This window comes from Alexandromys fortis, unplaced genomic scaffold (genome assembly GCF_014885135.2).
Source record: "Alexandromys fortis isolate MF-2015 unplaced genomic scaffold, M_Fortis_MF-2015_v1.1 scaffold_29, whole genome shotgun sequence".
Classification (NCBI taxonomy): Eukaryota; Metazoa; Chordata; class Mammalia; order Rodentia; family Cricetidae; genus Alexandromys; species Alexandromys fortis.
Window position 1 is genome coordinate 6,642,532 of NW_026067891.1, and position 113,663 is coordinate 6,756,194.

Genomic DNA, 113,663 nt, shown 5'->3' on the forward strand with positions numbered 1-113,663 from the left:
TTTTCCTCATGGGTGGGCCTTGTTGGCCCCTCTTCTGGCCACTGAGGCTAGCCTTCAGTGTCTCTATCCAGAATACTCGAGGTCTGCAGAGACTCAAGCTGTTGAGCACCATGGCAGCACATCCCCTGAGCCGCTTCAACCGTGGGGTGGACATGTCATGTGGCTCACAGACTCAGGGTTACACAGCTCTCTGACTCATCTAGGAGGTACCACCCCTCCGCTGCAGGTTGTTGCTGGGGAAGTGGGGTCTGGGCTGTGCCAACGCATGTGTCCCTGGCAAGTGGACACTTTGGAGCTTCACCTGGTCCTCAAAGAGGGCACTACTTCCCCTCACAAACTCATGTCTAGCCCAGCTGGTCATTTCAAGACTCTCCTGAAGGCTTAGACCCTTAGCGGTCAGAAGTCGAGCTCGTTCCTGCAGTCTTGGAGAGAGGGCAGGTCCTCGATTCTGCAGGTCAGTGGCCATCCTTTTACTTTGGAACATGTTGTTGGGAACTCAACTTCAAAGACAAGCTTGACCCTAGAGTGGAGACTGGGCATAGGTAGCTGCCAGGAATGTGGTCGACTCCACAACAGGGAAGGCACTCAGAGCAGAGAGCCCCATCTCAAGCCTGTCTCAGCCTTTTCCTCCACATGGAGCTCACAATACCTGGACTGGGAGTAGCTGCAAGACCAGACTGAATGGAGGGGTGGGGACCAACTGTCTCGGTTTGTCCGACTGGCGTAGGGCATCTCAGGATGTCAGCCTTTGAGCTGAGGCGATGGCTGTGCACACCTTCCTCGCTGGCATTCAGGAGGTAGAGGCTAGAGATGCAAGAAGGTCAAGGCCATCCTCAGCTACTTAGAATGCAAGGTCAGCCTGGGCTGACCAACTCAAAAAAACAACAAACAAGGGACTGGAGAAGTGCTCAGTGGCTGAGAGCACTGGCTGTTCCAAATGATTCAGGTTTGATTCCCAGAATCCACATGGTGGTTCACAGCCATCTGTAACTCCAGTTCCGGGGGATCTGAAGCCCTCTGCTAGCCTCAAGGCCTGCATGTGGTGTACATGCAGGCAAAACATGCAACCAAAAAAATAAATATTTTTTTTTAAACAAAGGCTGAGGCGGCTGACATGGTGAGGGAGGGTGTGCAGCTGCAGGGGACCAGGCAGCACAAAGCGGGAGGTGTCTGCAGAGAACAGGGCCACATGGATGTGCTGGTGAAGGGCAGGTGTTGCTCAGTGCTCCACACTGCTGGGAATGGTCACAAATATTTTCTCCATGTCAAAGATCACAAACTCATTAACCTAAGGCATAACTACTGACAAGGTAAAAGTCTATCCTGGGGAGAGCCAGTGTTTACTAAGGCTAAGCTCTGGTGCTGGACGGAAGAGCCTTTCCAGCCTAATTCCTAGCACACAGGCTCCGCAGTGACTCCCCCAGTTCACCATACCCTAGAGGCTTTTCCTCTTCTCAACAACCTTGCCTTATCCGGTCTGTACAGAATGATTGCAGCAGGGGTGCAGCTCTGGTGACCAGAGCAGGACTTTTGCCACTGGTCCTCCAGCACCTTGCTTGGGGTCAGACATGGCTCTGCCATCCTGAGCCAACTCCACCCCTTAAAAGAGCTGTTGAGATATACGTTGTACCTAAACTTATGCAATAGCTACAAACCGAGGCCTTTCCAGATACAGGAACTGGAAATGGCATCCCAGCAAAAGAGCTTTGTGTTAGTCAACCAAGGAGGCCTCACCACGCGAGGAGACCCCAGTCAAAGGGCTCATCTGTCCTCTGCTGGGCAGGGACTGCTGTGAAAAGCCCTTTAGAGACCTCTAGGACCATAGCCAGCATTGGGTTGTTGGTGGTGTATACTCAGAGAACTGGACAGACCCTAGGGACACTAAGCAGCCCTGGGTGCGGCCCCACCTCTCAGACTCCCCGAGAAGAACAAGTCCGCTCTTCAAGGCTGTCTGAAGTTGCCCTGACAGCTACAGACAGCAGCGTAGACGTGTTCACAGCCAGTGCCCTCTGCCTGTCAGTGTCGGCTTTTCCTTCTGCAGTTGCTCTGAGTGAAAAGCAAGGTCCCTGTCAGAGGCTGGCTGATTTCAAAACAACAGCTGGAAATGGATTTCACAGCTACTCGTGTAGCCAATGAAATGGAGGGGACCAATCCAGCAGAAGTGGGCCAGGCTGTGTTCCTAGAGTGATGGCCAGTTCCCGCCACTTGTGGCCTTGAAGTAATCTAGGCCACAAATTCCAGTTTTCCAAGGTAAGTCAGAAGTGAGGCTTTTTACATGAAACCTCTTGACTTTAAAATGTTGGCATGGTTAACAAAACAGGCAATAGTGCGAGTCCATCACAAGGTTTATAAGCCGGAGATAACTGTCCTCCAGTCTCACACAAAGAGGACAGCACCTGTCAAAGCTGAGTTTTCCCTCATTCCTGTGTGTTGAAGTGTCTTCTGGGAATCACACATACAGAGCTTGAAACACACTCTGTAAATGGCTTTTTGCTTTGTTTTGTTTTGAAGACAGTCTGCCCTGGCTGTCCTGGGTCAACAGAACTCACTCTGTATACCAGGCTGGCCTCGAATTCACAGCAAGCCACCTGCCTCTGCCACCCGAGTGCTGGGATTAAAGGTGTGCGCCAGCACCCCCTCTACCTGCAAATGTCATCTTTAAAGAGTAGAAGAGAACTCCAATCATGGGCAAGCGGGACACGATCAGCTTTAACAGGGGCTTTTGTGGCTATTGTGAGATAGGGTCTCCTGCATACCAGGCTTGCTTTCAGAGTTTCTGACCCTCCTGTTATGCATTCTGGAGCTGGAAGATTACAGGTGTGTGCTATCACACCTGAGAGTTTAGGCAGTGCCAGGGACCACCAGCAGGGCTTCATGTGTGCCAGACAAGTGTAAGCCCGCAGCTGGTGCTCAGGCTGCTCCTAGGAAGGCTTGAGAGGAAGCACTGCCAAGGATGGCTTAAACCTCTGAACACACAGGTCGTTGCTCTTCTGCCTCTCAGCTTCCTGGTGAGGGTCCTGGGGTTGTGTTAGGAGGTATCATCAGCCACACCTGGCCCTCTCAAGTTAGTTGTAACCACTGTGAGTTTTCATCAGCACTAGGAAATGAATTCCTAGGTCCCACCTGCAGGAGGGCTCCAGCATACAAAGTAGCAGTCTAGGACCCTCATCCAGGGCAGTTCTAGGAAGCCTGGAACCTAGGCTGTTTAGCAAACACTTAAAATGGATTTTTCAAAAAATGGTTCACATCTGTAATCTCAGCATTTAGGTGAGTTCGAGGCTAGTTTGAACCACACAATAAGACCCTCCCTCAAAACAAAACCACACGCAAGTTCTCAAAAAATTCAAGCACTCAAACTACCCTCATCCTTCAAGTTTGGAGCTCAGGCGTCAGATGGCTGTGTGCTTTAGCTGCTGCATCAGAACTGCCTGGTAGAGGGAGCTGTGTATTTTTAGTAACAGCTTTGAAGTATAACTGGCACACCAGAGAGCTCACCTTTTCCAAGTGTAAACTAAATGGCTTTAAGTGTAAGCAGAGGGATGGATCACTGTCTGCCTGTTACTCTCTCCCCAGCACTGATGCAGATGGGTTGGAAAGCTGGGGTCTGTCTAGGCAGCCAGGCATGTGAACCATGTGACCAGCAGCCACCATCCCCGGAGAGGGCACCAGCGGTGTCTACAGAGGGCTTTGATCACCACAGTTGGGATGGGCGCTACTCGATCTAGTGGGTAGGCTTCCAGAATGCTGGGCATCGTGGGGACACTGTCTGTCTAGACGCTAACAGTGCTGAGGCTAGAAAATCCCTTCTGCTTTAGTGGGTGTAACCAACTTGAGATCCCCAGCTCCAACTCTCAGCAGCCTCCCCAAACTGCTAGGCCATGTCAGCCTCAGGTCCAGTTTATTGGATGTCTTACGGGGTACTTCTTAAAACTTCAGCGTCAGCCAGGTGGCGGCGGTGGCATACACCTTGGTGGAGTTTGAGGTCTGGTCCACATACAGAGTGAGCTCCAGGACAGCCAGGGCTACACAGAGAAACCCTGTCTTGAAAAGCAAAACCAAACCGAACTACCTCTCAGGGTCTATTTAGTAACAGGAGGACCTGTTAGAATCTGACTTGGGGTATGGGCTGGACACTAAGGCCCTATGTAGCCAACAAGATCCAGGGTGATACTGCTGTCCACTTTGCATGAAACACTATTTTAAGCAGGGTGGGTATGGTCCATCCAGGGGCGGCTGACACTAGGCTGGGCGATGCCGCAGGTCTTTAATCCCAGTACTCAGGAGGCAGAGGCAGGTAGATCTGGGAGTTCGAGGCCAGCATGGTCTACAATCGCTAGTTAGTTCCAGAACAAGCTCAAAAAGAAAAACCCACAAAACAAAAACCTCACACTAGACCACACATGGCCCACATGACAGGTGACCCCCAAAGAGATCCTCTAGAAACAATCACCCACCATCCCTGGATGGAGGAACTGTAGAGTAAAACTCACTTTCCTTTCCCTCCTGCTTCAATTCTCTCCCTCCAGATAAGCATCCAGGTTGGGATGGGAGACCCACCAAGCCCTGGAGTTGGCAGTCCCAGCAGACAGGTATAAGCCCTGCTCAAAGCCGAGCTGAGATCCACCATTTCATCAGGAAAAGGGATACAGAAGAGGTGAGAGTCTGGGAATAAAGGCTAAGAAACTTAACAGAGGTAGCCTCTGGTAGGCTAGATGACTTCAGACCATGTAGACAGGACAGAAAGATCCAACAGCATGGAGCTAGGCGAGAATGGGTAGCTTTTGAACACCCAGGATACACATGAGGCAAGACTACAGAGCCCAGTAGTAGGTTGAAATTCTTTTCTCTTTTGTTAAAAGGGGGATAGGAAATGGGGATCAGGTACCCCTGGGCTCTGGGGAAGGGGCATGCAGGGAACCCCAGCAGGCAGGCGCTGAGGGATGGGCAGAAGAGTCCTGGAGTTTCCCATAATCCTTTGCAGGAAACAGCAATGCTGGCAGATGAGGTGGAGCACGGCAGGGCCCTTGGGAAGAGGGGGTGGTGGGCCAAGGGACTTGGGGCTCACTCTAACATGCAAAGTCCAGCTGCCCCGTAACTAGGTTGCTTTTAAAGAGCGACACACGTATAAATACACAGACACAGCTACACGCACACATGCGGAGAAGGCTCTGCATTCCCAAGGGTGGGGATCTAGGCCTACTGGCCTCAAGACAGGAGTCAGCCACATCTCCGCCACCAAGTGATTCTCTGAAACACTCCAGGTGGTGGGGCCAGGCAGGTGAGTCTTCGTTGGGATGGCTGCTTGGTCTCCAAGGCGCTGCCCACCAGGCACCCAAGCCACTTTTGAGTCAAATCCATGCAAGCTGGGGGTTCCTGTGCTGTGAACTTGCGTGTGTGCAGCTGTGCATGCTGGCACAAAACTGCCTAGCTAGAGTCCAGTCTCTCCCCTCCAGGGCTCTGGGGTATGTGGGTGCAGACAGAGGAGGGGTGAAGGGGCCCACAGAGACATCCTCTCCCCCACCCCACGGGGCCCTGGCCTCCGGGAGGGGGGAGGGGCCTCCCTTATCTCTCTGCCTCCATGGCAGGGTGGGCCCTTGGTTCTGAGGTGGCCTGTTGGGGGGCCAGAGGAGGCCAGTCTGAAGCTGGGGAAGGGGGTGCCGGAGTCCACAGGGGCGGCTGCGACTGATGGTGCTGTGGGCCTCCTGGGGGAGAGGCTGCAGTTGGCCAGCTGGGTGTTGCAAAGCTGCCAGTGGCATGGGGGAAGTGCGGTGGGGGTGACGTGGCCGACGTGGCCATTGGGCTGCCGCTGCTGCCACCACTGTGGAAGCTTTCAGAGGCCTTGAGACGGGAGAACATGGTGAGGGCATCAGGGAAGTTGGGGGGCGTGGCAGGGGTGTTGGCGGGAGTGCACATCTGTGGGGGAAGAAAGGACAGACAGAGGACTGAGCATCCCTATCTAATAGGGCCTCTGCTGCCTCTAAAAAGGAGACACATACCCAGGAGTTATTGGGAGTCACATGAGCTGCTTGCAGCCCCAGCTGGCCCACCACCCAGGGAATAGATCACAGGAAAAGGCATCAAGATGGGTTGGCCTGGCTTCATGGAGATCACACCACCTGGCACAATGCCTCCTGCCTTGGGCATGAGGCTTTCCAGCTTGTGGTCAGCACGGCAGCCCTGGCAGACTGCCTGGCGGGAGCTGAGCTCCAAGGGCCAGTGTTCTTGGGTTCTGAAGGGCCCAGGCTGTCCACACTCCTGTAGACACACCTCATGCAAGGCCTACCCTCCCAGTGCACCACCCTCCTTCACCTAAGGTCTCCCTAGGTGGAGCCAGTAAGTTCACCGCCCCCCCAGACTAGGAGTCGCCAGGGTGGCCATTTTTCTGTCTCCAGGGGACACTTACCATCTGGTGGTGGTGGCCGTAAGGGATGTTGGTCTCCTGGAAAAAGGCGCTGAGAGCTGTCTGCAGGGAGAAAGACTGTGTTTACCTTTCAACCATACCAGCGGGACAGGGTGAGCTAACGTCCAGCAGTGTGCCTATGACTACCACCTGGGGAGGTGTCATGGAACTCACAGCAGGCTGGACCGATAGTGAAGACCTGTATAACATCTTTTTGCCACCAGTCAGGTGTCTGTGGCTTACTGAAGCCCTGTCCCCTACCCTGGCACTGTCTGAACTCTATCATGGCCTGGGTCTGTCACCAATGGGTGGCAAATCCTCATTTGAGCCTCAGTTTCCTCATATGTGAGCCAGGGACTCTTTTCACTTTTTAAAAATTATTTTATTATTATTATTTGTTTTTTTTTTTTTTGAGGGTGGGGTTAGACAGGGTTTCTCTGTGTAGCTTTGGAGCCTGTCCTGGAACTTGCTCTGTAGACCAGGCTAGCCCCGAACTCAGGGATCCACCTGCCTGTCTACTGAGTGATGGGATTAAAGGTGCACGCCATGACCGTCTGGTTTAAATGATTTTATTTTTATTTTATGTACTACACTGGTGTTTTGTCTGCACATGTGCCTGTTGGGTCCCTTGGAACTAGAGTTACAGACAGTTGTGAGCCGTGGTTTGGTTGCTGGGATCTGAACCTGGGTCCTCTGTAAGGGCAACCACAGCTCTTAACCATCTCTCCAGTCTGAGCCATGGGACCCTTAAGGAATTAGTCTTAGCCTACAGGGTAGAGACCTGCTTCTCTCTAGAGGGATGGTCCTCACGTGGAAAGCTAGACAGTGACCCAGAAACGGAACCCACCACAAACTGAAAACAACTCCACAGCCACCTGTAGTTGGCTGGTTCCAAGCAACAGCCTCTCCCATCAGGGCTCTATCAAAACAGGAACACTTTTGGCGGACATTGTGGTGCACACCTTTAATACCAGCCAGCACTCAGGAGGCAGACTCAGGCAGATTTCTGAGTTCAAGGCCAGCCTGGTCTACTACGTGAGTTCCGGGACAGCCTAGTCTACCGCACAAAAAACAAAAACAAAAAACAACCTGCCTCAAAATAAATAAATAAATAAAAAATAGGGACACATTAACCCCAGAGGCCAGAAATGATATCACCCATTTTACAGACAGGAAAACTGAGGGTGAAGTAACTTTCTTTTTTAAAGCTCTTGGCTGGCATGAGGTAGTGATGGGGGCAGAATCCTGGACTGAGATTCTAGGCAAACTCTCAAAACTGGCCAGAGTGCAATGAAAAAGGGATCTGGGGAAGGGAACTCCAAAGTGGCTTCAGGAAACCTAAAGGGTGATGTTTGTATTGACCATGCATGCCCTGTCTTGGGCCCCTTCAGGAAAAGAGGAAACTGGCTGCTCTTGTGAAAGTGCTGGGTTAGGAAGGCTGTCAGTGGGTGAGGAGTCCTGAGGAGCCTGCCAAGTCCCAGTTTTGAAGCATTATTACTCCTCAGACAGGCAAGCCAGCCCAAAGCCAGCGGGACTCCAGGCCCCAGGCCTCACCAACACACCCAGAAACCCAGTCTGACTCCCAAGGCTCGCTCTTTTTCTGCCCCAAATATATTCAAATATATTCAAATGAACTATCCTGGGCATCTCCTGCTGGAGACAACCTACACCACGGTTCCCAAGCATTGAGTGGGGATGAACCTGGTGACACCCAAGGCTGCATGGCAGGGTCAGCTGCTCCCCCACGCACCCACCCACCCAGGACTCCGACATGACATACCTGGTACTGTCCTCTAAAGGCCACTGAGAAACTGCTCAGCTACAGAGGTCCCCTCCCCCACAGCCTCTGCCCCCATTAGCACCTGAGTCTGAGAATGTGACCCAGAAACACTGCCTGGAGTATATTGTCAATCAAGAGAGAGAGGGAGGGCTAAGCATGATGAACCCCTCATTCCTAGGCAGATGCCTCAGGTCAAGGGTGGTGGTGGTCCACAGACTACTCTTAATTTTATCTATGGTGACGGGGGTGGGGGGGCATGGACTGTGCAAAGCCAAGAGCACAGAGACCCTAGCTGTGTCAGTCAGACTGTTTCCAGGCTGCAGGAAGCCCCTAATCTTCATGGAGACAGTTTTCCCTAATCTTTACAGCCATATTTTTCAGTCCATTCCTTCAAGCCTGAGGGACACACTGTCCCAAACTGACGGGTGGGCTGAGAGTCCTCCCCACAGCTGGCTTCCCGTGGGACACCTGCCTGCCCAGCCTCAGGCAAGGAGGGAGCCTGCGAGCACAGCGACTGCCATGAATGTGGTTTTACAAGTTTTACCACATCCAGCCCCAGAGACTGGGCAGATTAGGATTGTGGCAGAGGTGGGGAGTAGGGCACTTCCCTGGGGTGGGGCTGCAGGGGGGAGGGGAGAGGCCGACCATTCAGGTCTTAGAGGCTGATTCAAACCCTGCTACCCCCAGGGATGTGGAAACTGAGGCTGAAGAATGAAGCCTCCCCTCCTGTCTCCTGCACAGGTGCAATGGCCTGAAAGTCTGGTGGGAAGGAGGGAAGCAGAGCAAAAGCTTGGTTTACTGAGGTGGGACGGAGGGCACGTTTTTGATCCCACCCCTGCACCAGGAAGCTAAGCCTAAGTCTCTTCCCAGAGACTTTTGTGAGATGGCTCCCACTGGGAAACCACGTTCTGGGGTTCCCAACTGGACACACACTACTAGACTGGCTCTCGCTGTGACCTCACACCTGTGAGGAACACGGCTTCAAGCCCTGTGGCCTCATCTCTAGATGCTAACAAGGAGAGAAGCTGGGGGTTTGAGTTAGAGGATAGAGGCATCTCAGTAACGCAAAAGACTGAGCACAGTACTTTACAGGCCAAGAGAAACCTGGGAGTAGCTGGGAGCCAGACTGCCATTACCCGCTCCTGTCTACAATGACCTAAAATTAGTGAACCGTGTGCAGTACACTATCCCAAGGTACAGGTTCGTCTGTCAGGCCTGAGGACACCCGGGCCTTCATAAGGATCCCGCCCCAGTCACACCTTCGTCCTGGGGTACACATATACACATCCTAACAATTTAGTTTGAGGATCCTGCACACCACTTATACACTCCATGCCGTATGTGTGTACACACACCGCACCATACCCAGCAAGGCCACCATTCGCAAACCGCCACCTATGTACGCGCTGCACACACACCGAACATGACACACGTTATCCCTACATCAGACACGGTCTCGGGCTGGACTTCGTGTCCACACAAGCGCCCACATGCCCACAACCTTCGCTCTGCCTGCTGACGCCCAAGCGCGGTGCGTGCGTAAATACAAATGCACATGTACGTGTGCGCACACGCCGCAAGACGCCCACCCGGCACACTGACCCTGGGACCGTTCGCTCGGAGCGACTCCGCCTCCGGCCCGGCCCTGGGCGTCCTCCAGGCGGCCGTCTGTTTCGCCCTCGGCCGTTACCGGGACAAAGGTGTGGGGGGGAATCCCTGTCCTGATCGCCGGGTCCCCGGGGCAGCCCGATTTCGGGGCTCGGGCCTGGCCGTCGGTGAAGCCCGCAGTCCGCACCCCGGCACGTGTCCACACCGCCCGCGCCTGCCCCCGGTCCCCCTACGCACCTCGAACTGCCAGTGGGCCGCCTGCAGCAGTTGCTTCGCCTGGTCGGCCGCACAGCCCGCCGTCAGCACGAACTGGTTGATCATCACCTGGTGTTTGAGCTCGTCCATGTTCACGGACATGGCGCCGCCGCGCAGCCCGCTCCGGCCTCCCTGCGCGCTCGCGCCTCGCCTCACGCGTCCACCATTAGCGAGCCGGCCCCGGCTAATACAAATATTTACTGTGCGCTCTGACTCACCGCGCCTCGCTGCCCGACGGCCGGCGGAGCATGCTGGGATGTGTAGTCCGCGACGCCCCCGCCGAACGGACCGGGGAGTAGAGGGGACGCCCTTTCCTTACCGGATCTCCGTAGGGCGCGCAGCTCCTGCTCCGGGCTATGATGCCAAGTCTGGGACCGGGACCACAGCACAGGCTTGTCACGTCCTGCAGCCTGCCGTGCTTAGCATCACAGTGTTAGCAGGCACTCTCTTTGGAGGCTCTCCGAAAGCTTTGACCAAACTCCACTGCCTTAGGCTGCCAGGCTCCGAAAGTCCCGAGACTTAGAAGACACTCGGTGAACCACAGCATCTGCCTTTTCCAGGCGCTGCTTGAAGTCACCACCTCCACGAAGCCTTCCTACGCAAGCAAGGCATCGTCGCCTAGGTCTCGGCCAGTTGCGCAGGAGGAGCGTCCACAGAAAAGACAGCTCCTGTGAAACTCTGGCCAGGCCAGTGGTCTCTGGAGCCTTGGAGTCCCTGTCCCTTCAGTTCCCACTTTCCCACGCAAAAGCAGAAAAGCCTCCGCAATCTTGCGGGCGCCAGGACCGCGCGGAGCTCTTGCGAGAGCGGCCACGAACTGCCATTCCCAGAATGCCCCGGTTTATTTGCATCTTTCTGTGTCGGGTGACGTCACCTGAGTGAGGCCGCGACTGTACCAATGGGCGGCCGCGGGGTGTTAGGACCTGGCCATATAAGGTAAACATAGCTGGCCGTCCAATCAGGCGGCGGCGGGGGCGGGCGCGTCACGTGGCGTGGAGGCGGGGTCGGGAGCGGAGGGGTGGGGTGGGGTGTTGCTAGCCGTGTTTACAGCCCCGCGCATGCCGCTTCCGGTTGGTGTCGCGGGTGGGAGAGCGGCGGGCCCGAAGCGGGGACCGTCACCGGAGGCTGGGGGCGAGAGCTGGCGTTGTTCCCTGGCCTTAGTGACGATGGCTGGGTTCTTTGCTCTCCCTGGCCCCCTGCCACAGTAGAACCGACCCGGATGGGGGCGTTAGGTCAGACACCCGGTGAACAAATGGGCACTCATAACACGGACACTGCCCCAAGGAAGTAAGCGCAGACCCTGGGAGCAGACTACGGGCTACTGAGGCATTTTAATACACCTGATCCTTTGTTTCCTAGTAGGACTGCCGTGGCCGTGAAGGAGTGGAACCCGGTTGATAGCTGGGGAAGTCTCTGTGCTCTTCCTGGTTCCTCACTCCTAGGGACTCTCCGATTGGGTGGTTAGAGGAAGGTGGGCAGGGACAGAAAGGTCTCTAGGTTCTGCAATACTGAAGGGAGACTGGGAGGACTCCTGAGATTTAGAGCTGGGAGATTAGTTTATGAGTAGGTGCGGGACAAGCGAGTGTCTCCTTTTCTTAGTCATTTTTCCCATCTGTCTACAGGAAGTAGGATTTCAGCTTTTTTCTGCCTTTTGGAGGTCACTCAGAGCACTGTTCTTTGCAAAGCAATAGTATCAAAATAGTTTTGCTTTTGCTGAGAACATGCCTTCATCTCTAGGAAGCATCTCGCATATGCATTACTGTAGTCAAAGCCAGCATATGAGGAAATCACATAAGAGGCAGCCCTGGCGCTGCTTCCTTTGTTGCCATGGAGACTGCAACAAAGCCTGAAGGAAGGTGGGCAGGTTGGTTGCTAGACAGACCTGGATGGCATTTTTGACTGCTGTTTCCTCAAGTTCCTCTTGTGTGGGAGGGCTCCTAGCTGTGCTGTGTGAGATGGATGATTATGATGGGCCTAGCAAAGGGCCTGGTACTCTGTGTACCAGATCTGTCCTTGGTCATTCTAGGAAGTGCCCCTCCCCTTTTAATAGATAAGCAAGCTTAAGAGGCATTTCAACCTTACAGTTGTGACATTTAGCGCTAGAAGAAAAGAGCAGCATCCATTGGACCAGCGGGATCTTTCTGGCAAAAGAGGGGATCTTTTCCATTTAGGAATGTTGCGCACGCGTGCGTGAACACACACCTACTCTTATGTAGTCATCTCAGTGACTTGATCAGACACCCCCCCACACACACACACCCCTACCCTATCTTGGCACGTGGTGACTTGCTTAGCCCAGAAAGATCTACTCCGTGTGGGCCTTATACTTGCAGAACAGAAAGGGCTGACAAGGGGGAAGGTCACCCTACTCCCAAGTTCCCTCAGCCAGCTTGTTTTTCCCAGGGATGGCAGGGAAAGAAAGCAACACTGTATTCTGCCAGCATTCACCTGGCTGGATGGGGAACTTTGGATTTTTTAGCAGGCTGGGGTGGGACCTGAGAGCAGGGCCAGAAGAGTGTGAGATGAAGAATATGGCATTTGCAGTACCAGCCTTCTCTTACCAGAGGGTCAGTTAAGTTGAGAACCTTCTGCGTTCACAGAGCTAGTCAATAAAGGGCGTGTTACTTCCTCAATAGTCCTCTGGTGTTCTGCCCTTTGATCTCTGTTGCCTGACTCATCACCTGACACATGGTAGCAAATAAATATTTGTTGAATAAAATTAGTTGTTTAATATGTTCATAGTGGAGCTTATATTCCAGCAGCATGTGGATAAACAGCTGGAGGGGCTTTGAAGCACCTGAATTCCAGTTCTAAGAATGATGTTTAATAAGCTGGCTACTTGGTGAAATACCTGCCTTGCCCAGGATCTTCATTTCAGTGAGAATATCAGAGCCCTCAGGATTTTCCTTGTCTCTGATCAAAGCAGGCAGTAACCAAATGCAGTATGTGTGCACCACACATGCACATAACATGCAACACATATGAGATTTGCATGCACCTGTTAGGAGATTCACCAGAAGGAACTTTTCTTTTGTTTTTTTGAGACTACACCAGATTGTCTGTTTTAATCTCACTGATCTAAGAGCTCAAGATATTTAAAGTAGAAAGAGTTTATCCCACCTCACAGTGGCAGGGGATGGTTCACTGTGGCAAAGAAGTCAGGGTGGGAGCTTGAGACAGTTGGTCACATCACATCCACAGTCCAGAAAACAGGATCCCTTCACCTACATCTTATTTTATAGTTATTTATTGTGTGATGTGGGACGTCCTTCTGTATAGGTGTTGCTTTTATCAGCTAATGAATAAAACCATTTAGCCAATGGCTTAGCAGAGTAAAGCCAGGCAGGAAATACGAACAGAGATAAAGAGAGTAGGCAGAGTCAAAAGAAACACCGTGTAGTTGCTGAAGGATAAAGACAATAGACTCTTTCTGGTAAACCATAGCCTTGTGGTGATACACTGATGAATGGAAGTGGGTTAATTTAAGATGTAAGAGCTAACCAGGAATACTCCAAACTACTGGCCAAAACAGCTTTATTCATTAGCCAATAAAAGTCACACATATACAGAAGGTCATCCCACTTCAGTTGTGTGTTTGTGTGGGTGTATGAATGCCATGCTGTAAGTGTGGAGTTCAAAGAAAACTTTGTGGAGTCAGTTCTTGCCTTCTGTGATATGGGATCAGAGTCAGGCCCAGTGGCAAGTACCTTTCCCAGTGGAGCTATCTCAGTGGCCCAGGCTTTTCTATTTTATACTGTCTGGGATCCCACTATCAGCATCTCAAATGATTGATACCGTTTAGGAAATGCTGCCACTCATGGTTAAGATGTGTCGTCCCACATCAGTTAATATAATCAAGACAAACACACAGTCACGTTAGAGGACCATCTCCTAGGTGATTGGAGATTCCGTTTGTCTGACAACACTAGCTATCACTCTATCTCCTGTGTGACTGGAGTAGAGCATTTTACTTGCCTGAGCCTTACTTTTTCCTCTTGGGTAAATTGAGAATGAAAATAGAACTCATGCCAGAGAACTAAAGGAGAGAATGTGTAGATCCCTCAGGCAGGATGGCAGCATATAAACAGTGTTTGGTCCTGGAGTTGGGTGTGGTTGTGCATACTTATACTCCCAACACTTAGAATCATGACTTGGAGACCAGCCTGGGATACAGACAGGCACTGTCTGGAAAAAAAGAAGCTTAGCCTGTGTAGATCTCCTAGGGTACAAAATGTGCTCAACCTCCATTAAACACCTGGATTCTCTTCATTGTCATATATGGGGTCATTTCATTTTGGTGTTCAAGATTCGTGGTGAAATTGAAATCCTGGGTAATTGAACTACCCTGGTGCAGTTGTAAGTGCAAGCACAGTGCCTCAAGTTGTCCGTGGATTCTGGTTCTGCCATGGACGGAATGGGATGCCCGTCAAGAGCGTGTCGCTATGAGCTTTGTGGTGGCTGTGGCACTTGAGCCAGGCAGTCATGGTTCCTCTGCAGCTTAAGTTGGTTGCAATCAGTGCCATGGTCACAGAGAGGGTGGTGGGATGCCGAGGAGCTATGTAGTTCCCAGTGACTGTCTTCAATGCAGCCTGTGAGGTAGATGTACTGAAATTGCATCGTTGGTGCAGTTGAATAATCAGGGCCTTGCCTTGATTGGTCCAGACACATCTCCACTGTAGTCAGTGTGTTAAGCCTTGTGATTCTAAGTGTGTTTACAAAAGTATTGTGGTTTTCTTTCTTTACTGGTCGATAGTGCTAATTTGCTGGTGTATGTTGAGTTTGAAGAAATTTGGAGAGCTCCCATACAATTAACGACTCTGGAGCAGCCTTAGCTGAAGGATAACCAGAAGCGTGACTCTTTGGGGATGGAGGAGGTTGCTGAGGTGGGAGGCATGGTAGAGGTGGATGGTGGAACTTCAGACTATAGAACTTTGGTTCCCATGTAAGAAGAAAAAGAGCTTCCCAGCCAGGAAATGTAGCTTCTTAGGATGCTCATTCACACTCCTTAGTTGAAAGGCCCTATTGGGTCCTGGAGGGTCTCTAGGGAAATCTCTGGTGAATGGCAACCTTGAGCATGCCCTCTGATTGGACAGCCACTCCCTTCCTCAGCACTGGTTCCAGGGCTAGCCCTTTGAATGTTATATTATTCAATTATATATATATATATATTATATCTGTTATTCCATCGTCCAGCCATTTCGGTCACCTCCTCGGCCTGATCTCAGTCTGTCTACTCGTAGTATCTGAGTGCTTCGGCTGCGTCCCTCCTCTCGCCAGGGCTCCCTACCTTCTCCCCCACTTGAGGGTCTCTTGCTTTCACTCCGCTTCCCTGTGCAGCTGACCTTCTCTGCACCCTTGCAGACCCCTTCGTGGGAGGAGCCTAGAGGACTTTGTTCAGGTGTAGTCCATTCTACTTTGGACTATGGTGAATTTGCCATCTGACGCTTCACCTGCTGCTATCCCTAGCTGCACAGCAGGTTCAAGTTGGGAAGCATGTCTAAGAAACTCAGTCCCTTATCTAAAAATCATAAAAACAGATTTCTTGGCATCCTTACTGAAGTGTGAGAGTCAAAACCAGGGTATAGTTGCAGTGGGTATCCTGATTTTTCTGAACTTTTTTACTTACAGTCTGACCTGCTTTGTGCCTCAGATTCCCTATTTGTAAAATGGGGAGAAGTCTGTGTTCAGTGGGTGCTGTAAAATTACGTACCCATTGCAAATGTCTTGACAGACAGAGGTGATCTGGGTTTTGGCCAAGACCCAACCAAGTTCTGCATTCCTCTAAGAGCTCGGAGGCCTCCCAGTTCCAGACAGGTAAAAGGTGTTCCCTTTGCGGCTGGGGGACGGGAGAAGAGCTCGGGAAGTGGGGAGAGCCGCTGTAGTATGCAGAGATTTTCAGACTGGGTTGATGTGGGAGACGCTGGAGCTTCCTCAAGTGTCTAACTGTGGATAGAAAATGAAGGAACTGAGGCATTCTGGGGTCAACATCCATCTTGGCCTCAGAGGTTAGCATCGTCTGAGGGCGGTACCCCCCTCGCAGCATGGACTTCTTGGTTTGTCCTGTCGTGGCAGCTCACGTGAGGGTCATCTGGGAAGCACAGTGCGCACGCGCTCCGTGGTCCTGCGCGCCGGGCCGGAGCGGACTCCATTTCCCCTGGAGCTGCGGGACGGGGCGGGGCGCCAGGCTAGGCCAGGGCGGCCGGGGGCGGGGGTTGTGGGGAGGTGCTGCCGCGGCGGTGGACGCGCCTCTGTGCGGCCTGCTCTGGGCCATGTCGGTGTGAGGACGCCGCAGCCGTCACCCCTTCCTCTCCGACCGGCCAGCCGAACCGCACACCATGGGCTCCATCCTGAGTCGCCGCATCGCGGGCGTGGAGGACATCGACATTCAGGCCAACTCAGCCTACCGCTATCCCCCGAAGTCGGGTGAGCTTCCGGGGGCGCGGGTTGGAGCGGGGGCTGGAGATACCAGGAGGCTTGGGGACAAGACGAGCGAGCGCCCTGTCCTGTGGCGGACGGTCCTCCTGTGCCCCTTCCTGGTACCTGTGGAGTCTGAGGCGTGGCTGCGGCCCTGGCTATCCCAACTGGCCGCTGTCGCACCCTATGCGGCCCCTTCCTCACTAGTGACCTTGGGCCAGTTACTTTGCACAGCCCTACACATCCGAGCTTTGCATCTCTGGGATCAGAGTGTGGTGAGGACTGCCTCACCTCCGGGGTTCGCAGGCTTTGGAGGCATGAAAACCGGCCCCGGATCGTGACAACTCTTTCGGATTTGGACCCAGGCTTTTCTTCCTAGCGTTCGGGTGCGGGGCACTAGTATTTGACTCAGGGAGATGATCGATGGGGAGTTACTGGGGTTCCCCTGGAGGACTGGATAGTAGTTGGAATGGTTGGAGAGGACTATCGAACTCTGCCTTCTTGTTCAGGGCAGACACACTGATAGATTATGGGAGCTGGGACCAGCATCAGATATGGGCTCCCAGAGGAGGCTTGCTCCTATCCTATCTGTTTCCTCTTGTGTTTTAAAACACAAACAAATAAATAAATACGCCCCCTCACCTGACACCTGAGTAGTCTTAATGTCCCTTTCTCAGGCAGTAGGATAAACAACAATGTGTGGCATATGTGTGCGCCACAGATTCACTGTATCAGGCATTCTGATTGCTTACAGTACTCGGCCAACAACCCCAGAATATCTTAGCCAGCTGTGGCACAGCAGCTGAAATCCATTGGCCACCTGGGCTTGACTGGGCTGCCATTCATATCTCTGAGTTCTGGGCCTGCCCAGTTCAGAGGTTTTCATTTGGTGTGCGCTTGGTGCTGGGGCCGGCACCTCGGGGTGCTAGTTTGTTCCACAGCCTTCTAGACAACTATGTAGACAATGTGTCTTTCATTGTTACTCATTTAACATGGGAACCTCAGGATCTTGGTGCATGAACTGGGGATGCTCCCATGAACTAATCGTTCAACTTTATGAAACTGCCTTTTCAGGCTTATACTGGTTTCTTGATTATTTTGAGAAGGTGATAGTTTTTGTTTTCTTCCTTCCTCCTTTCCTTTCCTTTTTTTTTTTTTTTTTTTTTTTTTTTTTTTTTTTTTTTTTTTTTGAGACGAGGTTTCTTTGTAGCCCTGGCTGTCTTAGTACTCGCTCTGTCGACCAGGCTGGCCTCGAACTCAAAGAGATCCACCTGCCTCTTGCCTCTTGCTTGCTGGGACTAAGGTGTGTGTCACAACCTCCTTGAGTCCTTGTTTTCTTTAAAGCTGTTTGTTTAGGTGGTGCAAACTTTTAGTCATAGCTCTATGAGACAGAGGCTGTAGGATCTCTATGTAGACTAGGCCAGCCTGATCTATACGGCAAGTTCCAGGCCAGCCAAGGATATACAGTGAGACCCTGTCTCAAAAACAGTATCATTTTTATTTTATGTGTGTCTGTGTGCTAAGTGCATGCAGTGTCGGTGGAGGCCAGAGGAGGGAATTGGCTCCTCTGGACAGACAGTTGCTGTCTACCACGTTGGTCCTGGGAACTGAACTTGGGTCAGTTACAAGAGCAACAAGTACCTCCCCCACCCCACCCCCTCAAGGTAGGGTTTCTCTGGGTGGTTTTTCTTGGCTGCCTTCCAACTCAGAGAGCTCCTCTGCCTCTGTCTCCTGAGTGCTGGGATTAAAGGCAAGCACCACCACTGCAACAAGTACTCTTTTTTTTTTAAATATTTATTTTATTTATTTATTATTTATACAATGTTCTGTCTGTGTGTATGCCTGCAGGCCAGAAGAGGGCACCAGACCTCATTACAGATGATTGTGAGCCACCATGTGGTTGCTGGGAATTGAACTCAGGACCCTTGGAAGAGCAGACAATGCTCTTAACCACTGAGCCATCTCTCCAGCCCTGCAACAAGTACTCTTAACTGCTGAGCCATCATTTGAGCTCAAGCAATAAAAAAAAATTTTTTTTAGATGTATTCATTTTTGATTTTATGTGTGAATGTTTTGTCTGCACCATGTGAATGTGTGGTGCCCAAGGAGGCTAAAAGAGAGTGTTGGATATCTTGGAACTGGAGTAAACCACCATGTGGTCCTGAGAATTGAACCCAGATCCTCTGGAAGAGCAACAAGTGTCCCTAACCACTCAGCATCTCTGCAACTCCCCAAGTAATGCTTAACATCTCATGTGGTCCAGTTTTCTTCCTTAGGGAGTTTTTCATGTGGCTGTCAACAATGCTGAACTTGAATTCAAATATATCTGCTTTGTTTTCATCCTGTTTGTTTCACCCTGAGCAGCTTTGTTGAGGTATAACTTGTGTACCATATAACTGATCCATTGTAAGCATGAAAGGATTTCTTTTCTTTTTTTTTCTTTTTGGTTTTCGAGACAAGGGTTCTCTGTAGCTTTGGAGCCTGTCCTGGAACTAGCTCATGTAGACCAGGCTGGCCTCGAACTCACAGAGATCCGCCTGCCTCTGCCTCCCGAGTGCTGGGATTAAAGGCGTGCGCCACCACTGCCCAGCCGCATGAAAGGATTTCTAGTAAGTAGGTAGATTGTGCAGCCACCATAACCCATTGTGGCCTTTCCCTCCCCACAGTTAGTCTGTACCTGTTTGTAGTCAGTCTTAACAGCAGAATCAGAGTTTAGTGTTCTGCCTTTGCATTTTTTCTTTTCTGGACATTTCACATAAATAGAATCATACAATCTAGAGGTATTGTATCTTTGGCTTAACATAATGATGATATATTCTGGAGACTACCGTTCATTAGGTTGGCTTGGAATTTTCTGTGTAACCTGTGCTGACTAGAACTCAGGATCCTCCTGCCTCAGTTCCAAGTTCTGGAATCCCTTCCCTTGAAGGAGCAACCCTGTGTGCTTAAAATTCCAGGTTCCCCTTGAGCATATCTGTGAGCACAAAGATGTCTGTGCCACCCCTATGTCCCTCACAGCCTGGAGTTCTCTATGTAGGCCAGGCCTTGGAACTCATGAAGATCTTTACGTCCTAGTTGCTGGGATTAATTTAGTTTTATGTTTATGGGTGTTTTGTCTACATGCATTTTGTTGTTTTGTTTTTCGAGACAGGTTCTCTGTGGAACAGTCTTGGCTGTCCTGGAATTCACTTTTGTAGACCAGGCTGGTCTCGAATTCACTGAGAGCTGCCTGCTTCTGCCTCCCAAGTGCTGGGATTAAAGGTGTGTGCCCCCACTGCATGGCCTACATGCATGTTTGTGTATCACATGCCTGCCTGGTGTCCGTGGAGGCCAGAAGAGGGTGGCTGATCTCCTGGAACTGGAGTTATGGACGGTTGTGAGCTACCATAGGAGTGCTAGGGATCCAGGCCAGGTCTTCTAGAAAAGTAGCCAGCTCTTACCTACTTAAATTAAGATTGAGTCATTTATGTTAATGTTTTGCCTATATGTATGTGTGTGTACCACATGTGTGCCTGTGCTCCTGGAAGTCAGAAGATGTGATTGTTTGGAACTGGAGTTAGAGACTGTCATGAGTCACCATTTGGTCCTCTGTAAGAGCAGTAAGTGCTCTTAGCCACTGAGATCTCTAGCTCTTTGGTTTGTTCGATAGATATTTTGTTTTTGTTTTCTGATAGTTTTATTTTGTAGGCCATCTGGCCTGGAACTTAATATGTCGCCCATGAGACCTCTCTCCCTCTCTCATGGATATCCTTCTGTTTCAGCTTTTTTCCTACTGGGATTACAGCTAGGATGGCTCAGTTTAGCAGTTTTTTAAAGTGAATAATGCTTTTGGATTAAGTTTCACAGATTCTCTTTATCTTGGTGGGGGGGTGGCGGTGAGTTTGTGCATGTCATATGCATGCTTATAAATGTGTGTGTGGGTTTCTTTTCTTTCTTTTTTGCTATCTGCCGTCTATATTGAGGCAGGATCTCTTACTCGAACCCAGAACTGGCCAAATTTGGCTATTCTAGCTGTTCACGTTGCTCTGGGCATACCCAACTCTGCTCCTGTGTTCAGCCAGCCTTTGCGTGGACACTGATCCAAACTCTGGCCTTCACATTTGCCATGCACACCCTTGACGCACCGGGTTGTTTTCTCAGTCCTCCTAATGTTTTCTAGTTTAAGAAAGAGGGACATCAGAGAATAACTTGCTGGAGTTGGTTCTTATACTACGTGGGTCCTGGGGATTGAACTCAGGTCGTCAAACATGGTAGCAAGTTGAGCCATGCTACCGTGTCTTCATTTCATGTAAAGACCGTCCTCTTTCTGTCAGAGTGCAGTGCCTCTGTCCAAATTCGGTTTACTGTAATGCGAAAGGGTTTGTTTCTGGACAACATTCTCTCCCTTTCTTTTGTAATTCTTTCCCAGTGTTTCTCAACTGAGACAGTTTTGTCAGCCCCCCCTCCCCAATTCCTGAGGCTTGCCTTTGGCAGTGCATAGGGATAGTTTGGCACAGCCCAGGTGTGTATGTGTTACCGGCATCTAGTAGGTACAGGCCACAGGACAGCCCTCAGAATAAAGAATTTGGGGGTCCAAAGAGCCCACAGTGGGAAAGCCTGGTCTGCATAATGCTAGTAGCAGCACATGGCTGATTAATGGAGGCCAGCTACAAGAACAAGTTCTCTATAGTGGTTCTTCTTAAAATGACTTGGGATTCTTTATGTGTCTGTAGAAATTGTATAGTTTGTCAATGTCTACACAAACAGTTGGATTGGGTAGAGATTACGCATCCATTTGGGGAGAATGGTCATCCTTATGCTGACTAGTTATGCCCACGAGCATAATAAACCATCTCTTGTGTATGTCTGTATAGTTTTATTTTGCCCCTGAGTAGGCCTCTAACACAGGCTGGCCTCAAATTCATTATCCTCCTACCTTAGCCTTCTGGGGGTATAGGTGTATCATGCCATGTCTGGCTCTACATCTATTTAAATCTTTAAAAATCTTAGTGGCCAGGTGGTGGTGGCACATGCCGTTAATTCCAGCACTTGGGAGGCAGAGGCCGATTCTCTCTGCTTTGGCATTTTATATATGGAGTTGATCAAGCCACATTTGCAGATCTGTGATCTCACTGAAGAGTCCTGTGTGCCCTGTCTGCCATGGGGTGGAGAGGACAGAGTGACCCAACAGTCCTGCTATGTGTCCCTGAGGGTTCCTTCTCAGGAAGTGAGTCAGACAGGAACTCAGGTGAGGGCACCCAAGTCTGGGAATCTTTATGCTTAAATGAAAAGTGTGAGGTCCTTGGGACACAGGGATGTGGTTCTAACACAGGTTTCCCCTCTGACTTCTGTGACGTCCCAGTACTCAGGTCAGCATGGTAGCAGCACCTGGAGGACTCTGCATTGAGGTCTTGCGCCTGCCTACTTGGAGCCAGCTAGTCAGCTGTGTCCTTGAAAATGCAGAGGCAGAGGCAAGCCCGCCTGTTTCCTCACACAGCTGGAAGGCCTCCAAGCTGAGGACCAAAGCAGGTGTGGTCACTAGAGCCAAACACTTAAATGGCCGGCATGTGGTGCCCTCTGCCTTGCCCTACTATTTGAAGAAACCCCAACATACCAGGTCACTGAAAAGAAGCAATGGAGGAGAGGTGGGGGGCTCAGACCTGTGACCCACCTTCTGGTGGTATGTGAGTTCATTCATTGAAGTAGCTGAGTAACCTTCCATGGTCTTGGGTAGCCCACATTTCTTTCCATCATCAGCCTGCAGACACTGGGGCAGTTTCTGCAAACAGTGTCTCCATTTACCCAGAGGTATTCCTCTTTCCTTAGATGTGTGGTACATACAGGCCCAAGTCCCCTTGCCTTGAGTGGGGCAGAAGCCTCTGTTAGAGGCAGAGTTCCAGGACTCTGCCTCACGGACTGGAGGTGTGTGCAGTGCAGTGGGAGACCTTTGTCTAGCTCGTATGAGGCCTTGGGTTTTATTCCCAGTTTTTCACATACACCCCCAAAAGTATAAAAGCTGAGGCAAAGTGTAGCCCAGTCCCTTAAGTGGCTGAGGGAGGAGACTTGAGCCTTTAAGTTTGAGACCAGCTTGGGCACTATAACGGGTTAGGTGTGGAGGTGTGCCCTTCTTGCAATTTGGGAGCCTCTTTGTTTTCAATGCTCCCTGCAACAAATATGCCAGGGAGAGTTGCTGGTCAGTCGTATCTTAGTGGGGCTCTGTTCCAATCTTACTCGGTGGGAGCCGCCAACCAAACTGTCAGGAGAACACTGGGTTAGACATCTGGGAACAGAGGTTTTTATTCCTGTGCCCACAACTTACTCTGGTCCTTAAAAGGCTGCTTGCCTCCTGTGGCCCAGCTCCCTGACGGAAACCAGGTGTAGCCTCTAGACCTCATGCTTTGAAAGCCAGCTCTCTTCAAGAGACCAGCCCTGGGCCAGCCAGAGTTTGTTTGGTATAGGTCTTGGAAGTCTTCTGGATGACTCTGAGCAGTGCTGGCTCCTGCCTATACCACCTTCAAATCAAGGGTGGCTGCTGTGTGGGCCTGCCTGGAGTTACTTCAGTCTGGATCCCATGCACCTGTCTACCTGCTTGCTGGATGAAAGCAAGGACATGACTGCTTCTAGGCAGGGTTGAGGAGCAGGTTTGTATTGTAGACATGAGGGAAAGTACAGACTGAACATGGCCTGCAGAATAGACTGAGGCATGGGGGGTGGGAGAGGATGAGAAGAGAGGAACAAGAGAGGGGACCAGGAGTCAAGAGAAGAGGACCAAGAGGGCAACAAGACTGAGTGACTGAGGTGGCAGGTTTTTATAGGAAAGTAAAGCAGGGAGAAGGGAATGGGTTTTCTGCCCCCCCCCCCAAAAGTTTCTTGCCTACACAGTAAACCAGATCAAGACGAATTGAAAAAAATACAAGTTTATTTGAGCAGAGCAACTCCCAGGTGGGTTCTCCAGTCACAGAGATTGAGGCCAGTGAAGTCGCACTCCTGAACTAAATAAAGCAGGGAGACTTTATAAATTGTGGGTGTGGGGTGATGATGTGCCCACCACAGGTGTAGTCAAAAGCTGAGCACTTAGCGGGGACTTGGGCTGCCCTCGCAACAATGGAGGAAGTTGTAATAGTCGCCAAGAATGTGGATCTGAACTTTTTGGTGCCTTGTCTTTGTTCAGAGTCTCTGAGGAGGTGGGGCTTTTTGGATGTGCAGCGGTTGCTGGAGATTCCAGCTGAACAGAAGGGAAGCGAGCTAGGAGGCTGTAGAGATTGAGTGTTGGGAGTGGGATGAGGAGTGCTGAGAGGACTCAGGCACCGTGCTGCTGAGAGAGCCTGGCCAGCACGTGCTTTGCTGTATTAAACAGGCATGGCGGTTAGTATTTGTTCTCTGTTTCCTTGGGACCTGAAATCCCAGCCTTTTTGTTGATGAGAAGGGGCATCTTTGTCTCTTCTATAATTGCTTCTCAGATGAAATTAGAGCTTTGTTGTCAGGGTGCAGGAAGGCTGCAGTGTTGGCCAGCGGCTGGAAAGGGAGATGGGAATGCTGTTAGGGGGTCCTGGAGATGTCCCACAAAAGACCACCATCCACGTATGCAATCAGCAAGAGCATTTATTATTTCAAGGTACCAGCATGCCGGGACAGCACATCCAACACAAAGGCAGAAATGGCAAATAGTGACCCCCAAGAAAAGTGTGCATACTCTTTTATACATAATAAAGGAATTCTAAAGGCAGTGTGATTGTTCTGCTTAGGATTGGTTTGTGCAAGTGGGCATATTAGTACGCTTCTAATTGGTTAGGGCTAGTATGCATGGGCAAATCTGGACAAGTCCCAGGCTTTGTCCTTATTTGGTTATTGCTTTGAGGTACCTGGTGTGTGTGTGGGGGGGGGGGGAGGAGGGGGATTGGCTCTGGCTTAGTGCTTGCCATTCCCCTTGCACTTACTGTGGGGGCAGTTGGTAATCAATTGCCCCTTAACGTTGGGGCATTTGGTGATCGATTGCCCCTTACTGTCGGGGCAGTTGGTGATCGATGGCCCTTTGTTGGGTCTTCCTCAGGAACTGAGTTGTTCAGTTCTAGGAGGTGGGAACTGAGGCCTAATTCTTAACTGAGTTATTAGGGGCCTGTCATGATATTTGCCTGACCCTCTCAAGTGCAGGCTGGGGGACATCTATTTAACTCACTGCTCAGGTTCTCAAGAACCACCTGGGCCTAGTGAAGTGCAGGCTGCTTTGGAGCAGGCTGGGATGCAGCTTCTGAAGGACCCTTGGGGCTGCCATGTTGTAGGAGCATTTCACACTCTTCATTTGATTGCAGATCTGTTGAGACGGGTATAGACTAGGGAGAGAAGATAAAGTTAAGGAGCTGGGAGGAAAATATTTGTCTTGGATGTACAGGTGAAATTTCAGGCCCATGGTCCCCGTAGTTAGGGGAGGAGAGGATTTCCAAGACCAGGGAAAGGAGAAGCCCACTCTCAGGACAGGCAGTAGAGGGGAAGCTTAGGCTGTTGATTGATAGGAATACTTATTTGGAGTCAATTTGACCCATGACAGGTGAATCCAGTCTCAACTTGCTGACCCTTACATGATTTTTTGTTGTTGTTTGTTTGGGTGGGGTTTTTGTTATTCTTTGTTTTGTTTTGAGACAGAATCTTGCTGTGTACCCCCTGTGATCATAGGTGTGCTCCACCACTGCCTGGTTTGCTTATAAGAATTTTTTAAGTTTACAGAAAAAGATAAAAGTTTTAGATATATTAGCATCACTACTGTTTGTTCTCTGTACGGAATCCACATTGTAGAAAAAGCAGTAGACTCACCCCTTTGAGTCATAGCAAAAGCTATGGTTTTGGGTTTAAAGCATGTCCACTCTCTCCTGTCCACAGGGCTGTAAATATAGATTGGGTGTGTGGTTTTCAGTGTGTTGAAACACACCTTAAGTCTATACTTAGAAAACAACTGAAGGAAACTTAGAATTTTGATCATGTGGCTAGGATAGTGATTTACCAGGGCTAGATTAATAGGTTATCAGAACTCCATTGATTTTTGTTTGTTTATTTTTGTTTTTCCAGACAGGGTTTCTCTGTGTAACAGTCCTGGCTGTCCTGGAACTCACTGTAGACAAGACTGGCCTCAAACTCACAGAGATCCACCTGCATCTGCCTACCGAGTGCTGGGATTAAAGGTGTGCCACTACCATTTGGCTATTTATTATATATATAGTGTTCTGCCTGTATGTCTACTTATAGGCCAGAAGAGCACACCAGATCTCATTACGGATGGTTGTGAGCCATCATATGGTTGCTGAGAATTGAACTTAGGTCCTATGGAAGAGCAGTCAATGCTCTTACCCGCTGAGCTATCTCTCCAGCCCCTCCTCTTACAGATATTACAGATTTTTCAACCATATCCAATGAATTTACAAATCCTAATAGTTTACAGCATAGTCTTAAGAGATTTTTTGGAGAGCAGAGAACAAAGAAATCTTAGAAATAAAAGATTTTTAAGATTGAAAAGTAGAGCCAGGCGGTGGTGGTGCACGCCTTTAATCCCAGCACTCGGGAGGCAGAGGCAGGTGGATCTCTGTGAGTTCGAGACCAGCTTGGTCTACAGAGCTAGTTCCAGGACAGGCTCCAAAGCCACAGAGAAACCCTGTCTCGAAAAACCAAAAAAAAAAAAAAAAGATTGGAAAGTAGAGAAACCTTAGCGATAAGAGGCTTTAAGAAGTATAGAACAGAGAAAGTTGAGATGTCAGAGATTTGGGGATCGTTTGTTTATTCAGTGGCAGGAATTGTCACCATAGGAGAGAATTTGAAATTGAGTGTGCTAATTTTTGGCCATTGAGCTGTACTGAGGTCAAGCCGTTTTTAGACAGTGAGACTTTCAAATCTCTGAGTCAGAAGAGGAAGAGAGAAAGGTCATATATAAGGCCCAGGAGGGTGTAGGGATGCAGTGGGACTTCTAGGACAGGAGTTCCATCTGGGGAGGGTTCTGGTGTCTTAGAGGACTTACAGAAGCTATGGGATTGCTGCTCCTGAGGAGGTGAATGTTAATCCAAGTCGTCTCCAAGGGGACCAAGAGATTTGTCGAAGGAGAGGTGTCCCTTTCCACATGACAGGCCCAGTAGGCTGAGCGGAGCTTTCTGGCACAGCAGTGTGGCAGAGAGCAGCAGCTCCTCCCAGTAGAGGAGGAAAAGGTAGGGCAGAAAACAGCCAAAGGGCTGGAGTGAGGCAGGCTTTGGGGGAAAGGGAGGTTTCCAGCAGTGGGGAGGAGTAAGTATCTTAGAGACCTGCCTATGGGGGCATAGCAGGCCGGAGAGATGGAGAGGTCAGGTGATGGGCTCCCAAGGAGGGCATAGCAGGCTTCAGGACCAGAGAGACACTTCCCGAGTAGACAACAAGAGATGGTTGATTAGAACAGGTGGAGGGAAGAAGTGGCTGAAGAGGCAGACACTAGAATTTGGAGTGGATTTGGTGATGGCAGAAACCAGAAGAAACAAATGATCCATACATACCTTGGGAGAGTCAGGTTAGTAGCTTTGTTTAGTTAGGAGAGAGACTAAGCTCCTGGGAATGAGGCTCCTATATGCTTCTCCTGCGTTTCAGCATCAGATAAAGGAAATGAGGGCAGTATGTCTCCAAGGTAGAGTGAGAAAGCTTTTATTGTAGATGTAGTGAGAATTCAGCCAGGGCATCTGGACTGGACTGAGCTGTGAGGGAGGACCAGGAATCAAGAGTGAAGGAGCGAAAGAACCAAGAGATTGTGTGGCCAGAATGGCTGGGTTCTGTAGGAATCAGAAGCTGGATGAAAGGAAACGAAGCTGAGGTGCTGGAGAGGTTTTAGGTTGGAGGTGGGGGTGAGAGCCATTTGTTCTCGATTTCTTTGGGACCTGACACTTGTTTCTGGGTTGTTTTGTTACTTGGGAACATTTGGTGTATCCTACTGACTGCTTTCCATACAGGGCTGTAGAATTATTCCATCTGCCCTGCACGCAGCCACCTCCTGTGCCCAGCCGCTGGGGCCATCCTGGAGGTTGTGGAAACTTACAGAAAATGGCTATAAAGGCTAAGCTTGTGGAGACAGAGGAGCTAGAATCTTTTGTACTCAGTGCTGTGCTTGACTTGATTTGCCATTGTTTGTTGAAATAAGGAGCGGCGGTGGGGCTGCGTCCCCAACACCCCAGCCGCTTGGCTAGCTTATGCCCGAAATAACAACACACAAACTGTATTCATTTAAAGAACTGCTTGGCCCATGAACTCTAGCCCTTACAGGCTAATTCTCGCACCTGGACTAGCCCATTTCTAATGATGTGTGTAAGCACCCCAAGGTGCGCTTACTGGGAAGATTCTAGCCTACATCCATCCTGGGTTGGAGGAGCTTCATTGCGTGCATCTGCCTGAGATGGCATGGCGTCTCTGCTCCAGCAGAGCTGTCGGGTCTCTCCGGGAGCAGAGCAGAGTCTGACCTCACTTCCTCTTCCGCCCAGCATCCTATTCTGTTTCCTCCTCCCATCTATGTTCTAAGCTATGAGGCCAAGCAGTTGGTTTATTATAATTAACCAATGATCTTCCTCCATCAATTGTTATCCCTCCTTCATGCTCGGAGTTGGGGAGCTACAGGTATCCTTCAGGCAAACAGAGTGTGGGTAACATTACTAGAAGTGTCTTCACTTGCCAGAGTTCCTCTGCATGCTCACTCCTGCCTATCCTCAGGGTGTCCTGAGTGAGGTAAGGTGATGACTGGGCCTCTTGTCTCTAGTCTGCAGATAAGTCAAGATTCCTTCTAGGGGTGACTTCCCTCGCTTTCCTGTCCTGTCAGCATCTCTTCCCGTGTTAGGTTACATAAAGGTTTGAGCCCTAGAGAGGAGTAGACTGGGAGCTCCTTCTAGAGCAAAGAGAAGTCCTGGTCTGTGTGCACTTATGGATTCAACCCCGGGGCCAGTGAACAATTCACTGTAGCGGGGTGGATTTACCCTTGACAACTGGCAAGCTGTGGGTCTGCTGCCCTCACTGCCTCCCACTTAGCAGGAAGCCTGGAGCCTGGGTGTGGGGTGGCTTTCCTGACAGCACTGTTCTTCTAGGACCTATGATGTTCTGATCTTGCAGGTTGCCCCAGTTGCATCATGGAGTTGGGTTTAGGGGCAGTGTGTCAGCAGTTTGTGAACTGGCAACACCTGTCCTGTGAGGGGTCAAGAAGAATTTTCATCAGGTACAATTAGTATACTTTCTCATACATGGCAATGGGCTTTTTTTCTGCCTTTCTTGCTCCCTTACAGGGGTGATGATCAAAACCATCCAGCAAGCTGATGCTCCCTCATTGGGCCCAGGAACTGCTGGGTTTCTTAGAGTATGCACACTAAGAGGCTTTATCTTGTCACTTTGCTTGAAGGACAAGGGCACAGGGAGACAGTAAGCACATCTCATTGGCTGTATGACCTAAACTCATGACCTCTCTGTGCCTCAGTCTCCTCTGTTATCAAACATTGATCACAACATCCTCTGCCTTCCCTCATTTGGGGTGTGTTGAACTCGAATTGCATTGGCCATCATAGCAGAGGCATGCTGTAATTCAGGGTTGTTCAGGGAAGATTGGACAGTGAGCAGCCTCTAGGTGGTTGAGGTTGACTTTACTTCAGAGTTCAAAGCAGGCACAACCTGTTGGGCTAGAGGGCAGGAGGAGCAGGGAGAGTAGGGCCAGGTGCAGTGACATTTATTCCATCTGGGTGCCTGGAATATGAGGGGAACCTTTGGAACCTATGGGTCAGGAGTCTACATTCCTGGGATGCGAAGGTCTCAGGCAAGGTGAGAAGCACCCACATCCAGATGCAGAGCCTCTGCCCTCATGTTCAGGGGAGGGTGTGGGATGTTGAGGTGCTGAGGGAAGGCCTTTCTGAGCAAGTTGCCTTCAGCCCAGGTCTGAGTCAAAGGCTTAGTGGATTTGGTTGCGAATGTTTAAGTAAGGGTCTAGCACAACCTGTGGGTCGCAACCTTCTGGGGTCAAAAGACCCTTTCACATGAGTCGCACATCAGATATTTACAGTTCAGTTCATAACAGTAGAAAAATTACAGTTATGAAATAGCAACAAAAATAATTTTATGTTTTGTTTTGGTTCTTTTTGTTTTTTTGAGTCAGGGTTTCCCTGTGTAACAATCCTAGCTGTCCGGGAACTAGCTCTTGTAGACCAGGCTGGCCTCGAACTTAAGAGATCCACCTGCCTCTGCCTCCCCGAGTGCTGGGATTAAAGGCGTGCCCACCACCGCCCATCCCAAAAATAATTTTTTAAGTAGCTATTATTTATTTATTCATTCATTCATTTATTTATTTATTTATTTATTTATTTAAGATTTCTGTCTCTTCCCCGCCACTGCCTCCCATTTCCCTTCCCTTCCCCCAATCAAGTCCCCCTCCCTCGTCAGCCCAAAGAGCAATCAGGATTCCCTTCCCTGTGGGAAGTCCAAGGACCACCCACCTCCATCCACCCAAAAATAATTTTATAGTTGGTGGGGTCACCACAAAATGAGGAACAGTAGGGTTACAGTAGGAAGGTTGAGAATCACTGGTTTAGACCAAGAACCTCTTACCTAGTCCCAGATTCTCTCTGATAAATGAGATTAAAACAGCAACAAGAACCTGAATGAATGGGTGAGAATTAGCATTGCTGTTGGTTTTGCAAAGTGTAGTGAAGTTGTTTCCCACTTCCATGTTCTTGTGACTTCCTCTGAGATTTGTCAACAGGGTTTCCAGTGGCTCTTTCCAGATCTTTTTCCTTAGCTGTCTCCAGGTTGGTCTGTGCTTTTCCTTTTTTGTTTTGGAGTTGGTGTGTCCCAGATTGCCCTGAATTCCTGGTTGGGATTCCAGGACATGCTTTGTCTTTTCATTCTTTTTTTCCTTTTAAAAATTTTCATTTTATTGACACATTTCTGAGCATGTGTAGGCAGAATTTGCTCTTTCGTTTCCTGGGCACTCGGATCTGCGTAATCACACAGAAACTATGGTCAATGGCTTAAGCATATTTCTAGATAGCTCTTATATCTTAAATTAACATTTCTATTATTTTGTGTATTGCCACGAGGCTGGGGCTTACCGGGTGAAGTTTCGGCACGTCCTTCTGTACCGTCCCTCCTGTACTGTTCTGCCCGTATACCATGGGATAGTTCTCAAGGGGCCAGAGATTGAAACATACCCACACACAGACAGAGACATGAGTCATTCTTAAGCAAGAATGTCCCCTTCATTGTGTTCCAGGGCAGCTTATATAGGGCTCCTTGACTAATGGCACACCCTAGCTCTCAGGATTTTTCAGCTGCAAGCCCACCAGAAACCACTCCCCTGCCATCAGGAACTCATGAGGGTCTCATGCCCAGAGCAGCTGCAAGCACAGGAAAACAAGTTGTTTACTCCGGCAGGCAAGGGTCACAGAAAATCCAGGGTCTGAGTGCCTGCAGTCTACAACATCCTTATCCTTCGGCAACTACATGGCGCCTTCTTACTCCACCTACTCTCTCTCTGTCTCTGTTCTGATTTCCCACCTGGCTTTACTCTGCTAAGCCATTGGCCAAAAAAACTTTACTCATCAACCAATAAAAGCAACACATATACGGAAGGACATCCCACATCATCTTCCCTTTTCTGTCTAACCCAAAAGGAAGATTTTTAACTTTAACATAATAAAATTACATATACAAAACAGTTATCAAACAAGAATTATAGTTACAATATTTAGTCCATTTATATTTGGCAAATTAAGGAAAATACTCTATCATCTATCCTATCTTTGTGAGTCCTAAGTTTTATATCTAATTTATTCTTTATTATAACTAAGGAAAACTATAACATCTATCTTCAACTCTTCAAAGACCCCAGAAGGCTATAATATTGACTAAGTAAACAGGAAGTGCATTGTAAGTAACCTCCAAAACTATATAATTTACAAGAGACGTCTTGCTGTCTGGACAGTCAACCAAAGTTCTTCTGTAATGTTGGGGCATCCATCGTCAGCCTACAGGCCTATAATGTCTGGCAGACTTTTCGTGAAGCCGGAAATTTGAAGATCTATGCTGCCTACATTGTGAGTAAACTCACAGAAAGAGTAATGATCTGCAGTCTTCTGCATGTGCAGGGAACTGGAACCGAATCCAGCAGCCAATAGCCGCCCCCACGCACTTTTATGTCTACATTTATAGTACATGAGACCACGCCCAAAGTAGCCCCGTATTTTAAAGGCTATTGGCTGAATAAGTCCCTCAGCAAGTGTGTGTGGTGGCAAGTGGCGTTATCCATTGAGCCATCTTCCCAGTGTCAGGTTCCAAGGAAACTCCTATTTTTCTAAATTCCAAAAGGCAGAAGGGACAAATGGCTATGTGTGGTATCTATTATCATAACAAAGCTCACGCTGGCCTCCAGGCTCCCTCAGTATCTCATTACCTGTTACACATTTCACAGTCCATGCTAGCGTCCTAACCCCTCTCACTCCTCCCCTACCCGAAAGTCCCCAGCTCATTGGCTTCCCTCCTCCATTCTCTTTAGAACCCTGTTATTTTGGCTGTGCTCACCCTCTTACTCTCCCCCAGCTCTGTCACACTCCCTCTCTCTATGTCCCTTTTCTTTCTCTTCTGCTCCTGCTTCTCTCCTGTTCAGGTCCAGTCTGCTGACCATGTTCAGTCTGCTTTTTCTGCTCCAGACTCCCTGATGCTTCTGGCTGTTCTCTCTCTCATATCTACAATAAAAACCATAGAACAGTCATTTCCTCAGTTTTGTGTGCATGCATATGCGCATGTGTGTATGTATGTATGTGTGAATATGTATGTGTGTGTTGGTGCAAAAGATGAGGACATAAACACCGCCCCCCTTGAGCATGCTAGGCACACAGATTGCTGCTGAGCTTACTGTGCAGCCCAAGAGATAGCATCTATTGCTAGTTACTGTCTTTTTTTTTTTAATTATTGTCTTCTTAATGGTTTTATTAGAACATTACTCACATACCAAGTTCCTAAATTTAGTTCGTGGTTTCTAGTATATTTAGTTGTATGGTCATCACTATTATCTCACTCTAGATAGAACTTGGGTCATTCTGGGATATTATTACAGAGTTAGGGTTTCTCTGTAGCCCTAACTGTCCTGGAACTCACTCTGTAGACCAGGTTGGCCTCAAACTCAGAGATCCGCCTATCTCTGCCTCCTGAGTACTGGGATTAAAGGCATGCGCCACCACTGCCTGACATTCTGGGATATTATAATCACTGCTGTGACAGACATGTTTTTCCGTATTTTATACCATTTGAAATTTTTGCTTTATAACTTAGTTATATGTTATTTGTAGAACAGCGATAGAGTATAAATAAAGCAAACTGTTTATTACCTCTTATCTTTTATTCTTCTTCTTCTTCTTTTTTTTTTTTACAATCCAGGGTTTCTCTGTAGCTTTGGAGCCTGTCCTGGAACTCACTCTGTAGACCAGGCTGGCTTTGAATTTAGAGAATCACCATCTCTGCTTCACTAGTGCTGGGATTAAAGATGGGCACCACTGCTGTCTGGCTAATGTGGTTGTTTCTTAAAGGACCTCTGGAGGAGGTTGGGGCAGATTTCCCAACCAGATACCTATATCCTGCTTGGGGCTCTGAGGCATCTCAGCTTCTGTGTTCATTGTGCCTTCTCTCAAGCCTTACTTTCAGACCAAGGCTACTCTTACTGTGGAGTGTACCCCAAAGGAATAGATATTCCAAGGGTATTTAAGTGTTGGGCCGTAGGTCACGTGTGGTATTAGTGGCTTCCTTGTGTCTTCCTTGCATCTTCCTGTTGCATCTCTTGCTGCCCACTAGTGCAGTACCAGCCCATCCAAAGGATCTTAGCACAGGTGAGCTTCCGAGCAGCCATTCATTTGATGTGCTGTGTATGTGAGGACAGACATACACAGACTGTTTTACAGCTGCTCCATGGTTCAGAGGCACGATTAGGTGTATAGAGGTCAGCCAGAATTGAAGCCAAGGCCAGACATGATCAGACACCGCCTTGAGATTCTCTCCTCAGAGGTGCTCATGTTTACCAGCACTTTTTGTTTTTGTTTTGTTTTGTTTTTGTTTTTCGAGACAGGGTTTCTCTGTAGCTTTAGAGCCTGCCCAAGCCTGTCCTGGAACTAGCTTTTGTAGACCAGGCTGGCCTCAAACTCACAGAGATCCTCCTGCCTCTGCCTCCCAAGTACTGGGATTAAAGCGTGCATCACCACCTGGCTTTACCAGAACTTTTATGGTAGCAGAGCTGTGTGTGGCTGCAGGTGATTTGGAAATATGTTCTTATACTTGTCATTGTTGCAGTCATTCTCTTTATTGGCAAAGCCACCATGTGAAATGTTTAATGCAAAGACCCATTGCAGAACAGAAAGCCTGGGCTTTGGCCCTTTTCTTGGACTCCACATGGCTTTGTCTGGTAGCCTTTCAGCATATCTTGTGAGACCATTCTGTTTATTCTCACAGTTTGTGTGTTGTGTCTGTCAAACAGGACCCAGGAGTACATCCAGCATGCTCTTCTGACCTTACTAGCGCACATCATTGTACACATGTGTGAGTCGTTCTGCTCTCTATGCCGGGTGTGCAGGTCTGTTATGGAGCACTGTGAGGCAGTCTATAAAACCCAGGCCTTAAGTTCTGAACTAGTTGTCACCTTGTTTTTTTTGTTCGGCTGCAGTTGACTGCTCAGTACACCTGGTAAGCAAGCACTAGAGTTGAGGTTAGGTCCTGCCTGCTGCTCCCATAGTCAGGGACAGCTGAACTGACTTCATAGCTATGGGCTCTACCCTGGGTAAGAGCTGCCTGGCCTTATCTCCTGGGCCCTGATCTACGTTATGGCCTTGTCTGTTCCTACAATAGCTGGGATTGTGATGATTCTTCTTCTTCTTCTTCTTCTTCTTCTTCTTCTTCTTCTTCTTCTTCTTCTTCTTCTTCTTCTTCTTCTTCTTCTTCTTCTTCTTCTTTTTTTTTTTTCTTTTGAGACTGGGTTTCTCTATGTAACAGTGCTAGCTGTCCTGGAACTCGCTCTGAAGACCAGGCTGGCCTCGAACTCACCGAGATCCGCCTGCCTTTGCCTCCTAAGTGCTGGAATTAAAGGCATGTGTCATCATTGCTTAACTTGGAGCTGTAGTTCTTAAGTCACAGGCCTGTGTTGGCTGTTCTGGTTGTCTGAGAGGCCCAGAATTCCCACTGGGACCCTAAGAACTCTCACGGATTTAGGGATCCAGAAGTTCCCGATGTTTGTGAAGTTGAGGAATAATACAGTCTGGACAGCCCTAACATCCATGGGCACCTGGTCACCTAGGCTTCTGCTTAGGTCGTCTGTGCTGGAGAGTACTGGGGTAGTGGGCCAGTCTCAGGCTGGATGTTTGGGAGAGGCCGGGCTTCTGGTTTTCTTCAGGGGTGTATGTACTCAATTCTTTCAACATCTGAAGCTCTTCATCTTTTTCCTCAGGAGAGAAATGCAAGTTTAACGTTTTTTTAAGATATATTTATTCTCTATTATGTATATGAGTATTTTTCCTACATGTATATATTGCATCACATGCATGCCTGGTTCACACAGGGGTGGTTGTGAGTACTGGAAACCAAACCCACACCTCTTCAAAAGCAGCAAGTGTTCTTAACCACTGTGCCCTGTAAGTTTTAAGTGCTCCGGGGTCTAGGTGGAGCTTCTTAAAGTTTCAGTACTTGTGAGAAAGAATCCAGATCAACATCAAATTTTAAACTTTGATCATCGCTGGGTATTAAGTTCATGGCGCTCAGATTTGTGAGGCAGGGTACAGACAGTGCGAGGGTAAGAATTACGTGGGATTTCTGGAGAAGCTATGAAAAGCAGGCATCAACAATGACTGTAAGACCACTGCTGTGTGTCCCCTCACAACTCTGGAGGCCAGGAATCAGGAGTCAATTTCCTCCAGTGAAGACTTGAAGGAGAATCCTTCCTTGCTCCTCTCTTGGCTTCTGGAGGACCTATTCTACCCTTGAGTGGTAGCTGCTTCCCTTCGGTCTCTGCCCGTATCTTCACCCACTTCCTTCCCTCTGTGTACATGTGCCCAGATCTCCCTCTTTCATACTTTTGTCGACCCTGGGTGAGAGTTTTCCTAGTCCACTGGGGTTTCATTGTGACTAGCACACCAACAGCGACCCCACCTGTTTCCAAGGCCGGGGTATAGGGTAGAGCTTGAATGTGCCTTTGCAGTTAGAGTATGACTTACCGGACTCCTGAGGACAGTGATGTTCAAATTCAGAACTTGCTGACATCTGTGAGCAGGGAGAGGCAGGTTGTAGCGGCCAGCTGTTTACAGAAAGCAGAACCAGAACTTGAGCCTCTCAGAATGAAGCCCTGGGGCTTCTTGGTTATTCCCACAGGGTTGTGCTGAACGCCGTGTTCTAGGGACAAACATGTTTCCTTTTTTTAAGCAGGAAACTACTTTGCTTCGCACTTTTTCATGGGAGGCGAGAAATTTGACACCCCGCATCCTGAAGGCTACCTCTTTGGAGAGAACATGGATCTGAACTTCCTGGGCAGTCGTCCAGTCCAGGTGGGTCTCCGCAGGGCTGGTGCTCCTGGCTGGGGTGAGTACTGGGACCATCTCAGTTGCGAGGATGAGTAGGCACCAAGAGTCCCCAGATGGGGCAGAGCTGGAAGGGAGCATGTGACTTGGAGTGTGACCTGGGGCTGCCTCTGACAGTCAGGATTGGGCCACTAAGGGACAGAATAGCCATTATTGAACTAGTGCATCCAGGCTGCATAGAGTTGACGACTTCATTCTAGGCCTTTTGTCTGAGCAGAAAGAACAGCCATGTTCTGTGGAATGGTGGAAAGAGCCATCCATGATCCTACTAATTGCCAAGGAAACACATTAAGAGTATTTGTCCACTCCTTCAGTGCTCTTTTGGCAACTGGTATATGTCAAGGGCTCTCGTGTTGGGATGAAGACTGAAGTCAGACCCTTTCCCCATTTCTCAGATAGTGAGGATCATAAAGAAGAAAATAGTAGGCAGTTGGGGGGAGGGCAAAGAGGAACAAAGCAAAAGTGAGAGGAAACGATCCTACTGCAGTTGGACATCCACTTGGGTTGTGATAGAGAATATGGACAATCTCTGTACCTTTACCAAACTTAGTCTCTCCTTTCAAACTCCAGCACAGTGTTGCTGGCAGAAGACATAGAAAGAATCAGCCATAGTTTCATGTCACCAGTTACATATATATTTATATAGCATGCACACATGTACACATGTGTTATCTTCCCAAATACTTGGGTTGGTGTTTTGTGCAGACTGTCTTTGTGGGCAGTGAGTTGTGACCTTCCATAGGAGAATGCCTGCAGAGCCTAACTGTGGCCACTTCTGAGGGTCCTGCATAGAGCTGAGAACACTGGCTGAATAACCAAATGCTTGGTGTGGCCAGTCCCTGCCCATATCCTGGCCAAATGGCCCGGGTCTTCTGAGCAGTATGTCCAGTATCGGTTCAGCACCTCACATGGGGACCAGAGCCCAGGAATACCTGTTGGGGTCTCCCTTGATTTCCATCTTCTAGTCTCTGCTGCTGCTTAGAGAGTCATCTACACTGACTTATATTTTTCTCTCCTAGTTTCCCTATGTCACTCCTGCCCCCCATGAGCCAGTAAAGACCCTGAGGAGCCTGGTGAACATCCGCAAAGACTCCCTCCGACTTGTGAGGTAACTCTGTTAGTGCTGCCCTCCTGGGGACCCTGTGTGGCGCAGAGGCTCTGCTTGGTGCTTAGGAAGGGGCAGGGATATTGGGAGGGCCTGGTCTCTGTTATCACATGCAGTCAGACTCTGTAAACAGGACCCTGAGCCGTAAGCTAGAGGTTCTCCCACCCCTTGCGGTTGTGCCTACTGGGTGCCCCTGCATCTGAAGTGTGGGGGCAGGGAACACGCTCAGTTTCCTGCTGTGCATAGGGTACGTAAGGTGGCTATACTTGGGATGAGTTAGTCTATTGCCAATAGCATGTAAATTGCTTTAAACCTAAGATATCCATACCAAGAACACTTGTCCCTTATTTCTGGGGGCAGTAAGAAAGGGGAGCAGACTAGAATTGTTGTAGGAAGGTTGCTTGCTCATTTCCTGGCTGCCAGACTCATGAAATAATCACATAGAAACTATATTGTTTAAATCACTGATTGGCCAATCACTTAAGCATATTGCTAGCTAGCTCTTAAATCTAGAATTAACCCATTTCCATTATTTTATGTTTTATCACGAAGTTCGTGGCCTACTGGCAAGGTTTCAAATGACAGCTCACGTCTTTCTCCTCTGATGGCTCCATGGCTTCTCCCTGATTCCGCCTTCTTTCTCTCAGGATTCGGCTTAGTTTTCCCGCCTTGCTCTATTCTGCTAAGCCACTGGCCAAAACAACTTCTTTATTAACCAGTGGTATTCACAGCATACAGAAGGGAATCCCACATCAATGGATTATAGATCTTGTTGTGCCACAGGGACCAGGCCTCCCTCTACCTTTGCTAGCAAAGCAAACAGAGCCAAGCAGCTAACTTTATGCCCTGCAGCTGTGTGGGCAGGCCAGTTCTTGGTGCTATGGTTCCTGACCTGCCATCTTCTGCCCACTTTTGGTAGGTACAAAGATGATGCAGACAGCCCTACAGAGGATGGTGAGAAGCCCCGTGTGCTCTACAGTCTGGAATTCACCTTTGATGCCGATGCCCGCGTGGCTATCACCATTTATTGCCAGGCTGTAGAGGAGTTCTTGAACGGCATGGCAGTGTGAGTCCCTCGGTGCGACACGTTGGGTTTTATGCAGGCTTTGCAGTGTCTTATGGGCTTTTCCCTTCCCTGGAGAGGGCAGTGGGCTGACAGGTCCCCAACTGCTAGTGGTGGCTTGGTCTTTCAGGTCATCAGCCTCCTCCAGAAGCCTCTATAGAGTCTCTCCTTTGGATAGAGGGATACCCAGCACCCAGAAAACTTGAAAAGATTGGGAGCTGTATGTCAGGAGTTTGGGTGGATACCACATACGTGTATTTTGTTGCGTTACAATTACAGATTTGAACTTTTGGAGATTTTCTTTAAAATGAGTCTTGACAGTTTCAGGAGTTTGCAGCCTGCAACCACAGCCTGACCATAGCAGGGGCTGCCTCAGCAGGAAAGCCAGCTCTGGTCTGAGTGGCCTCACAGACGGGCAGAAAGTGTCTGTGTCCTTGCTGTGATGGAGAGGACCTTGAAAAGGCTCAGATCTAGCCCTGGGGAGTAAGGACCGAGAACGCTAGCTTGGAGTGTTTCTCAGCTCTATGCCTTCCGATGTGATCAGTACATACAACTGCTTGTTCCTCAGTTTCCTCAGCTGGAAATGAAGGTTGGGGAGTTAGCTCTTACATTGGTGTCCTTGACCAGCTCCCCATACATCAATGCTAGCTGCTGGTTGAGAAAAGTTTTCCCTCTAGGACTCAGGACTTGGCCCTGAGCAGCCAACAGACTTTCTCCTGAGTGGCAGTGGGCAGTTAGGACATTATTGCCTTTCCACAGTTGGTTCTTTGAGGTTCCACTGTGGCCTACACAGTGGGTTAGTGACTTAGTTACATTTACTAAGTTACTTAACAGTACTCCAGTGTATGTACTTACTGTCAAAAGGGAGTTAAGAGTGTCCAAGCCCTGGGGTACCTCCTAACAGGCTACAGCCTGAGGCAGCATAACCCACATGGTGTCCTCCCTCCCAGGCCTAGTGTGAGGACAAGTGATAATAGTCCTGTTTCTGAGTTAGCCTTGGGCACAGCTCCCAAGCGGATGAGCCCTGGATTCTGGGCAGGTGCCTTGGAGCTGTTCCAGAGGAAATGAGGGCCACAGTTCAGTGGGCTCCAACCCAGCCCACCCAGTTCAGCCGGTCTCTGTTGTGTCCTGTGAGGTATGTAAGGTGTGGTGGCTCCCACTGCCACCAGATAGATGGACTAGATAGGTGGTCAGCTAGACGTGGCTGCTCAGAGATGCATCCTGGTAGACCTTTTCTGAGACCTGCATGAGGCCTGTTTCCCTCCCAGTTTGCTGGCTTGTATATCACCACCAAATCACCCAGACAGAAACAGGAGGCTACAGGACCCAGCCTGCAGGGATACTGTCCTGAGTTGCAGGCTAGGCAGTCCTCTGTTCCTTTCTTGCCCCATAACATCTTGTCATGAAAATTGAAATTGAGTGGTTCTGGGCTTCCACAGCTTATACCTGAAGGCCCAGGCTGCTGAGACTCTTATCCTGGACTAGCCTTTTTTACTGCATCCAGGCTGGACCTCTCTGTGGGGTTCCCTCTCACACTGGCACTGACAGTAAGGACAGCAGGGATATCCCCCAGCTTCCCAGGCTCTGAATGTGGCCTTTGTCTTAGATACCCAGAGAAGCCCTGGGACAGTAAGCAGGGGTGAGGAGTGGGAATAGGATGGGTAATGGCTGCGTTCATGAATGGGGGACATTGGCTCAACTCTTGTTTTCTAGTGCTCAGCCTGGGGAGTGAGATGAGCTTCTGCATAAATGAAAGGATGGTCCTTGCAGCACTGTGGGGACCAGCAAGGCAGGGAGCTGGCCTGGGTCACTAGAGCAAAGCTGCAGTAGAGCGGCTGTGGGCATGCATGTGCATGGACTCTTCATGCGCAGTGCCAGGCTGGGACTGCGAAGCAGGCAGCTAGGAGCAAGCATTGGCATAGGGAGCTCTGCACTACGATCATTCTGAAAAAGTAAATGCACTATATGCCTCGTAGACATGTTCTTCCCATCCAGAGGGCAGCAGAGATATTGGGCTGGCAGGGATTCTGGAAGAAATGGGCAGGACAGGGCAGCCTCGTGGTGAGCAGAGCTGGTAGTGGGAAGCACCTGTAAGAGCCAGGACCACCTGGCCAAGAGGGTTGCTTCCTGTTCCTATATCTGAGATGACTGAGGCTCTCAACCCCTGTAAAACAAATGGCTGCCCGCTCAGCTGGCTATCAGATGAGTAACAGAAGGAGGTGGGAGGCTGGGTGCAGGGACCCATGGCTCCATAGGAGTCAGGTGCTTGCCTTGCTGCCTTCAGGTACAGCTGTAAGAACCCTTCTCTGCAGTCTGAGACCGTCCACTACAAGAGGGGCGTTAGCCAGCAGTTCTCGCTGCCTCCTTTCAAGATTGACTTCTCCGAGTGGAAGGATGATGAGGTAACTGGGGGAGCCCTGCTTTCTCTTATTCCTTCTTTGGTTTTTCTGTCTTCTGCCTGGTACATTATACTGGGTGCCAAGGAGATCCCTCCTGGCCCTGGCAGCCTGGGAATGGCCAGGTTTTTGTCTTGGGTCAGATATGCAGAGGGACTAAAGAGTAAGATGTGGGCAAGGCTTAGTGGCCACAAGTGTGGTGGTCTTGGAGGCTATAGGGCTGGGTTCTGGAAAGGTTCAGAGAGAGGTTCCCCATTGTCATTGTCCCCAGAAGCAGTATGACAGTTTAGCTGCTGTCCCTCATTGTCTTTTCCTTTTGTTTCTGAATCACACGACGCAGCTTTGCGAGTCACAGCACAGCCTTTCCTCCCAGGCCTCTTGTGGGTTACAGCTTGAGTAGCTTCTGCTACTCTTCCCTACTCCCCGCCCTTCTTTGCCTGTGGTGTCTACTTAGTTCTCTCAGAGTCTTTCTTCTCTGTCCTTATTTCTGGCAGCCACCTGCAGAGACCCTTGCCTGGGAGCCCCTTTGTGAAACTCCAAGGCTTAGATTGGTCTCTGAATATAAGAACTTGGGTGTGACTCATGCTGATGGCAACTGCCTGGGCTCCTCTCTGTCCCAACAGCCTCTTTCCATATGAGGCTTTCTTTTGTTCTATCTTAAAAATAAAACAGACAGCCAGGTGGTGGTGCGTGCCTTTAATCCCAGCACTTGGGAGGGAGGCAGAGGCAGGCAGATCCTGTGAATTTGAAGCCAGCCTGGTATATACAGAGTGAGTTCCAGGACAGCCAAGGCTACACAGAGAAATCCTGTCTCGAAAAAAACCAAAGGGGGAAAAAAGAAAAGAGTGCTGCCTCCGCTTGTAGAGGATCTGAGTTCAGATTCCTAGAGTCCACAGGCCAGCTCAAGAGTCTGGCATTCTAATTCCTCCTCTGGCCTCCTGGGGGACCAGGCACTGAGCTGGTGCACAAACACACCTGCAGATCAAACAAGCAGCTTCCTCAGGCTCCCTCTGGTGGTGGAAGCCTGTCCTCTTCCATTGTCACTCACTTGGTCCAAGGCTTCTGTGTGTGCACCACAGTGCACAGCTGTGTGCAGGTTTCAGGAGGGGGTCTCTGAGGGAGCTGTGCTATGTGCAGTGCTCTGTAAGCCCTGAGATGCCACAGGGAGAGGAGGACAGGACCAGATCACTGACCACCCTCCCCAGAGTGTTGTTTTCTGGGCCGAGTTCCCCCAGCACAGCTGCAGAGTACCACTGAGAACAGTACAGACTGCCTGGAGGCTACTCAGAGTGTAGAGGGCCCCATGCACTCAGGCTTCCTATGAACTTCCAGCCTAGGATGGCTCAGGGCTCTGTTCCTCCTAGCTAGCTCACCTGTACCCAAACAAACGGTTCCTGGGCCTAGTTTATGGACCTTGTAAAGGCGGCATGTGGCCAGCGTCATCATCACCAGGATCACTCTGAATTGTTCTTCTGCAGGGGTGCAGACTCACAAGAGACCTCATCACAGAGCAAAGTGCTAGAAGTCCCAGTTAGTGGGAATTCTGCGCTGGGTAAATGCGCAGGACTTGTCCCCATATTGCTGTTCCACGGTGGCCCTGTCCAGCCTGGTGCTGTGAGTGCCCTGCATGCCACTTGCTGCTCTCCCAGTCTATTGCCTGTATCTTCCTTCCGAAGGACCAGAGCAGCTGCTTCCTGCTCACAAGTCTCCCTTGACATTGTAGCCTCGACACAAAAGGAAGTGTGTTGCATTAAGCATGTTGTCCCAGGCATTGTGCTCAGCCTTGCACTAAGACTGGAGATGAGAAACAGGCTCAGGTGAGGCTTGTTCACAGTGAATGAGCAGAGAATTCTATTGGAAGTCCTGTGTGTGGCTCCATTCCTGCACCGTGATGAAATGCCATAACCAACAACGTGGGTTCTTTTTGTGGAGGGGGACGGGCGGGGGGTTCGAGACAGGATTTCTCTGCATAAAAGTTCTGGCTGTCCTGGAACTTACTGTGTAGACCAGGTGTGCCTCGAATTCAGAGATCTGCCTGCCTCTGCCTCCCGAGTGTTGGGATTAAAGGTGTGCAACACTACTGCCAGGCACCATTGTAACTTTTAAAGAAAGCATTTAATTGGGGGCTTGCTTGCTTTTTTGCCCATCGTGGTGGGGAGTGCAGTGACAGGCAGGCATGACACTGGGGCAGAAGCTGAGAGTTAACATCTTACCAGAAGTTTCAGGCAGGGAGGGTATGGACTTTTAAAGCCTCAAAGCCCATTCCCCAGTGACATACCTCCTCCAACAACCACACCTCCTATTCCTTCCCAAAGGGTTTCACTAGTGGGACCAAGTATTCGACTCTATGAACCTGGGGGAGAGGGTGTGCTCATTCAAATAACCATACCCTCCTGAAAGTTTTTTTTGTAGTGTTTTGACTCCTTTTTCATCCATATTTTCAGTGGGAAATTCCCTGTGTTAAGAATTTTTTTTTGAGACAGGGTCTCTCTGTAGCCCTGGCTGTCCTATAACTTGCTCTGTAGACCAGGCTGGCCTCAAACCCACAGAGATCCACCTGCTTTTGTCCCGAGTGCTGGAATTAAAGATGTGTGTGCTTACACCCCTCAAGCCCGGGCTGTGTGGAAGAAACTTTTCCTGTTTTATAAACAACACTAACATCCACAGCCCGCAGTGACCAGAGCTGGCCTAGGGGAGGACGTCCATGGGAGAAGTCAGTGTCACTGGTGTAGGAGCAGCCTCATGTGGAAACACAGACCTGGCCATGGGTTTAGGTGGAGACAGTGCCCAAGCTCGTTCCTCCTCCTCACTTCACAAGGGACAGCTTTTCTGATGAGGAGAGACAGGCCTTTCTGTCCTGTGTTCCAGGCTGGTCTAGCCTGACCTTGAGGGAGAAGGGAGCTCTGTGTGTGCTGAGAGCTGTGCCTCTGGCCAGTCTCCATACACTATGTGTGCTTAGTCATCAGCCCAGGGCTCTATGGCTCTGCCATGAGGCTGTGGAGGTCCCGGCTAAAGTCTGTTTGTGAGGAGAGGGCGTTGTTCCCAGCCTTGATGAACAGGGCCTAGGCTGTGCTTTGTCCTGGCCCTTTCTCTAGTTGCTTCACTTGCTTGTTCTGTGATTATTTTGCTTTTAACTTAACTGTGTTGTGATCCACGTGCCACAGCTTGCTCATCCTCAGGATTCCATGCTTTTTAGTATGTTCACAGTTTACAAGGGTTTTTTTTTTTTAAATTTTATTTGTTTTGGTTTGTTTGTTGAGACAGGGTCAAATGTATAGCTCTGACTGTCCTAGAACTCACTGTGCAGACCAGGTTAACCTTGAACTCATGGAGATCCTCCCGCCTGGGATTAATGGTGTAAACCACCATTGTTTGAGACAGGGCCTCACTGCTGAGCTCACTACCCTCTGCCTCCTGAGTAGTGGAATTACAGCTGTGCATTGTCACATCTGGCCCGTCCACTTTTCTTTGAGTGACTCCTTAGAACAATGGAAATGTCTGCTGCTTCCCTGAGACACCAGGAGAGTTCTGGAGACTGTGTAGGCTGGGTTAGGCTGGACACCAGGAGAATTCTGGAGACTGCGTAGGCTGGATTAGGCTGGACACCAGGAGAGTTCTGGAGACTGCGTAGGCTGGATTAGGCTGGATTTTGTCCTCTACAGCTTCTGTCTATCAGGGAGTTGGGGACAGAGGACAACCTAGTCACAGGACAGGAAGTAGCCCACAGATGTGGATCAGATGAATCCCAGAGTACTCCTCTGCTAGCAGGGTGCAGGGTATGAGGGCCAGGGGCGTGGGGGAGGATGGTACCAGTTCTGGGGTTTCTAGTTCAGTGGAGGGGGCAGCTGCTGTCTTGAGAAAGGGAAGGATGAACCAAGTGGTGTCAGTCTGATTCCATCTTTGGTGGGGTTTAAGCCAGATGCTTTTCATCAAACAATTGCATAGCTAAATTTAACCCAAAACTTGGAGCTATGTCTCCAGGGGTCTGGATGACAGAGACTAAACAGATACATAGTAGCATTGTTCACAATGTAGAAGTAGCCCACAGTTCTACTGGTGAGTGGGCAAACAATATGGCTTCCCCACCCCCTAGAATGACTGTGCAACCATAGAAAGGATTGGGATTCCAACTGAATTTGGAAAGCATGCCCAGTGAAGAAAAATCTAGTTACAAAAAGATAGGCACTGAGTGATCCATTATAGCAACTGTCAGAGCAGGCACACCCACAGTGAGCGGTTGTCAAGGACTGAGAGGAGGGAAAGCGAGTTTCTGCTTGGAGAGCCCGTCAGTACCCGAGGGATTTAATGTGGCCTTGATTCCGTCTGCTCGCTCCAGTTCAGATTGACCAATTCACTGCTTGATGTCCATGAGTCTGACCATTTTTTTTTTAAGATTTATTTATTTATTATGTATACAACATTCTGCCTCGATGTATGCCCACACGCCAGAGCAGGGCACCAGATCTCCGTACAGATGGCTGTGAGCCACCATGTGGTTGCTGGGAATTGAACTCAGGACCTTTGGAAGAACAGTCAGTGCTGTTAACCTCTGAGCCACCTCTCCAGCCCGAGTCTGACCATTTTTGCCTCCTTTCTTCAGCTGAACTTTGACCTGGATCGGGGTGTGTTTCCAGTTGTCATACAGGCTGTGGTGGACGAAGGAGACGGTGAGCATTGTTGGTCTTTCCTCATCCTCTTTTTCAAGTGTGTGGGACCAGTGGGGGAGGAAGTGGGCTCCTTCTTCACGAGTCATCAAAAGGCCTCTTTTGGAAATGGAAGGTGTCTGCCACACCCCACAGAGAGGCTCGTGATGGTGACATTGCCATGTGGACATCTTCAAAAGAGGAGGGTGAGGTGAGGTGAGGGCAAGACAGGAGTGGACTCCGGGCTCTGCCACTGGTTGTGACTCCTAGAAATCATGCCTGCAGGGGACGGGCAAGAGTCCCAGTCATGACCTCACTGTGGCTTCTCCTCTCTTGTCTTTCCCTGCTTCAGTTGTGGAAGTGGCTGGACATGCCCATGTGCTCTTGGCTGCCTTTGAGAAGGTAAGTGCCATCCTGGCCACCACCCTGTGGCCTGAGTGTGGGGGTCCGAGCTTGGGGCAGGGCTAAATGACAGATTCTTAGTTCCCAAAGTGCTGGTCCTAAGGTTGACTATCCTCTGGGGTTGTTAAAAAGAGTTTTTAGAGTCACAGTGAGGTAGATTGCTTAGACTGAAGCCAACCCTGTAGGACCCCTAAGAACTCACCAGCACAAGCTAGGATGCCCACAGAGAGACCCATGCCACAGACTAACTTCCCTCTTCCAGCCACCACCTCCACCAGGTTGAGTATCCTCAGGTGCCACCCAGCACTGGCCTTGCCGGCATGTGTGTCTGCCTCACTTAGGATCTGTTCCTTTTTGCCCTCCTGCTGGCTGCAGCTTGCAGTCCAGATAGGGCTGGGGAGGCCTTTCCTGACCCTCTGAGCAGGTATTTACTGTTCTTACTTGTGCCTGGGCAGGAGTGGCCTCTTGTCTGTCATCTCAGAGCTGGCATGGCATGGTACCTGATTTGCAGTGTAGATGCTCAGTGAACAGTGGTGGGCTGGATGAGAATCTGCCACCTGTGGTGCAACTCCAGGCACACACACATACATACATACACACACATACATACATACACACATACATATATACACATACACACATACATACATACATACACATATACACACATACATATATACACACACATACATACATATACATGTGTGTGTATGTGTATACACACAAATCAAAGACCCAGATATTAATTCACACATTTTCGACCACCTGATTTTTCACAAAGGAACAAAAAATAACAAATGGAAAAAAAAAACATATTTAACAAATGGTGCTTGCATTACTGGATATCAATATGTAGAGGAATGAAAATAGATCCGTATCTATCACCATGCACAAAACTCAAGTCCAGATGGATCAAAGACCTCAACATAAAGCCAGCCACACTGAACCTCACAGAAGAAGAGAAAGTGGGAAATACTCTTGAAAATATTGACACAGGAGACCACTTCCTAAATAGAACTCCAGTAGCACAGACTCTGAGAGAAACAATTAATAAATGGGATCGCCTGAAACTGAAAAGCTTCTGTAAAGCAGAGGACACAGTCAACAAGACAAAACGACAGCCTACAGAAGGGGAAAAGATCTTCACTAACCCCACATCAGACAGAGGTCTGATCTCCAAAATATACAAAGAACTCAAGAAATTGGTCATCAAAAGAACAAATAATTCAATAAAAAATGGAGCATATACATACATACATATACATACATATATCTCCTTACTTGTCAGAGATGTGGGTGTTATGTTCCTGCTTGCTAACGCCCCTAGACCCCACCCTCCTTTAGGCTGTTTACTGTTCCTCCGCAGGCAGCTAAGACTTAGCTTCAGAACTTCAGGCTGGAGCCCAGGTCACAAGGACCCCACCAAAATTGGCCTGGGATTACTTATTTCTTGCTGACTCATCTTGAGTCCTGCTGACTTGGGGTTTTTGCCAAGGTGTTCTTTCAGTGCAGAGCCCATTCCTATTGTGACCTCGGTCTCTGGGCTCTTCTGGGGCCAGAAGTGCAGGTGACACGAGTGAGCTGGACAGAGGCCAGCCACCTCTTGAGTACCCCAACAGGATCTGGTGAGGCGCATGGCCTATCATCAACAGACATTCCATTTAGTCCTTGCAGTTTGGAGCTCAGTGAAGAAAGGCTTCTTTTTGTAGTACCACATTCTAGAAATTTCCATAAGTGCCCGTCAACTTTACTGGGCAATCCTGAGTGCTGATCTTGGTTGACTCAAAGTATAATAACATTAATTATTGCAAAAATATTCAGCTCTAAAGCCAGGCATGGTAGCACATGTCTTTAATCCCAGCATTTGGGAGGCAGAGGTAGGCAGATCTCTGTGAGTTCGAGGCCAGACTGGGCTATAAGAGCTAGTTCCAGGTCAGGCTCCAAAGCTACAGAGAAACCCTGTCTCGAAAAACCAATCGATCAATCAATCAATAAATAAAGTACACACACACTCACACACAAAAACAAAAACAAAATCTCAACTCTAATACCTTAATAAACCTTTCCAGTTCTGAGTAGTCTGTTTCCGTGGATATCATTAAACACATTGTGGTTCTATTCCATTTTGTTCTTACATTTTAGTTCTGACTGTGCGCTTGTGTCCCCTTCCCAACTGAGCCAAACCCAAGAACTCTTGTTTATTCACTCTTGCTCCATGAATACTGCCTCTGGGTAATGGAATTGGCTAGCCAATATCAGAGTGTGGCTGGGTGGCTTCAGTTTATGCATGCTGGAGACCACTCATGATAGTTGGGTTCTGCACGAGTGTTTGAAGAAGATGCTCCAGGTTCTGTAGAAGGCAGGCATGAGGCCATGGGCAAGAGTGCTTGGAGGGACCAATTTGAGATTAACTATCTCTCTCCCCGCAGCACGTGGATGGCAGCTTCTCTGTGAAGCCGTTAAAGCAGAAGCAAATTGTAAGTGCCAGACATCATGGCCCTTGGGCTGCAGAAAGCACACACGACTCCGTGGGCTGTTCTTTTTGGTCATGCAGGAGCTGCCTGCCTGAGTCTGCCCTGTTGTGCTCTGGGATAATGGGGTCTGTGTTTTGAGTGCATGGGTTGTATAGCTACCCTGTGGTACAGCAACCAGTGCAGGTCCCTCCATCCTGCCCAGTTTGAACCATGGTGCATAGAATGCAGTTAGTTCATTCAGTTAGTATTTGCTAAATGAGTGGGCAGAGGAGGTTAGGAAAGACAGGAAACAGAAATGTGGCAGCCGTCTCTTGCTTATACAAATTCCTGGAAATAAAGCAGCACTAGGTAAGGACTCAGTTGACTCTTTCAGCACCGGAGATGGGGAGGAATCCCAGGTACAGGGAGACTGGGAAAACTTCTCTTGGGAATCACACATTCTGTGATCCTACACAGAGCAGTTACTCCTGGCGGCCTACTTGAGCAAAATAAGAATTTAGTGGGATGCCTACCAGAACCATTTGAGACCTCGATCACGAGACTGATGGTCAGGCAGGAGCCTGTGTTTCAAGGCCATGATGAATAATGGTCTTGTGTGTAACTACCCAAGTGCTAGAGGTCTGCTTAAAGTTAGTGTAGGGTATAGTTTGTTAGCCTTTAAAGGATGGATAGAGGGAAACCTGGCGGGTCCAGACCCTGATGATACATACTAGTGGGGCCAAAGACCCCATTTTGTTTCCTAAAAGCCAGCTACCAGGATCCTGGCTTTCTGGATGGGTGCTGTGGCCCATGGAACTTTAGAAACAATTAACTTAGGGCACTTCAGGACTGAACAGCATGAGGCCTATTGGTCAGAACTAACTGCTTAGATACGGCTCTCATGTCTTATGGAAAGCACAGTTGCATGACTTGCTATCTGCTACCTACAGGCAGCAGCTCTGGCCCTCCTGTGGGTGACAGAATGTGTCCAAAGTTTTTTTTCTCTGGTAATAGCAATAATTGTGGGCAGCTTGGGACCTGGCCTTCTGGGATATATGGATGGGGGACCATTGACTTCATTCCTTGCTCCCTGTGTTGTTTGCTGACTCAGTACAGATCAGGGTTTCCTGCCTCTTTTTCCTGGCATTTGCCCTTCTTCAGGAGGAGGGATTCAGCAGGTACCACAGACTTTCAGCCACACTTTCCCTGGAACCTGCGCCTCTGGAGGTGGTCTACATACAGTGAGCCCACTAGTGGAGACTGACAAAACCCTAGCACATCTTTCTGCTCTCTAGGTGGACCGTGTCAGCTACCTGTTGCAGGAGATCTACGGCATCGAGAATAAGAACAACCAGGAGACCAAGGTGTGTCCTTGTGGGCAGCTAACTGAGCTCCAGGCTGGTAATATGCCTCAGGTTTCTACCTGCCTTTTAGAGGGCACATCATTGGTGATGTGCTGGGATTTCACAGGCCTGACCCAGTTCCCACAAGGTTTGATGGGAAAAATGCCTTTCCCTGGAGGTCCAGAACCCAGAGTCCATCATTTTCCCTTAATCTCCTTTTAGTAGTTAAGCTACCAGGCTTTTGTGTGTCTGACTGACTACCCGAGAAACAGCAATTCCAGCAAGAATGATTTATTTCAGCTCACAGTTTTACAAGTATCAGTTCATGGCAGGGAAAGTGAGGTGGAGCAAAGTAGCTCATGTGATGGCAGCTAGGAAGCAGAAGAAATGGGGAGGGCTAGACCCAATCTACTTGCCCCCGCAGAACCTGCCATTAGTGACCTACTTCTCCAGGGAGGTCCTCCTTCCCAGAGTTCCTGGAACCTCCTTTAACAGCTGGGTTTCAGATCCTCCAACCCTAAGTCTTTTAGAGGGACACTTCACTACCTCAACCACAGCAGAAGACAGCAGTTTTGGAATGTTTTGTCCTCTCCTGGCAAGTAGGCCAGCATCTTGTTAAGTCACTAAATTGTCAGATCATGTTTTTGGCTGTGAGCCATCTGTCATTTATTTGTTTTTTGAAGACTGGTTCTCCCTCACTGTGTAGCCTTAGCCCTGGAACTCACTCTGTAGACCAGGCTGGCCTCAAACTCGAAGACATCCTCCTGCCTCTGCCTCCCAATTGCTAGGATTAAAGGTGTGCACCACTGTGCCGCGTTAGCCATCACTGGTTTCTATGGCAGCTACATGGTGCTGCATCCATAGCTCAGAAGTAGCCCCAGACGGTGTAAAGATAATTAAATGTGGCAGTGTTCCAATAAACAAGCAGGTCCGGTTAACCCAGTTATGTTTAAGGCATTTGCTCATTCACTTTTCAGGTCCTGGTGTGCTTTCTGAAAGCTCATATAATGAAAGTATTTCCAAGTTAGAGCTGCTCCATGATTTTGGCTGAACAGACAGCCCCGGCTGTTGTAAAGACGTGTTTCAGTGCAGTCCCTCCTTTCTCTGCTCCTAATAGCAGAGTCATCGTGTTTGCGGTTGGGAGAGTAGGGTTCTTCCCCTCCACATGAGCTGGTGCTTCCCCCTTGGTGTTTGCTCTGCTGTGCCCTGACACCTCCTACTCCCTTTGCCACACAGTCCCTGGGGATGGTGCCACACGGAAACACAGGAGGGCCTGCTCCCGACAGCATCAGGCCCACCTTCAGGCTCTTGTGAAGCCACTGACACACAGGTCCTTGTCTCCACAGCCTTCCGATGACGAGAACAGTGACAACAGCAGTGAGTGTGTGGTGTGCCTGTCAGACCTGCGGGACACGCTGATCCTGCCCTGCCGCCACCTGTGCCTTTGCACTTCCTGTGCTGACACGCTGCGGTACCAGGCCAACAACTGCCCCATCTGCCGGCTGCGTGAGCATTACCCGGGGCCCTGTTGTGAAAGATGCAGGAGCCAGTCTGGGGACCACCACTCCCTATTGCATGAGAAATAGAAACTCCATGAGTTTTTCGTGGAAGGCATGACGTTGATCCTTCTGTCTCCAGGACAGGGAAAGCTAGAAGACACAGAAGTGCTCCAAGGCAGATTCAGCTCTGAACAAAATCTTGTTAAGGTTTCATAGGAACTATTTTTGAAAATCTTACAGTGAGTCGAAAGCAGAAAATTGTGTTGGGTGGTGGTCAGGTTGTCTGCCAACATTGTGGACTCTGAAGAAACTCACCCAAGCTCATGGCTAGTAAAGTATCAGAAATGGCTTCTTCATTCAGAAATGGTGGGGTTTTGGCTACTGCTCTCGATCCCATTGTCTGAAAGCAGCCCATTATAGTCATTGTCCCCTAAGAGTTGGGTGTGTGTCCATCTAATGTGTGAGTTTGCACTGTGGCAGTTCCATTGGGTCACAGGATAGGTTGCATATACAGACAAGGACAATATAGTGCCTAGTCTGGGTTTCTCAGTGTCCAGGGGAGACCTAGCCTAGGTAGGACAGGGGACCATAGGTGGGACTGGCTTGGGCAGTTCATAGCTCTTTTTTCAAGGGAAGTAGACAGTGTTCCAGCCTAGATTTCTGCAGGTTTGGTGCCCACTTGTGACAAAGGAGAGGTTCTTTTCTTCCATAGGTAGTCCCCAGTGAATAGGGCGGTACCCAGTGAACAGGATGGCCAGGACCTGCATCTTTCTGGAACAATCCTTTCAGCACTACCCCTTTGTGAACCTACCGTCCTGAATGCACAGCTGTTTAGGGTGTCCAATTGTGAACCTACCGTCCTGAATACAGAGAGCTGCCTAGGGAGTCCCTTTGTGAACCTACCGTCCTGAATACACAGAGCTGCTTAGGGTGTCCAATTGTGAACCTACTGTCCTGAATGCACAGCTGCTTAGGGTGTCCCAAGGCCTCACTACAGGCCTCAGCCTGGGCGAATTTTCCCTGCTAGTGAAGCTGAGCATCTCTACCCAGTTTGCCATGTCTTGGAGTAGTCTGGGAGTGTTGGTGGGATCCAGAGGTCAGACAGGGCTGGAGCAAGTATGTGCCCTAGGCTAGACTGCATATAGAGAGCATGACTTCAGTTCCACCCCTCAATACGCAGCCTTCCTCACCTAGCTGCTGTGTATCCAAGTGTGGATGGTTGTGGAGACATGAGGCTGTTGTAGAAACCCCAGATGAACAGGGCATACAGGCTGTGTGTGGGGCTTGTTGTTTTTTTTTTTTTTTTGATGTTTTTGTTTTGTTTTGTTTTTCGAGACAGGGTTTCTTTGTGTAGCTTTGGAGCCTGCCCTGGAACCTACTTTGTAGACCAGGCTGGCCTTGAACTCACAGAAATCCACCTGCCTCTGCCACTGCCTCCCTAGTGCTAGGATTAAAGGTGTGAGCTACCACCGCCCTGCTGGCTGTGTGTTTTTGTGTCCAGTGCTGGAAGCAGATGGGAAGCTGCAGAACAAACCATAAAAGTGATGGGTTATGGTCAGGATAGCCACTTTGTGTAAGGCTGAGGTCGGAAGACTGGGAAGAAAGGGCCCTGGTGTAGGACCTAGAATGTACCAGAACTTACTGCAGGAACCAGGACCTGCCACTGGGCCTCTGAAATCTTCATGTGTGCCATGACTTCAAGTTGGGGTCCTCAAATAGGAGGTGGAGACGGAAGCTTCCCATCACAGACCCAGGTGTCACTGGCCTGTCCTTCAGAGAGAGTGGGAATCGTACTGAAAAATGTAGATGTGACTAGAAGTGCCAGCGTCCTGTGCCTGCTGATTCCTCAGGGTGCAGGCTGACGGCACAGTTGATTTGATCCTGACTTGTGGCACATTTGTCACAGGTTCATGGCTTCACCTCTACTCACTGTCTTAGGAATGTAGCCTGGTTTCCTGCTGGGCCACTCTTGTGGGTAGAACTGGCACTAGGAGATGACCTCTGTCCTAATTTGTCAGTTGTCTCTGTGATAGACATTGCACTTCCTGCAGGAGCCTGTAGTCAGGAGATCTCTGTGGTCCGTGAGTGGTGGCCACAGCCACTGTGACTTAAGCAGAGGTCCTTAAACAGCTGTTGATCTTTCGCTGCCCACCCTAGAAGCTGCCCAGGACTCCCATCTGCTAAGGATCCCCTCCGCCTCTGATTTGGAAACATGTTCCGTGTTCCTGGGCACTGTGAGCGGCAGTGTCCACAGTCTAGACTGTCCACCCATGCCTCTGAAGACTCTGTTCTTGTTCAGATGTCTCTCTCTCTCTCTCTCTCCGCCACAGCATTCCGAGCTCTCCTGCAGATCCGGGCTGTTCGGAAGAAGCCAGGGGCCCTGTCTCCCATCTCCTTCAGCCCTGTCTTGGCCCAGAGTGTGGACCATGATGAGCACTCTGTAAGTGCTTTTCCTCCTCCTTCAGCTTGCCTGCTAGGCGGGCATGGCTCCCACAGCAGCCTGTGAGGTATTAATCAGGGACCAGGCTCTGCTGGGCAAGGGTGGGACCTCTGAGCTGAATGTTTGCCAGCATTTCCACTGTTGCTTTAGGCGATGCTGTCTGGAGGGCACCTATATGTTACTGCCTGTGGGCTGGCTTCAGCCTCAGTCTGGAGGCTCTCTCCGTAGACCCACTGTCTACGTAGATTTTGCTTCTGGCAGACCAGAAAGGTCTTGTCAATTAAAGGATGGAAAGAGCAAGACATAAACGAAGAGATAAGACTTGGGCAGAAGTGCTCAGAGAGAGGGAGAGACGCCTAGAAATGGGTGGAGTCTGCAGAAAGCTGCGGCAGTAGAGAGCGAGGGAGAGCCCAATCTTGGCCACGGCCTTCTGGGGTTCCCATGTTATCTGTTGCAGGGACCACAGACTTTTGAAGGTCTTGCCTCCACTTTAAGAGGAAAGAGCAATAAGCCCTGTGGCCTGACATCTAGGGGGCATAGTCTTTGTTCCTGGAACCCTGCTTTATTTATTTACAATTAGCAAGTCCCCAGATGCAATGTACTCTCACAGTTGATTTCTGAAAACTGGGCCAACGTGTTTGTTTGATTTATCTTTCTGAGACAGGGTTTCTCTGTGTAGTGATGAGTGTACTGGAACTTGAACTTAACTCTGTAGACCAGGATGGCCTTGAACTGATGATTCGGCCTGTCTCTGGTTGCTGAGTGTGGGGATTAAAGGCTGTACCACAGTAACTGCCTTATGTCAACATTTAAAAGCCTACAAGGGACCCATAAAATTCAGAGTTTTGGCTTTTCTTTCAAAAACTGAGGTTGTGCTCAGACACTTGGACTTGAGGTGTAGAATCCCCACTCCGGTGGGTCGTCCCCTGCCACACACAAGGGCTGCTGAGAGACCTGTGCCTTCTAGCGTACTAGGACACTCGCCAACCGTGTGCTTGCTGGCTGCAGGAGAGACGGCCTGAGGTGGGAATGCCCAGTGAAAGCGGGGATCTGAGTGTCGCAGAGGCCCCACTCGTGCTCAGCAGTGTGGGGCTGCTTGTTGCTTTTGTCCTGGTGGTTGAGGGCCAGATAGGTCCCTTCCTGTTGGCCCTCTTATCCTGAGTGAGCCAGTTACTGGGTGGGTGTAATCTTGATTTGTAATTAGCCAGGAACTCTAATCTACCTGGGAACCACCTACCTTTTGCAGGGTTCAAAGTACTTAAGTTGTTAGTGGGTTCTTGTTCTTTGCCACCTGCCCTGTGAAGTGCCCAGATGTGGTCTCCAGAGAATCTTTAGGGTAATGGTGAGCCTGAGAGCCAGCCACTCTCAGGTCACCTTGGCCGGAGCCCCAGACCATGAACAGGCTGGGCTGAGGTTAGGCTCCTCTCTGAGTGGGCACACTGCAGGGCTCCCAGGAACTGGGTATTGATGTGCAGGCAGCCTGCACAGGGCCTCATGCAGAATTCTTCTTGTGTTGAGTGTGGTCTTAAGGTCAACCATAGTTAGAGAATTCCTGGGCGTGCATGGAGGGCAGTAAACCAGAGGCCCGCCTTGCCCCACCAGTCCCCATGCCATGTGGAGGTAGAAGTTGTAAAACATGTGATTTTTATTTTGACAGTGTCCCTTTAAAAAATCAAAGTCGCACCCTGCCTCCCTGGCCAGCAAGAAACCTAAAAGGGAAACAGTAAGTGTGTTTGGTCATATAGCTCTCTTTTTGCCCCAGACCCTGTTTTTGAAACCAACAAGTGTGGGAGGTCATTTTAACCCTGGCTACTCTGTTTAACACACTTTGTCAAATCCGCTCTCCTAGTCCCGGTGCCCCTGCCCAGGAAGGGAGTTTTGTGGACCAAGCAAAGCCGAAGGTCTGTTGGCGCAAAGCCAGTTCTTTGGTGTTGGTGCCAGGTGGTGGCCAACCTCAGGCACTGCCCTTCTCGCCAGCTTTGCTCGCCGTGGCTTCTGAGTGCCCTGTTTCCCTTTTTTTTCTTGCTGGCAGTGGAATGGATGTTGAAGGTGGAACTGGTATTCGCTGCTCCTTTTTGCACATGGCACCCCCTGCATGCTTGTCCGTCTTGCACCCCTGGCTGGCTGTATCTTCAAGTTTGACTCTTCGGGCTAAGGACTCTGGTTTTCTGACATTTTCCCTGCACCCCCGGGATCAGACAGAGAGATCAAAAGTCAGGTAGCAGCCAGGCTGGACCTCTTCCTGGAGTTTTGCTGGCCTGGCAAGAACCTGTTGAAAGCTAGTGTAACTATTGTAGCTGAGGGAAGGAGCTTGGCAAGCAGCTGAGTCTGTCCTTTGTGGAGGGTATGGGGCTGGGGGCGATTGTGGTGAGAATTAGCCAGAGGACTAAGCCCCACCACCAGTCTGGTGCACACCACGTTCCCTAGGGGTGCCGCCCTATCCTGTTATCCACAGTGCCAAGGGCGGGCAGTCCAGAGCTTCCTGTAGGAAGCACTTAGGAGCCCCGCTCCTCTAACTTGGTTTGTGAGAGCCTATGGGAGCAATACAGCACAGTCCTACAGCACTCCATGGCCTGACTGTTCTCTGGAAACTGGGCACGTTCCTTCTCCCTTACCCCTGCCAAATCCATCTATTCCTGATGTGGGGCTATGGTAGCCACACTCCTACTGACACCCTGCTTGGGGTCCCTGGAGGCCGCATTCCCCTGGCCCAGGGCAGCACTGGCGACGCTCTTCTGCCTCTGGCATGGCTCTGCTCTGCCTGCTCCTGAGTTCTCTTGCTGTCACTAACCCCTCACACTTTGACTTCTGCAAGCTGGGAACAGCAGCTGTGTAAGGGCTTGGCAATGATGGAGACAGTGGCTTTTGTGGGCCTTGCTGACCATCTGGGTATTGGGTGTGTGCTGAAGCTGGTGGCTGAGGGACTCCTCAACAGGATAGCTTCCACTTTGCAAGGTAGCTTTCGACAGGAATTGGGGCTTAAGTCCCTGGAAGGTGGCATGAGCAAGACACAGTCAGCAAAGCAGGTCTGGGGCGGAGAATGTTCCATTTCTGGGGCTTCATGGCTATGGGTAAGAAGCCTGGCTGGGCCCTCCTCATTGGCTTTGTCCCCACAGAATTCTGACAGTGTCCCACCTGGCTATGAACCCATCTCCTTACTCGAGGCACTCAATGGTCTACGGGCTGTCTCCCCGGCTATCCCATCAGCTCCCCTCTATGAAGAAATCACCTACTCAGGCATCTCGGATGGTCTGTCCCAGGCCAGCTGTCCTCTCGCTGGACTCGATCGAATCATAGAAAGCGGCCTACAGAAGGGAAAGCCACAGAGTAAATCTCCGGACAGGTGAGGCCAGTGCCCAGTCTGCCTTGGTGAGGTGTGTTACCACATTGAGTGAAAGGGTGTTTTCTGCTGGCGGTGCGGCTGCTTATGTGTGCGTGTGAGAGAGACTGGCGAGGTTTATTGGTGGTTTTATAGACTTCATGATGCATGATCACTGGGACTCAGAATGTCCAGCAACAGGTCAGACCCTTCTCTAGTTGATGACAGCCAGCAACACTGAGCAGAACAGTACATCAGGAATGGTGCTGGGCTGAGGTTCCTAGTGCCCCTAAGACAACTGCTGAGCCATCTCTCCAGCCCTCCCCCACTCCTCTTGCTGGACATGTCGGGTGGTAAGGAGCCCCCAGGCCTGCCTGTGCTTAGTCCTTATGCCACTGCTGGACAGAAAAGTAAAGCAAGGTTCAAGTCTGACATCTAGAGAATGTCCAAGACCATTACATACATACATACATACATACATACATACATACATACATATATATATTATTTAGCTCATTTATATAAGGCAGGGTTTCTCTGTGTATCCTTGGATGTCCTGGAACTAGCTCTGTAGCCTCTGCCTCCTGAGTGCTGGGATTAAAGGCACGTACCACCGTGCCTGGCAGTTTTATTATTTTTGGTTCTTCTGAGATACTCTCACGCAACCTAGACTGGCTGACCTAGAAGCCCTGATCCTCCTGCTTCTACCTCCTTAGTGCTGGGATTATAGGCATATGTCACCACTATATTTTTTTTTAATTTATTTATTATGTGTACAACATTCTGCTTCCGTGTGTGCCCACACACCAGAAGAGGGCGCCAGATCTCATTACAGATGGTTGTGAGCCACCATGTGGTTGCTGGGAACTGAACTCAGGACCTCTGGAAGAGTAGTCAGTGCTCTTAACCTCTGAGCCATCTCTCCAGCCCCTGAGCTATATTTCTTTTGCAAACTTGAATTCTTTTAATGACTGGATGATTTGGTGTTTGGAGTACAACTTTTTCTGCTTTTCTCTGCCCAAGTTATTAATCTGTCAGAGCTGGGATTTGTGTACCTGGTTGTTTCTGGAGTTTGTCCGAGGGCCGAGTGCATGCCAACCCGGTGCTCTGCTGCAGAGCTGCACCCTCATCTCTGCACCACAAGGGTCCTCTCTAGTAACACGTTCCTCAGGCTGGCCAAGAGTCAGGCTTGCTCACTTGGAGACTAGCATGGGGTGGCCAGTCTGACTGTGCTGACTTCCTTAAGGAGACAAGTAAAAGAAAGGTATGTGTTCTGCAAGCTGCCCAGGCCCCTATACTATGAATACATAGCAGAACAACTCCAGAGACATACAGTCCCTTCTGCTGTTTGCCTGGGCTCAATGTGTCCCTTCTAGTTTCAGGCTGTTAGGCCTGTGCTGATATCTGTGGAGGTGGGAGGTTGTTGTCCACTTCTCTGGTTGTTCAGGCCTGTGCTGAAGTTCACCTCTCCTTGGGGAGCCTCTGTTGGTCAGGTCTGTGTTTTTGAATCTGTGCAGAGATGCCACCTCTCCCCAAAGACCTCTTTCACATGTCTCCAGGTATGCATATGCAAAGGCTGCTGGCCCAGTGTGGCTTTGGCAGGATTGTGTTCCTAATGTAGCCGTTCTACAGCACTACCTCCTTCCTCTCCAGCACCCTGCGGTCTCCATCATCCCCCATCCATGAGGAGGATGAGGAGAAGCTTTCAGAGGACTCGGATGCTCCTCTCCCACCGAGCGGTGTGGAACTTGCGCTGCGGGAGAGCAGCTCCCCTGAGGTGAGGCTTGCTTCTGGTGAGGCCCTGGCTGGTCCTCTAAGCACTGCCACAATGTGATGTCACAGCAGACAAGTCAGTGTCCTTGACTCTGGTGCCCTGTGGAGGAGTCACTTTGAGGGCTTATAAGCAAGACCACATGTGATGCCTAGCCCCCAGTGACATCCTTGTGTCCTGGGTGGCAGCTGCTGCCCACTGCCCTTAGCTTAGTCTCAGGAATTTGGCCCCTTTGGCCTGAGGATGTTTTCACAAGAGCCTTTCCTCTTTGTCTCCTAGAGTTTCGGAACAGAGGAGGTGGATGAGCCGTCCCTAAAGCAAGGTGAGCCCCTTCTCCCAGGTCTGTCCTCACACCCTTGGTAAACTTTGGGTCCTGGCTAGGGACAGTCTCCTGCCCCAGCTCTTGCCTTCAGAGACTTGAATGGTCAGTGTGCAGGGGTGGTGGTAAGGGCATTGTGTCACTGGCCAGCACCTCGTGTGTTCAGGAAGGGCTGCCCAGGTGTGCTAGTTATTTGTCCTGGTGTGTTTTGAAGTTGCCTTACTATCTCTTTTCCTGATGAATTGAGGACAGCTGGTATCTCCTTACCTCACTATAGTGGAGGGCTTAATGGATAGCCTAGGAGACTTGGCTTCCCCCACTCCTCTTTTTTTTTTTTTAATATTTGTTTATTTATTGTGTATACAATATTCTGTCTTTGTGTATGTATACAATATTCTGTCTTTGTGTATGTATACAATATTCTGTCTTTGTGTATGTATACAATATTCTGTCTTTGTGTATGTCTGAAGGCCAGAAGAGGGCACCAGATCTCATTACAGATGGTTGTGAGCCACCATGTGGTTGCTGGGAATTGAACTCAGGACCTTTAGAAGAGCAGGCAATGCTCTTAACCGCTGAGCCATCTCTCCAGCCCTCCCCCACTCCTCTTGCTGGACATGTCGGGTGGTAAGGAGCCCCCAGGCCTGCCTCTGCTTAGTCCTTATGCCACTGCTGGACAGAAAAGTAAAGCAAGGTTCAAGTCTGACATCTAGGAAATGTCCAAGACCACTTGACTAGGACATGGCTCAACTGACAGTGAGGTCCAGAGAATGGACTTACTCAATCCGTGCAGCTGCTGTGTCGTGCCCTGCTGAGAGGTTCCCCCATGAGGCCCACTTGCAGGGGGCTGGCACCCTGGGAGTGAGGGAAGTGGCCCTTGTGGAGCAATGTGCTGTGTCTTTAGCCCCTCTAGCCTGACCTTGTATTTCTGTCTTCTATCTCAGGCAGGGAGGACCTCAGCTTCCCACCTAGTGCCTAGGCTCCTCCCACCCTCTGAGAGTTCTTTACCTAGGCAGAAGAGTCACCTATAGGAAACAGGAATCAGGAATGCAGGCTCAAGCTGTTGAGGAATTGTGTGGGGCAAAAGTAGCCATGGTTCTCAGGGCTGCTTCAGAAGTCTGCCCTACAGCTCACTACCACTCAGGGTTTTGGGGCCACTCCTGACTGCTCAGTTTCAAGGAAAAGCAAAAGACAGCTACCACCTGGCCCCAGCCAGATTGCTTTTGAAATGAAAGAAAGAAATCTTCCCACCTCATGGATGTGCTCCTCACTGTGGTTCCTGGAGTCCCTGCGGTCAGAGTGGACCACAGGGACCTGGCCCTGCCTGTGCAGCCTCATCTCTCTCCTCTACCTGCTGCAGGGAGCCGAGTGCCCTCTATTGATGATGTCCTGCAGGATGGCAGCCCCCAGCACCATGGCTGCAGCCAACCAGTCCCCCCTGCCGACATTTACCTACCAGGTAATGGCACCAAGTCTCGCATAGACATTTAGGCAGAGCCTACCTCTGTCTCTGAGGGTAGGGGAAGGAAAGGGGAGTCTCGAGTGAGACCTGTTGTGCCCCTTCAGAGTCCAGGGCATCACTCTGACTCTAAGCTGTACTCTGCTAATCCCGCAGCAGGACGCAGGCCAGGCTTAGTCTGCCTTCTGCCTTCCTGCAGCCCTAGGGTTCTTTCCCACCCTGAACTTGGACTGAGGAAGGCAGGACAAGCTGTTTGCCAAAATACTAAGTCCTTTCTCTGGCTGCTGCCTGTGGAGGCCCAGGGAGGCCAGTCTGGCTCTGCTGAGGCTGCAGTCTGCCTTCCTTTGTGGCCCATGCCTGTGGCTTACCTAGGCCACTGCCCAGGTGTACAGCAGCTCATTCCAGCCAGGCCAGAGCACTGGACGTGTGGGGGTCTATTGGTTGGGCCACAGGCAGTGGGCTAGGGACTTACTGTTCTTTTGTAAAGGTTCAGGCACAAGCTATCACTTAGTTCGTCCGCTGTCTGTTCTTTTAGGATGAAGTTCTCAGCTTTACACTTGGGGTTCACACTTGGGGCTCCAAATCTTGGTTATAAGTGGGTCTCTCAAACTTACAACTGCTTTGGTCCTGGGAATCCTGATAAACAGCTGTTCCACCTTCTGAGACTGGTTCTTAGAGCAGCCACTTAAGGAGATGGGCCACTCCACGTGTCAGGGAAACTCCTTTGCTCCCTGCTTGGCCCTGAGGTCAGTGTTGCTCACTTTTCCAGGGCCACTTGGTACTGGGTGATTGTGACACCCTTTGATGAAAAGGGCCTCTGTCTCCTGAATGTGACGTGACCCATAGAGGCTGATTGGGAACATGGGTCGTGAGGTGTGGGAGAGTAGCTATGGGTCATCTTACCGGAAGCATGTTTGGGAGCAGCATATCCTAAAGGGCACAATTGCAGTATGTTCCTTGGAAGCATCTCAAGTACCCATCTTTATTGTAAACTTGGCTAAGCAGGAATTTGGGGGAGGTCCCTGGGTCTCTTGAGATACCAGTATGAGCTTTGCTCCTGCAGGTGGACCTGAAAGCACAGAATACTTTAGTCCCTCTGTGGCCTGCAGTACATCAGGACTGGTCACAGAGATAACTGTAGGCAAGGGTCTCAGGCCTCGTTTAAGTGTACCAAGTAGGAGGGAGGCAGTCAGCTGGAGAGGGTTCTGCACAGTGACTGCTTCCAGATCCTAGCTGCTCTCCGAGAACCACCCCTGTAGAGGCTTGCCCATGACAGAAGGCTAGCTTGCTGTCCCTGCACATCTTGTTGACGCTACCATTGATGTGTTCAGCACTGGGGTGTGGGGAAGGAGTTTGTATGGTGGCTTTACACCCGCATGTTTTTCCTTACACAATGGCACCTACCGTCTGTTCTCCTGGCTCTTGTCAGAGGCTGCATATCTTCATCTTGGTGAAGAGCACACATGCAGCTGGTGTCTTCACTTCTGACATTGGCACCACCACCTCCTGGTGCAGCTGAAGATGGGAAAACGAGGCTGGGGAAAGTTCATAAAACAGTGAGAAAGTTAGCTGGGCAGTGGTGGTGCATGCCTTTAACCCTAGCACTTGGGAGGCAGAGGTAGGAGTTCAAGGCCAGCCTGGTCTATAGAGCAAGTTCCAGGACAGCTAGAGCTACATAGAGAAACCCTGTCTCAAAAAACAAAACAAATCGAGTGGTGGTGACACATGCCTTTAATCCCAGCGCTTGGGAGGCAGAGGCAGATGGATCTATGTGAGTTTGAGGCCAGCCTGGTCTACAAGAGCTGGTTCCAGGTCAGGCTCTAAAACTACAGCGAAACCCTGTCTCGAGAAACCAGGGGGGAAAAAAAAAACTGAAAAAGCAGGTGCCTCTGCCAGCTCCTCTCCATGACCCAGAGACCTGACTCCATAGCCACAAGAGGACTATGCCTGCTGCCTTCGCGCACACACGTCTCTCTCTTGGCTAGAAAGCTGTCCAGAATCTGTCCTCGTTGTACTTACTACTTGGTTTCAGCAGGTGATGTGTGGGCAGTCTGTTTCTAGAAAGTTCCTGCCCCTGCCCCTAAAGTCCATGCCTTTCTGCTAACTGAGCTCCATCTGTCTCTCCCTCCTCTCTGCACAGCCCTGGGTCCCGAGTCCTGCTCTGTTGGTATAGAGGAGTAAGCTGGTACGTGACCTTTCCTCCACACTTCTGCTGGCTTGACTGGGTGTATCTGCAGAGAAGAGCCCAATCCCCTGTGAGGTCTTTCTGGATTCAGAGTCCAGAGCCCACTGATGGCTGCTGCACCTTTGTGTCTGAAAGGTGGCTCCTGGGGTCCTGGCTTTGGAACCAGAGGGTCTCCCGTTCAGACAGGTGCCCATCCAGGCTCTTTGAAAGTAATAATGTAGAGTCGTTTGAACAGTGACTCAACCCAGGCTTCTGGAGTTGCTGTCCGTGGTAGGAGGAAGGAGTTGGAGGATCAGGAAGCCTAGGAATATGTGGAACAGCATCCTGGGGGCTGCATACAGTAGTCTCACTGTGGTTTTTAAAAACAAAAATTTTGTACTGGGGATTAAACCTAAGTAGGAAGCACTCTACTGCTGAGCTACATCCCCAGCCTTCTTTACAGGTCTCTGTCCCTGGAGACAAGGTCTTACTAACTCCCTAGGCTGGCCTTAAACTTGTTCTCTAGCCCAAATAGGCCTTTAATAGTCATTCCTCCTGCCTCAGCTGTGGTTGTGGCTTTAAACAGTAGTTTAAATTTGTACCAGCCATGGGAGACTCTAGATCACCTATTCCCGTCAACGCTCCTGTCTATGGAACATGTGTCCTCCCAGGTCTGTTGTGTCCTGTGGAGCTGGAGAGAAGGTTCAGTATTTAAGAGCACTGACTGCTCTTCCAGAATACTCTGGTTCAATTCCCAGCACCCACATGGCAGCTCACAATCAACTATAACTCCGTTTCCAAGGGATTGGACATACTCTTCTGGCATCTGTAGGTACCAGGCATGCAACTTCTATTCAGAGTTACATGCAGGCAAAACACTCATACTATAAAATGGAAATAAAAGTAAGCATTAAAAAAATAATGCCAGGTGTGATGGCACAAGCCTTTAATCCCAGCACTTGGGAGGCAGAGGCAGGCAGATCTGAGTTCCAAGGCAGCAAGGGCTACACAGAGAAACCCTGTCTCAAGACAAACCCCTTGCTTCCTGTCCAGAGGGCTTGCTTCATGCCTCTCTTCACTTGTCACTGTGGCCTCTGTCCCCTCTCTGGCATCCAACTCTCTCGTGCCCTGCTGAGCTTTCCTGTCTGAGACCATTGTTGCCCCTGAGAACCTGTCCATCTTGTCTCTGAAGCCTTCTGTAGTAACACACACACCCCACTCTTAGTCCTGTCAGATTGCTGGTTACAGAAACATCACTGAAAACTAGGCCCAAAGGTGGGGACTCTTTCTTCTTAAGGTTCTTTTTGTTTGTTTTTCAAGACAGGGTTTATTTTTGGAACCTGTCCTGGAACTAGCTCTTGTAGACCAGACTGGCCTTAAACTCAGATCCACCTGTCTCTGCCTCCCGAGTATTGGGATTAAAGGTGTGTGCCAGCACTGCCCGGCCTTCCTTAGGTTCTTACAGAGAGGCTGGTAGCCTTTCATGTCAGGTTCCCCAGAAGAATGGCACCATGGCAGATTCACACAGTCTGTCTGGGAAGTGCCAGGTTGGTGTCCAGACTCTAGGCTGCAGCTAGGGAACCTGGCCTGGTGTGGTGGTTTCTTTCGTTTTGTTTGGGTTCATTGTTTCTCAACATCCTTGTGCCCCTTTGAGCTCCTGAAATAACAGCGCTGTCGTTATAGCTTCTGTAGGAGGAAGGGACAGCTGTGTTGGAATTCAGGTTGGACTTCAGCAGTTAAACACAGGTCACAGCTGGGGACTGCACCATAAGAAAAAAAAAGAGAGAGGGTAGGATTGGTTTGTCTGTGTCACCGCTGCTTCTGCGGACACCGTTTCCCTGGGATAACACCACACAGCATCACAGAGTGGACCCCTGGAAGACAGACAGGCTCTGGGGCCTCTTCTGCTCCAGTGGAGCTGCTTGCTCAGGCAACCCAAGTACCACCTTGCTTTGTTCCCATCTGCTCACTTTCCCTTGCTAGAGCTGCCTGAACTCCAGCTAATCCAGCTGCAAAGCTCTTGGCTAGACTCTGCTGCTGAGATCCAGGAATGGTAGTCCAGGGCAGGACACCCAGGGGCCAGCAACCCACAGCTCTACTGCCTGGTGTTGAAGGGTGCTCTGTCTCAGTGTAGGAGACAGATACAACTCCCTAGCCTTCTGTGAGGTCGCATCTATTCCTGCTAGATGGCATGTACTTGGGTTGCGAGGTAGAGGGCGCTAGGTGGTCCTGTCCCCATGAGGCTCTGGGTTGATGGGAACAGATGTGTGACCAACAGCCCATCATGACCCCTCCTTCCTCTGATCCCCCCTGCAGGATGGTCCACCTCCATGGAGACGCCACACAGCCTTGGCACCACCAGCTCCCCCTGGCCTCTGCTGAGTGGCTCTAGTTCTGAGCCTGGAGCTACTGAGCTGACCCCACTCTGAGAGCCTGGCTCAGCTGGTAGCACAGAGCCCTCGGTATCCCCCAAATTGCCAGGAGGCTTCCTTGGAGCCCAATGAGACCCTGGCCTCTCCTGTCTGCACGCCTGATGTGGCCTCTGGGCTTTGAGGGGCCATAGTGAACCTTGATGAAATTGCACAGTGGACTGCTCTTCCACACACCCTCCTTTTCTATGGTCGATATATTTGTAAATGGTACAAGATGAAGGACAGCAGCTTCCTCCATGGGCCATAGGCCCTAGAGGGTCTTCCAACTGCCAAGGTTGGTGCTCTGAGCACTTAAACCAACAGAAGAGAATCTACCCAAGAAGTGAAGTTTGGGAAGGGTGGGCAACCCAGGTTACGGTTGATGAAGGAAATGGTGCCTGTCTGCCTGTCCCATGTGTGTCCCCCAAGGCAGCCATGCTTCGCTGCTGCTTTCACCTGATGTGTGTCCTGTTCTCTACTCCCTACTAGTGACCTCTGACAGCTGGGGCAGCTGGGGCAGACCTCAGTGGTCAGAGTGTGTTAACAAGACAGCCATTGCAGTGGTTGGTACCCAGGACCCCTTACAGGCCCCACTTCACTCCCTCCCTCAGAGCCTCCAAGATGAAGATGTTCACACTTGCAGGGCAGCACTGCCCACCACCTGCCAGGAAAGAGCCTGAGCAGCTTCCATAGCAGACATCAGCAGTTACATGTCCTTTTGTGTTTCCCTTTGGTTAATTGTCTTAAGGCTCCTGTCCGAGCCCACCTAGGAGTAGTGCCCCAGTGATACTTTGTTTCTAAGGTAAAGGGCCTATGGGTGGCCCTAGGACAGAAGTGCCTAGGCAGAGCGGCTGACCTGGTGGGCAGATATGGAACTGCTCTACCACTCACCCAGGTGACAACTTGTAGCAATGCTTGGAGCCCCCCTTTAGGCTCAGGGTTGCTTGAGCTCTGGCTCTGCCTCTGCCCCTTTCTAGCAGTGGCTGGCCTGGTCTCTGGTAAGCCTGTGAACAGAGCCTTGTCTGCATATCCATCTGCCCTCTCCTGCTGAACGCACACATAATGCACACATGTCGGCATGTGCATGCCCACCCCCACCTGCCAACACCCTGGCCTCTGGCCGTGTACTGGTACCAGCACTTTGAAAGGTGGGAGGCAGACTTCAGACTCACATGTGCTATCATTTGATGGACCCTGATTGGCTAGTTTTGGGGTTGTTTTTACTGTATATTTATAGTAATAAAATCATGCAGCAATATTCTGCGTGTGCCTTTGTTCTGGCACAGCACCGTGGGCAGGTTTGGTCCTTGATGTGGTGGCAGGACACTGGCTTTTGGTAGCTCCTGACCGATTTTGCTTCATTTGCTTGTGTGAGAAGAGCAGTGAGTAGTACCCCGTCCAAATACAGGCAAAGGGTTTTTTTTTTTTTTTTTTTTTTTTTTCTATTTGTTTTGTTTGCTCTGCCTGGAGTGAAGCTGGACATGGTATTTAGCCCACCTCTCCTGAGCAATTTGGTGATCTTAGCCTCCAGGTACCAGACAGGTTGTCCCAGTTCTTACACCCATCCCTGCACTTCTGATGTCCCGGAGGAGGGCAAAGTCACTTAGATGCTTAAATCTTTAATGGCATGGTTTCACAGAACAACGGTGGAGCCACAAGCTCGGGGTCGAGGCACAAGGGGAAATCTGCACCCTCAGAGATGAAGTGGATATTAAGATTTGCAGCTGTCCCATCAGGGATGTCTGGGACTCTCTAGATGCTCAGTATATATATATATATATATATCTCACTCGGATGACCTGGCGTCTACGCGATGCATCTTGGGAATTATAGTTTTCTGGTCTGTGGGTGCGGTCATCTGTGCACCTTGGAGGGTGGTAAACCCCACCCTCTTGCCTGGGGCTCCAGTCTTCTGAGTTCTACCCCAGGCTCTCAGGATTGGTGGGGGCGGGCCAATGCACGTGGATGCGCGTGGATTGGGCCTATGTGTCGTGGGCGGAGTCGCGCATGCTCATTTGGGCGGTGGGCCTGGAGCGTATCAAAATGTCGACCACGACGGTTCCGGAGCTGAAGCAGATCAGCCGGGAGGAAGCAATGCGCTTGGGACCCGGCTGGAGCCACTCTTGCCATGCCATGTTATATGCCGCCAACCCCGGGCAGCTCTTCGGTCGTATTCCCATGCGGTTCTCAGTGCTGGTGAGGAACTGGGTGGGCGAGCGGGCAGACACAGGCTTGGGGCGCCCTGTGGACCCCGCGCCCTGATCTGGCTTACCTTGCAGATGCAGATGCGCTTCGACGGGCTGCTGGGCTTCCCCGGGGGTTTTGTGGACCGGCGCTTCTGGTCACTGGAGGATGGCTTGAACCGAGTGCTGGGCCTGGGCCTGGGTGGCCTGCGCCTTACCGAAGCTGACTACCTGAGCTCACACCTAACTGAGGGTCCACAACGCGTGGTGGCACATCTGTATGCACGGCAGCTGACACTGGAGCAGCTGCATGCTGTGGAGATTAGCGCTGTGCACTCGCGGGACCACGGTCTGGAGGTGGGACCACTGCCTGGGGCCCGCCCCCATTCCCACTCCTGAGGTTTGACTCTGGCACCACAGAAGGCAACGATGGGTAACAAGTGTCCCGCAGGGTCCTCACCCTGGCCACGCTGGGTGGGAAGAGACACTTGGGGCTGTTTACATTTGCCTTGCTGCCTGCCATTGTCAGTCCTGGGAGTGGGGCATGGGATCCCTGGAAAGAAGGGACGGTCAGGGTCTGCTTGGGAAATTGAGGACAGACCAAAAAGGCTAAGTGGTAGGGTTTGGGGTTGTCTCATAAGAGGTTATGTGAAAGCTTTTAGGGTTTGTGGATACTCTGGCGGAAGGGGTTTAGAGTGAGACCAGGGATCATGAGTGCTGGCGGACAGGGTGGGGAGTGCATAGGCTCTTCTGCTCCAGCTGTGCCTGGCCAGACCCTGCCAGGGTCCTACCCCTGTAAGGAGAACCCAGCCCCACCCATGCCCTCTGTCCCACAGGTGCTGGGCCTTGTACGTGTCCCACTGTACACCCAGAAGGATCGAGTAGGAGGCTTTCCTAACTTCCTGAGCAATGCCTTCGTCAGCACTGCCAAGTACCAGCTCCTATTTGCCCTTAAGGTACTCAACATGATGCCCTCGGAAAAGCTGGCCGAGGCCTTAGCCTCGGCCACAGAGAAACAGAAGAAGGCCCTAGAAAAGCTGCTCCCGGCCTCATCCTGAGGAGTTTCCTGTGTGGGTTCTTGCCCTCCCTTGGCTGTCTCTGCCTACAGGCCCTGGAATTCCCGAGAAGTGTGCCTTCTAGCGTGTTTGGCTTTGCACCCCTTCTGACTGCAAGGGACAAGCAGGCAGCTGTTCATCTTTACTGTCCCAAGCAGTCCCTGGGACCTAACTACCCCCTCAGGTTTGTTCAGTGGGGTGGCCTGGGCCTGGCTTTTTGAAGCTGAGGATGTTCTCACTCATTCCAAGGCTCAGACTGTCCTGTGAGTCTGTTCATGACAGGTTGAGGCCCAGCTAGAGCCCACTTTTCTGAAGCAACCACTTGGTTGGTACATGGCTCCTGGACTGGTCAGGGGTTTCATTCAGTGGAGGTGACCCATGTTAGACCATTCCTTTCCTTAGCCCAGAACCTGATCCAGCTTGCAATAGGGTTCATTTGGGTTGTTGTTGGGTTTTTCTGTTAGATTTTTCTTTCTTGGTGTGTAAACTGTGGGTTGCTTTCAGAGTGGCTGTGCCACACATGGCTTGGTTCCTCCTCCCCAGAAGGGCTCAGCTCTGTGGAACTGAGGAAACAAGACAATAAAGCCATTCCTCTGATGCTCACATTTGCTTCTGGGTGGCATGGCGACATCTTTCTTTGAGGTATGTGGAGGTTGGGTTCAAGAACATGATAGGACTCTGAGCCCTGAAGACAACCAGTCTGGCCCTTGTGGTGTGGTGTAGACGGAAACACAGACTTGATGTGTAGAAGAAAAACAGCAGCACCTCCGTGCCATCGCTGGCTGACTTACAGCCTGTCCAAACACTGGTACAATTGGAAAACTCCCACAGCTCAAGAAAGGCTGTCTGCCAGCTTCACTTTAGGGCTTAGAACAGTCACCAAGCAGGGGAGAGATCCTGGGGCAACGGATGGAAAACAGAACTAACTATAGATAGATTACTAGGGTCTGCTGTTGATAGTCAGAAATACATGTCATATGATCAGAAATGAGCCCCCAATCAACCTGCAGGTAATTTTATTTTCCAGCAAACAGCACATTTTCTAGACACCCCAGACCTCACCTTAAGACCAAACCTCAATGTGGCACCTGCATGTGTGGGGACACATTCTTCCCACAGCCCTGTCTGCGTCAGAGCTTCCTACCCGCTTGGGGTCTTTTCACCAGGACCTGGATGTCAGGCCATTCATCCTGCCTCAGGGCTGGCCCAAGCTGCCCAAGCAGGGAGAGTCTTGTCCTCCTGTCCACAAGCTGTTCCCTGGGCTGGTTTTCCACCCCCTAGGCGGCTGTGGACATCTGCTCACTGCCCTGGTCTTGCATGACTCATACAACTTCAGGGTGGATCCATCACCCAACGTCAGAATCTGAAAATAAATAAATAAATAAATAAATAAATAAATAAAGCCAAAAACACAACAACCTGGTAAGCAGGGACAGGAAGGTTAGGTGGTCCAGGGTGCCCATGCGCATGTGGGTACTCTCACCATCCCTCCTGGCTACGGTTCCCGCCACTTCTTCCCATTCAGCGTCTGTAGCTTCTCCAGGCTCTGTGTTACAGAGCATAATGCCTGCCCTAAGGATAGGGCCAATTAGTTAGTGTTCTGTGTGTCAAGTCTCAGCAACAAAGAAGAAGGGGAACTTGGGGCACTGGGAATAGGTGGCTCTGGGGTCTGAGCTGATTGGTTGGGTATGGCCAGCTCTCAGCCCCAATCCTTGGAAGAGGATCTGGGGAAGGGTGAAGTTAAAGCCTTGGCTGCCCTCCTAGAGACTTACCCATCTCATGGACACAGTCTTCCAGGGCCCCTGACAACTCAGGGAGGCTCAAGGCCTGCAGGGGAATAGGCCAGCCTTTGGAATCTGTGGTGCAAAAGGGCAGGTTGGCCACAGGTTATGTCCTCATTCATTGCTGATGTATGAGTGACTGCCCCAGGCAGGGATGTACCCAACTACAAGTTAAACAACTGCCATTTAAGGTTCAGGCCTAAGTAGAGCTCAACCCTGGTGATCCCAGCCACCCAACTCCACTAGCGGGCTCAGGGACAGTGTAGTCAGCCATGAAACAAAGGCCCTTACACTTGCTATCTAACCCCTAAGTGTAATAGTGCATCTCTTGTCACAAGTGGGCTAGTTCTGGGGACAGGGTTGCCATTGTAACAGTCAGGCAGAGCCCACTGGTTGGAACTTAGCCTAGGGCTTCCTGCCCACCACCCTAGTCCTAGTCCAAAGCCAGGTTATTGTTCTTACCTGCCGAGAGAAAAGGTGGACTTAGGGAAGCTTCAATGGGGGGTTGGTCCTGCCTCACTCGAGCTGACAGCTCAGCCTGACAGGCCCTGCCAGACATATGACCAAGTGTTAGTATGTAAGAGGCCCTGCTGTCAGCCCCAACCCAGACAGAGTAACAAAAACCACCTCAGGGGCTGGAGAGATGGCTCAGCAGTTAAGAGCACTGCCTGCTCTTCCAAAGGTCCTGAGTTGAATTCCCAGCAACCACATGGTGGCTCACAACCATCTGTAATAAGGTCTAGTGCCCTCTTCTGGTCTGCAGGTATACTGCAGACAGAATATTGTATACATAATAAATAAATTAAAAAAAATTCAGCTCAACAAAGACTCTGAATAAAGATTATTTACCTAAAAAAAAAAACAAAAACAAAAACAAAAAAACCCAAAAACCTCAGCTCTGAAGTCAGCCCTGGAAGCCCCATACTGGTATTGTCATGCTGCTCCCCAGCCTGCTTTTAGTCAAGCCTGGGTCTGCACTGTGGTGGACAGAGCCGCAGGAAAGTAAGGGGCAAGCGCCATGGTTTCCCCCCATTTCCCACCTATTTAGAGGATTAGGAAGGGATGATGACTGAAGTGTGGGGGGTAACTGCCTGAGTGTGTGAACCCACTTACCGAAGCTGGTCCAGGACAAGGGCAGCATCCTTGGCTAGGGTCTGGGCCTCCTGCAGCTGGGCATGGATGTCCTTTCGGGCACTCTCCTGCTCCAGGAGGCAGCTCTCCACTACAGCCCGCAATTCCTGCTCTTGGGACACCTGGCCACGAAGGGCCTCTGCCTCCTCACAGCACTGTAGGCAAACACCAGGCCAGAGGGGCTAAGCCAGGAGCCAAGACCCGTGCTTGCTGATTCCCCAAAGCCTGTCTGCTTCTCTGTAGTCCATTCTAGGAATGGCTCCTTTGGCTCCATCCTACAGATCTGAGGCTCTGTGTGGGCTACTTGCTCTTCCCTCCTACATTTAGCTGACTTTTGACCCCTTCAAGTTTCCTGTCTCCAGTCCTCTGCCAACACCATATCCTCTGCTACAAAGGTGTAACTCTAGATGTACTCTGACACCTGTATCCATAGCCCGCCTGGAACTCTCCACTTACTTTGTGCAACTGGATAGCAAGCTCCTGCATTTCAGCCTCTAGTCGGTCAGCATAGGCCAGCTCCAGGGCATCACTAGGGGGGCGGGCACTACTGTGCCAGCGGGCGATGGCAGAGGTCATCTTCCTTTTAGGTCCAAACAACCTGAAAGAGTGAATCAGAGGGTGCACGTCAGCGTCTATCATGTGCATGGGCCTTGGTACCAACCTGTCACCAGGGCCAGTTGCTAGGGAACACCTAACTCTGAAGGAGGAAGGTTTCAGATGATCTTGGGGCTGAGGACAGAAACAAGAATGTCCAAACAGCCTCAACCATCACTGGGTCCAGGTTTGGACAACTATGTCTGTGCTCTCAAGGGAGATCTCCAGGAATCTCTCCCCTCTAGACAGGTGCACAGGCAGAATCTACAGGAGCCACCTGGGTCACTGCAGGCTGTGACTGAGTACAGCCAGCTTAGGCTAAGCTCAGCTCTGTATAGCAGCAGCCACCCAGACCCAGCATGCAGGAAGCAGGGTAGGCAAGGTAGACCCTGGTTCTTCCAGTATCAAGCATGGAATACAAGTACAGCGATTACTAAGGGCCACTGCTATCAGCCATACTCACTCTCTGGCTAAAAAGATAGGGATAGGGGAGTAAGTAGTGGGTCTAAGGGGCAGCACCTTCTCCATTCTCCTGTAAGAGCCAGACAAGACTAGCACATTGAAAAGTACCTGCATGCTCAGAACACTGGTGTACATGGAAGGTGGGCACGAGAGTTCAGGATCAGCCTTGACTACGTAAAAGCAGCTTGTGTCATAGTAACTACAGAAGGGTGGACAGTTAGCATCACAACATGTGCCTAAGAAAAGGTGAGGCTCTGAGCACACCTACAGGTTTCAGCCTCTAGCTAGACCTCTGCACAGAGGCTGCAAACAAGAAGCTCAAAACAAAACCTGCAAATCCCAGGGAAAGGGGGAGTCCTGACTTAAATGGTTACTATTTCATGAGACTTAAATATCCATTTTCAGCAATAAAATTAAAAGACAAGTAGAGTATGCATCATTTAAAGAAAAATAAATCACAGAAGTTCCAAGAAAGTCCTGCAGCAGATCTGCTAGACAAAGGCCAACATCTTAAAGATAATCAAAGACCTAAAAGATGATGTGGAAACACTCAATACAAAATGGAAATACAATGGAGGAAAATGTAAAACAAAGAAGTATGGTAACTGAAATAAAGTCTAAAACAGGCAGATACAGCCCATGGCAGGCAAAGGGGGAGCCAGCAACTGGAACACAATGGAAACTTAGTCTGAGGAATGAGATTAAAAACCTTGGCTAGGCCAAGTCTTTCCCAGGAGACCTCAGGAAGACAGGCAAGGCAGATAATGGTCTCAAGAGCTAGCAGCTGGAAACTTCGACAACTGATGAAAGACATGAACATCCGTGCAGCCCAATGAACTCCACAGATGATGGATACCAGGACACACACCCAAGTTAAAGACATACAGAATCCTGGAGCAACAGAAGAAAAGCAGCCTGTCCATGCAGGGACCCTCAGTAAAAGTACCTGCATATTATCCTTCAAAACCCTGGAAGGCTGAGGCAGCCAGAGTGCCAAAGCAAACAGCTGTCACCAAGAATCCTTTACCTGGCAAAGCTGTCCTTCCAAAGTGCAGGAGATATTCAGACATCCCCAGATAGGCAAACACTGAGGAAGCCCTGCTGAGAACAGGACACCTGCCGCACCAGAGCCACCTAGGGGAGAGCACTTCAAGTGTGAGGGTCACCCATGAAGAGTTACAGCCAAGACACAAACTACAATTTTGTGTATGGAATGTTTTGGGAGAAAAGGCATATTACATGGTTGGGCTTTATATTAAAAGACTATATCCAAGCTTTTAGGAAATAAGAAACCTGTGCTATAAAAACACTAACTCCAGAACTATGACTGTTATGAAAAAAATTAAAAATCACAAGAAAGTGAACTGACAAAAACAAAGGCAAAAGGTCCAGCATACAGCAGCAAGGCCACCTGGGAGCTGTGTGGGCACAAAGGCCAGCCTGGAAGAAAGCCTCTGTCTAGACAGGCTGGAAGGAAGCTGAGATGACTGGGGTGGGGAGCAGCACTAGGGGACTCACGTAATGCCGATTTCCTTCAGGTCACTTTCAGTGAGGGTCAGGAAGATACGAAGATCCACATCCTGTTCCTCAAACACGTGCAGGTACTTTAGACACCCAATCTGCTCCAGCAGTGTGGCAAGGTCCTGAAGGGAAGAGACAACTGGGAAACCTGGGGCTAGAAATGGAGAGCTGATCTTCTCCCATCTGACCCCAAGCCTGACTAGAGCCCCTAAACTGCCCCTTTTTTTGGGCATAGTGCCTCCAGCAGAGGAGTATGAGTGCTGATATAGCTAAAGGCTTAAGAATTCAGGAGGGAGCTCAGAGACTCCCTAATATTTTGCCTCCTGGTCTTAAGGTCTGTGTCCAGAGACATTTGATCCCCTCTGAAAGGCTCTATTCAGCCTCTTATCTGCTGAACTTGGGGCCAGTTTGATTCCATGTCTGTGTGGCCATCGTTGTGCTTATCCTGACTCCACCAGGCCCACAGCATTCCTCCTTCCAAAACACCATGTGTGTGTTGGGGGGTGCTTAGTGATGGCACAAACTTTTTATTTTTCAGACTAAACGGTTACTGACAGCACAGGCTGCCTGTTGACCCTGCCATGTCAGCTACTGCTAAGTTCAATTGCTTAGCCTCTTGACTAGCTTTCAACACCAGAATATCCATTTCTGCCCATGATTACTTGCTAACGATGAAGAAAAAAAAGTCCCAAGGTTGCTCCTCTACCACTTTTCTCAGAGAAACAGCTTTGAGATCCCAGCACAGCTGGTAACATGCCTGTACAACTGAGAGGTGCACCTGTGTTCCAGGCCTAAGACCCTGGAAAGGGCTGCAGGTAAAAACCAGCCCAGTTTACAAGTTGTTAGAGAGCAGCAGAGCTGGGACTTAGGGCACATGTGCATCACACCCTGAGCTGACAGTGCTCCACCAGGGTGCTCCACAGTGGGGGGATGGCTGCATTTTTGCTACGTACAAACCACATGCCATTACTCTGTCCCCAGCTCATAAGCATCCTATTACTATCTCCCTAATCCTGGGGAGGCCCAGAGAGTAGGACAGCAAGGGAATAGGCAGTCCCTGCTCCTGGAAAGAAAAAGACACCAAGCCCACTGCTGCCTGCTGCTCATCAGGAATCCTCTGAGCCCTGTGGGGAGAACCCAGTACCCTCCTCTCCTTTCAAAAGTGCTTGGCCTGTCATGAATACACAATAAATGACCCCACCCCCACCCTGCACAGTCGTAGATGTGCCACCTCCCTGAGCATTCAGCCATTGGGTGCTCAAATGGTCTCACCTGAGGTCCTGAGTAGGGGGACTTTTCAGCTTGAGGTTCAGAGCCTGGAGTGCATACAGTCCCAGTGCTGGAAGGCCACTGACTGTCACTGTTGCTGTAACGATTCTTATTCTTCAAATAACTCTTGGTTTGTTTGCGGACTGAGCTTTTGCGGGTATGATCAGAATCCTGTGGTGAAAGGGGTGTGTTGGAGCAGCCCTTGCCTGGCTTTAAACTTCTGGCCTCCTCACTAATGGCAGGGGTAAGATGTGAAATCTATCATGATTTACTTGTAGCATGGACCCCCACACTTAAGGTTAGGAGTCCTCCAGGCATGGTGTGGACACACATTAAATATTCACCTGTCTCCTACAACACCAAGGGAGGAAGGAGGGGAGGGAACTTTACCTCATTGCTTTCTATGGAAGCTTCACTGCTGAGCCCCTGGGCTCTTGTTAGGCCATCGCTGCTGCTGCTCCTCCACACAGGCCCAAGACTGGTACAGAAAGTGGGTTCCTCTAGTAACAGAAACACCTGTCTCACCAGCGAGGCTCCTGTGTCCTATTAGCGTATTTTCAACTGGCTCTTGCACAACTCAGCACTGCTTGTCTGGCCTGGCTGCCTATCACAACCCCACACTAAAGGGCAGCAGAGCTTGTAGTTTTTAACTGTGTGCTCATAAATCTCACGCACCTACAACAGAGCTTGGCATGAAGTAGGAACTTGGTAAAGCACTGCCAGGTCATAGCACATGCCTCCTGCTGGGAAGACTTCCAGGAAGCCCATGGACTGACCCCGTGAGTACGGAATGCTTCTTTGGCCTGTGGGAACCCTCACCTGCCCATGGCCAACTCTGGCTTACCTCACAAGAACTGGGGCCTTCTCTATCTCCTCTATGGGAACCCAACAGGTTGGGGGTGCGTACCCCGGCTGCTGCTACTGCTGCTCTCCACATCCCGCTCATTAATGGGGGAGGTGACATCTCGGTAGCAGAGGCCCTCAACTTCCAAGGTGTTCTCATCACTGCTGGTGAAGGTCACATAGCCCCGTGGAGGAACTTGCTCTGTGTACGGAATGGACATGTAAGCCCTCAGACATGAGTGAAGGCATCATCCCTGTAGGGCTCGTAAGATGAGGGAGCCCCACAGCTGCCACCTCATTTCCTTGTACAGCAAACTTGGTCCTGCTTCAAGAGAGATTAGTTTGCACATTACAAGAAATGAGCTTGGTGTAGTCAAGGCTAGCACTCAGGGCAAGGTCAGTCCCCATTAGCACCTGCTAACGTTTTTCTAAGGACAGAAGCAGACAGTTGTGCAATATTTCTTTACACTGTATAATGATTTGTTTAATAAAAAGCTGAACAGCCAAACTGGGTGTTGGTGGCACACGCCTTTAATCCCAGCACTCGGGAGGCAGAGGCAGGCAGATCTCTGTGAGTTCGAGGCCAGCCTGGTCTACAAGAGCTAGTAACAGCACAGACAGGCACCAAAGCTACAGGGAAACCTTGCTTCAAAAGAAAAAAAAAAAAAAAGAAAAAAAAATCTAAACAGCCAATAGCTAGGTCAGATTTTGGGGACAGAGAGAAGGCTGGGGAAAAAAAGGGGTTGAGTCTTGAGGAGCCAGCCAGACACAGAGGAAGCAGGAAAGCAACATGGCCAGAGTAAAGGTAATGAGCCAGAAAGTAAGTTAATAGGAATGGGTTAATTTAAGTTATAAGAGCTACTACTAGTTAGAAACAAGCTTAAGCTATCAGCCAAGCTTTCATAATTAATAAGAAGTCTCTGTGTGGTTATTTGGGAGCTGGCAGATAAGACAAAAAATCCTCCTACAGACAGTAGAATGCTCAATCTACAGACTTCTCAACTAAAAGGTTATCTGGGTACATTTAGTAAAACCCCCCAAATTTACATGCATATATCCATCTACTAGATGTCTATGTAACTATGGAATTCTTTCTTCTTTTTCTTTTTGGATGTTGCTGGGGATGGAATCTGAAGCCTTATGTGCTGGACAAGTACAGTTTCAGAACTCCAACCCCGACCAAAGAAAGTCCCTTTCTAGGTCAGAGGAAGAACTCTGACCTAGAAAGGGACAATGCTATAGAGATTCATATAGTTCCTGAATATAGCTGCCATAGAAAGCAAAAAGATGGATGTGGCTCCATGATGCAGTACTTCCCTAGCATTCACGGGGCCTTGGGCTTTCTTTCCAGCATTGCAAACTCCAAATCCACCAAGCATGACAGCACACACTTGTAATACCAACACTCAGGAGGTGGAACAGGAGGATGGCATGTCTAAGACCAGCCCAGGCTAGGAGGTGAAATCCAGAAGGGAAGGGAAGGGATGTAGAAGCAAAGAAGTGACCCATGTTTGCAATCCAGCTACTCAGGATCAGAATGTGGGCACAGCCAGGGCAGTGGGACTAAAATCCTTATACGTCACAATTGCCATCTATGTAAATGGGACAGCCAACAAAAAGGAAGATCCCCAGAATGAAACCAAGTGTCAGGATTAGCAGTGACTCACTAGGTCAGTTCTGAGTCTCGCTCTTATAGTACTTATTACTGTAGCCTGAGGCCAGGGGCCATGTTCCAGAACAGTCCTGTACCCTTCCAAGACAGTCTTGGGAAATGATACCAAAGAGCTTTGGGAACTGTGGCTCTTACCATAGCTGGTCTGGGTCTTGCCTCCAAGTCCAATAGCTGTGATCCTGGCCAGAGCGCGTGGCCCCTCATGGATGCTGAGGCCCTTCTTTCGACAGGGCCTCTGGCGCTGAGGAATAGGCCAGGACTCATCTGAAGAGCTCAGATCTTCATATTTTTCTGTAAGTCAGACATGAAAATTAAGATTGTTGATTCAATGATAAGCTCATTTGCCAACACTACAGTCTAACAGACTGTGTCTGTGTGCTTTTGAGACAGTGACTCACTTGCTGTAATCCACACACAAACAAAACTGAAGATAAAATCTTAGAGAATATTAAGCAGAGTATGGTGGTATTACACATAACCTCAGTATTAGGGACAGAGCAGGAGGATTGCAGCAGGTTCAAGGCCAGTCTGAGCCTACATAGATAGGGTTTCTCTGTGTGGCCCTGGCTGTCCTGGAATTTCTGTAGACCAGGCTGGCCTCAAACTCACAGAGATCCCCCTGCCTCCAGCTCCCGAATGCTAAGATGAAAAGTGTGCACTACCACACCTGGCTCTATCTATTGCTCTTGCAGAGGACCCAAGTTCAACTTCTACCTAGTCCCCACATTAGCAACTCACAAACACCTGAAATCCTAGCTCCAAGGGATCTAATGCCCTCTTTTGGCCTCCTTGTGTACCTGTCTCAAAAAAACAAACAAAACAAAAAAACCAACTTAAAGGTATTTGGGCTGGGCGTAGTGGTGCACACATACACTTAATCCAGGCACCTGGGAGGTAGACCTTGTCTTAAGAAAAAAGAAATGTTCACCAGGACTGTTTTTGGATGTTGGAGACATCACAACTAGCAAGCCACTGTTCTACAATGGGGAGCTGAAACCATTAGTTCTTCCTCTTTACCTAGCGTCAAGAAGTGCTTCTTGTAAGCCCATAATGTTTATAATCAGAAGTCTTCTTTTAAGTTCAAGGGATAAATTGGTGGCATCATAAAAATAATATTATTAATCACAACTTGTTAAATAAACAATTTCCTATTTCCAATTTGAATGACTTCTAAGGAAGTAAATGACATCTGTTTGCTATTTGCAAAGCCACCCAGATTGACCAGCTCAGCATGCCCACATCCTTCACTAGGTAAGAGCTCTCAAAATGGGCCATCCAGTGGTGTGTGTGTATGTGTGTGTGTGTGTTTAATTTTGTGGGCATGTGTGTGTAGGCATGAGGATACCCACAGAGGCCAGTAGGAGGCACTGGGTCCCCTGGAGCTCCAGGTTCCTGAACCAGATGTGCACTCTAGGAACCAAGTTCTAGTCCTCTATAGTTGAGCCATCTCTCCAGCCCCTAGGGGTCAATTTCTCAAGGCTTCCAGAAACTACAGCAAATGTAAGGAAAAAGAAATACAATCAGCAGATAAGAGAACACATATGGAATATTAAAAAAATCACTGACTAGTAGGTGACAAAGAAGGCATCAGTGGGTTCCATAAAGTGGAAAGAGTAATTACTCTCTAGACGAATAAATTAGGAAAAAAATGAATAGGATAAAATGAGACATTAAACAATTTAAAAAGGACTTTCAATCTACAAATTTAAAAAAACTACCAAAAATACAGCAAAACCTCTATTAACTTTTAAGTAAAAGGGAAAATACAAATCAAAATTACAGAATTCCTGGAGAATTAACAACTAAGTTCCAAGCTCCTGCCATGTGACTAATAGAAAATGAAATCTACTGCCAGATTGTCACAGGCAAAGGCAAACAGTAGAAATGAGCTGGCTAGGGAGATGGCTCAGTGTGTAAGGTGCTCGCTATTCAAGAATGAAGACCTGGGTTAAAATCTTGTCTCAAAGAATATCAGAATCTTATTTTTTTAATATGTGGTTGCCGGGAATTGAACTTGGGACCTTTGGAAGAGCAGGCAATGCTCTTAACCACTGAGCCATCTCTCCAGCCCCATTTTTTTTTTTTTTTTTTTTTTTTTGTGGCGCACTCGAGGCCGTATCAAGAGGAAGCTGAATACCTCCTTCCCAGCCACTAGCAATCAGAAACCCACTGAAGTGAACCATGAAAGCGAGCTTCATACTTTAGGAGATGTGCATGACTACATCAGTAGCTGCTGATGCTGTGGGGGAAGAGTGGAAGAGTTATACTGTCCAATCAGTGATGGGAGTGACATACAAGGTTTTCCCATTAAGCAAGGTGCTTTGACTCACAGCACAGTATGACTGCTGCTCAATGAGGGGTGTTCCTGTTGTAGAACCAAGGAGAACTGGAGAAAAGAAGCTTAAGTCTATTAGGGGATACACTGTGCATACCAATCTGAGCATTCAACTTGGTTATTGTTTAAAAAAAAAAAAAACAGAAAAGGAAAAAAAAAGCAAGAGAAGGATATTATTGGCCTGACAGACAGCATTATGCTTTGTCATCTGGGGCCCAAAGAGCTAGCAGAATCTGAAAACTTTTCAGACCCTCTAAAGATGATGGTGTCTGCCAGAATTTTGTCAGAAAGCCCCCCCCCCCAAAAAAGTAAGAAGCCCACAAAGCACCTGAGATTCAGTGTCTTATTCCTACAAATGTCTTTTTTTCTTTTTTAATATGTATTTATTTATTATGTATACAATATTCTGTCTGTGTGTATGCCTGCAGGCCAGAAGAGGGCACCAGACCCCATTACAGATGGTTGTGAGCCACCATGTGGTTGCTAGGAATTGAACTTAGAACCTTTGGAAGATCAGGCAATGTTCTTAACCACTGAGCCATCTCTCCAGCCCTCCTGCAAATGTCTTGCAACATAAATGCAGATGTACTGCTCTGAAGGAACAATACACTACAAAAAAAGAGAAGGCTCAAGAATGTGATAAACTTCTGGGCAAGAGAATGAAAGAAGCGAAAGAAAAATGCCAGGAACAGACTGACAGAGATGCAGACTGTCCTGAGAGCTTCTACTTCTAAGCATGAGGCCAGTTAAAAATAAATTTTATGGGTAATGAATGCTCAGACCTTAAATAAATAAATAAGAATTTCAGAATCAATGGAGAACTTAACTTTCCCAATATGGTGAAAGGTACACACCTTCCCAGAGCCAAAGGCCCTACAAAAGGACGTGCATTATCTCCAGTGTGCAGAATGAAATCTGGCACAAAAGCATGAGAGGCAGAGAGTGAGCTCTGCTTGCAGACTAGCAGCATGGTAGCACACCTGGAAACTCCTGGAGATGTGGAAATGAAACTAACTTGATTAAGATCAGTTGTAAAAGTCAACTGCCTCATACATGGAAATACCAAAAAGATGCAGCAATATCATCAACCCATCAGACAAGATGATAAATACTTTAGAATAAACTTACAGAAAAATAGACATTAGGAAAAATTTAAGCCTTCCTTAAAAAAAAAAGTACACCAAAAACAAAAATACAACCTGTGTTCTTAGATGGGACAAGCTGACACCATAAAACTAGTGAATTTACAGATTTCCTATAGTCTCTTTGACATATGTGAGCTCTTGTTTTGAGATCAGGTCTGTGTTGCCCACTGGTTTTGAACTTGCATCCCCCTACCTTTGCCTCTCAATCCAAAAATTCTGGGATTGCAGCTGTACACCATCATATATGCCTTTTCTACCATATTAATTAAAATATTAACACTTTTTAAGGTGGAAGACAAGTTGACACTCAAGTTCATACAGAATGGTAAATAATAACCAAGGAAACACTGACAAGTCCTAATCAACAGTAAAACACACTACAGAATGTCTCTGGTTGCTGAGTGGTGGTGGTGCAATCTTTAATCCCAGCACTCAGTAGGCAGAGGCAGGTGGATCTCTGTGAGTTCGCGGCCCGCCTGGTCTACAGAGTGAGTTCCAGGACAGCCATGGCTACACAGAGAAATTCTATCTCAAAAACCAAAACAAAAAAGCCTCTGATAAAACTGTATTTGGGTGCATGGATACAGAGACCACCAGAATCTAACTCTGGGGAGAGACCCTAATAAGATGGAAAGTCAATGTGTGATAGAGGTGCTGTATCTAACCCCCATGTAAATCATACCATACAAGAGACACAACTCAGTGGGTCAGACATCTAAATGTAAAAAATTAAAACATACAAATGCTGAGTTCGAGACCAGCCTGGTCTACAGAGCTAGTTCCAGGACAGGCTCCAAAGCCACAGAGAAACCCTGTCTCGAAAAATCAAAAAAAAAAAACCAAAAAACATACAAATGCTAGGGGGGCATGACCATCATGACTATTGAGGCTCTGAGAAAAAAATGGTTATCATTCAACATCCAGAGGCAATAAAGGACACCTGATTATACACTGGTAAAATATGCATAGCACAGATTGTCAAAACCAAGAACTAGAAGCCTGGAGTCTCTCTGTGAGGCTTCCTCCTCCCCTTATCCTTAGGCTGCAGAGGCTGTTTTAGGTAGAACCCAGCCTGAGCAAAGCAGGGGATTCAGGGAGGGGCTCCGTCTCTCCTAGTATCCTGGATGCTCAGGGCAGCCCCGATCCCTTCAGGACAGAGGCAAATCAGGTACCTGGGTTCCGGTAAAGGCTCTTAGGCAGTGCAGGCGAGTGAGTATCCATCAAGGCCACTATCTTCATGTGACCATACTGCTTGGCCAGCATGCGGGCTGTGGCTCCACTGTGGTCTCTTATGTCTACTTTGACTCCCTAAGAAGGTTCAGGAAAGAAGAGTCAGAAAGTCCTCACCAAATCCCCCAGTTCAGCGGACTGCAGGCCCAAAGGAATGAGAAGACAAAGTAGGTTTATGATCACTTCTGGTTTGAGATACCACTGGGGTAGAGGTAGGGATGAGGCACTAGTGACTTTCTGTCTCCTTCACAACAAGGAAGAGGGCCAGAAAGCCCATCATGAAGCGATTCACCAACCATTCCAAGCATCTGCAGCCATTCTCCCTCCTGAGTACTGCCTGCCAGGTACCAATGGTTCTGGCAAGAAGAAAAAGAAGCTGGGACCTGTAGGCAGAGGCCCACCCTTACCCTTCACACTCCTAGTCTACCACTAATAGAGAACCTGTCATTCAACACATCCTCCCGAACTCAACATGACGTCTCTTATCCTTTGATTTTGTGAGACTGGCTGCAGACAAGGATGGCCTTGACTTTTTCATCTTGCCTCCACCTCCCAAATTTTGGTATTCCAGGTGTGCAGCGCCAAACGCTTTGTTCAAACAGGGTATCACTGTGTATCTAGGCTGGCCTTGAACTCACAATCCTCTTGCCTTAATCTTCCAAGTGCTAGGATAGCCTAGCTGAGATTACAGCCTAGGTTAACTGAAGACCCCAGCTGGAGGTTCATACACATAAAAGAAAGCTAAAATTTGCATTCATCTCTCTCTAGGGTTTTCTTTTGAGACAGAGTTTCTCTATGTAGCCCTGGCTGTCCTGGAACTCACTCTGTAAACCAGGTCTTGAACTCACAAGATTCATCTGTCTCTGCTCCTGAGTCTTAGGATTAAAGGCCTGTGCTACAACTGCCCAGAATATTACTAGAAGTCTTATGCTGTGGAATAATTCTCCTGTATACTGTATAGATTTGTCACTCAAATTGGTTTAATAAAATGCTGACTGGCTAGTAGCCATGCAGAAAATATAGGTAGGGTGACCAAACTAAGGATGATGGGAAGGAAAAGGGTGGAGTCAGAGGGTCACCAGCCAGATACAGAGAGTGTGGCCCAGGAGGCAAAACATGCTAGAGGATAGGTAAAGCCATGAGCTACGTGGCAATATATAGATTAATAGAAGTGGGTTAATTTAAATGTAAGAGTTAGCTATTAACATGCCTGAGCTATCAGCCAAGCTACAAATTAATATAAGCCTTTGTGTGGTAATTTGGAAAGTGGCTGCTAGGTATTTGAGAAAAGGCAGTTGGGACAGGAACTCCATTTACAGCATTACTCTGAAACTAAAGAAGCCAAAGTAAATTTTCTTCCTTAAAAGCCTTAGCCATACAGTCTAATACCATGGTGGTAAGTTGGCTTGCCAAGGCTCTGGAGGACAAATCAGAAGGAATTTAAAACATAAAAGGTGACTCTTAAGATTCTTCCAGGAGCCAGGTGGTGGTGGCGCATGCCTTTAATCCCAGCACTTGGGAGGCAGAGGCAGGCGGATCTCTGGGAGTTCGAGGCCAGCCTGGTCTATAAGAGCTAGTTCTGGGACAGGCACCAAAGCTACAGAGAAACTCTGTCTCAAAAAACAAAAAACAAAACAACAAAAAAAAAAGATTCTTCCAGGAATTTAACCGGAGAGATAATTAAGGACCTATACTATAACTCCACGCAACACTCTGTGATCCAGAGGAACTTGCAGTAGAGGTCAACAAGCTAGGTGGAAGTAGGGAGGAGTGGGGACAGTGCAGGGACAGGACACCCAAAAATCCATGCAGGGACGAAAAGTACATCATGGGATAGTGGCTAATGTCTATAATCCTAGCACTTGGGCAGTGGAGGCAAGAATATCAGAGGTCAAGGCCAGCTTTTCAACTAGATAGCTCCAAGGCCTGCCTGGGCTACATCAGATGCTAACTTCACAGACCAAACAACAAAAGTAAAAAAACATGCACGCTGTTTCCCCTTTGGGGCTCTTAGGAAGACTCCTGCTGTGAACTGAGTACAAGTTCTGTGTGGACACAGGTTCTCAGTTCTCTTGGGTACACACCTGGGAAAACTGATAATTCTATGTATGTTCTATAATTAACAGATTGTTTCCTAAGATGCTGTGCCACTTTGAAGTCCTTTGAGGTTTACACTGGACACTGTCACTGACACTTGATTCCTTCCTTCCTATCCCAGTCATTTGGCTTGGCTGGCAGAGGCCTATAATCCAGTTACTCAGAACACTGAAGCAGGAGAATCAGAAATTCAAAGTCCTCTTGGACTAAAGAGTGAGGTCAAAGCAGTTTGAACAACTTGGTAAGATCCTGTCTCAAAAGAAAACAGTTTAAAAAGGGCCGAGGCTCTAACTCAGTGATGAAGAGCTTGCATAGCAGGTGCAAGGTCAGGTCTTACTCTCCTGCACCAGGATTAAAAGTTTCTCATAGTTTCTAAAATGTGTCTTCAGCCAGGCGGCAGCAGCGTACATCTTTCATCCAAGCACTCTGGAAGCAGGGGCTGGCAGATCTCTTGTGAGTTCCAGGCCAGCCTTGTCTACAAAGTGAGTTTCAGGACAACCAACGCTACACAGAGAAACCCTATCATGAAAAACTAAAAATCAAAACAACAACGACAACAAAGTGTGTTCACATCATTATAAATAACACTGTAAAGTCTCAATGAACATGCACTGCCTACAGGTCAGCAAGATAGTCCAGTGGGTAAAGGCTCCTGCCGCAAAGCCCAAGACCTGAGTTCTGCTGTGTGAGCTTCTTCAGCCAATAGCCTTTAAATTACCAGCCCACGTGGGCGTGATCTCTAATACTATAAATGCAGCTGTAAAGCATGGCTTCTGGCTCTTGCTTCTGGCTGCTAGATTCAGTTCCTGTCCCCATTCATGCAGAGGACTTTGATCTAGGACAGTGATCTGTGAGCCTCCCCTAAATAAATAACATTTTATTATACGTAATTCTGAACTAGTGTGGGATTATTTTGTAACTTCCGTCATCAGAGTTCAGTTCCGAGAATCTACTTTACAGAAGGAGGAGAAAACAAGACTCCCACAAATGTTCTATTCCATAGGTATATATGTATGTACACACACATGTGCTGACTATATAGGTTTCCATGTAAAAGAAATCCCAGCCGGGCGGTGGTGGCGCACGCCTATAATCCCAGCACTTGGGAGGCAGAAGCAGGCGGATCTCTGGGAGTTCGAGGCCAGCCTGGTCTACAAGAGCTAGTTCCAGTACGGGCACCAAAGCTACAGAGAAACCCTGTCTTGAAAAACCAGAAAAAAAAAAAAAAAAAAAAGAAATCCCAGTTAGAGTCTATAGTTTCATCAGTGAGTCCCATTTGCTGTGACTAAATTACAAGGTAATAAAGTTACTTACATGATTCAGAAAATACTGCACAATTATCTCATGGCCAGAGGCAGCTGCTTCCATCAAAGGAGTGAATCCATATACAGGCTCTCTGCAAGATGAGATTAGACAGATGGTTAACAGAGAGGAGTGAGGCAATGAACGAACTCTCCTGCCAAAGGCAAAATCAAGCCAAGACCCCTACATGCAGAGCAGGGGTACAGGCTCAGGCCTAGGCTCTCATGCAGTTAGAACTGCTGGGGTGTTAGGATTAAGGTGGCAGTTTAGTTGGTAAAGTACTTGCCACATAAGCATCTGGACCTGACTTGATTCCCCAGCACCAGGTAAAATGGTCGGTGTGGTTGTGTGTACTTGTAATTAAAGAGCTGGGAGGAAAAACAAGCAGATCCCAGACCAGGCAACTAGTCCAAACTGTGAACCCTAAGTCCTAGTAAGAGACCCAGTCTCAATTTAAAAAGGTGGGTGATTCCCAAGAAACAGCATTTCTAGCTTCTGCACACACACACACACACACACACACACACACACACGCCCACCCACACTTGCCTCAACCGCACACAAAGAAACTAATGAGGTGAGATGGGAACAGACAAGACCACACGAGCTTTACTGACTCCCTCTGGTTCATTAACAGTCCCAAAGACCAAGCTCTCCTACCTTCCTTCTCTCAAATCCATTCCTACCTCATTCTAAATCCCCACTTTAATCACACTCAAAAAGCAACTACTGCCAGACCTGGTGGAATGCACCCTTAATCCCAGCAAATAGAAAGTAAAGGTAGCCAGCCTAGTCTGCATAGTGAGTTCCAGGACATCCAAGGCTACCTGAAGAGACCGTCTCTCACAAAACTAAGTAAGCAAACAAACACTGAAGCAGCTACTGCTCACTTCTCACAGGTGCTAATGTCTCCCCCACCTACTCAAGCTTCATCTTTTGAGTTCAACAGCCCATGAGTTATTGTTTCTGCTAAGTCCACACACTAACATCCTCATTCCCTACTAGACTAGAAGCCAGGAGTCATACTAAAACCGGCTCTCAACTCTAGGATGACACATACTCTTCACATCTTAATGTCGTTCAAGTCAAAATATATCTTAAAATCATTTTAAGATGTTGAATTTTAATTAGTCGCTCTATTTTTTTCCTTAGAGTCAGCAACTCAGAATTAATTATATCTTCCAATGGGCACCAAGAGCCAAAGTTGCCATGCCAACATCAGGTGGGGGCTCAGTTGGTACTTGCTGTGAAGGGATTCTTACATAATATGTGTCAAACCACAGTAACTCCATCTTATAAAAATAATAATGGAGACTGGCAAGATGACTCAGTGGGTACAAGCACTTGCTATGCAAGCCCGACAACTGTTAAAAGTAAGAAAAAGTCTGCAAGTGTCTGCAATCCCAGCACACCAACAAGAAATGTGTATGTAGGAGGGAGGAGGCAGAAGTTCACAGGCCAGCTAGCCTGGGATACCCAACTTGTCTCTAGCAAGGTGGAAAGGCAAGGCCCAAAACCTGAAAGCTGTCTGACCTCCAGACATGTGCCATGGCACACATGCTTCTGCACCCTGAACTATGAACAGGTGCACACTCTCATATATGATAAAAAAAATAGAAAGGCAAGTAGATGGGTTGGTTGGTCATGATGGCAGTGGGTTATGATTCAGTGACAGGATGCCTGCTTAGCAAACATGGTTCAGGGTTTTGTTTCCATTAAGACAGACAGACAGACAGACAGACACACACACACACACACAACTATTTTCAAAGCCTTATCTTCATGATGATAATCAAAACAACAAGAAAAAGGAATTAGCATCTAATGTATATCACCCAAATACCATTTTTCAATGCTCTGACCTGGACCTTGCTAACCTCAGTTTTCAGATAAAACAAGGTTCGAGGCCCAGGAGTATGATGATGACTGACAGATACGCACTAAGTCCCACGGTCTATCTATCCCACTCCTTCATCTTACCTCTCATACTGGGGCAAGATGACCCTGCCTCCTTGCTTAGAGTTGGATGAAACCCAGCCCACTCCTGTGACCACTTAGCTGCAACAATCACCTCACGTTGGCATTGGCTCCACTGTCCAAGAGGAACTTGACCATCTGCTGGTGGCCGGCACTGGTGCAGTGGAAGAGTGCAGTCCAGCCCTGGATGTCTTTCATTTCAAGCTCTGCACCTTGCTTCAAGAAAATAGTGTGTTGTTATGCCCCATGTCTCTAGGAAAGGTGGGTGGATGGGAGGCACCCACCAGGCCTTCAGCTGAAAGAATCTTAAGTGATTACATGTGTACATACGCACACTGTGGTGTGTAGCACCTCATGTCCTGTCAGGGCAGCCAGGGAGCCCCTAGGTCTGGGCCTGTGCCCACTTGTAGCTCACCTGGAGCAGAAAGTAGGCGATGCTCTCGTTGCCACAGCTGGAGGCCAGCATCAGTGGAGTCTGCCCTTCTGGGGTCGGCACATTCACACTCACCCCTGCCTCGAGCAGCAGGTGGACAATGGTATCGTGTCCAATGTAGGAGGCATACATCAGCGGGGTCCAACCACCACCATTCTTCTTATTCAAATCTAACTCTCTCCTAAACAAACGCAAGATATGCTAGATATTCCCAGCATCCCACATGTGGGCTTCATCAGAGCCAGGTGCCAGGCCTAGTGGGACAAGCTGACTTTCCAGAAGGCAGTAATCACCTGTCCCAGTAGGGAGAAGGCAAGCGGGTGTTTCCGTCCTCTGCCTTAAACTCTTTCAAGGGTTAATCTCGACTTTGACAGGATCTGAAATCGACTAAGAGATAAACCTCCGGGCGGGTCTGAGGAATTTTCTAGATTGACACGGGAAAAGCCAGCCTAAAAATATAAACAGCATCATTCCCCGGGCCATGCTTACAGGCTAAATAAAAAAGAGGAAGAGCGGAGCACTAGCCTTCACCTCTCCCTGCTTCCTGATGCACTGACCAGCCGTCCCACTCACCATGCCTCCCTGCCATAGGACTGAACCCTCAAACCAGTAAAGACAACTCTACCCGCCTTAAGCTGCTTCTGTCAGTATTGCCATAGCAACAAGAGGTGACTATGTGGTGTGCTGATACACACTTTTACTTGGGGACAGCACTTGGGGACAGAGGCAGGTAGATTTCTTTGAGTTCAAGGCCAGCCTGGTCTACAAAGTGAGTCCCAGGCCAGACAGGGCTATATTAGTAAGACTCCCACCTAAAAAAACAAACAAACAAAAAGTAACTAATATACCCGTCTCTATTTTAATACTCGCATCTTTCTTACCATTCTCCTGGCAAGGTCAACAACTCACCATTTTTGTGCCTACAGCAATATCCACCATGCATAAGCTAGGAGTTAGGCAAGTCATTTCTTACAGTTACCACGTCTGGGAGTAGCTAGCTGTTGGCACACAGCAGGTTAGGGCTATGTGTGAAGGACCCACCATAGATTAGACTAACTGCCTAGTTTATCAGTGAGGCTGAGACACCCTAACCACCAGCCACCAAAACAGCAGAGCTGTGCAGAGGGCTCGGGGAAGAGAAAGGAATTGAGAACAAGAAACCCACTGCCACTGACTTCTTTGTCACCTCACCCCTGAGAATCCCACTTTCCTCACTGGTTTCCATTATGCTTCTGGAAATGCACTTACATTCAGGAAAGCAGAGTGGAGGCTCCAGACTTTAAGACTTGGGGACGGGAGTTCTGTTCTAGAATAACACCCACTCCAGGCCTTCCCCCTCACAGTTCTGGCCTCCAGTGGTGGCTGACAACAACTGACAATCTGCTGTATGATCAGTACCTTGTGGGGTTCACACTACGCTAAGTCAGACAACTACTTCCCACACGCTAGCAGCTCCTGCTGACTCTGGTATATGCCATCTGTCCATTCTGGAATGGACTGAAGCCCTGCCTGGAGAACTACATGCAGATACCTCTGGAATCACTGCAATGACTTGACATCCAGCACTACCTCCCTTCATGAGTGGCAATTCCACAAAGGAAGCAGTGGCGACTCAGCAAAGCTAACACTTACCCTTCAGCCCGTTCACTGAGACCTCCAGTTTCCCTCAGTCCCAGCCTGGACTTCATGAGCAAAGCCTGCTTCTCAACTGGGCCTGAACTCCAGAGAGAGCACAGAGCTCCTCCTAGTCTCTTTTTTGGGCTGCTCTGGGACCATGCTGTTTAACAGGGCACTCAACATGTAAGAACCCGAGACTCCAAAGAATGACAGCAGGATTCTTGTGATCCTGTGAGGACATGTGCTGACTCTACACCTAGCTGCCTATCCCTGAGGCCATTAAAGTAGTCCTAGACTGAGAGCTCTTATACTCTACTGGCAAGGACAACGGATGGCTCTGATTTGCATCCAGACCTATGGCTTTGAGGCTTTCTTCTGGCTCATCAGGAATTGAAAAGGCACAGAGAGTTCTGGGAGACAGCATCTCACCAAGGTACCAAATGAGCACTTAAGGCCTTCTACACACCCTTCAGACCACATGGACTAACAGGCAGGCGCTGGGACTAAATCCGCATATGCAGGTTGGTAAAGCTGGTAGGTGGGCAGTGAGGACAGGAGGCCAGCCTCTCACCTCTGTGCCAGAGGGGACAAGCACTGGAGGAACCACAACAAACCTGTAGTCAAAGAGCCAAAATGCTGGCTTTCCATCCCTATTTTTGTTTTCTCTGGTAAACTATACATTGATGTTTATAACATAGGCCACTTGTTAAGTTTTAAGCAAGTTTTTCTCCTCAGAATCAAAGTTCTTTTTTCTAAGAGTCTACCACGAGCCATCAACATCTGCGACAAGCAGGAGGGCCTAATCCATGTGTAATAAAGGGCTCGAGCTCTGCGAGTCTCCAGTCTGATTAAAACGTGAGGTGAAGGGATGCTCCCCAAGACCTCTTACCGCTGCACGCACTCCTTCACCACCTCGTACTGGCCAATGGAGGCAGCTGTGTGAAGATCCAAGGGGACGTCCAGCTCCTCTCGGCTGACCTGGGCACCGAGCCCATACCACATGGACAAGCTGCGGTTCAGGAGCTCTGGCTCGCTGGCTTCATCGCTGAGCTCAGACATGGCTGCGGAGGGAGGCCCAGGGGTTAGTTTTACTCCCTGGATGCTACAAAGATGAAATACTCCTACCAATGACAGGCTATCATCTCATCCCTAAGAAACTAAAGCCACCGAGGTGACTTAGCTTTCTTCACACAGCAGTACCACCAGAGGGCCACCAGACAGACGGTGGGAGCATCTGCTTCACACAACAGGTTCCACAATCAGATCTTCCAGGAACCTGATAACCTCCTCACTGTTGGTAAAACAGTGCAAGTTGAGTTATTTAGCACTATTTGCTAATTTGGGTGTGCAGCAAAATTTAGCTCCAGGGGATACAACACTCATATGCACATGCCCATCCACACACACAAACAACCCACACATGTGCACATATGATTTAAAAAATATATAAAATTTCAAAGTTAAAAAAAATATAAGGACTAGAGATGCAGTGACCAAGCACTTGCATATCCACAAGCCACACGGAAGGCCATGCACAGAGATGCCCAACTTAATTATGGCATTTAGGAGGTGGAGACAGGATTATGAGTTTAAGACCAACCTGGAATACATAGTAAGAACTTATCTCCAAAAAAGAAAAGAAAGAAAAGAGAGGAAGAAAAATAGGACAAGGAAGGAGATGAGGAAGCAAGCTCCTAGCACAGACTATAGAAGGTGATCCCTGATGTTCAGCAAATATTACATGAGCAGGAATCTATCTCTGCAACCCTCTTAAGTAGGAGAGATGGACCACCACAATGATAAGTGTGAGTCCTTTATTCTGGGGAACCCTACTCAAACCAAAGCCAAGCCATTAACTTCCTAGTAGATTCCTATGTCTAGGAGCAAAAGGAAGCTAGTACAGAAAAGGGAGAGAATTCTGGGACATAGCTCAGTTACTAGAGTCATTTGCCCCCTGCATAAGGCTCGAGTCCTGAATCTAATCCCCAGCATGGCAACAAAAGGGGCTGAGGAGAAAGGGAGAAGATATAATGGCAGTTTACAGTGAGTAGGGCCTCGGTTTTTTATTTTACCTGTGTAAAAGGTCCCACTGTGTAACCCAGGCTGGCTTGGAACTCAATTTGTAGACCAAGCTGGACTTGATCTCACAAAGATAAACTTGTCTTTGCTGAGATTAAAAATGTCTGCCATCATACCCAGCTAAATGGCCACTGGTACTAAGGATCCTTGGGGGCCACCTCAGTAATCCCAAACTACTTCAAGTGGCAGAATCCCTCCGGGGCCATATGTCACGGTGACCTGGCAAGGTGGTTCCTCTCAGAGGCTGGCACTGGCCCTGACCTGACCTAGAGTTCAGAGCAGCACAACAGTGACCTTGAGGACAGAACAGCAATACCCTTACTCAAGAGTCTGGCACACCCCAAAGGAAGCCTGAATGAAGTGTGGCCCCAAAAGTACTAATTCCCTGTTCCTCAACACCCTAGGATTCGTCAGTGTTGGTGACTGTCAAAACACACAAAAGTTGGGCCTGGTAGCACACTTCCAGGTGGAGGCAGAAGGGTCAAAATCCCAAGCGGGCCTGGGCCACTTAATGAGGTCAAAATATTTAAAACAAGTTGAAAGACGGTAGAGGATCAATCTCAGTGATAAGAATCACATATAAATAGCTTGCAAGGCTGTATTTTTGTGTTTTTGTTTTTAAGGACAACACATATAGACCACCATTCTGGGGAACAGTCTTCAGGCTTCTTGAGATGAGCAATGTGTGTGTGTGTGTGTGTGTGTGTGTGCTGGTGAGGTAAAAAAAACAGGCGCTTTTTTTCCGTGAACCACTTAGCTTCTCAAGCTGCACAGCCTGGGCTCAAGTTGTACCTCAGGCTCATAGGTCAGACTCCTGAGCCTGCACCAGGAGACACATGCTCCTCTAACGGGGAGACAATAGCAGGATCCCGGAAGGGCTCACACCTGTAACCCCAGCTCTTGGGACGCTGATAGGACAACCTTGGAGTTCAAGGCCAACCTGGGATGCATGCTTACTCAAAAAACGTACAACCTGTCAGGCGTAGTGACACACGCCCAGCACTTGGGGACAGATCTCTGTTAGTTCCAGGACAGCCTGGTCTACATGGAACCCCACCCGCCCAATCACACACACAAAAAAAAAAGTCCCCCCAAATCGATTCGAGTAAAACAAATGTTTCTGTCTTCTGCACCTCACTACCAGAACTTCAGTAGCAGCATTGATACATGTTACTCTTTAAAAAAAAAAAATTATCTTCTTAAAAAAAAAAATCCCATCCTGGTGGCAACTGTCACTCCACTCCTTTAAGAGATCCGTCAAGGCCTCGAGGGAGGAGGCCCTGCAGCCCAGAAGCGCGTCCCGGCGACCGTGTGCGACACAGGCTCCCGCGTGGCTGGACCCTGGCAGGGAACTCGCGTGATCCCTCAGCGCAGCACCAGGAGCCGGGCCCGCGACCCCAAGCCCGGCGAGCGCCAGGGCTGGCAGCCGGAGCGGACTCAGGGCGCCTCAGGCACCGCCTCTCAGAGAGCCCCGCCGGGGCCGGCCTACCTGCAAGGCCTCAGGTCCCCGCGCCACCCTCCAGATGCAGCCGCACCTTCCCTCACCGGCCAGCAGCCCCACGCCCGACCCACCCCGGAAGTGATTGGAGTCGCGCGCGGAGCACTCCGGGAAGATGGCGGGCGTGCTATTATTGGCCCACCACAGCAGCCAATGAGATGACAGATACGAGGAGCCGCTCCTGAGGCGGAGAGGAGGGCGGCGCCCGGAGAAGACGGTGGCCGGTGGCCTCCAGCAGCCTGGGACAGGGCAAGTGGACGAGCGGAGCGACCCGAGGCCAGTGGCGGTACCCGGGGTTGGTCCCGACTGCGGGTGGCCGGCAGTGCGACCCTCCCCTCTGCTTTAGCACGAGCACGGTTGTCCTGCTGCCTCCCCGTCCCCTAGGCAACGACGCCTGGCGCGGGGCGGGGCGGGGCGAGGCGAGGCGAGGCGGAGCCAACCGGTTTCTAGGAGAAACAGTGAGCTTCTCGGTCCTCTAAGCCAGGACATGCTCTTTCCTCCGTGGTCTACCCTTCTTTCAACTGGCTACCGCTTTGTGCACCTAAAGGACTTTAGTGTCTTGGGTGCCCCACTACCAGAACCCCTGCTATGGGACATCAGCTGGTGGGTATACCAAAAGCGTCCCCACCTGCGGCTGTCGGTGCAGGACCGCCAAGCTTCAGAGGCTTAAAGACCCAAATCACTCCCTGCTGCTGCCCTGATTACGCACCGCTAGCTAATCAGCCTGGTCCGTTAGGCCTTCACCCCACAATCCTAAAGTCCCTTTGTCCACTGAGGTCCAAGGAAATTTTTTTAGGGTGGGGTTGAGCCAACGACTCATTTGAGTATGACTAGCAAAATCTTGTGGATAATGGATCTTAAACCCCAAAGTTTTAAAGATTTATTTTATTTTTTAACTATGTGTATGTATGTGAAGGCTGGGATGTGTACTTGAGTGCGGATACCAGTGGACACCAGAGACATAGGATCTCCCAAGGGTTACAGTTAAAAGTAGTTGTGATTTGGTGAACCCAATTCCGGTCCTCTACAAGAGCAGAAGAGGACCCTCTTAACTGCTGGGTCGTCTCTCCAAACCCTAAACCCCTTTCTCAGTGCTGGCGATTGGATTCATGTCCTGTCCATTATATATGCCAGCAAATGCTCTACCAAAGAGGCCCATCCCCAGACCTTAACTGTGGTTCAACCTCTCTCTGCTACTTATCAACCTCTCCATAGCCTCTATAGGACATACACACATACATACATATGCACGTGTGTGTGTGTATGTGTGTCTTAGGGTTTCTATTGCTGTGAAGAGACACCATGACCACAGCAACTCTTATAAAGGAAAACATTTAATTGGAGTGACTTACAGTTTCAGAGGTTGAGTCCATTGTCATCATGGTGGGAGATGGTGGCATGCAGGCAGATATGGTGCTGGAGAAGGAGCTGAGAATTCTACATCTGAGAAATCCACAAGCAACAGGAAGTGCACTCTGTCACTGGGTGTAGCTTGAGCATAGGAGACCTCAAAGCCCAACCCCCCAGTGACATACTTCCTCCAACAAGGTCACACCTACTCCAGCAAAGTCACACCTCCTAATAGTGCCATTCCCTACAGGGACCATTTTCTTTCAAACCACCACAAATATACATATTTATATACATGATATATAATATATATGTCCATGTCATGTATATCTATCTATCTATCATCTATCATTTTATCAGTATATGCACCTCTGCTTTCACACACACCTATCAGTAAGCATCACATACCTACATGTACAAACACCGTGTGCTCCTGTGCACTCATCACTGCACACACACACACACACACAGAGTCCTGTTACCTGGTAACATACTTCCAGAACCGGAAGGAAATTGGTGGAAAATGGAAATTTGCAGGTGTGTTTTCACCATGATCAAGGCTTTGGAAAGGCTGCCCATGCTAGTTTGTTTTTGGATGCCTAGACACTGCTGTCTACCCCGTGTGCTCCACAGGGCTCCTCTGATGATGGTATATAATGAGATGACTGTTTGAGCCTGGGTCCTCATGACATCCAAAGATAAAGACGTGATGTCCTGGCCAGTTTCTCCCTGGGATGCCATCCTTAAGGCTGCCAAAGACCAGCTGCCATGCCTGGATTCAGACTCCTCCCTGGTGAGCAAGAGCTTCTTCCTGGATATCAGCTGTCCAGCTGGGGCAAGGACAGTTTTGGGTACTCCTCTCTACAGACCCCTCTGATCTATAGGGTTTATTTTACTCATCAATCCCTGAGTTTACTTCTGGGTACCTATGCCCTTTAGAATTCTTTCTGGGTTTGCCAGAATTCTTGAGTATGGGTATTGGTGTTCCATGTACTCTCCTGCAGTAGTCTTGACCCTCAGGTGGACTCAACACCAAAGTTCAGGTCTTTGGAACTTGCTGCTCTCAACTCTTGGGTCAGGTCAGGGCCAGTGCCAACCTCTGAGAGCAATAACCTTTTCAGGACACCGTGATATGGTCCTGGAGGGATTCTGCTACTTGAAGTGGTTTGGGGTCACTGACAGTACCAGTGGTCATTTATACAGGTGATCCACTGGTCAGAGACTCAGCACTCAGGTTGGCATAGGACATTTAGAGTGAAGAACAAGGGTTCTGAAGCAAAACAGCCGAGTGTGCCCGACCTGCATTTGCAAAGATGAACATGACCAAGCTAAGACTTGGGCATTATCCAGTGCACGGTGTGGCAAAAGAAGTAGACGATGACAGTACCTCGGTGCCCTAGTGCTGTCTTTGCTCTGCGAAGAAGTCCCTGTAAGGTGGCAGGCTAGTGTCAGCCTCTCTCCTCCCTGGTTAGAGACAGCTAACAAAAGCTCTTGTGTTAAGTGATAAGTCAGTATGAAAATGAGCTGGCCTCCCCTTTAGCTACCCCTTCACTACCATTACTCACTGCCAGCATTAATGCAAAATCTTGAGCATAGCCTGCAAAAAGGGAAGTATAGTGATATTTCATTTATGTTTTAATAAATAAAACTTGCCTGAAGATCAGAGTATAAAACAGCCCTGCTGGTCAGCCTTATAGACCAGGCAGTGGTAACACACACCTTTAATCTCAGTAGCCACACTAGTTGCCATAGAAAACGGGCTGTGCATGCTTTTAATCCTAGCCCTAGAGAGGATTATAAAACGGGAGGAGACAGCTCTCAGACACAGTCTCATTCTGAGATTCCTGAAGGCAGGTTCACCATTTAGGCAGGATCACCATTTTAGACTGAGGTCGAGGTAAAAGCCAGTGACTGGCTATTTTGCTTTTTGGACCTTAAGGTTGAACCCCAGTTTCTGTCTCTGAGTTTTTTTAATTGTGCATCAGGGAAGCTCACATCTCACCAGTATGAGGTGGTGCTGCTGAGCCTGTTTTGGGGTTGGCTGCAGAAAGCAGCACAGGACGTGTCCCTTTGTAGAGAACTAATCTTCCCAGATGCTCCTGGGTGGTTGGGCAAAGCAGGGCTGCCTTCTCCTCTGAACCACCCTGGTCTGTCTGCAGTCTGACTGTGAGGAAGAAGAACCCTTCATCTTTCAGCGAAACCAGCCTGTCCTGATTCCAGACCTGGCTGAGGAGCTGGCTGAAGACCCTCTTGAGTCTGGGATCTGGATTGCTGTAGGGAGAAGTTCTTCACCTGAGGTCTGTGGGACACAGGCTTGGGGGACCTGCTAAGTACCCTGGAGGGGTCATGGGGTTGGTTGGTGATTGCAAATCTCTCAAGGATTCCACCAACAGTGTAGGTCTAAATGCTTAAAACCACTGGTTTTGCCTCTTCCTCCCCCAAGGACAGCCTAGCACTTGGGTGTTCAACATATAAGCATGGTACCTCCCAACACTGTAAGTACATTGGGGTTTCTATTTGATTTTTGCTGCCTGCTGCCCTTTTTGTTTTCTTCCAAGACACTCTGTACTGTCTGGCCATTGTCACAGCTGCCTGTCTCAAATATCTCTCCCTAACCAAACTAATTCATAGCCGCTCAAGCTTGCTGAATGTTCAATGACTAAGTGCTCCAGCAGGAAGCCTAAGGGAGGTGTCTGAGTGTCGTTTACAGTAGTGCTCAGTGCTGGCTACCCTAGTAGGAAATCAGGGGAGGAGGGGGAAGCTCAGGCTTGGGCTTCCAGTCCGTTGAACTGCCCATACCCCCCCTCCCCTCTTTCGGCCCAGGGAGAGACCAAGACCTCTACCTAAACTCAATGATTACTCCAGACCTGATGGTATAAGCATGTAATCTGAGCTACTTGGAAGGTGAGGCAGGAGCATCAAAAGTTCAAGACGGGCACTGGAGAGGAAGGCTCAGTAATTAAGAGAGCTTGTTGCTCTTGCAGAAGACCCAGGTTTGGTTTCCAGCACCTGCATGGTAGCTCACAACCAACTGTAACTGTTTCTGCCCCACTTTTGGCCTCTATGAACTCCTGCACACACATGGTGCACATAAACATGCATGCATACATATAAAATCATAAACCAAAACTCCATCAGTGGCTTGATAATAAAAATGAATTGCTATCCCAGTAGATCCCATCTGCAGCTTTTATTCTTAGCTACCCAGGCCTGTCAGACCTGTTAACTCTTCTGATGTGGCTGTGACTGACATACTTTCCGATGAAAACATTGGCAGGCCAAAGCATCTCTACGGGCCAGACTGGGCTCCAGGAGCCCCTCGGCTCTGGGTAACCGCCCTCTGCTCAGTTCTTCCTAGCATCATTGAGGCAAACTGGGTGTGCTGAAGAAGTCCACCTGACCCATCTCCACCAAAACACTGTGTGAAGCCCAGCCCTCATAGACGCTAATATAAAACAGCACCCCCCCCCCGTCCTCCCCAGGAGAATCTGAAAGACAACTAGGACTCTGGTCAGTTTAGATGACACAATTTTCATGAACTGATTTCTTCTTTTCTGTAAGGACTACCAACTCCTTTGGGAGAGGGGCAATAGGGGGTGGAATCGTTTTGAAAACAGTGGCAACGTCCATATGACATGACAAGTTGTTGAACTAAAAGGGCTCAAAATGGAGCCCATGAGGTGCCTTGATGGGCGAAGGCACTTGCTGCTCAGCCTGACATGACACTCTGAGTTCCATACCCAGGGCCCATGGTGGAAGGAAAGACTGATTCTTGGCTACCTCCACCTTATCGTGAATACCCTGTGTGTGTGCCTGCGTGTGTGTGCATGTCTGTAAAGTATGTCTTTGCGGGTGCTCACCAATGATGCCTTTTTTCTCTAGCCAATTCTGGTTCCTGGGAGACTAGCCGTAGAACCTAGAAGTGGACAGATGGTCAGACAGACGGACTTGGCCCCTCAGGAAAGAAGAGGCCCTGGCTGGTCTTGCCAGAGCTGTGTCAAGATCAGCCCTATTCTTCTGGAGGCTGAGGAGGACCCACCCTGGCTGGAAGGCAACCTTAGAAGCCTGTCTAACCCCAAAGGATCCCAGAGTCCCCCGTGGACTTCCCAGGGAGAAGAAGCTACTTTTCCTTTGGAAGAAGAGCTGAAGACAGAGCCCTCCGATACTGACGAGTGCAGAACCCTCCGCAGGGAGAGGAGGAGGATGATAGAGAAGGATATTCTTCAGAAAGTGACCCAGGCTTCCAAGAACCCAGCCTGTGGTGACCACGGCCAGGCTGCAGTCTCAGGACCCTGGCCAGAAGTATCCTCGGAGCAGTCTCGGGAAGGGTGTCCGGTGCTCTCACTCAAGGTAAGTGTGTCCATAATCATGTGCATTGGTTGGTAGAGTGCTTGCCTTGCGTGCATAAAGTGTGTGTGGTTATATAGGCCAGTAATCCTAGGCCTTGGCCTTAGGAGGGTCAGACATTCAAGGTCATCCCTGGCTATGTTGTGAGTTCAAGGCCAGCTATAATGAGATCCTCCAGGTTATCCATCTTTGCACCCAAAAGTATTGACCCAAAACAAGTTTAAGGAAGGAGGTGTCAAGAAATGCAGGTCTGGCTGGGTGGTGGTGGTGCATGCCTTTAATTCCAGCAATCAGGAGGCAGAGGCAGCCTGTTCTTCAGAGCGAGTTCCAGGACAGCCAAGGCTACACAAACCCTGTGTGTTTGTGGCAAAATGGGGGAGAATGCAGGTCTCACCTTAAAGGAAGGGCTTAGTGTGTAATCATTTACAAAAGATAGTGCATTCAAGTATGTTAGACACACCCAAACTCCAGCACCACTCCATTGGTGTTTGGAGTCTGGGGTGGGTGCTTCCAGGCTCTTGGCCACTTATCCAAAGAATTGAAAATAAGGCTCACACAGATTGCCAAAGAAGCAAAATAACTCTTTTGGAGCTAGGTGACAACAAATTAAATAGTCCTGTCAAGATCAACAGGACTAAAGGAAGGAGGGGCTGGCTACTAAGGGGACATAATTTGGATGGTTCTCTATTTTGATTGATTAGATCATATATTTTTCCTACTGTACATGTTCCTTTCCCATAATCATTGGATTTTAATCATCTGAATGCCTAGTTACGCACAGTTATAAGATTGCAGTAAATAGGGAGCTTTCCCTAAAAGATTAGTAGAGCACAGTTCTCCCTTACTGCCTAAACACCCAAGACCAGCTCGGGCAAGATAATCCCTATCTTCTCCATACCTAGATATGATGGAGGAAGGTCATTGGTTAATTATATTAAACCAACTGCTTGGCCTCATAGCTTAGAACATAGATGGGAGGAGTAAACAGAATAGAATTCTGGGTGGAAGAGGAAGTGAGGTCAGACTCTGCTCTGCTCCCGGAGAGACCCGACAGCTCTGCTCTGGAGCAGAGACGCCATGCTCTGCTCTCCCGATAGCTCTGCTTTCTGAGGCACACGCGATGAAGCTCCAACCCAAGATGGACATAGGTTAGAACCTTCCTGGTAAGCGCACCTTGGGGTGCTTACACACATCATTAGAAATGGGCTAGTCCAGGTGCGAGAATTAGCCTGTAAGGGCTAGAGTGCATGGGCCAAGCAGTGTTTAAATGAATACAGTTTGTGTGTTGTTATTTCGGGGCATAAGCTAGCCAAGAGGCCGGGGTGCTGGGGACGCAGCCCCGCCGCTCTTATTTCAACATAGATATACTGAGAATACACTTGAATGGAAACTGTCTAAATTTGATTGTTACAGAGTTGAGCGAGGAAGATTTATAGCGTAGTGCAGAGATGCAGGTGGGGGCGGCAGGGAGTTCTGATGTTGCTAATGCAGTGTTTGAAGAGGTGTGCATCTGTTTAGTACACTGCAGGTGAAGGAACTACACTGTCAAATGAGTTATTACAGTGGGGTGTGGACAACCAAACTAAATGGGGTTGTTCCAAGCTAAATGGTTTCCTATGTTTGCCTGCCTCACTATGATGAATGACTCACGATACTCTGCTGGCTGCAGCTGTTGTAAAGTGGGTGTTCCTACTGCAGAACCTTTCTGCAGCCTTGTAATCACCAGCTTTATCATTTCAGCAACTTGAAGGCTGGGATTTGGATTACATCCTTCAGAGTCTGCCAGGGCGAAAAGACAGCCAGGGTGACAATGCTCCCAGAACTGCGTGGTGGTTAGCTGACCGCTGCCAAAACCAAGGTCTGACCTTCACCATAGAAGTCCGAGTGAATCTCCATAAGTACTCCTTCCAAGCCTCTCAGTGGCAGGGGTAGGGAATGGGCAGGGCTCTCACCCCTTACTGTCCTTAGCACACTCACTGCCCAGTCTTACAAAAGACTTCATTCATCATACATACAGATGCCTGCTCAGCCAGGCATGTTCAGGCCTTCAAACTTACCTGCCCTGTGGTCCACCCTTTTTCTTCCTCCAGCTTCCTTCATTCCTCTTCCTCTTCTGCGGGAAAGCAGAACCTGTCTCTTGCTCCCTTTTAGGCAGCTGAAACGCTCATTCTATTTGAAAGCATCATACTCTCACTGTGCTCATGGTCTTGCTATGAACAGCTCTCTTTGTTTTTCAAGACAGGAGCAGAATTTCTCTGTGTAGCCCTGGCTGTCCTGGAACTCTCTCTATAGCCTGGACTGGTCTCAAACTCAGAGTGCTGGGATTAAAGGCATGTGTCACCACCACCTGATTTATGAGCAGCTCTGTAAAAGGCTCCACATGTTCTCTCCACTCATGCAGGCCCCAAGAGCAGGTGGATGCACATTTGAGCTGGGGAGCAAGGACAGGGCCTAGGTGTCCATGTCCAGATCCAGACTAAAGACTCCACTAGACTGACAGCCACTGGGATGTTTGAAGCAAGAAGGCTTTTTAAGTTCATTTTTTTTCTTTATAATTGTTTTGCCTGTAGGCATGTAAATGCTACCACATGATCATCTGTGCATGCACCAGGAAAGGGCAGCAGATCCCCTGGAACTGGAATTACAGTTGTGAGCTACTGTGTGGGTGGTGGGAATTGAACCCAGGTCCTCTGCAAGAGCAGCAAGTGCTCTTAATCACTGATCTATCTCTCTCCAGCCCTACCTGTTTTGTTTTTGAGATGCCATCTTACTGTTTAGCCCTGGTTGACCTGAAACTTGGAACATGATATGTCGGCCAGATCTATTGAACTTGCATCTGCCTGTGTCTGCCTCCTGAGTGCTGATATAAAGGTGTGCATCACCTTGACTTTTGTTTTGAGGCAAGGTCTACATGGTAGTCTGGACTGGCCTGGAAGTCTTGGCAATTCTCCTGCTTCAAACTTCAAACTGGTGCCACTAATGAGGTTCCCAACCAGGCCAATGGGAATCTTTCCCTGGACTTTTGTAGTTTGGCTTGGGTCGGAAGATGGAAGGGCTGTGACAGCATTCCTGCTTCAGCAGCGCTTCCAGGTGTGGTGGAGTGGGTTCTCTGCAAGGTTGGCAGAAATGTATCATGAGCATCTCTCTGGAGGGTGCTACAGCAGGACCTAGTCTCTATTTTAAATGCTCATGACTCTCGGATGAAGCTATTCCTTTTTGTTTAGTTTTATTTTGTTGAGACGTGTAGTCCAAGGTGGCTCAAACTCATTATGTAGCTGAAACTGGCCTTGAACTTTCTTCTACCTTCCAAGTGGTGAGATTTCCACTCCCACCAGAGAAGCTATTCTATTTGGAAAATCTCTTGTTTAAACACATACCCCAGGATGTTCACTGCTGTGCACTGTAAGACAACAAAAAATTGCCTGGCGGTGGTGGCACATGTCTGTATCCCAACACTCGGGAGGCAGAGGCAAGTGGATCTCTGTGATTTCAAGGCCAGCTTGGTCTACAGAGTGAGTTCCAGGGCAGTCAAGGCTACACAGTAAAACCCTGTCTCAAGAGGAAAAAAAAAAGAAGCTTTGAAAACTTGGAAACAGCTCCTATTCAATAGGGGTCTTGCTCTAGCTAAATCAAGCTCATCAGAGAGTGCACTCAGCTCAGTGAACCAAGTCTACTCATAGAAAGGTGTAAAAAGATGAATGCAGTTGCTGGGGTTGTAGCTCAGTGACAGAATGCTTGATAGCATGCACAAGGCCCTGGGTTCACTCCCAAGTGCCCCCATCCCTGAGACACACACACACAGAGACACGTGTGTGTGCACGCGCGTGCGCACACACACACACACATCTATATAAGCCTGTTTGCTACTTTTTGGAAAGTACAAACATCTGTTCACTGTGGTCACCTGAGACCCTATGTCACAAGGCTCAAGTGTAGCAGCCTCTCTTGAAGATGTGACAATCCCTTGACTTTGCCAAGAGAAGCTGAAGCCTCAGAGAGGTCTGAGGTGGGGCACATTGGAGCCTGAAGCTCAACCACTGAGAGGCAGACCTGAGCTAAGCAACCTCCTCTCCTGGCAACCCCCAGGGCACACCACTGGACTCCCTCAGGACATACTGCTGGAGCAGCTGGCCCTCCTGTGTGCCACTCAGTCCAGAGTCTGCAACCCTACCCAGAAGGTATCTGCTGACAACCCCCAAGGCACTGAAGAACTGGAAGCCAGAAGCAGGTGGGACTTCCACCAGCCACACCCACAGCCATTGCTTTAGAACCAGCCTGCCTCTAGGCAGTGTCATTTGGGCCTACTGGTGGGGCACTTGGCATGTACTTTCTCTTTGAATAAGGACTCATGTAGGCAAATGCTCCATTATCTTTATGTTTACTGATGGGGAAGCTGAGGTTCAGATTGCCATGCTCTCCCAGAGAGCTGTGTATTGAGCCCCAGAGCTGTCTCATTCCCTAACACAATAGGTACTTTCTCTTGGCACCAACATGACTTCCCTGGGAACAGCAGAATTATCACATTACCCTGCTCCTCTGACCAGATTGATTGGTCTAGCCTTGAACCCAACCAGGCCAATGGGAACCTTTCCCTGGACTTTTGTAGTTTGGCTTGGGTCAGAAGATGGAAGGGCTTTGGGCAGCCACCTGTCCTGGACAAGCAGGGAAGCAAACTGGGACAGAGTGAAGCTGGAGATGGGGTCACCTGAGGCCCAATGTTCTGCCTTTCCCAGATGCAACCATTTTCAGAGATCTGGGGACTTTTCCCCCTGAAGTTGTCGTGGATTCTGCCTGGCTAGCTGAAGGGACAAAGCCTGTGCTTTCCGGTGTGGAAGCCACCAGCTCCACACAACTCCCAAGCACTGGAAACGTGGCTAATGGGATGGAAACGGTTTCATTTTATGGATCTATTTAAGTGGCTTAGCTTGTGCTAAGTGGTTCCCAACTGAGTGGAACAGACTGAGGGTTTATTTATCTATCATATGAGGACTGACCTCAGGGCCACACACATGCTAGGCCCATGTTCTGCCACTGCGTGGCATCCCAAGTCACCTTTTTACTTTTTCTCTTTAAAGTCTTGCTAAGAGTCTGGAGAGATGCGTCAGTGGTTAGGGGCATTGGTTGTTCTTCCAGAGGACACAGGTTTGATTGCCAGCACTCACACAGTGATTCACAACTGTCTGCAACTCCAGTTCCAGGGGATCAGATGCCCTTTCTGGCCTCCATGAACACCAGTCATACCAGCGAATAAACATGCATGCAGGCAAAACACTCATATACAAAAAGTATATGTATAAAGTCTTGCTAAGTTGCCTAGGCTGGCCTTGAACTTTCTATCCTGCCTCAGCCTCCTGAACACTTCAACAGGCCTGCCTACCAGCTGAGCTGATACACAGCATATCAGACTTGCCCAGTTCTGTGGGGGTAGTGGTGCCCTAGAGAACAGATGGGTTCCAAGTGCCCACCCGCACACCACAGACACACCTTCAGTAGCTGCTGTGAGCACAGTGATTAGACCTGCTCAGCAGGTGGCAGGAATCACATAGAAGGACCACCTCACCCCTCCCATTGCAGAAGTGCTTTAGCAGAGCCTGGCTTTCAAACTGAGCCAGCGCAGAAGCTGGCAGAGAGTAGGAGGCCGAAGACAGAGCCTCCCACCATCTTCATTGACCTGCGTCAGACGGAGCCATCCGAACCACAAGAGCACCAGTCCCAGGAGAGGTACAGAACAATGCTAAGAACGGTGTCTGCAGGAGGGAAGGAGGGACACAAGGCAGAGCTCATCTGGGTTGAGCACCTTGTACCTTCCCTTCAGAAATGGCAGGAAGCCCAGTGGCCCCTTAGCTTTGGCTGGCTGTCACTCTTCTTGGATTCCCAGGGAGGTCCGTAGGTGAGAGGCAGGCCTGGCAAGGTGGCTGAAGCACATCCTGAGAACCCATTTCTTCTACTTCCAGCTCTGAATATAGCTCCTCTGACAGTGAGGAGGAAGGCATGGAGACAGCAGACCCAGGACAGGGGGCATCCTGGGAATGGAGGTAACCTTAGAGTCTATCCCTCTCCATTGGGAAGCTCCCTCCCTGTGCCCTGGGCCCCCTAGACATGTGGGTCAGCATCTGGTGTGATGGGAGTGGGTATTGTGCTTTATAACCTGGCATAGGGAAGCCTGTGTGGCCAGGCCTACTATACCTAGGCGTCATGAGTGACATCAAGCTTCCCACTCCAGGGCAGCTTAGTCCAGCCTCTGAAAACAGTTCCCCAGCTTGATCTTTCTCCTGCTGCTGGTAAAGAAAACGTGGAGGGCCAGCTGTTAGCCAGATGTGAAAAAGAGCTGGTAGATTAAAGAGCAGTGTCCAGCCAGGCGGTGTTGGTACACGCCTTTAACCCCAGGGCTTGGGAGGCAGAGGCAGGCAGATCTCTGAGTATGGCACAAATTCCAGTACAGCCAGAACTGTTACACAGAGAGGCCCTGTCTCGAAAAACAAAGAGCAGTGTCCTGTCAGAGACGTACCCGAGGCCCCAGACTGTGGCCACAGGATGAATGAGAAATGGGGGTCATAGCTGCCTGCAGCACTGGGAATGTCAGAGCTCAGGTATAGAATGGGACATCCCAGGAAGATGGGGTGGGAGGTTCCCCACCTGAGCCTGTGGTACAGCAGCACCCCAGGAAAGCTGCAGCTACACAGTCTTGGCTTTTCCTTTGCACCTCCCCATAGACATCTCTTTTCTCCTCCCACAACACCCTTGGGCAAGGCCTTGCTCATTCAAGGAAAGGGAGTCAGGGCTGGGATGCCCCTCTGCCCTGCTTTGAGGCACTAGTTGGCTCACTGCCAGGCACCAGGCCTAGGTCCTTTTATGAAGGCTGCAGCTCCAGGCAGTAGACCTGGGCACACTCAGACTGGCCCTTCAGCTTATCGCTTCATCCCTTCAGGACCTGATGCCTTCTTTTAAATATAGGAGAAAACTGCCGTTCCTACCTCGCAGGACTCCAAGCCAGTGTACATGGGAAATGCTGTTGATGGCAGCTATGGGGTGGCCCAGGATTTGGATGTTAAAAATATTCCCTCTGTGTAGATGGGAAATTAGCCATACATCTGTGGAGGATGTTTATCCTAAAACATCTCTGTCAATAGTTTTGTTTTTCCCTTTCAAGACAAGAGTCTCACTCAGTAGCTAGTCTGGCCTCAGACTCATGGTAGTCCCCCGTCTCACTGTGTCAGCCCACATGCTTTCCAGACCTTTCCCTCTGTTGGATTTAGCCTTCTTAGAACGTTTGTTCTGTTGCTTCTCCTGTTGGGTGGGGAGTCACTGTTCGTGCAGCTGCTTCTGGCAAAGGCTCGATGCCTGGCTTAGTCAGGGCGACTGCTGCTCTGCTGACAACCATGACCAAAGCAGTGAGAGCAGGAACTCACACAGAATTGATGTAGAGGCCGTGGAGTGGGCTGCTTAGTGGCTTGCTCCTCACACTTGCTCAGCCTGCTTTCTTACAGACCCTAGGATCACCAGTCCAGGGATGGCACCGCCTGCTATGGGCTGGGCCCTCCCGGGCTGGGCCCTCCCCCATCAGTCACTAAGAAAATGCCCCCCAGTGTTGACTGAGTTTTCTGTCCTGCCCAGTTCCCACAGTCATTAGGTCCCAAAGAAATCACACAGAGGTCTACATTAGTTATAAACTCAGTATCTCAGGCTTTTTATTAACTCTTATAATTTATTTTAGCCCATAATTATTGTCTGTGTTAGCCACGTGGCTTGGTGAGGCACCTTTTTCAGCAAGGCATCCTCTGCTTCTGGGTCACGACTGCAGACTGAAACTTATCTCTTCCCAGAATTCTTGTTGCCCCGCCTCTACTTCCTGCCTGCCTACTGGCCAGTCAGCGTTTATTTAAAATACGAGTGACGGGGGTACAGACCATTGTCCCATAGCTCCCCAGCTGGATTTTAGGGAGGCATTTTCTTAATTGCAGTTCTGTCCTTCCAGGTGACTCTAGCTTGTGTCAAGTTGAGAAACTAGGCAGGACAGTGCCCATTGCTAAGGGAGAGACCCACAAGGGTTGTCATCTCACATGCTTCCTAACTGAGTGGCTTTGGAAAGGGAGCTGAAACTCCATAAGGCTCTCCTCCTTTCAGTGTTGGGAGGTCTGGCCTTCAGGCACCAGGCCTTAGGTGGTTTTCCTGCGTCACAGGGACTGTACTGGGAAGAGCCAGCTTCTCCAACAGCTAAGAGCATTTCGGAAGGGGGCTGGTCCATCCTACCTGTCTACCAGTGACTGTCCTGGAGGCCAGAAGGCCCAGGCCCCAGGAGATACAGCTGAATCACAAACTGGGAGGAAGAAACACATAAAACTCTGGGCTGAGAAGCAGAATGCCCTGGATCTAGGGGACCCTCTTAGGACACAGCCAACCAGAAAGGTGCTGCTACCTGCTACGGGCCAGCTATACTCAGCTCAGGTAAAGGACCGGAAAAGAAGGTAGGGGTGGCAGATTCCTATCTACACAGCCCTCATGGTCCCTCTACAGTCCACCTGTTTTTAATAGCATGGGCCTCAGGGGGCTAAGATGCTCACTGTGGACCCTACCCAGCCAGTTTAAGCATATTTAAACTTTTTGTTGTGGTGGTGTTGGGAGCTGTATCCAGGGCCTCATGCATAGTAAGCAATTACTCTAATACCAGGCTGACATCTCCAGTTCCCATATTTAAATACATTTATAGTGTCCTAAAGAAATGGTCCCCGGGTTCCTGGAACTCTGGTATTTCATGTACCTAAGTTAACACACATGTCCACACTCATGCAGACTTAATGTACTTTTTGAAAAAAGGGGAAACAACTGATATTTGCTTTTTCTGACTTTTTACCCCAGACACAAAAGCACACATAGGCTCCAGGTCATCCCAAGTTGAAGGTGACACTCATCTTTGCTAGTCTGGACGGAACACCGTGCCTACCAGGAGTTCCGACACCAGGAGTCACGCTGTGTGAAATGCAGTGCAACCCACTCTCCCTCCGTGGTACTCCATGAAAGCTGTGTGACCAGCTGAGGCCTGGACCCCAGAGGGGACACCTGAGCTTCCTCCACCTGGTTACTTTGCAAAACTTGTCTCCCCTCCCCCCATCCACTCCACCCCAGGCTCCATCTTTAGGGTCTGTTGTACCTGCTTTCCCAGCCCCTCTGATTTTCTGCCACCTCATCTCCCCAGTCTTCCCCTGTCTCCTCCCTCCATGGAAGAACAGAGAAACCACTACCAAGGCAGGGTTTGGGTGGCAGAGAAGGATACTTGGCATCTGACAAATGTTTTAGCACTCAGCTGTGGTGTGGGGGTGTTATCTCTGCCAGCTGTCCTGCTGCTAGGCAAGGATCTCAGTGCCAAGTCCTGAGCCACACAAGACAGGTCCTGTGACAGGATCACAGACAGATCACTGTTGTCACTGGCAACCAGCATCACGCCCAGTATCCTGATCCAAAACCCCTGTCTGATACAGTCACAGGGACTGCCATTAATCCCAACCCCAAGACATATTCTTCAGATGCCACATGCAAGACAGGCCCTTCCAAGGCCACAGGCAGCCTCCCTGTAAGGGGGCCAGGCTGCCCTGCCCAAGGGCAGAGATCCCTTGCTTGAACTCCAGGGTAGCCTGGCTCCACCCTCTGCCCAGCAGCTTCTACTTAGCTGTCAAGAGCAAAAGCACCTCATTGTTCCTAAACTTTCTTTCTCCCAACCCCACCCCACTAATGGTAGAAAACCTGCTGAGAATGCCTCATGTGATAGGAAATAAATTCTGCTGCAATTTCAACTGTGCCTGTCAATCACTGGCTTTAAGGAAAGGCAGGAGGGTGGTAGTGGGCAAGCAGACCTGGGTCCAAAGCTAGATCTACCACCTGGGCAACATCATCATGTCTCAGATCATGCAGACCAGAGGGGCTGAGAAGACAAGTACAAAAGGGCTCTAAAGGTGGGGTCTTGGGGGGCTATAAAACTGATGGTCCCCTATAGACTGGGTGAAGTGCCATCATGGTACACACCTAGCACCTGAAACCCTCGGGTTTCCTCATCAAGAATGACAAGGCCACAAGGTGAAGACAGGAACAGGAAGAGCCCCACTAGGTGGGGGGATCTCCATATGAGAAGTCCAAAAATGCACATGCCCATCAGACTGTTGTTCCCTGTGGCATCAGCAGAGATAGGACCCTAGGGTGGGGCTGCACAGCCTTGCTAGCTTATGGCCGGGGGCCTCTGCTGTTTCCATGTGCCCCCTGAGTGATCTTGAGGCTGGTTTAGGAGACAAACGCCATACAAAGCTCTATTCTCCAGAGAACAGGTAGAGCTCATGGGTTCAGGACAAGTTCTGGGATTTATTATGTGAGTGAAGAAAGACCAAATGACAGCCCTGGATCCTGAGAGATGGTGAAAACACAGGCATGAGCCAGACACCCTGGGGCTCCTGGGGCTGGGGGAGCGGGCTCAGCAGGTAAAGGCACTAGCTGCCAAGTCTGGTAGCCTGTGTTTGCTGCCTGAGACCCACAGGTGGATGGAGACAACCAACCAGCTGTCCTGACCTCACATACACACGATGGAACACACCTCCTGCACACGCACACACACGTTTTTTAAATGAGATTTATGTATATGGATGCTTTGTCTGCACATAGATGGATCTGCACATCAGAAAACGTCATCTGATCCCATGAGCCACCATGTCCCAGATAATGACATTAAGACTTATTTTTAGTTTTTAAAAATTTACTTATTTATTATGTATACATTCTGCCTTCATGTGTGCCTGCATGCCAGAAGAGGGCGCCAGATCTCATTACAGATGGTTGTGAGAATTGAACTCAGGTCCTCTGGAAGAACAGTCAATGCTCTTAATCACCAAGCAATCTCTTCAACCCGAATACTTTTATTAATTACAAAACACTCGGCCTATACCTTAGACTTGTTTTTATAGCTTAGACTTATTCCTAACAAACGCTTATAACTTCCTTAACCCATTTATTTTAATCTACATTCTGTGGCGTGGCTCATACTTATCTCTCCTACTGCCAATGTTGCTTCCTTTGCCTCTGGCTGGTGACCCTGCCTTTTTTTCCCCCAGAGTTCTCTCTGTCCCTAGAAGTCCTTCCTGACTTATTTTCCGCCTAGCTATGGGCCATTCAGATCTTTTTTTCTTTTATTGTCTGGAGCCCAGGTGTGAGGCCATTCAGATCTTTATTAAACCAATTATAAGGCACCTTGGCAAAGACACATCTTCACAGTATAAACAAATATTCTGCAACAACCATATGGGTGCTGGGGATTGAACTCTGGACCTCTAAAAGAGCAGCAGTCAATGCTCTTAACCACTGAGCCATCTCTCCAGTTTCACTAAATGTTGTTTTAAAATTTTATGTCCATTGGTATTTTGCATATATGTATGTGTCTATGTGTCTGGAACTAGAGTTATACTTGCAAGCTGCCATGTGGGTGCTTGGAATGGAAGTCCCTTTGAAATGTTTTAAAAAATGTATTCAGCCATGAGGAACAGACATACCACCTGGATGGAACATCCCAGAATTCCACAGCTTCAAAAGTTGCCTCTTAACTTCAGTAACTACTACCACATGTCTGTATCAGCTCTCAGTCACTCACCCACGCATGGGTGTGGATTGATCACAGAAGTTCACCTTACAGGCCAATGAGGCTTGGAGAACAGGATAATGAGGGTCAAGGCAACCCAGGCTCCCCGCTCCAGGGACAGGTGCTCAATCCCCAGGCTTCCCAGGAGGCTGAGATCTTGGGAAAGTATTTCTACCCAGGCAACCCCTTTTACAGAGCAGCTCTGAATCTGCAAAGGGGACCCCAAATTCACCTAATTCCTCACTGGCTTCTGAACAAGTCCCACGTTTTCTTTCTGTAATGTTGGGAAGGCGGGGATTCTGGTTGGAGAGTGCTGGTGGGCAGCAGTCATGGGCCAGCTACACAAACCCCATAGTATAAGCACCCACAACTCTTACTGTGCTGTAGCGAGCAGCACCAAGGATCCCCCCAAAATTCATGTCCCCTCGAACCTCAGAACACAACTTAAAAGCTGGGTGTGGTGGTGCACACATTTGATCCTAGCACTTGGGAGACAGATGGGTGGACCCCAGAGTTCAAGGCCAGCCTGGTCTACAGAGCAAGTTCCAGAACAGAGAAACCCTGTTTTGAAAAACCAGAAGAAATAAAAAAGGGTGAGGGAGCAGGAAGGAGGGAAAATGTCATGGGGCTCAATTAATGGGGCATTAGCAGTCACTTTAAGCTGGAAGTGTGAATGGATTCTCCACCAGGTCCTCCATCCCTCCCAACATCTTGACTTTATAGAGGTTTCTGTTACAGGAGCCACTAGGCTATGGGGTCTGCAACACAGAAGACACATGCATCCTCCTTCCTACTCTGTGCCCTGGGTACACTGGAAGTACTTGTGCAATGTCCTTATGGTGGCCACAGGACACAGGAGAGTCAGTCCAAAGATATTCTCAGGTCAGGTTTGCTGCACTGACTCTGGCAGCATCAGAAGTTTTGGCCTGGTGGCTTCTGGAGAAGTTCTAGCTGTGGAGTGCTTCATGTGTTGTTCGTCAGGCTCTCGCCTCAGGGCAGCCTGGCCCGCACACTGGGGCTGTACTGCAGAATGAATGAGACACAGTGGTTGGCATGGGACCCATCATCCCTGCACAGCCGTATCAGGTGAATCAAGAGTGGGAAAGATATCACCTTCAGCAGCTGACTCAGCCAACATGAGAACCACCTGCCCATAATGCCCGTCACAGACCGGCTCCAGCGGCCTCAGTTCTAGACCTCAGGCTGCGAGAAGAGGACTACATTGCCAACAATACACCGTGTGGCTGTTAGGCTTCGTTGTACAGGCTAATCTGCAGTATGCACTGTGGGTAACATAGTTCAGTTGCTATGTCACTCACTGAATCTCCAGTTCACCATTCCTGAGTGCAGGTAGGAAAATTTGTTATTTATTTGGAGACAGGGTCTTTCTGTTTAACTCTGGCTGTCCTGGAACTCATTATGTAGAACAGGCTGGTCTCTAACTCACAAAGATACTCCTGCCTCTGCTTCCTCAGTGCTGGGATTAAAGGCGTGCGTGTAGATTTTTTTTTTTCTCCAAAGACAGTCTTGTAACCCAGGCAGGCCTCAAATTGGCTATGTTGTCAATAAAGCCTTGAATTTCTGATCCTCCAGCTTCGACCTCACAAGCGCCAATCTTACCTTCATTCTCTATCACACCTGGTTGGTAGGGTGCTGGGGATCTAACCCAGACCTTTGTGTATGCTAGGTAGGCACCCTACCTACTGAGTTACAGCTCTAATCCCATTTCAAATTTCTGTCGTGAGTCTCTGCTATTTTAGACATCCATTTTTTAAGTCTTATACACAGTGGTACACTTGAAACTTGTGTTTACATATACAAATGAGCATGTGCACATGCAACTCGTGTTTACATATACAAATGAGCATGTGCACAAGCAACTTGTATTTACATATACAAATGAGCATGTGCACATGACCATATGAAATGATGTTACAGGGATGGCATTGGGAATAAAGGACAGCAGACTGAGAGAAGGAAAGGATGCTGTCAGGAGAGACAATACTAACAAAAAGGTGTTGTGGAATATTTGTTTAACTATGTAAAGATGTGTTGCATTCGTTTACTTTGTTTGCCTAAGGTACCTGATTGGTCTAAATAAAGGCTAACATGCCAATAGCTAGGCAGGAGGTATAGGCGGGACTTCCGGGCAGAGAGAGTGAGTAGGGGGAGGATCTAGGCTTAACAGGGACCAGAAGAAGACAGAGGAAATATAAGAAAGAAAAGGAGACTCGGGGAGATGCCAGGGGCAGCCAGTCATTCACGGAGGAGGCAGGAAAGTAGGACATACAGAATGAAAGGTTGAAGGCCCTGAGGCAAAACAGATGAGTAGAAATAGGTTAAATTTAAGTTAAAAGAGCAGTGGGGGAAGCCTAAGCTAAGGCTGAGCACTCAGAATTAATAATAAATCTCCATGGCTTTATTTGGAAAGCTGGTTGGTGGCCTAAAGAAAAATCCAACTACAGAAAAGCCCCTAACTCACTTCAACTCTACTTCAAGGCTTCCTTAGAAAGGACGGATGTCGAGACTAACAGAAAAACAAGCATTGAACTTCCTAGACTCTGCAGAGCCTAGGAGGCTGTGTATACCCGAGGGAAGCATACCTAGGGCCAGTGTGTGTTTCCTTCTCCCAGCAGGCATGTAGACTGTTCTCAACAAGTAGGAAATGCCCCTTTGAGGGTTTCGTTTCCAAAAAGTAAAACTTGAGAATAAACTGGGAGTGATGTTACACACCCGTGTTCCAGCTACTCCTGAGAATGAGGCAGAGCAGTGGCTGAGCAGCCTGTTTAATGTGGAGAACCAGTTGGCAGCAAAGCCAAGGTGGGAAATGGGCCTGGTGGTGGTGGCGCAGGCCTTTAATCCCAGAATTTGGGCAGCAGAGGCAGGTGGATCTCTGTGAGTTCGAGGCCAGCCTGGTCTACACAGTGAGTTCCAGGACAGGCTCCAAAGCTACAAAGAAACCCTCTCTTGAAAAAAACCAACCAACAAACAAAAAAGTGGGAAACATATGCTAAATCCCTTTGCCAACATCTGCCCAGACCTCTCAGGTCAATTCCCATGACTCAGTGAGTTCGACCCTGACTGTCCCTTCCCAGATCAGCTCAGCCTCTTTCTGCTTCCCTTTCCTGAGCTAGGTGGAAGCCCAGGGTCTACGCACTCAGAAACAGAGGAGGGGACCCGGCTCAATTTTAAAAAACGCTGTGAACCCAGCACTCGGGAGGCAGAGGCAGGCAGATCTCTGTGAGTTCGAGACCAGCCTGGTCTACAGAGCTAGTTCCAGGACAGGCTCCAAAGCCAGAGAAACCCTGTCTCAAAAAACCAAAAAAAAAAAAAAAAACCCAAA

General features: G+C 49.3%; 5 protein-coding genes across 22 annotated transcripts; 3 read left to right on the forward strand and 2 right to left on the reverse strand.

Annotated features, from left to right (window-relative positions):
- Positions 1-4,827: 4,827 nt before the first annotated feature.
- Ubald1 (UBA like domain containing 1) lies at positions 4,828-10,798 on the reverse strand. Its single transcript, XM_050135770.1, has 3 exons — positions 10,026-10,798; positions 6,404-6,463; positions 4,828-5,913 (listed from the first exon to the last, which is right to left on the reverse strand). Exons 1-3 carry the CDS (start codon positions 10,143-10,145, stop codon positions 5,563-5,565), a joined length of 531 nt encoding a protein of 176 aa, XP_049991727.1. The 5' UTR covers positions 10,146-10,798; the 3' UTR covers positions 4,828-5,562.
- A 47-nt stretch (positions 10,799-10,845) lies between these two features.
- On the forward strand, positions 10,846-66,046 carry Mgrn1 (mahogunin ring finger 1). 10 transcript variants are annotated; one of them, XM_050135703.1, is made up of 18 exons: positions 16,215-16,463; positions 35,847-35,968; positions 37,021-37,109; positions 38,026-38,172; positions 40,454-40,571; positions 45,166-45,232; positions 45,561-45,610; positions 48,040-48,087; positions 49,359-49,427; positions 50,753-50,912; positions 53,236-53,345; positions 55,003-55,068; positions 56,462-56,688; positions 58,318-58,441; positions 58,715-58,757; positions 60,115-60,213; positions 62,354-62,398; positions 64,694-66,046. In XM_050135703.1, the coding sequence occupies exons 1-17, from the start codon at positions 16,376-16,378 to the stop codon at positions 62,392-62,394; spliced, it is 1,668 nt and encodes a 555-aa protein (XP_049991660.1). In that variant the 5' UTR covers positions 16,215-16,375; the 3' UTR covers positions 62,395-62,398; positions 64,694-66,046. The 10 variants fall into 10 exon arrangements, 9 of the variants coding, with proteins under 9 accessions (XP_049991677.1, XP_049991660.1, XP_049991685.1 ...); XM_050135714.1 differs by having other exon boundaries at positions 16,217-16,463; positions 35,850-35,968; XM_050135720.1 differs by lacking the exons at positions 16,215-16,463; positions 62,354-62,398 and adding an exon at positions 10,846-10,976 and having other exon boundaries at positions 35,850-35,968.
- A 182-nt stretch (positions 66,047-66,228) lies between these two features.
- On the forward strand, positions 66,229-68,629 carry Nudt16l1 (nudix hydrolase 16 like 1). Of its 2 annotated transcripts, none has more exons than XM_050135758.1 (3): positions 66,229-66,984; positions 67,068-67,404; positions 67,808-67,937. In XM_050135758.1, the coding sequence occupies exons 1-2, from the start codon at positions 66,754-66,756 to the stop codon at positions 67,368-67,370; spliced, it is 534 nt and encodes a 177-aa protein (XP_049991715.1). In that variant the 5' UTR covers positions 66,229-66,753; the 3' UTR covers positions 67,371-67,404; positions 67,808-67,937. The 2 variants fall into 2 exon arrangements, with proteins under 2 accessions (XP_049991715.1, XP_049991708.1); XM_050135751.1 differs by having other exon boundaries at positions 66,231-66,984; positions 67,068-67,328; positions 67,808-68,629.
- Positions 68,630-69,025: 396 nt separating this feature from the next.
- Positions 69,026-93,089, reverse strand: Anks3 (ankyrin repeat and sterile alpha motif domain containing 3). Of its 5 annotated transcripts, none has more exons than XM_050135626.1 (17): positions 93,004-93,089; positions 90,325-90,496; positions 87,801-87,999; positions 87,480-87,601; positions 85,421-85,502; positions 81,952-82,087; positions 77,435-77,590; positions 75,692-75,829; positions 75,175-75,284; positions 74,788-74,955; positions 73,513-73,637; positions 71,395-71,536; positions 70,921-71,093; positions 70,270-70,355; positions 69,799-69,882; positions 69,510-69,593; positions 69,026-69,389 (listed from the first exon to the last, which is right to left on the reverse strand). In XM_050135626.1, the coding sequence occupies exons 2-17, from the start codon at positions 90,492-90,494 to the stop codon at positions 69,373-69,375; spliced, it is 1,992 nt and encodes a 663-aa protein (XP_049991583.1). In that variant the 5' UTR covers positions 90,495-90,496; positions 93,004-93,089; the 3' UTR covers positions 69,026-69,372. The 5 variants fall into 5 exon arrangements, with proteins under 5 accessions (XP_049991583.1, XP_049991590.1, XP_049991596.1 ...); XM_050135633.1 differs by having other exon boundaries at positions 69,510-69,598; XM_050135639.1 differs by lacking the exon at positions 69,510-69,593.
- A 10-nt stretch (positions 93,090-93,099) lies between these two features.
- Dnaaf8 (dynein axonemal assembly factor 8) lies at positions 93,100-108,886 on the forward strand. Of its 4 annotated transcripts, none has more exons than XM_050135808.1 (10): positions 93,100-93,615; positions 94,996-95,155; positions 96,522-96,659; positions 98,245-98,712; positions 100,450-100,567; positions 102,796-102,937; positions 104,284-104,430; positions 104,664-104,744; positions 106,890-107,154; positions 107,566-108,883. In XM_050135808.1, exons 2-10 carry the CDS (start codon positions 95,048-95,050, stop codon positions 107,581-107,583), a joined length of 1,485 nt encoding a protein of 494 aa, XP_049991765.1. In that variant the 5' UTR covers positions 93,100-93,615; positions 94,996-95,047; the 3' UTR covers positions 107,584-108,883. The 4 variants fall into 4 exon arrangements, with proteins under 4 accessions (XP_049991765.1, XP_049991754.1, XP_049991782.1 ...); XM_050135797.1 differs by having other exon boundaries at positions 93,100-93,288; XM_050135825.1 differs by lacking the exon at positions 106,890-107,154 and having other exon boundaries at positions 93,100-93,288; positions 107,566-108,886.
- The last annotated feature ends 4,777 nt before the right edge of the window (positions 108,887-113,663 follow it).

Excerpts from the sequence above, each read along its gene's own strand:
- Anks3 (XM_050135626.1), bottom strand. The coding sequence starts at position 90,494 with ATGTCTGAGCTCAGCGATGAAGCCAGCGAGCCAGAGCTCCTGAACCGC. Across the intron at positions 70,356-70,920 it reads CTTGTCCTGGACCAGCTTCG|GGCCTGTCAGGCTGAGCTGT; the intron begins GTAAGTGGGTTC and ends TATGTCTGGCAG. Across the intron at positions 69,883-70,269 it reads TCCACCTTTTCTCTCGGCAG|ATTCCAAAGGCTGGCCTATT; the intron begins GTAAGAACAATA and ends TTTGCACCACAG.
- Ubald1 (XM_050135770.1), bottom strand. The coding sequence starts at position 10,145 with ATGTCCGTGAACATGGACGAGCTCAAACACCAGGTGATGATCAACCAG. Across the intron at positions 6,464-10,025 it reads CGGCCCACTGGCAGTTCGAG|ACAGCTCTCAGCGCCTTTTT; the intron begins GTGCGTAGGGGG and ends TTCTCCCTGCAG. Across the intron at positions 5,914-6,403 it reads ACGGCCACCACCACCAGATG|ATGTGCACTCCCGCCAACAC; the intron begins GTAAGTGTCCCC and ends CTTCCCCCACAG.
- Nudt16l1 (XM_050135751.1), top strand. The coding sequence starts at position 66,754 with ATGCGCGTGGATTGGGCCTATGTGTCGTGGGCGGAGTCGCGCATGCTC. Across the intron at positions 66,985-67,067 it reads CCATGCGGTTCTCAGTGCTG|ATGCAGATGCGCTTCGACGG; the intron begins GTGAGGAACTGG and ends CTTACCTTGCAG. Across the intron at positions 67,329-67,807 it reads CGCGGGACCACGGTCTGGAG|GTGCTGGGCCTTGTACGTGT; the intron begins GTGGGACCACTG and ends TCTGTCCCACAG.
- Dnaaf8 (XM_050135808.1), top strand. The coding sequence starts at position 95,048 with ATGACATCCAAAGATAAAGACGTGATGTCCTGGCCAGTTTCTCCCTGG. Across the intron at positions 98,713-100,449 it reads GTCCGGTGCTCTCACTCAAG|CAACTTGAAGGCTGGGATTT; the intron begins GTAAGTGTGTCC and ends TTATCATTTCAG. Across the intron at positions 104,431-104,663 it reads GAGCACCAGTCCCAGGAGAG|CTCTGAATATAGCTCCTCTG; the intron begins GTACAGAACAAT and ends TTCTACTTCCAG.
- Mgrn1 (XM_050135671.1), top strand. The coding sequence starts at position 16,376 with ATGGGCTCCATCCTGAGTCGCCGCATCGCGGGCGTGGAGGACATCGAC. Across the intron at positions 49,428-50,752 it reads AGAACAACCAGGAGACCAAG|CCTTCCGATGACGAGAACAG; the intron begins GTGTGTCCTTGT and ends TTGTCTCCACAG. Across the intron at positions 50,913-53,235 it reads CTGCCCCATCTGCCGGCTGC|CATTCCGAGCTCTCCTGCAG; the intron begins GTGAGCATTACC and ends TCTCCGCCACAG.